Here is a 121,896-nt window from a genome sequence, read left to right as displayed (position 1 = left end):
ATGTCACTTATATGCACCTGGGGAAAATAAACATTGTTAAACTCTGCCCAACTGTGTTGCCTTGCCATCCTTTATGTTCATAAGACCCTCGCCTGAGACAGGGGTGTGAGATATATATATATATATATATATATATATATGTCACTGTGCGTGACACAGAAACCTGTTTAATGGTTGCACCTCTGTTAACTTTTGAACTGGAGAACGTGTTTGCAAACTCATTTGATTGTTGCCCGGTTGGATAAACGAATGGGGAAAGGGAAGGCACTTTCTCCCAAGACGTACATTATTTTTGTATTGCTGCTTCTGCCGCTGTGCAGAAATGGGATGTTAACATCTGTGCGTGTTAAAATGTGTGGGTGTCATATTGACTGTCAATCCTCTATGATTTGCATAATACACAGGCTCTTTAATTTCCAATACAGGTAACAAAATCCATCACACTGCATGTTGGTGAAATAGAACACTGTCTTTGTAGTATGTGTATGTACATGCTGCGTTAACTTGCATGCTAAATAACTCATTTTGCACGCTCCCTTGCCCCCCTCCCCCAGCTCAGCCCCCTTGCTATAAATGCCTTCCCTGCTTCTTCCCATAACAACACAAATGACATTCGTAATGATGTGTCATTGTTAAACCTGCAATCCATTACTTTCATGTCTTTATTGTCTTACCTGGGATTCGAACCCGTCTCCACATGTGACCACAATTCTACCGTACGAGCTCTGTGAAGTATAGCAGCGTTTCCCAAATGATGAGCCAGGACCCATGTTTATTGTTTATGGGTTGCAACTGCGAGTAAAAAACTAATGCAATTCAGAAGATTAAAAATTTTAAATAAATTGAAGAAATAAATGCATAGAAAACCAAAACACTATTCAACTAGAAAAAGTGCCCTTCCGGGCACAGGTCTCCACCAGGTTATCCACAGATCCGTGCAGTTAGAGGTAAAAACACTTTTCGGCCAGTTATAGCGCCACCTTGAGGCTGAGTTGAAATTGTTCATGTGGCATTTCGTCCTCGGCCTAGTGGGAATGTGGGTGCACAATTTCACGGAAATCACGCGATGTGTTCATGATTTGCAGCATTTTGTTTGAAACTGAGCACTCCTGTGAACTTTGGAAGCCAATCTTAACCAATCAGGATGGAGTCTGATAAATCTGAAAGACCCGTTTCGTTGACTGGCTCTAGAGAGACTGTGTACCAATTTGCGTGATGTTTGGACAAAATCTGTAGGTGTACTGTGCAAAAACTTGTTTTGCACAAAGCGGCCTCCTGGTGGCGCTATAACAGGCCGTTCTGGAAAGTTTGGGGCAGAGGTTCATGGTTGGCATCCAGGGAGTGTGTGTGCAAAATATGGCATTGAAAAACTTGTTTTGCACAAAGCGGCCTCCTGGTGGCGCTATAACAGGTCGTTCTGGAAAGTTTGGGGCAGAGGTTCATGGTTGGCATCCAGGGAGTGTGTGTGCAAAATATGGCATCGACCGGGTTAACGGTGGCCGAGATTAGCTGTTCACGGACACACACACGGACACACACGCGGACGGACGGAGTGCAAAACATACTCTCCCCACATGCCTTCGGCCTGGTGGAGACAATAAATGGGGATTAAGTGGTTAAATCAAAATGTATCTGTGGGTAAATTTAGGGGGGATGTTAAATGGATGGAGTCAGATGGATGTGCTAATGTACATCCTCCTGGTGGGGCCTAGCAGGTGAGCAGATAGGGTACCACAGCACTGACAAGCAATGGGAGAAATTAATTTGCATAACGACTAAACTGTGAAATAATTGGTCAAAAATAATTACTTGAGGGTCTAGAATAGAACCAGGTGGGACCCTAAGCAACTAGTATACATATACAGTATGGTTTAGTGGTTAAAAAAGCACTGTCTCTCAGTGGCCAATATCTTTCACGTGGATACCCTGGGAATGTCATTAGCCCTGTACCACCATGACTACCATGGAGCTCCTTTTCCTTTCAAAAGAAGGTTTTAATGTAATCTCTGTGACCAGAGGACTTTGTGGTCCCACAGGACAATAAATCGTGGCAAATGAGAGGCACAAGAAACGGCTTCGTGACGTCATGCATCGTCTTTCATATTGGATGCATATTTAAGTGCATGAGAATGTGTTGGCAGCATTGTGCTCCTTCAAACCTTATTAAAATGCTAATGAGACCTGCCTGCTGTGGGGCAGCAGAGCCACCCTCGTTAAGACTGTCGTTTTTGTGGTGGGCGATAAAGAGAGGTGGGACGTTTTTGTTTTTGGAGGGGGTGTCAAGAGCTGGGAGGTGTCTGGTGGTCCTCATGTGCTACTTGAGCACAGAAGGCTCCAGCCTGTGACAGGCACTCTATGACAGGCCCATGTTCTCTTCCCTGTTCCACTTGCAGGGCCCTTGGATTGGAACAGTATTTAGTATGCGCTGGAGCGCCTTGCATGGAATCTTAAACCACATCTCCTTAACACAGCACCAACATTCAGCAGCCAGTGACAGAAAATGACCATAAAGCAAATTTACTACCAGGCAGAACTGTTTTGCGCTGCACTCCGCCACAGCCTGGGCAAAGCTCATTTATATCCATATAACGAGGTGCAGAGCACAGGGCTGCCTGGGGAGAAGGAAATGGTGGCATTAAGGGAAGGGAGACTGCTGGAAAGGCGAGAAGGAACACCAAGGAGACAAAAAAGGTCAAACAAACTAACCCCTTTTTGAGGGCACATTTATTTTTCCACGAGAAACACACAAACATGCAACAAGGTCATCACAATTCAATAAAGACCGATAGATTAAGAAGCCCTTTATAGTTTAATCAATGTCTCTATCTTTCTTGTAGTTTGATCTCAATCCTCTTTGTGGACCATTTGTAAATAGCAATATGTAGACATTGCTAAAGAGAAATGGAAAGGTAAACTACAAAATTGTGACCTCACAACGTCAATGCAAATGGGCACTTAAAAATGCAAAACATTCAAGATGATTTAACATGAAACCAAAAGAGCAAGGAGGGCAGCAAAACGCTGTCGCATCCCCCTTCTCTTGAAATGAAATTTCATAAAGTGAGAAATCTTCTATAATTAAATTAAGTATGAGGCGAACCAAAGTGTTAATCAAAAGACGAGACTGCATTTGTTGTCTTTCAAACACAGGCTATGCAATAGACTTCCTCATATCTTGGTTAACATGCGCCTCTAGGAGAACCTTACTGTATCTTTGAAGGACATGGGAACATAACATTTTGTTACTGGAGGCAAGATCAGCACTTGCACATGTATATGCTCATAATGCACACACGTGCATGTACAGACAGACATGTCTGCAAAATATAATGTAAAGTGTATTGTTGTAGAAAGATAGGTGGTATGTATTGGAGACTATATAAGAATACAACAGTAAAGTAAATCCTTTATATGGAAGTACACCTTGTTGATTTTGTCCCACATTCCACTTCTAATGAAATTATGCTATGGAAAATAGTACGGAACATATCACAAGCACAATATAACAATGTGGCATGTGAGTGTCAATTTGAAGACAGTCTTTTTTTTCTCCCCAAAAAGACATCAAAAATATATATATGTGTGTCTTACTGTCTTCTAATATAAAGCCTTTGAACAGCCTTGGATCACTTCCCCTTTGTTTAGAAACTGAGAGGTATAGGCGCCCCATGAAGAAAACACCCCAATTGTCACCCCCCTCCCCAAAAGCACCCTTTCTTGCTACACATAAATTATTAGTTCTCTCACTCAACATTAAATTGCATAAACACCATTCCTCTTCTTTGAACCACCAAGCGAAGAGAACTCTGCTGTATATTTAGTCCCTGTACACACCTGAAAAGTCCAACGGGCCGGCACCATGGAGTACTCCATTCATCCCACTACATCAAAACATGAGAAGTGAAGAAAAAGAAAAGAAATTGCATTTGTACAAGTATATTTTTGAAAATGGAAAATTCCCTGATAGACTGGAAGCATTCTTTCGAGCTCTCCCATATAAAGGGTGTCAAAAAGCTGTGAAGGAGAAAACTTGAAATGGAACAGGCAAAATGACCACTGTTGTCAAGACCTGGGCCAAATAGCAGTTGCAAAATCCAATTATTTTAAATGATTTGTTTTATGGTCCTTGGGTGCCAGATGGGTGGGAGTTGTTGCAGAGGACAGTACAATGACTGCCAGCAAGTTTAGACAACTGTAAAGTAGACAGTATTTAATAAATAATAAATGTGTATTACTATTGTGTCCCCTTTACTTGTTGGCCAAGTACATTTGCACGTACCTGGAAATGTGTCCTCTACAACCCTTTCTAACTATTAGGAACAGTTTGCTAGAAATATTAAACAGCATCTGGGAAGGAGTGGTGGTACCATGTCTTGCTCAAGGACCCTTTGTCTGTGTCCAAAATCATTCTCTCATTGACTACTCCCTACTCCCTATGGTGTAGGGAGTTCTGTAGACTAGTATACACTATACAGTGAACTCATCTGCAAAAAATATTTCAGATATTACTTGACATTACTGATGTCATTGCTGTTGCGTGCCAAATATACATCAGCATTTCTTTCCCGGCACAATGCTAAAAGCACCTACTAGCAACCATATGGTATAGTGTAGTTTTAGTGACCATCGTTTGTACCCAATGTTTTTTATGATGCATTGTGGGATAAAACATACTTAGGGATCAATGTCTGTTCTTTGTTAAGAACCACAATGGACCTCAAAGTTATATTGTGCTTTCTTATCCTTGGAATTTCAGTGAATGCATTGTATTACTTGAATTTCTCTTTTTCAATCAATCAATCAATCAATCAATCATAAAGATGAGTCCACTATATAGGGTATAATATTTCTTGCTACACATTCGAACACCACTTAAAAATGGCGTAATCACCTACTAGCCTTTGGCACTAATAAGTGAGCACGGGCTGGGGATCAAACAGTAAACCTTCTAGTTCCCAAATGGCTCCCAAATGACTCCTGAGACACTGCCTCCCCCTGCTTGAATGTCAATTCGGTAGATTTGCCTATGATCGCCAACTGAGCTGATAATATTTGAATTTGTCCTCATTGTGACACCCACTTGGTCCCCTCCTTTTTTCCCCCTCTACACAACATCTCTTAAAAATTAAAATTAAAAAAATCTTCTAAATCCACTTTTCACGATTAAAAACAAATAGCAGACCTACAAGCTCATAGCGTGCCACTCGGTGGCACGCTATGAGCTTGTATAGATCTGCTATTTTCCACCAAAAGGGGTTCCCGCCCAGAATGGGTTAATCAGAATAGCCGAACTACAAGCTCACAAGATGTTGCAACGTGTCGTGAGCTTAAGTAGGTCTGCCATTTTTGTAGAATGTTTGTTTGCCTATTTTCACCAAATGTTCATCTATTATGACATTCTCAGAATAGGGGACACTGGGGTTCAAGTGGATATAGATTAGAAACACATCACAAATACTATTGACCCTTGTCTTCCGTTTTCAACTTCAGAGAACAGAGATCGTTGACTGCATCCACTCTGTGGTTCTTCTGAACAAATAAAAAAATATATAATGGCCTAGAGGGAGGGCCATCTATTCATGCTGCTAAAGCTCCCCCAAACAATAATAAAGACACACTTACTGTACTTATTGGCACCCCTCGGGGGATCAACTACACAGATTCTACATTAAGGTAACGACAGCAGCATACGCTAAGACTACTGGTAATATAAGACATCCATAACATGTCATACATATTTGGGAACAGTCCCTGACAATACTGACAAATGAGTATTTGCCAGATTTGTATGTATTCATGTTAATATGTGCCTGTGTTTAGATATGTGGGAAAGTTGATGTCATTATATTTTCTAATATATAAGAGTATAAAAATAAATTAAACTAACACCATAGACTCAAATTGAGCTTGAATTTAAAGGTATATCACATCTGCAAATGTACATTGTATATATTTGCCAAAGCATTACAAGCCATTTTTATAAACATCAACTTAATAAAGCAAAACATCAGATGTTGTCAATACGACAGAAGACATTTTTCCTAAAAATGAAAGGACTGATTAAAGAAAACTGCTTGCCTCAAAGTGCTACGGAAGACTATGATTCAGTCCCAAATATTCAACACCCACAACCCACAAGTGGGCGCCTAGCCGCCTACGCTATAAACTTTCAATGTCCTTTGGAATGCCAACATCTCTCCTCATTAACATAGAACATACACATTGATGATGAATTATAGAGGCAAATAATTATCACAAGCCTCCCAGTGAGGAAACCTTGAGAAGAAAAACATAATTCAGTTAAAAGGCATATAATCTGGAGGGGTGTGAGGGCTAAGGATGTTGAAACATCCATCTACATTCTGGAACACCATTCCCATGATTTATTTTTACCCAGAGCCCATCTGCTGCTGCTGCTGGAGGGGTGGGAAGGGGGTGGACGGACGGACAGACAGACAGACAGACAGACAGACAGATAGATAAATGGAGAGATATAAATCAAGCTTGGATCTGATAACCTGCAGTGAGATCACAGAGAGAAGGATGGGTATCTGTCCAAAGCTGCACCAACAATCCGCACTGAAGGCCCAACGCAGCATGTTATGCAGAACAAGCCCACCAGTGGCTTGTAGATCACAGGCAAGCATGAGGACAGCTGTGGCTAAGATGGCTCTCTGAGGGGGACATGGTTGGTCTTTGAGAAGGGAGGATGTTGCTCTCTCTGACAAGCATGTTCAGCTTTTCTGTTCAAGGACTTAAACTGGTGGCATATAAATGCCACAGAGCATGCGTATGCACACAGCTCAACGCCCGATGTATGGTGAGCGTGATAGATCATACCCAACGCCTCAGCTTCTTTCAATGGGAGAATAATAAGGCAGACTTTAACAGAGGTCAGAGTCGTCAATGTGTCAACAAAACAAATGAGTTTAACCTTGGAGGGCAGCAAATCCCCTTTCACTGCCTCAGCTCTTTCCAGTTCCACCAGTTTTTCAACAAGCATCAAACTGATTGGTAAGATGCTTGTTTAACCTTTTTCATGTTTCCTTTCAAAGGCAGCCGACAAGGTTAGCCATAAAACATACGCTTGCCTCCAAACACTAATATTTAATCTCCTTCAGTTCTCTGCAAACCTAGCACATGCAGTACAATAATACATCTTTGACTTTACACAGTCATTGAACATTGAACAATGGCATCAGGTATACTGAACATGGCACAATGGCCAGCCAGTGATACAGACCTAAAGTCAAATGACTATATCCACTCAACTCACACTGATTACTAATTCAAAATCCAAGGATCTGTCCATCAAATGGCACACTAATCAAGTCATTTAGAGAAAGATACAGGTAAACCAACAAGTATTCCAGTCAATTCTTGATTACTAAACTCCAAACATTTTCTACACACAAGCCAGGGAAATTGTTGACTGACAATGCAAGTGCCCTGACACTTTTAATTAAATATTACATATCTGGAAGTATTTCAAGATACAATCCTCCTACAACTTTCAGGTACGCTTTCAATTTCAATCCATTTTGCAGCACTGGTGTGGACCAAGTCAGTTGCACTTGTCCCTTCCCTGTGACACGGGCACACCATTAACACCCCTAAAGCAGAGGAAAGGGTTCTGACTGCATGCACTCTGAACGGGGTTTATGCAGACTATACAGTATGTACCCACAGGTAATGCCACAAACAACATTTCTCACCATGCTTTCACATTCCTCTACCCTATAAGAACATTTAGCAAAAACATCAATGTTCAAGGCATTGATGGAGAGAGACAGTGGTGGTAGTGGTGGTGGGGGGGGGGGGCTTACAGTAGGTTTCTATGTAAATGCAAAGAAACGGCACTACTAAAACCAAATAATTAATTGAAAACCCCATGACTTTTTCTTTCCATCCATCGCTGTTACTGTCCACATGACATACTGTATCTGCAGAGTCTGTTGTTTTGGGTTTAAGCAGAATGTCAGACCGCTCTCGCCTGTCATGCAGAGCGACCTCTGCATTAGAGGCAGATGTTAGGGACAGTGGGTGTGGAGCTCCACAGCTTCATACCATCTCCAGTCAACAGGCCAGTCAGTTAGTCTGTCAGCCAGGCAGTCAGTCAGTCCTTCAGTTTATCCTCACCCACTCCCTGGGCAGACAGCTCGGTCAGCACATTGTCCAGATATTTGGGGTCCGGGTAGCCGTGACCGGTCAGGTTGGAGCCGAACTCTGTCTTGTGGTGGACTTCGTTCCACACCACTGTGTCCGACTCGCCCGTGGTGCTGGATGTGCCAATGGTGAAGATGAGGCGGCGATCCCAGGCCATGATCAGAAGTTTCAGAACCTGAAGGCACACATGATCCGCAATGATTGATGATGACAAAACATTTCTGTGACACAAATCAGATTTTCTTCAGAGCAAACAATAAAACTATGTGGTGGTCATATACTGTACATGTTATGTTTCAGTACGATCGGAGAATCAATCGGATTGAAATTTCGTTTTTCGGCGCGAGGCCAAGCAAGCAGGAGGCTTTGATGTCTCTGCGCTACAAACCGAGTGCTCTGCTCACAGCTGACAACAAACTAAATTAGAAGCTACACACTAGAAGGAACGCTGTCTCCCTTCGAAGTGATCCGAAAATGGATTCAACCGTGATTCAGAATAACATAAATAACCCTAACCCTAAGTCACAGATTTAATAAGCATTTCATTTGAAAAATAAATGTGCATATAACAGTTAGATCCATCTTGCTAAACAACACAGCAACATATGTTTTAGTTTTCAGAATGCACTGAGCAGCTGAACTCAGCTCAAATAATTTTACCTTAGGGGAGCCATTGGATTAAAAGCTCATAAAGCTGAATATTAATAAAGTGCAGGTAATCATTTCAGTCGACATTGACTTCTGTAGCACTTCAGCAAAATCTCAAGGTGTGCCTGGAGTCACCCCAGGCATAGTACACCTCACTTCACAACATAACTAAGAACCACTGATATAAATCATGCATAGAATATTGCATTCAAACTTTTATTGATAGTACAGTAGTTTGACAGGAAATGGGTAGAGAGAGAGAGATGGGGAGTGGCATGCAGAAAAGGCCGCTGGGATCGGGACTCCAACCAGCAACGCGCTGTCAGGCTACATTGAGACTAGGTACCTGGACAGCTGTCCGGGCCAATCTGGGATTTATTTTAATGAATAAAACTTTACTGTATGATAGTGACATTTGAATGGTCGTGGAGCCATGTTTTTAGGTCAGCCTTACACCTTAATCGGGAAGTTAAAGCTTTCAGGGCTGTTGGTAGAGCATTCCAACTTTGGAAAATCCTATAGGATTCTAATAGGATTTTTGCAATCCTATAGGATCCTAATAATATTTTCGTAATCTTATAGGATTCTATTAGAAAATGAGAAAATCCTATACGATTTTTATAGGAATTTCATAATCCTATAGAAATTATATTGGATCATTTTAAAATGTTCATAATCCAACATTTCCAAAGTTCCAATAGAATCCTATAGAATTCTATTGGAACTTTGGAAAATCCTATAGGATTCTAATAGTATTTTTGCAATCCTATGATATCCTATTAGAAAATTTGAGGATTTCTTGACTATTGGATTAATTAAAAACTATTCCTTAGGCCGCAATACCCTAGGTGGCGTCGCCCTGTTACACTTACCTTTCTGCCTTTGTCATTGTCAGGTAGGTAGCAGTGTCGAGGGAAGCCTCTAGCACTGAACCTCTTGCCTGGGTTGGGGTGTTCAGTGGTCTATAGGAAATAGGAACAAAAAAATCAATCGAAGTGAGGGGCACTCTTATCATCGTACATCATCATGCATCATCTCATACTGGTCGTATTTGGCAGACATTTGACCTAATTTCTCCTTTCATTGTCGATGACAAATATGAAACGTGTGGGGACAAGATGACGTAAATTTGGGGTCAAATTTGGGACCCTCTGTGTGTCTGGTGTGTCAGCTGGTCCATGACACTAGACTAGAGTTAGTCAATATGTCTATGCACCGACCAATTTCATCAAGACAAATCCTTCTACATCCATTAACTAATTACACTGAATACTTTGAATCTGATTGTAATTTATCAATATGTTTCTGCACCAATGTCACAAAGGCAAAGTTCTGCACATTTGTTTTACGCCGAAGCTCCACTTGCACTGTGTCGGCGTCACGTCAACGCAGGGAATGTTCCCTTTTATGAAGGGTGCTCCACTGCCGACATTGCATTGCACTGCATTCGCTCCCATTCTCCACGGTTACATTTTTTAAGCCGTCCAAACGCAATACAACACAGTAGGTGGAGCTTTGGCGTTATTTGGCTTGGTTATTAATTGTACTAACTCCTTGACAATCCTGACTTAAATCTCATACCCTGTTGTACTGTCACAGTGCTCTCTGGAGGGATGTCAGTTCTTCCTGGATCACACAGAATAAAACCTCCTGGAGGATTATATTTATTGTGATAATATGTATATTTATAGTATGGATGTGAAAATGTGTGCATCGACGATCGATGATGCACACATTTTATGGAATGATTAATTTATGGAATCAATGCATTACAAAATATGATTGTAGGTAGTGTGTGGGTGTGGGGGGATGAGAGAGACAGAGAATAATAATAGACAGCAGAGTAGAAAGACAAAGAGAAAAAATGGAAAAACTAAACGGGACTAGAAAAATGTGCTCCTATAGGCCAGGTAGTTGAAGTCAATCTTGGCCAAACAGCATGAAATATGAAAAATCAAACAGGTCTGTCTTGATGACATGAGTATAAAAAAATCTGTAGCAGTAATAGCAAAATAGAGGGTATGCGCATGCTTAAAGTGAAGTGGCAAATCGAGTGGAAAAGCAACAGGCAAAGTGAGTTTAACATTGTTTAATGTTTGTTTAATGCAATCAGATAGGACTTCTGTTTGGATTCATGGGCTGCATGTCAAGGCCAGAAAGTAGTTTTTTGCCACTCACTGGGCATTCCTGCATAACGTCCGGGTTTGATGATGATGTCACGTGCATACCCTCTATTGTTTTTGGCAAAGAAACGGCCTCCTGGCCTGGGCCGTGGCTCAGCGGTCCAGGCACCTTGGCCGGTAGCCCGAGTCTGGCAGTGTGCCGTGGGTTTGACTCCAGATCCCGACGGCCTTCACTGCATGTCACCCCCCCATCTCTCTCCCCCATTTCCTGTCAGCCTACTGGCTGTCCCACCAAAAAATAAAGGCGAAAGCCGCAAAAAAACATTAAAAAAAAACGGCCTCCTGGTGGCGCAATAACATGTCAATGGGAAGTTTCACGGCAATCGGATTCCGAATCGTTCATAATTTGAGGAATTTTGAACCTAGCCAATCAGGATGTACAGTATATGAAAAATCTGACAGATCCGTCTTGATCACATGACTACAGAGATAATGTGTAACGATGTGCGTGATAGTGGCGCTATAAAAGGTTTTTCCTTGGCCTCTATCTAGGGAGTGTGCGTGCAAAGTTTCACACTGATCAGTCCAATGGTACGGATGGACGGAAGGACGAACGGAGAGGGGGCGAACATAGTCTCGGCCATGCCTTCGGCCTGGCGGAGACAACTAAATATAATACAATAAAGGGAGAGAGGGGAGACCAGTTCAAATGTCCTAGGGTCCTGCTGTGCTGCACTGTTGAGTAGTCAGACTGCCACAGCCGTCTGTCCCCTCCCCTGGGAGTCTAAACCAGCTCCTCTGGTATAAAAGGTCACTTTATTGACTTTATTAAATCTTGGCTCTGCATGTCAAGATGAAATATGCAGCTCTTTCTCTCTCATCTGCCCACTTCCTGCCTCTTTCAGTGCACAGAGAGGAAGCTGTGATCTCTATTCTCTTCAAGGAGATTATGTGGTCATTGCCATTTGTATTTTGCTACATGTTTGTTGTATGAATGCAATAAAGCATTAATACTGATGAATTCATCAATTAATACTGTCACATTCATGCTGTAGCGGCCTACATTGATATAGTGTCACCAGAACACCTCCTTGTTGTCCCTACAATTCACAGATAAAGGAAATAATCTATTTAGCAACTGTGGCAGTGAGGTTATGGATTTACCAGAGGAGGTTTAGAGAAAACAGTATTGTTTATTTTTGGCCAGACCAGCCAGCTCTAGAGATAATGTATCTCTTAGACAGACCGACTGACTGAATGATGAAGTTAAATCATTGGTTGGCCAATCTATCATCCTTCAAGACTTTTCCTTTGTAGAGATTTTTCATTTAACCGGCTTTATTGATACAGTGACAAATGGAGAGAGACATGGAATGCATGCAGTAGGGCGATGACAGAATATTGCAAATGAATATTTGATATCCAGGCATTCACTGTACTACCACTGACTAACCCTCTAGTCTAACAAATTGACCACAATTTCACACATTGCCTGTACATGGCCTAGCAATATGCTAGGTTTCACCAAGCCTCGTTTATGGAGGCAAGGCAGTACTAACCTGGATACCCGCAGGAATGTCATAGACAATACGGATGGTCTTGGACTCTGGGTAGCCAGGCAGGCAGTGGGGAATGACATGGTACTCCATCTTCCCAGGGGGCTGGGTGCCTGTTTTCTCCCCATAGATTGCTTTGCATGTTGGGCACTGAAGACTGCCATCCTTTAAGAAAGAAATACAATGATTTGTCTACAATACCGTATACATTATACTGTATTTATAATGTATTCGCTGAAAATACCTCACTAACTTTTGTCTAAAGCGTAAATAAATTAGGATTAAGATTGTATTGGATCCATAAATCCCATTTCCGTGGTTCATTTCAGATTTGCTTCAGATGGTTTCCATGTTCTCAGAAGTTTCATCTGTTACTGTTTCCCAAACTCTTGATGAGAATACTGTTAATAAAATGATATTTTTGTGAATGGGTTTTCACATCAGCCACCAGTGCCACCACAGTGGAGTGGACACTATAGCTAAAGCATCAGCATCACCCCCACTGGCCAGCCATTGTAACTACAACATCATTTTGTCAACATCCAAGGTGGCTGACAAAATGTAAACATGCAGCTCAGGAATCCATTCCTTCTATAGTAGGAAACCCTACATGTAATCTTTTTTTCTTGTCTAAAAACAAATAAAAACATTCCTGACTTAGGTTATCATAATTCATGCATCAAATGTGAGTAACATATTTGGCTATGGAAGCAATGTCTGTATCCAAATGAAGTGTGCAGCAATCTGGACCTTTTTAAATCACATTTTGTTACTGTGTTGTTTTTTGTTGTTGTTGTCAAAATTGGACTCTCCCTTAATGTGTTCCCATCAAGTTTTAAATATAGGTGGATGATAACGTTTATAGTTGCCAATGGCTGGTATCCTGGCTCCTACGGTTACACTTTACAGGAAATGCTGAGATTTGGACCTGATCAATATTACAACATCACTCAGAGCCAGGAGAGGCCAGTGCCAACTACTCCAATCAAACGGCAAGTCTTGTAATAAATGTAATGACACGATAACAATGTCTGGCTCAAAAGCTTGTATCTACCTTATTGCCATTGTTGTACATGGCGACCAGGCACAGCAGATGGTACATGTGACCACACTTGCCAAGCTTGCCCACCAGCTCTGGCTTGATGCCTTTGTGCTGCAAGACACCTTCATAGCCTGATGACATAACCAGCCTTTCCATGCAGATGGTACAGTCCTGGCAGAGACAAAGATATGATAACAAAGCATCTTTACGTATTCGTTTTCCATGCGATTAATTAACCATGAAAATATAATTGGTACTGCAACTGTATTAATTCTGCTCTGTTTTCGGTGAAATATTAAGTAGTTCCGGTCATTTTTTGGGGGGCACTGGGGGCCACGCAGTAAAAGTAAATGAATCCACAAAACTAACGTAATTTGTATTGTTGACCTATTTCTAAAATATTAGTGCAACTTTCTTTCTTTTCAAAATCTTTTTATTCAGGTTTTTTGTAACATGGGGTTTTTTGTAACATGGGGCAAGTATTAAACAGACAACTCCATCCCCTATCCCACCCTCCCCCCACCCACAATCCCAAGGATAGTCGGAAAAACATTCTGGAGGAAATAAAAATAAATAATATAATAAATACATGCATACATAATTACAAAATAATAATAATAATAATAATAATAATAATAATAATAATAATAATAATAATAATAATAATAATAATAATAATAATAATAAAAAGATAGCAGAGCAGATTTTTCATAGCAGAGCAGATTTTGTTTCTGTTGTGGTTTGACTTTGGCCGAGGCATAGGCGCGGCACACTATGCAGTTTGTGTGTTGTGGTAGAATGTGGTAGAACGGGCATATTAGTGCAACTTTCATTAATTAACACACACACACACACACACACACACACACACACACACACACACACACACACACACACACACACACACACACACACACACACACACACACACACACACACACACACACACACACACACACACACACACACACACACACACACACACACACACACACACACACACACACACACACACACACACACACACACACACACACACACACGTTGTGTCTTGTGTGTATTGGTTAGTTAGACATCACATGACAAACAGGAAGGAGCAATAAGGGACAGGGACCAGATTCTATAGGGACACATATTGGGTGTAATGTAACCATTGTTATGGTTGAGTTGAGATCGGCCAGTGTGGTATGGGTGTGGCCGTGGGGTCGATAATAAAGAGTACTATAGTGCATCATTATTTTTTGCCACTACACATGTAAAAGCTTTGGCCGTTCCTTGAATCAATTCAGATTGCACTAACTAATTAAAGTAATAATAACTTTGGCAAACAATTACAATTTAGGTTCTTTTTAATTTGGATTTTTTTTTATCACTTCCAATTTTACTTGAATCCTGTGTGAGTACTCTCTCCTGAAGATTTTCTGTTTAACAGAGAGCTGCTATAGGGAGACCCGATCAAGTAAGAAGATAACTAAAGGTAGGCACTCTGTTCTTCTGTGTGCTGCTACCTGCCACTTAGCCGCAATTTGCAACTCTAGATTTTTTTACAATGGGTTGAATCTAGAGTTGCAACAAGCTCCATCCACTTCCTATTCATCTTTTGGTTTGTGATCTGCTTGTCTTAAATGACATTAAACTCACCAACATTGCAGCTGCAGTCCAAGCTTGAATTATCCTCTTTCAATCTGCCGAGCTTGTTTTTCATAAAAATCCCCCGTAGACATGTTATGAGTTACTTTCTGTCCAAAATATTCCAAGAGTTCACATTCCGAGCTGCCATTTTGTATTTTTGCAACGTGCCGTAAAACAAGACGTGAGGGGGAGCGCTTGTTTAATAGAATCTTACCTGCGCAGGTAAGACACCCAAAGAAGAGGCCGACGCAGTGCGACGCCCCGTCACGCACAGCCTTCTATTAAACAAGCGCTCCCCCTCACGTCTTGTTTTACGGCACGTTGCAAAAATACAAAATGGCAGCTCGGAATGTGAACTCTTGGAATATTTTGGACAGAAAGTAACTCATAACATGTCTACGGGGGATTTTTATGAAAAACAAGCTCGGCAGATTGAAAGAGGATAATTCAAGCTTGGACTGCAGCTGCAATGTTGGTGAGTTAAACGTCATTTAAGACAAGCAGATCACAAACCAAAAAAGATGAATAGGAAGTGGATGGAGCTTGTTGCAACTCTAGATTCAACCCATTGTAAAAAAAATCTAGAGTTGCAAATTGCGGCTACCTGCCACTGTTTCTACTGTCTGGCTTCAGGTGTTTGCTTTCTTCTGCTGTTGTATTGAGGCCCAATGGTGGAGTAAATGGCAAATCATTTTGGCTTTCAAATCCGACCCTGGCAAAAGCCCATACAATTGAAGAAGGCTAAACTTGGCTAAAGGTATCGCCCCTGTTTTTTTGTGTGTAGCTGCTGTCTGTTATTGACTGTGCTATGTTTACACTAATTTGATTCAAGCTTTTGCTCTATTGATTGGGGCCCAAAGGCTGGGTGGCAATGAATCATGTTCATTGACATTGTTTATTGCTATGGAACTGAAGGCTGCTGTTAATATAGGTCTGTAGACTGCTGTGGCCGATGTTTTAAGTTGTGACGAGGTGGCTCTTCTCATCACATGATTGGTTGAGTGACAAGACAACACCTCTTGGTACAGTATGTGTGTACTGCATATTTCTCTTGGTCAATATTCCAATGCCTTTCACAACACCTAAGGCTAATTGCTTCATGGTCATTTTCTATTTTGTTTTATGTAAAATGTAATTTTATTTAATTTTTTATTTGAGGTTTTATGACCTCAATTATACCCACACAACCTGAACTTTGAACATTCAGTGGATTTTCTGTTGTCTGGGGGTTTCTTTGTGTGTTCTGAAGCCTTTTGAGCTGCAATGAAAACAGGGTGTGTGTGTGTGTGTGTGTGTGTGTGTGTGTGTGTGTGTGTGTGTGTGTGTGTGTCTTGTCTTACCTCATCTGGGGCTACTTTAATTTTCTCTGTGTATCTCCTCACCACATCCTCTGGGTTTTTCCCTATAGTAATGAAACGCAACATTAGATAGCTGACATCATGACCACAAAAGGGCTCAACACATGCACACGAGCATGCACGTCATGTGCGTGTGTGCGCGCACACACACACGGACACAGACAGGCGCACACGTACACTGAGGGTAAATTGAATGTGGTTAAGCTCCACTGTCTGAACATTGACTATAAAGAATTAAGGCAGGAGGAGGCATTGGATGATGGTTGATTGTCCTTTGAACACTGCTGAATACTGACTACATCTCTATGTACAAGAAACACCATTCATTCCACTGTACGCTCATTGAACCCCGTCTATAGCCATTTAAATACCCATGAGGCCACGACATAACTACAGCCCTAAGTGTGTTGCATTTTGTGTGTAGCCTATGTGGTGGTAGCACATTTTTGAGTGGTGCAACCACTCCAAGAAACAGCAATTAATGTCTGTGTTAACCTATGTGACTATGAGTACCAGTAGGGGCAAAAGTGGTGCTGTTGTGCCAGAAACAGAGAGAGACAGATAGTGCTGCACTGTTGCCTGCTAATGAGAGAGAGAGAGAGAGAGAGAGAGAGAGAGGGGGGCAGGGGGAGAGGGGAGTTGCACCACTCAGTTCACACAGGTGTGACTTTTTGTTTTTTAATGAGTATTCATGTTAGCATTAGTGTCTCTCTCTCTCTCTCTCTCTCTCTCTCACTCTCACTCTCACTCTCACTCCCACTCTCTCTCACTTTCTCTCTGTCTATCAGTACAGCATGTGAGAGTGTAATGTTGGAAAGGTCACCTTCAAACTGACTGACACATAATAAGCTGTCCCCCTGCGGGTTCTGTAATCCCTGTGTGCAGCCAGTCTAGCATGAGTGAGAGCACGAGCACACACACACACACACACACACACACACACACACACACACACACACACACACACACACACACACACACACACACACACACACACACACACACACACACACACACACAAAAACGTGCACACACACACACCCCTAATACCGCTGGATGGGCGTACGGCCTCTCCCCCAACACACGAGTGCTTTTGTTTGTTTGTTTCAACTACAGTGACAGAATAAACGTGGCATGCATAGTAGAGACGAGAGGACAGGGAGAGACCAGAGAGAAGAAATGTGTGTGTAATGAAAATGTCAATGTAATGAAGCAAAGGGGAGAGAGTGGGCATAGGTGCATGAAAAGGTAGATTGAAGTATAATGGACAGAAAGGTACTTGATTAAATGATGGAGAGAGAGAGAGAGATGCACACACACACACACACACACACACACACACACACACACACACACACACACACACACACACACACACACACACACACACACACACACACACACACACACACACAAACACGTATTTCGCATTTTCCACTGTTGCTCTTGATGACATCATTAGCTGGATCAAAGGCCTGGTTCCTTGCCAGCACGCACAACACAATAAGCCTAAATCTGTCCTCTCGATTACAGTGAGCAGAACACAACATTTGTCATACTGTGTGTGCTCTCTTTTTCTTCCTTTTCTTCCTTTCTCTGCCCCCCCACCCTCCCAATTGGTCATTCTCTATATTACTCTCTCTTATTCTCTCTCTCTCTCCCCCCCCCCCCCACTGTAATTCCTCTCTCTGCCAGGGCTGCACTCGGCTGTGCTGCTGCAGAGTGCACACACATTTGGCTGCTGCCTCTTCCATTGATCAGTACACACACACACACACACACACACACACACACACACACACACACACACACACACACATCACACACACAGTGTCATCACCGCCACAGCGCTTGCCTCATAAGTCTGCGTGTCTACAGTACAATATAGCGTCAAGCTCGTGGGGAGAAAGAGAGCCCATGCAGGGTTGACTGAATCGGAGGACAAGCTGTGGGAAGGCTCAGTGGACTACAGCCTTGTTGATCAATCAGGACAACGAGTCCCCTGGGAGACACATACAGTAGTGGTTTCCACAGCATCCATCAACCTGGACTTATTTAAGCCCGGAGAGAGACACATCTTCAGCCACACAATCCGTCCATCACACCACCAGCTTCACCATTTAATTACGCTTTCTTGTGAGACACCTCTGTCAATGTCCGCTGAAGAATGTGAAATCCATGTGAATGTGTTGAAGGAACATGTACCCAATAATTCAATGTTAGTGGTTGTTATATATTTTACGGTATGTTCATGTTGGGTATACAGTCAGGGTGGTGCTTTTTGGGTCAGGGTTAGCCGGTTCAGCTTGAACACTTTTATGGACCTTATATATACTTTTATATAGCAAACACTGCCATTAGGGAGAGCAATATATATAAAAGTATAACACTAGGTTCTAAACAGGCACACCATGGAGGCCTCCATCTATTGATTTGTTCCTCTGGCCACTGAGTAGACTTCTCTCTACTCTTTTTCTTTTTTTATTCTACCCTCTTTCTTTCTTTCTTTCTTTCTTTCTTTCTTTCTTTCTTTCTTTCTTTCTTTCTTTCTTTCTTTCTACAGTACAGCTTGGGAGCCTGGGGCATTTAAGACAACAGTCAAGCAGTTTCCAACACCTGACACCACCTCTTCCCTCTTCTTCAAAACGTTTGGCCTGGATTTGGCTCCGACATACTTCTCTCTCCTTCATTCCCACATCCCAACCCAGCAACCCTCCGAGCTATACTGTACCTCTCCGGAGGTGCTTCTTCTTGGTTTTGCGGCGGTTGCCATTCACACCTGGTACTGGTTTCATGTCACTCTTGTTGATGGGAGGCGGGTGCAAGATGGGCTTAGGGGCACGGGTCAGACACACAGGCAAACCCGCTGCACACATCAAGATGCCTGTCATACCTTACACACACGCACACACACACACACACACACACACACACACACACACACACACACACACACACACACACACACACACACACACACACACACACACACACACACACACACACAGCAATTGTTATGCAACAGTAACAATATTCCACTGGGTTCATACTTCACTGGAGCTTATAGTGCACTAATTTTCAAGGATTCAAATATGCCTTAATATATTTTAATTGTTCTCTATAACAAAATAAAAACACCTTAAATACTATAATCTTTCACTCAATAGGGGCCGCTCCCATCACAAGTTGATGATGTTACATGCCCATTTGTGGTCCAGCCCTATGGAATGTATGGATTACATAGCCTAATGAAAAACAACTTAATAAGCTACTTACTAAGGTTAATATGTGCATCAAAGCAATATTTTAATAATTTTCATTAGCACGGTACATTCCATAGGGCTGGACCACACATGGACAAATGACATCATCAACTTGCGACGGTAGCGGTCCCAATTGAGTGAAAAATGAACTATTTCTGAATTAAATAAAACCATTTAAGGTATTTAAATTTTTTGATTTGAATTATAGAGAGCAATTATAATGTATTAATTAGCTTTATTAGCCAACAACAATACTACTACTAATATGCTTAGCTGCACATGAACATGGCATGGAATGCAGAATGCTGATGTTTGCTGACCTGCTAGTGCTGGGTGAACTGGTCCAGACCCTGTAAGGTTCTTCACAGGGAGGGCTGGAACCCTGTCAGGAGAAAGAGGAAAATTCAATGTCCATTATAAAATAAACAATTAGAATATACTGCACTTTAAGTTGAATCAACAAAATCATCAGACAGCACTCTCAAAAATTAATCTAGGTCTCATCTCTTTTGGCAAAAAAGCCAGTACATTGTTAATGCTGGAGAAAGCCCACAGCCCATTGATTTTTCTACATTATCTGACCACTAAATTTTTCTCTCTTTATGACCTGTGTTGAGTTGAAAGTAATTCAAAAGTCATTACCAATTACTCATTACCAATTAATTCATTACCAATTACTGTAGATAATTACAATTACCAATTACTGTAGTTAACCTTAACCTAGGTGAGGTACCCTCACAAAAAACATGCAGTAATCCTGGTCTCTAAACTGCCTCCCCCTGGCCAGCCGGGGCACCTGATTGAGGGGAAAGGAACTGGTTGGAATAACGTGTTCCTTCCACGCGCTACGTCCAACCAGGGAAACTCCCCCCTGTCAGGTGTAAAGGAGAAACTTGGACACTCAGGCATGAAGGAAGCATGAGTTCAAGTCCGTTGCTCTCCCCAGGTTGGCGGAGCGTGTGTAGAGCCCAGGATCACATTAGATGATTGACACAGGGGTGAAAAATGGGTTACAAAATCGTGGGATCAAAAAATATATTAAGAAAAAAAAAAACATAACCTGTTTGATGTTGGTGCGCAAGTCTTTAGACAATAATGGAGGAATGGCAGTACTTCTACTGCACACATCGTATAAATCAGTAAGCCTGACCTTGATTAGTCAACTAATCTAACGAGGGAGTCTTAGTCGACCACCAATCTCATAATTGATGTTTCTTTTTCTTTTTTTGCATGATTCGATTGAAGAGACTGGCCCAATTGTTATAATCAACAAATGGTTTGAAAAAATAAAATAAAATAGGATATCATGATTTATTGAGAGAAACCAAACAAGTATATGTTAAATAAGACATTAAGCACCCCCCACAGCCGAATGATTCTCTATTGCATAACATTTTTTGTGTCATGCTGTATGTCGTTTTGACATGTGGAACCCCACACATATGCACTGTAATACCAAAGTGACAATGATTTCTATACTCCTAGTTTTAATATCTGAGAATATTGCTAGTTATTCCTTTCATAATTGATCCCAAAGATGATAAAAACATGTTGCTTTATTATTCTTGTAAAAGAGAAGCACTATGTAGTAGTAAGTTGTCCATTGTGTTACTGCAGTGCTGTATCACTAATGGTTGCACAACAGGAACTGAAAACTGCTTTGTTAGTTCCGTTCTGCAAGCATAAGAAAAATAACAAAAAAAGAGTAAAAATGTGTCTTGTAGTAGTCCACCTCACGGACGTGGCAACACGGACATTGTTGCCAGATTTTGTGAGAGAAATAAGCAACCAGGTCTATGAAAACAATCCCACAAGGCCACATGAGCAGTAGTGGAAAAAGTACTCACATTTGGTACTTAAGTAAAAGTATCAATTCTGCAATATTACTCTGTTACAAGTACTGAATGTACTTGAGTAAAAGTACAAAAGTAGAATATACTCAAATAAGCACAGAAATGTAGTTGACCATTTGACATAGACTAGTTATTTTGAATATTATGGATTATGGATACCACACTTCGGCTATTTTCAAATCTATAAAATGTATATAGGACTGAAGTGGTTAATGATGATAATACAAATCTACAAAGTAACTAGTAACTAAAGCTGTCAAATAAATGTAGTGGAGTAAAAGTGCAATATTTGGATCTGAGATGTAGTGGAGTGGAAGTAAAAGTATTGAAAGTGAAATAGGAAATACTCAAGTAAAGTACAAATAATTCCAAATTATACTTAAGTATGCAGACAAATAGGCCTACATATTAATTTGGGGGTTCTTGACATGAGAGTGTTTGAGAACCAGTACCCGAATAAGCAAGTAGACCTACACTTTAAAAACAAGCCCAAAAAGCCACAATCCGCAACTACCAATATCTACAACCGATTTTACAGAAAAACATGCCCAAAGTGGTTTATAATAAGCAGACATGGCAACGCAGACAACGATGAGAAGAGACAGCTTGACACTGCAGTGGAGCTTGATTCTCAGTGACATTTGGAATGGCTCGCACGCAAACACCACACAGACGACAGACCGGTTTTTTCCCCTCTTTTTTTCATTTACTGACCTTTAAAACAGGAAGCCAAAACTCTTGGTCATTAAAATTAGCATCACAGAGTCCGTTTTGAGAAACCAAACCCAATTGAAGGAGACAACAGGTAGGACAGAAAGGAAGAGATGTTACTCTCTTCCTTTGTCTCTTCAATTGCAACTAATTAAACTTTTACGTTCAGTAGGGATTTCCTGATCAAATCACCCATAATGTTATTTTCAAATACGAGCATGTCATTTGGCAATTAGCCCTTCACTAAATCCCACCCCAAAAAGCGATTGTCCAATGCCAATCCAAATAGTTTAGCAACGGTTGCTATGCAGGTCAAGCTTTCTTCGCTGCTAACATGGACAAGGATGGGTTGGGGAGAGACTTAGGTGCTATTTACACGAGGATGGTGTTCATATAAAACGTCAAAATAAAGTATCGTTTGCTGCTGTCATTTAGACGAGAACCGTGTTCTCAGGAGGTGAAAACGCAACGAAGTGAAACCGCCTCCCAGAGTGGAAATCTTTGAGAACACCTATGGTCTCCATATAAACAGGCAAAACGGTGAATCCGCAAAACTTATGACATCATGGCTCACGTTGGCTCACAGCGCATATGTTTATTACATTGATGCAGAGCAATATCATTATGATATAATGGAGTTCCTGAACAAGCCTCCCTCCTCGCCTACAAAGTGCTGCTCATCAGCGATGTTGAATGTAAAACCATGATGTAAATAAAAAGCCTTGTGATAGACGGCAGCCGCGGCAGCAGCGTTTATGTAGCCTAATGTATTATAATATATATAACCATCCCGTGGCACTGCCCAGAGCAGTGTTGCGCAGGCTTGCGTGAAGGAGTTCTTCTTCTCGTACGTGGGTGACCTGTCTATTTGGCAGCCCGTTATCGCCACCTAGCGACAGTATAGCATAATAGCACATTATATCATAACGTGTGCGTTCTCGTGTAAAGGGTAAGAAAAAATGAGAACGCAACGGGACTTTGACGTGTTATATGGAGATGGTCGCCGTCTAAAAGAGGCCTTAGTGAAGGGCTAATTCTACATTTCTGTGATTTGCTGCATGTGTTGGGGAACTTCTGGGACCTTCTGCCTTAATCAAACCCTGGGACATTTAGTCGAAAAGTGTGATTACTATAGTATATGGACTAGTTAGAATTTAAGCTCATTTGAACTCTGGTGTGGACCTATATTAACCAAATGCGGATTCGCCTGAAAACATGGATGTGGGTTTGCTTCCATGTGCACCAGATTTTGGTTCATTCTAGCTGAGAACCAGCTGGGGCGGCGGTGGCTCAGGGGTAGAGTGCCTGGATGGTAGCCGTAAGGTTGCCAGTTCGAACCCGGGCTCCCCCAGAGTTACTGTCGAAGTGTCCTTGAGCAAGACACTGAACCCCTAATTGCTCCCGATGTGCTAGTTGGTGCCTTGCATGGTTTCGGCTGCCATCGGTGTATGAATGTGTGTGTGAATGGGTGAATGTAATGCACAATCTCTGTAAAGCGCCTTGGATAAAGGCGCTATATAAATGCACCATTTACCATTTACCAGAACATAATCCAACCAAAAAACAACCCATGTTTAAATGATTCTAGTGGACATATTTCAATTAAAATTTACATTCTATAGTTAGGTGTAACTAAAAGGTCAAATTAACTCATTTATATTTGCAATTTAAATTGGTAGCACTTCAAACGAACATCCTATTAATTAATTAATGGTTAATAAGATGCTTAATTAACCTTATGTGTTAATAAAGACTATAATTATTTATAATAGCATTATTTAATACTTTTAACAAGTATTAATTAATAAGTTACTTAAAGTCCTTATATGATTCTTTTTAACCTTACTATTTCCAGCCCCTTCTCACACCCTAAGCAAGGCGCCTATGGCACGCACGCAGGCACGCACGCATGCACGCACAGGGAAATATGATATCCTGTCGTGGGGATTATACGAATCATATTAGGTCAAATTTGCATGCCAAATACACAAATGTGTTTCAAGTCAAACTCAGCCTTGAATCGATTGCTAACAAAACAATTATCTCTTCTGTCTCTCCAGCACACACATACATAGACACACAAATGTGCTACAATCCTTGTGTTCATGTGTATATATATATATATATATATATATATATATATATATATATATACTGTATATAATTTATATTACGATAAGAGTGCCCCTCACTCAACGCCCCGTATATTATGTAAAATCAGCACCAGTGGAAAACATTCACATTAATGTCGATTGGTTGCCAGTGTTGGCAGTGTATCTTAGACATGTTTGAGTGAGTGAGTGAGTGAGTGAGTGAGTTGATGATGGCCAAAGATTGGTGAACCACAGTTATGTGATGATTTGGAAACCTTATCTCCCCTGGGTATTATTTGTTCTCAGCCAAGAGATCTGATTAGTTAAAGGCCAATTAGATGCAATCAAGTTAATTCACATTCTTGTGGCATCCACAGAGATAGTTAGACAAAATCGCACCAAAAACGCATACAGGACTGTCTTTTAATTAAACACAGCTTTAAAAACAAAACAAAACTACTCTGTATATAATGTGATCGTGGGCAGTATGTATTTGTGTGTTTTGTGCCAATTTGTTTTAGCCCAAATCTAGTCATTATGCTAATTCCCCACATGTAGCGTGTACAATGAACATTAAAGCAGCAGATGGGGGCGCAGGGGAGAACGCTCTGGTGAGATTTGATCCCATCTGTCAAGGCGGGTAATTATGCACAGAGACGGCCGTCTCACCCACTGTGCATATCAGTGCCAAAGAGAGTGCACCGACACAACTGATCAGCTTAAGCAGACAATCAAGTGTGTTTGATAAAAACTAATTGGGTTCTTTCTACTGGGAGAATGAATCCCCATATTTAAATATTCTCTCATATCAAATGCACCACGCAGTGGCACGCACGGACATCATGGTTCACTGCTTTCCTCTCGTGTAGGTGCATATGTTTATGCAGGCAGGGTGAATGTATACTAGTGTAAAACAACACGTTTTTTCATCACAAGAGAAAATGGAGTAACGTAGCAAAAGAGCTGTATGTTTCCCTCTTCCTACACACTGCAAGTGTCACACTATGCACATGCACAGAGGAGCGTGTCATGGATTTGAAACATAACAATAACACATTAGAATTTACTTTGATCTTCATTGTTGCTTCATTGTTGCTTCATGTGTGGGTTTAGTTCTTACAACTCACTGCATAATATACTATGACAGCCTTTGTTATACAACATGTATACCGTTTTGATGAAACAGCTGTTCAGTTTGACTCTACAACTTCCCCAAAATAAGAAGTAGCAAGTAGTAGTTGTACATGTTGTGCTTATTTCTACAGGGACATACTTGTACTGTACAACCACAAACGCATACAGTACGGTATTGCCCTGTAATTCCACTTTAATCGTTACCCGGCATCCCTATTTTGTCATATCACTGTTCGAATATGTGGTTCTCCACAACCACTGATCCGACCGATATGTCCATATAGTATATGGATATCGAGTTGTTCATAACCACCGATCCAACCATAGGCCCATATATGGGCATGCCAATATACAATATACAGGTAGGCAGACAGATATCTCCATAATATGGCACTACGGGGGCAGGCCCCATTAATTAATATGACTATGAGTACGAATACAGTATGTTCGTACTTAGCAATAAAAGCGTTAACTAGAAATGCGCCTTGCACACAAGTAGGCCATGTATGGCCTACCTGTGCGCCTAGAGCTCTCTGCTGTCTGTCTGGGTACGAGTGCTGCGCTGAGTCCTAGAGCTCTTTGCTGTCTGGGTACGACTGCTGGTCCCAGAGCTCTCTGCTATATTCTAAATCCTTTAGACGCGTTATTGACCTTATACCAACCATGAAATGTCACCAAAAATGGTGGTGCCTTATTGGCTGTTGGAGGACACCGACTCACATACACCGACATACATACATATCCCCTATTGACCTTATACCAACCTTGAAACGTACTTTAGTTACATCATCAAGAACAGTTGATGGAATCTATCCCCCCTTCCCTTCTGAGCTCGGCAAAGCTCTTCTCTGTTGAGATGCTTAGGAGGAAAATGGAATGAGAGCTGTGACCATGTAGTGTGTCTATTTCTAATGTGTAGAAACAGCACACTAGGGGCTTATAGCCCTCACTCTCCAGTGAACACAGTTCTGTACAAACCCACCCTACAGTCAAACATTACCCTCTGTCCTTCCCTATGTCTATGTCTCCATTTCCCCCATCTCCCTCTGTCAATCCTTATCTGTTGCTTTCTCTTCACACCTCTCCATTTTTCTCACTATCCAGTGATAAACATCATCCCTATTACAAATGCAGAACTAAATGCCAATGCGAGGCCATTACTGACCTGTCATTGCAAGGCTAAGTAATCGATGCGGAGAGTGTTTGATGACACTGAACAATGGCCGTTATCAGTCGGTGCTCAGATCTTATCAATGTTTATATCATATTAGCTGCATAAACAAACCCAGCTCTTTAGCCTGTCTATTACGAAGAAGTGTCACTCGAGCAATTCAGTTTCATCAAAGCAAAGTCATTGAGGTGGACTGGACCTAAGATCCAGGATTCTCAGTGTTCCTTTCACACTGCCAAATCTCATCAATTCTCTTCCTCATAAACTGTATTTTCACTTCCTCACTCTGTTCTGTCCATCCTTCTTTTTCTCTCCGTCCCACCACTCTAGAGTTGGCTAAAGACCAAATACTGTATTTCCTTGTATGGGCCAAGGGCACAGATTATGTCTATTGCATCTAGATAATGAGCTGCATCTCAGACAGAGGTGTGTTTCTCTCATCATACATGTAGATAGATACATGAACTATACAGCTTACAAGTGTTCAATTTAATTGTCACAAAACATGAAAAGGTCAAAGAATCAAAACTCTAGTTACAAAAATAAAAGACATGCATGATTCCGCGACAGCAGAGCGGAAGTATGCAACAGGAATCAACGAGATCAATAAGGTCTATGAACCCAACACAGTCCAATGTGGTCCTGTTGGGTTTATTAACCTTTTCCCTGCTGACTGTCTTTCCTCCAACTCGCCCTGCTCCGTCCTTCAGTCCCTGAGCAGGTTTCAGGTCTGTCTTATGAGGACTTAATCAAAATGTGATGTAACCCCCCCCCCCCCCCCCACACACACACACACACACACCTTCATAATCAGCAATAACAACATAGAGCATTTTGAAATTGCATCAGTTTTGGGTCTGGAATATGCCCTCATGATTAATTCAGATTTTTCTCCATTAATTAAATCTAATAGAGGGCTCCCTAGCAGTAGTAGCAGAAGAGTGCAGCAGCCCATGGAGGAATAATAATATTATTCCTCCATGGGCTGCTGCACTCTTCTCTGTTATTCTCTGGTCTCATCACATAGCACTCTGGGCGAAATTCAGGCTATCTCTCTTAACATACGGAGACAAGAACATGTAAACACAGCGATGATAGTCTCGCTATCTTTATCAGAAAGAGAAAAAAAAGGTTCTCTCTTACCGGCACCGATTTCCCTCCTTTGTCTCCATCTCTTTTTGTTCATACACAGAAAGTGAAAACAGTACAGCACAGTTCTTCGATTTTGTTGAATAAGGAAGTTTATGGAGGAAGCTCACAAGAGGAAGTGAACAATGAACAAGAAACAAAAAGACAGAAAACACACTTGTCAAAACTACTTCCTACTCACTCATTCTAAAACACTATGGGCTCCATTAAGCAGTTCAAATAATATTACTAATCATATTACAGTTTTATGAGCTGGGGGCGTGTGGTATGTCATATTGCAATTTTGGGCATGTTAAGAAGCGCTTTCGACACCCCGTGGATTGCGCAAAACGGCCTTGAATTAGTCATGGGTGTGTTTAAGGAGTGTTTGAGACGTACCCAATCAACATGTCCGTACTATTCTCTTTACCGGTCAGCTGATGTCACATACGGAATGCGCACTTTGGGGATCGTGGTATTACATTTCTTCAGGCTGGCACCATAGAAGACATGACATGACTTGGTCACATTTGGGTTAATTATTCCTATTGCACTGCATGCTGTCACCTTTATGCCTCAAAATAATTTGTTTCTATTGAAAAACACCAGTAAAATAACGTTTATTATATTTTATTTCAAGTCATGATGAAGGAATGAGTTGAATGCTGCTGCTTAATGCTGTGCCTGTGGCCCCGATGGTATATGGTCTTCGCTCTTAGCATTTTATTGAAGAAGACTTGAATCGGGTGTGATACAGCATATGAAAGCAAACTTCCCACGGATTATGGAGATGTTTTTATTTATTTTTAAGGTTGAGAAATGAAAGAATTATGGCCGTTTCTAATCTCAACATTTTACAAAAAAAGACAAGAGGCTGTTGCCATGTCTCATAGAAACAAGTAAATAAGCGCATATAACAGGGGTCTGTAACCTATTTTTATTGAAGTGCCATGTTTTTATTTTCTAGATAGTGAGTCTGCCATATCCAGATTAATTTTAATGACACCACATTAAAATAAAAAAACATATTTTGATTGTCCACAAATATAAAGTTCTTCCTTCTTTTTAAATATGTTCTTGCACATTGTTATAATGATCATTATATATCCCCCTGCAGTCAGAGTTCATAGTTTTAATGAATGAATGTGATGCATTGTGAGCTGGTATAGATCTGCTATTTTCAAAAGTAATCTTGGAAAAATTTAATTTAATTTTTGGATTAGCGTCCTTAGTTGGGCAAATGCATTCATCTGGGGATCCTTGACATGGGAATGTGCTGTGTGAGGATCACTGGTTTAAACAACATTAGGAGAAAAGCCCAAATAACCACTTTAGAAACAAGAAAAGCAACCACAACTAGTACAACTAGTCAACTACCAATATTTACAAGCAACTTTACAGAAAAAGAAGCCGCTTATAATAAACAAACATGGCAACACTCCAGCAGCCTCCCAGAGCCGCTCAAGTGTAAAATCAAACAGTGCTTTTTGCGTTTATGAGGTGGTCAGACCCACGTCTAATCGTTATGCACTGAGTGTTTTTAGGTCAAGGGGCTTAATAGCAAATTGCGCAAAGCGAAAATAATTAACATATGGACACTCCCACAATGCTAAAATATTCAGGAACGCCGTATGCCATATGTGTGTGCGTTCAACACGGGCCGATATGCCTTTCATTATACGATTGTGCGCAGAGCGAGGGCAATTTATGTATTACCCCATTGTAAAACGGATCTTCAAAATGGCACCCTATATGTTTTAATGTCTTAACTCTTTCACATGCCTTTTACTTTGTGATTGGCATTCGTACTGACAAAGTAGAACCTTGAACCTTGGCCATTTGTATTGGACAAACAAGACAAAGGGAGGAAGGGGAGCCTTGATGTTATCTGACTTAATCGGGGCTCCAATAAATTAAACCTGATGCAGGCATCAATTCCAAACAGAGAATCTGTAATGGCATGCATCTGATTCACAGATACTACTGTACTGTATATGACCCAGTGTTCCAGTTCTAGTGGTGGCCATGTTCCGTCTTTTCAGCAGATGTTGTTTCAGGAAGGGGGCGGAGCTACCTTCACTTATTCTTTTCAATAAAGATCATTAAATATCCATCCGATTGTTTGTGGAATCTAATTTGTATGAAACAGTGACAACATGCATTTATAAAACACAGTTAGAATGATGAAAAAAAAAGTGCCCTTCCGGGCACAGGTCTCCACCAGGTTATCCACAGATCCGTGCAGTTAGAGGTAAAAACACTTTTCGGCCAGTTATAGCGCCACCTTGAGGCTGAGTTGAAATTGTTCATGTGGCATTTCGTCCTCGGCCTAGTGGGAATGTGGGTGCACAATTTCACGGAAATCACGCGATGTGTTCATGATTTGCAGCATTTTGTTTTAAACTGAGCACTCCTGTGAACTTTGGAAGCCAATCTTAACCAATCAGGATGGAGTCTGATAAATCTGAAAGACCCGTTTCGTTGAATGGCTCTAGAGAGACTGTGTACCAATTTGCGTGATGTTTGGACAAAATCTGTAGGTGTACTGTGCAAAAACTTGTTTTGCACAAAGCGGCCTCCTGGTGGCGCTATAACAGGCCGTTCTGGAAAGTTTGGGGCAGAGGTTCATGGTTGGCATCCAGGGAGTGTGTGTGCAAAATATGGCATGGAAAAACTTGTTTTGCACAAAGCGGCCTCCTGGTGGCGCTATAACAGGCCGTTCTGGAAAGTTTGGGGCAGAGGTTCATGGTTGGCATCCAGGGAGTGTGTGTGCAAAATATGGCATCGACCGGGTTAACGGTGGCCGAGATTAGCTGTTCACGGACACACGGACACACGGACACACACACACACACACGCGGACGGACGGAGTGCAAAACATACTCTCCCCACATGCCTTCGGCCTGGTGGAGACAAAAATATCAGTGTGTGGGATTCGAACCAATTAACCAAAAGAACATGTGGAGCTGTGCTCTGCCCATCACGCTATGATGGGCTGACAACTGCCGTAGGAAATGATGTTGGTATAGTCACATCATGAAACTATTCTGTGAAGTCTGACAAATGCACAATAGCATATTAACGCGTATATAATTTGTTTGAAAACAACGGATCACAGACAGTCACAACTTAATATTTAGCATTTGTCAGACTTCACAGAATAGTTTGTGTTTCATGGTGTGACTATACCAACATCATTGACTTGTTTCTACAGCCAGTCATTGATCAGTTCAATGGAGCGCCTATATTTGTTAAAAAAACGAGTCACATATTAACATGGTCACCTCTGGCTATGTTGTTCCCAACGTTCACACCTGGACAGACAGTCAGACACACATAAGATCAAATACATTATTTCTTACAGCAGTTGTCAGCGTATCATAGCGTGGTGGGTAGGTCACAGCTCCCCAGGTTTTTTTTGTTTTCATCATTTTAACTGTGTTTTATAAGTGCATGTTGTCACTGTTTCATACAAGTGAGATTCCACACACAATCGGATGGATAATTGGATATATGGAATGATCTTTATTGAAAATAATAGGCGAAGATAGCTCCGCCCCCTTCCTGAAAAGATGGCCTCATGAACGCGTACCACCAGCCCAGACACCAGATAACATGCCGACACCACTAAATCTGTTACACCGGTCTCACAAACAACACTCTAGATTATAGCTGATAAATTATATAGACAGTCAGGAGGTAAAATAGTAGCAGTAATAATGTTACAGTTTCGCTAGCATGCTACTTGCTGGCTCTCCACTGTGTGCTGGTAAATGAGAACGCGCACTAGGCCGGGTCCTGTAGTCTGCGTGGTGTCTAACGTAGGACTCAACCACACCCATCGACCCCCAAGCTCTGCAAAAAATGGAGTCCCTTCCAGCTATAGACGAATCCGCGGATTTGTCTTGAAGGTCATGTACGTCATCTATGGAGGATACAAACAGCTGACTGGACACACTAATGACATCTACAAGTTAGATGTCACCACAATGGTCTGGGCTTTAATTAACTCCACGGGCACTCCGGAACCTGTGTCATCACACTCTGCCACCATCATCAAAGATGTTTGTGTTTTGGGGCTACCCGAACCAGGACAACAATATCAGTGTTTCACACTGAGACAAATACCTGGCTGAACACGCCTTCTGCACAGATTCTTCCAGAAGAACGTTGGCATCATTGGGCCTTTGCCTGCAATGGAGAGCTGTACATAATACATATTTGCTGGATACAACCATCATCGAAAGCTGACGGACTGATCTGTGGAAATTCAATCCAGAGACCTTCTCCTGGAAGAAGGTTAAGCCCATTTCAGATTTCTCATCTGTCCTGTTGCATGGTGGGAGATCGTATCATCCTCTTTACGGGATACAGTGACAGACCCAGTGTACTGTACATGCTAGACTTGAATCCTGGTTTGAAGATGTTATGCAAGCTAGCAGTTATACAATACGGTCTGGAGCAGTCTGAACTTCCACACGACATCAGGTGGGAACTTGCAGCCATGGCAGCAACAGAATAAACGATGGAGATAGTGTATACCGATTTGCAGGATGTATGGATAAAATGTGTACAAGTAATGTACAGAAATGTGTTTTGGCCTCATGGTGAGGCTATAACCGGCAGAAAAATGCAGGACAAAGGTATTTCCTTGGCATTTGTGTCGAAATGGACCAATCCTGCAAACTTTGTAAGGCAATGTTAGCCAATGGGATATGGGGAAGTGGACAGGTCCATGTTGATCACATGACTATAGAGATAGTGTATACAGATGTGGGTGATGTATGGATAAAACATGTACGAGTAATGTAAAGAAATGTGTTTTGCAAAAATCGGCCTCATGGTGACACTATAACATACTCTCCCCATGCTCCCCATGCCTTCGGCTGGTGGAGACAATAAGACACAGTAAATTGACATGTAAACATGAACCAGCAGGTTGTGCCGTTGCCTATATTCACTTAACGCTGAACCTGAACAGACGCATCATGAAACCCTCGCCACTACAGGAACAACCAATATCACCATTTTCATCCACCCTTGCCACTTTCATCCACCCTTGCTAGTCAGTAGGCCTATAGGCAACAAATACACATGTTCCTTCGTACTTTTCATTCATATAAAGGAGTATTTATGTGCACACTATTAAGTACAAGTGTATACAATAAGTGCTACCTTCACAACATAATATATTATATTAGTATATGACATTCATTATATCATTGCAGAAAAAAATGGTTTTCGATTTTCGATTCTCAAACTGTCTTATGCATACGCCAAACCCAAACAGTGTTGCCAGATTTTGTGAGAGAAACAAGCAACCAGGTATATCACAACAAGCCCAAAAAAAGCAATTATAATCCACATGAGCAAACCTATATAAATCATTGATCTACAAGCTCACAAGTTGTGACTGGAGATCGCTTGTAATAAGCGGACATCACCACAGTGGTGCCAAATGCCTTACAGCATGTGAATTTAAAGCCTGAGTTATACTTCATTGGGCGCCAGTGCCGTGCTGTGAAAATATTTTCGGCTATGGAAATACTTTTCACCGTGTGACACCATCACATGATGAAATTACGCATAACTCCAGCATTAACGAGCCAGGGTGGTGTGGGGGGGTGTGAAAAACCGTCAACATCTGATGTTTCACATGCTGTATCTGTGTGTGGGTTCCTCCATCATCTGTCTGCAGTAAGTGCTTGAGGGAATGTGTGAAGGAGTGCACGTTTCATCGTGCTATCGTGATGCTGTGCACGGGTTAACCACACTCATCCTGTACACCGAGCCACTCGCCTGGGAACCCATCATGTAATCTGCCTCACCCCCTCTGTCAGATTTCGCAGTGATGAAAAAAGTCACATCACACCCAACTCCACCAAAACTATACACATCAGAATACACTCTTAATACAAACATTCTTAAAACGGTACATGCTTTTAACTTTCAATTCCTAATGGGGATACTCTCGCTCTCTCTTTCACACACCCATACTACACACAAGCTCGTCACTGCATGTGCAGATTGTGCACGCAGTCAAGTTTCGCTGTGCAACAATGTCTCCCTCACCCACTGGAGATGGAACAGGTTCATGCCCCTGCTGCTATGAGGAGCAAAACGCGACATACATTTCCTTACTGTGCCACAGAATTAGGCCAGGTAGCCAAAGTGAAAGTGTGTACATGAGGATGAAGGACAGTATTATCCAAACATACAGTAACTGTTTCTCTCCCCATGAGCAGCCGCGGAGAGAAGACACCGAATCAAATCGGACCAGGGGAGAGGGTTTATTTTAGTAAAGAAAGCAGGATATATAGGAACAGAGGAACCGGTTACGTTCTTCTCCCTTCACTGAATCGCAGAAGGTCAGAGGCAGAGCACTGCGCTGAAGGTCCCATTTTTCTTCATTCTTCCCCAGCGGTGCTCTGCCTCCATGGCAAATAGACCTACAGTACGCTCCCACGGCTTTACCAGAACCAACACACAGACTTCCAAAAATCACACCTGTATGATACATCATACATCATATTCCGTGCTCAGCCAATCAAATCATCACAAAATCATTCCGGCCAATCACAATTCGCGTCTTCACTTTTCTGTCTTCACTTTTGTCTTCAATGTTTGTGTTTACACAAACTCGGAAAGCTGGGCATAGGCGGGGCTAGCACCCTCAAAAATATTTATATACATTATTTTAAGCCTAGAACCAAACCATCTAGGATCCTAGTGAATCATGGCCAAAAAGATCTGATTCTGTGAAAAAAAGAAGAAAACAAAGGATATCTATTAAATATAGTTATCATAAAATTTTATATTCTCTAAAAAATTATTCACAGAATCAAGTGTTTTATGGTCATGATTCACCAGGATCCTGGAGAGCTTGATTCTAGGCTTAAAAGTAAAAAAATATATTTTTAGAAATCTCTATGGAAAACATTAATGAGGTCTGGAACGATGGAACCAGAAAATGACTGCCACTACTATGCCCTATACAACATGCACATCCTGTATAGAAGTACATCCATACACACACAGACAGACACAAACCAAACCCATACAAACACACAGTACTGTAGATGGGTATAGACACAGGCATAAAGAACACCAATAACAACATGTAAAGACACACATGCCATATAGGCCAACTTGCATTCGCACAGTGAAATCCACTGCGTGAATTTTACTTTGTAATTTTGAGTTCTCAATGGGAGGCGGACGTTTTTCCGACACCCAAATAGCCGACGGGGCAATGGTCCGACAGTCAATACTGTTACTTTTACTGTGCAATAGTACAGAAAAATGATTGACATACAGACCTTGGAAAGGTTTGCTTTCATGGCCCATACCTATACCCTCCTGGCTGGGGTCCACCAGGGGTCTGTACTTGGCCCCCTCCTTTTCTCCCCCTACACACCAAATGTATTGGCTCTGTCAAGTGTCTGTGCTCACAAGCTCTCCTATCACTTTCATGCTGATAATACTCAACTGTTTTTCTCCTCCCCCTCTGCCACTCAGGTTGAAGAGGCCCACTTTATATTAACATCTGAAGGATCAGACCCTTCCTCATCCAGGAGTCTGCCCAGCTCCTTATCCAGGCCTCAGTCATCTCAAAGCCATACTCACGTCGCTATCATTTTCCGCTTCATTCATTATCTTCCTGTTGCTACTTTGCTACATCCAGTACAAAACCCTGATGTTGGCCTAAATGGCAACAAAAGGCATGCCATACCTTAAACACACGATCCAAACACACAACCCTTCCCGCTCATTTACAGTAGATCGGATAACACAGTCTGTTTGAGCCTTCCCTAAAACACCCTGGACAACATGTCCTACCTAGTACCTAGACTCTTTTCCCTCCTCCTATAGCTCCCATACTGTGGAATAAACTCCCTATTGCAGTCAGAACTGAATTTTCTGCCGTATAGTCTAAACTTCTAAAGACTCATCTCTTCAGACTCCTCACCCCTTAGCACTTCACTCTCCTTGCATCCCTTCTTGATGCTACAGTAGTTTATTACTATGCAGAAGTATCTTGGTTACTTGTTCTTGTGGTTTTGTTTCTTAGATTTTAGATGGGCGCTAGCCCCTCCAACATCTGGCTTTCGTAAATTACGTCATGGTCTTTTAATGTTTGTTTACAGCACTTTAACAAACACGACATGCATGTGTGTACATGTTAAGACTGTAATTTAGATTGTGTGTTAGCATGTTAATTAGACAGATGCTATAGGTTCATTGTTTACCTGGCATGCAAGTTTCTTTGAAGTATTACTTTGTTCTGCACTCTGTTTATGCTTGTTTATCGACTAGAGCTCATGCTTACTCAGCTTATTTAGATTTCGCACTTGTAAGTCACTCTCTGTATAGTAGCTTTCACAGTGTGGGCCACAGCCACCAAGGGGCGCCAGGGGATTCAAATGGAGAGTAGAGGAAATTCAGGAAAAACGTTTTCAACATTTTTGGTTAGGGTTAGTTAGATCGTCGTTTTCCTGTGTTTTGCGTGCGTGTGTGTGTGAGTGTAGGTGTGTCTGTCACTGCATGTGTCTACTGTATATGGGGTTCCCAAACATTTACCCCCAAATAGCCATAGCCACTGGCTGTGCCCCCTGTTGCAAAATCTCTTAAAACACGCACGCACGCATGCACGCACACTGCGATATTCTTTACATAAACGTGCATGACACAACTTCCATGGCTACCAATTTCAGCAGTATATATGAATTAGTTTAAAAAGCAGAAGCAGAAGAGTTGCAGTATTTCACGCGTATTGAGGTCAACATAAGCTCATTACCATAGAGCACACCATGGCACACACACACATCACAGGAGGAGAGAAAAAGGGACAGTTTGCCACAACAATCAGGCATGAGAGAGGAGAAGCAACTGGAACAGGTGAGCAGTCAACCTACACAGTGCTCCCTCTGCACATCCATTGATCAACCAGTTAACTGGAGTAGGCATAAATCAGCAGAGAGCAGATTGAGAGAGATAATGAGAGAGAGAGAGGGTAGAGAGAGAAAGAAATGGGGGGGGGGGGGGGGGAGAGAGAGAGATGACAGTACAGTATACCAGATTGTCTGTCTTTCTTGCTATATCCTCCCGTTGCCAGGTCTGATCTGCACATTCGCCTGATTGCAGCATTACACCAGTGCTACGAGAGCAAGCACGACTATTGCAGAGTCCACAAAACTAACCCTGAAATTAGGAGAGTATAGGAAAAGGTATGCATTAGTGCTTCGTAAGGCATAATTACCCTGGAGGGATGGAGCCTCTGGCAGCGCCCATGGCGATGCGCTGGGTGCCGGGACGGTTCAGGTTATTCTGCCCGTTGATGGTGAGGGCGTGATGATGGCCGTGGTGGGAAGACGGAAGCGACGGCATCACAGGGGAACAGGGGAAGTTGGCAGTGGACAGCAGTGACTGCACCTGTTCAGCCTTGGCCTGCCCTCCTCCCACGCTTATGTTGTTGTTTTTGCCACCGGCCACGGAGGAAGCGGTGGAGGACGTGGACCACAGCGAGGTCCCGGCGAAAGTGTTGCTCTGCCGTACCGCCACCATGGTGCCCGCGCCCCCCGCCGCGCCCCCCGGCCCTCCGCCGTGCAGCTTGCGCCTCTGGGAGGCCAGGATGGCGTTGGAGGCCAACCTGGTGCTGTTGACCAGGATGCACTGCTGGCAGGAGCAGGGCTGTCCAGAGCTGGCCCCCACGGGCCAGGACTGGGACTTGGGGATGGAGCCCATGATGAGCGGGTAGGCCAGGTCCATGCGCCTCCTCAGGCGCCTCTTGCGCTGGCTCTGCCGGTTGGTCTGCGCCATGCTGTTGAAGTCGATGAGGTAGCCGAAGCCCAGGGAGGTCAGGTCCAGCCAGGGGTGCTGCTTCTCGTAGGCATTCTGGATGGTCACGCAGATCTCCATGTCGTAGGGCGTCCACGAGCCGTTGTCGTTCTCCCACTCCCACACTACGCCTTTCCCCGGGGCGGACGACGGCTCGTAGAAGTTCCTGTGCACCGGCCGCATGGTGCCTGGAGACCAAGGACAGGACAAGAGAGGGGATATGAGATATAGTTACAGTTAGACTAAGATTACTGTATGCCATTCTCAAAACATTTAACCAAATCGTTGCTGTCCAGAGGAATCCTCATAACATTATAAGCAGATGATAATGCCTTATAAGTAGGTTTATAGGCCTAATGCATTATAGATGCGATGCATAGCAAGTTTAGTGTTGCCAAAACGTCAAATAATGGCCGATATGTTGGCCTGACCGATATCTTGGTTACACTCACGCACGCACGCACGCACACACACATGCACGCCCGCATGCACGCACAGTGTGTGTGAGGCCTGACTGCAGTGGTGTAAAGTACATTTACCCAAGTATTTTCAGTACTTTTACTTCTACTCCACTATACATCTCAGAGGCACATATTGAACTTTTACTCCACTAAAATTAATTAAAGATTTCGTTACTTACTAGTAGATTTTGATTATTATTACAAAACATACATTAATCACTTCAGCCATATACATTTCGGTCATTTTGAAAATGCTATTTTGAGTATACTTTCTAAATGAGTACATAATGAGTACATAATAATGAGTTAAAAAAGACTACATTCTAGTCCTTGGTACTTTAATTTTTATACCAATACTTTTGTACTTTTACTCAACTACACTTTGAATTCCGGACTTTTACTTGTAACAGAGTATTTCTACAATTCAGTATTGCACCACTGCCTGACTGTGACTGTTTACCTCTGCCCCCCCCACCCTGCGTATGGCCCCTCAGCTCCCACCTCCATTATAACACAATTACACTGGTCACACGGGAAATCAGGACACTTCGTCCCATCCATCTCCCACCGCCTCCCACATCACATCAGCAAGGGTATCCAAGCATCCTCCACCTCCACCACACCCAACCCTGCCCTCCGCCCCTGCTTAATTTAACGGGTAAATGCACTGGCTCCCTTGCCACGAGCAGCGCCTGGGTTGATAATGGAGGAGGAGGGATGTGAGTGTGTGTAGAGAGATGTGAGGATGAATGGGTGTGAGAAGCAGGGGGTTGGTTGGAGGAGTGGTGGGAGGGTGATGGTGGTACACCTCTGGTCAAATAGCCCAGTGTTGGCTCCAGATAATAAAATGCATCAGCAGAATCGGCTGCCTGACCTTGACTCTCTACTGCAGAGTGCAGACTTGTGGTATTAAGGACTTGGCTCCACCACGTGGCTAATTTCATTTACGCGCTGCAGCTGAGAACCTTGGCTCCCATGTGTATATACTGTATACACATCAGACAGTTCAGAAACCCGCCTACCAGTGACATCAGAATAATAGACACTGCAGGATTTCTATTCCTGGAAAGTTAACATGCTACAATAGAAGCCATTGTTCTCGCATTAATAAAAATCACACACGTGTGAAGTGAGCAGTGCCTTTTATCATGATGATAATGTATGATGATGAGAATGTCATCATACATCATACGGAATTATACGGAATAAAACGTTTATTTTGCCATCGACTTTGACTTGGATGCGCGATGACGTCACGTTATATGAAGATAGTTTAAAAATGGGTCAATGGGAAAAGCAGAATTCCGGACTAACCATTTTCTTACCGTAATCTGATGTTGTCAAAGAACGAATGGTGAAAAGTACATAACTCCATCCAGAGCGCACACAGCTCAGAGCAGGTGGGTCTTACGGTGGGTTGACCTTTTTACGGCACCTGATTTGGGACTAAACTGTGGAGTGTATCTGGTCATTATGAAAGACAGATGTCTAGATTGTTTCATTTTCAAACTATCTTCAAATAACGTGACATAATGTGGCATCCAAGTCCAAGTCTTACCTAAGGTATAAGAAAATTTGGTTAGTCCGGAATTCTTCTTTAAGTATATTGGATTAGGCCTGGGCTGTGGCTCAGCGGTCCAGGCACCTTGGCCGGTAGTCCAAGTCTGGCAGTGTGCCGCGGGTTCAACTCCAGATCCCGACGGCCTTTACTGCATGTCACCCCCCCCCCATCTCTGTCCCCCATTTCCTGTCAGCCTACTGTCTGTTGCTCTATGCAGAAAATATATATAATAAAGGCGAAAGTCACACAAAAAACAAGTACTGTATATTGGATTAAAGTGACCTCCATTCTTATCACATGCTGCTGTATAGTGTAGTTAGTTGTGGTGAGGCAAGCTGGTCACACGAAGCATTGTGAATTGTACGTTTATTGTCTTCCTCTCTAGTATGTATGCAAAATCGGTCAAACCCGATGGCTATAGGTCGGGCTCCAGCACTCATCTATTGATTTACTAAATACTGAGTGTGGTGATTGAAAGGCTGTTGTGTTGAGCGCCACACAGAGCGGACTTTTATTGCTGTTGTCTCCTCTGGGGATGCATCAGGTTGCCCCACATTAACATTCACTCTCGCTGCAAAGCTGCATACAATCCAGCTCAATCAATGGCAGTTCAGTGCCCCCCATGCAGTCCTGCTCAACGGTACGTTTAACACAGGCCCTTATAAATATTTGAGGACGTGTCGATGTTTTATTCCTGTACATCAATTTGAGCTGCTCGACTTTGGCGAGCCAAGATAAACAGTACACCTCTTTCCTGGAAGGCCTATTAGACTTGTTAATTGTTCTTGAGCGTTCAAATGGAGCCAAATGTGTGTAATAACAAACGCTTTGCTAAAAGATAGCCTATAAACAATTCAGAAGGCTTTAAGAGCCTGTTGATTGGCAATCAAGTTTTCTTTTTGTAATTGTTCAGGCTGAACCAAGTACTCCTCTACAGCCACTGTAATTCAAACATTATGACAACTTTTATGTATGGTATACCGGTCATCTTAGAATGCCACCCTCTCCTAGCCTGGTTTCCAGCCCATAGACCCCACCCACTCGACTGAGCGCACTGGAGGCTCTCAGAGTCTGACAATCAGGCTAACCCTCTCCTGGTGCTGCACCCAGTTTTGACACACAACCATGAAGAGCTTGGCATAAATACGGTCACCTATTTGCATTTCTGTGGTAGGAGTGTTGACGGTTGACTAGTGTGGACCTCAAGGAAAGCAGAGGTCATGACAGGACAAGTATCACATGGGCCCCCATACAGGAAGTCATGTTCACATAAGACCACCTCATCGTTTCTCGCTCCGCTGTCTCTTTCAGTAATTCACTGGTGTGTGTGTGTATATATTATATACAACCATGTCGGACAAAAGGCCGGGGCTGATGACCCCCTCCGTTCACTTCCTGACAGGAAGCTGAGAGAGAGTGGCCACTTCCTGTCTGACGCCTCTGGCAGCCCTCAAATACCCTGTTCTCCCACAACCATGACATCCTCCAGCTGTCCTTGCCCAGTTTAAACCCAGTCCCCTCGGGTTTGTGGTGGCGTTGTGATGTATTGCCATGTCAGGCTTCACAGTGGGACTCCTAACCCTAATGTTACACAGGACCAGGTGGGCTGAGGGTGAGGCTGACTGCCCTCTCATATCTTGGCCTGCAGGAGGCTCTCTGTGTGAGGCCACGATGGTCCCTGTCCTTAATGGCTTTGTTTTCCTCTGGAACCGAGGGCAGGCCTGTCAGAGTTGTTAATTTATCACTTTAAAATAGGAGGATGGGGGGATGTTGCAACATCCTTGATTGGCCCCAGACAAGCCTTCTGGAAAAAGGTAGAAATGGTTTGTTTCACATGGAGCTGTTGTGTTCTGTACTGTATGTGTATATCCATATCACATTCATTATCACAGCCATTTGGTAGACTTTTATATAATGTCGGCCTGCCTACAGTACAGCACAATTAATTCATACATTTTCAGTATAGTCTCAGTATCACAGTACCACTTATGCCCTATTTCAAAAGTATGGAAAAATAATACAAAATATAATCTTCAAGCTCACAATGTGTCGCACTGCGATGCATACTGTATTGAGATTGGCTATTTTCTGTATTCATGAATGGTTTCATGAAATATTTGGAAAATATTTGTCATTTTTTCAAAATAGGGACACCAAGGTTAATGTGGTTAACACCACATTCCATCTCGTCAGCATCACAAGTATCATTTAAGCAATATTACACGAGAGGGGGTGGTTTAACGTCAATACTGGTGGTTTAACATTCATTAATGCACGCATGCGATGCTGCAGGCTTGTGATTGGCTGATCACCCCATAGCAATGATTTGATTGGTGCAATGATTTGTTTGACGCCAAAAGTGATTGGCCGGCATGACATTTGTGATGATTTGATTTGCTGAGCACGTAATGTGATGTATGATGATAAGAGCCCCCTCACTTCACACAAGTGTGATTTTTACATGCCAGAGTTAATCTCCGTAATTCAAGAGGAAATCTACACGCCATTGGCCGTTGGTGGGTGTTAATCTTGTTCTATGATGGTGTGTATTTACTTGAGCAATGCCAACAGGTCATGAACATAAATACAGTATGTTTCCATTTCCAAAGCACTTCCTCTGAGTTTCAGGGCGAGACACTCACCACCAGTTAAATTGTCTTTTGAGAAGTGGTAAACAAACACATTCATGTGGAATGGTTACTATGACAATTATACCAGTGAATATATTATTTAAAAATAAGTTACACCGTTTGTAATCCTTGGCTACTCCCTGTCTGGAGTGAAATGGCAAATCCCATTTGTACCTTTATACTCTGACACCTCTGTATTCACCCAGAGTAAGGACAGCAGCCTACACAAACACTCTAAATGGAACATTCTGGCCCCGTCTGTGACGTACACACTGACTCTACCACAAGTACGAGCTGGCTGTACCCAGAACAGCTGCTGAAAATGGATGAGATTCAAGCTTTGTTGTTGTCACAGAAACGCAAAGGAAGCGGGTTTGGTTGTTGTCATGGAAGCTCCCCACAGGGGGTTTGTTTTTCCTATGTGACTGTTCACATTATTCCTCTTCTCTCATCGTGTTGTTAACAATACGAACACTAATTAACTTTGCATAGCACTTTAAAAAAACCACAACCTAAATTGATAAACTTTTCAGAAATGTAAGCTTTTCTGCACTTCTAGACTGATTATACCACAAGCACAGCCCATTAGTTAGCCTATACAAAAATGAAAACACAGAGGGACCTGTTGGCAAATATGTTTAGCGTGCGTGTGTGTGCGTGAGTGCGTGCGTTGATGACGTGGCCAGTTGTATTGTTAATTCAAAGTACCATCTGCATTGGACTGTACAGTATGAACAATAAATAATAAGACCATCACCATTTTTCTCATGCGATTTAGCTGTCCCTGTTTAGGCAACCTAGCCTGGCAGGGATATGCCTGGCAGCCGGGCAGGTTTGTTATTGCGACAACCTATTTTTTTCTTTTAACATAAAGTTTTGTTTATCCAATATGTGAATCTTCCAACTATTTCTCTCCTCTCCTTCTGAGGACTAATTCATACTTTATCGCAGGGCGATGATAGTTTCAACAGTTTTAAAATTCCTTTTGTCCCGCAGTGACACAGTGGAACATGCAACAAAGTATATATTAGGCTTACGGGAGCCCACAGGGTCCACTGCTCATCCCCTGTTTCACTCCTGTTTCATCTCATCATCTGCAGCAGCTGCCCCCAACCCCTGTACCCCCCCCACCCCAACGCACTCCACCCTCCATGGATGGATGTCTCCCCTGGACGTCTACCAACACTGTCTAACTGAACCACTCCAGGAGAGAGAGAGAGAGAGAGAGAGAGAGAGAGAGAGAAGAGAGAGAGAGAGAGGAGAGAGAGAGAGAGAGAGAGAGAGAGAGAGAGAGAGAGGAGAGTGAGAGAGAGAGAGAGAGAGAGAGAGAGAGAGTGAGAGAGAGAGAGAGAGAGAGAGAGAGAGAGAGAGAGAGAGAGAAGAGAGAGAGAGAGAGAGGAGAAGAGAGAGAGAGAGAGAGAGAGAGAGAGAGAGAGAGAGAGAGAGAGAGAGAGAAGAGAGGAGAGAGAGAGAGAGAGAGAGAGAGAGAGAGAGAGAGAGAGAGAGAGAGAGATGGGCGAGATAAAAAGTGGAGTAGAAATCTGTGTCATTGAATTAGTTGTCCGTGTTGTGGACAACTAATGTTCTTCCCCTATGCTGAAACCATGGGAGGCAGGCAAGCATGCAGGCAGGCCAAGACAAGAAGCACCTGGTTCAAGCTCTATTATGTATTGCGATAATTGACAAGCCTCTCTCCCATTTTCCCCTGGATGTGTGAAGCCTATTAAAACACTGTGCACTGTGCATTTCCTTTTAACTACAGAAGAGAGGCCAGTAACTGTTGAGCGTCAGGCTGCTCAAATTCTGTCAGACAGGTATTTAAAGATATAATCCTGTGGTCTCGAATGGCAAATGGTCAGACCTGTGTCAGAGTCAAGAAAACAAAATGGACAATCCACAATGTTATGATTTGTAGTCAATGTACTGTAATGGTAGAGTGAAGAGGATCAGGAAAGACGGGTCATCAGCCAGATTCTGACCCCATGATGTCATGATTGGATCTTTGCTTGGATGTGGTCAGCGTACCAAACTGGTCTAGTCACAGGGATAACCTTTTGATGTGGAATAGATATATTGTGCAAGTTTAAGTCGTCTGCATCGCAATTCCCCCAGGGGATGGTTTATACAAGATTTAAGAGCTACAGTGAATGAATGCATAATTAAACTGCAAGATGTCATTACGTCAGAGTCTGAAATTATCACAGCATGCTGGCTGTAATTTTTATCCTGATGTATACATTACAGTACACTTGGACAATGTCGTCCAATATTAGCCCCACCATACAAAAAAACATCATCTGGCACCCTAGTTTTGGATTGTGACAGGGGAGTCGGGCGTGACAGTGGAAGCAGTTTTTCGTTTGACGCGGTTCATCAAGTTCTGTTCCTACAAATGAGCTGCTGCACTACAGAACCCCAGTGCAGACATAAAAGATTATATTCAGTGCATGAATTATCATCATATAGCTTTCATAATCTCTCGCCTAAGAATAGTGAGCGCCCAATGAATATTCTAATACATACTACTGTATGGAGCAATAGTGTTTGTAATTGAAGTGCGTTTGATGTTTCTCCATAAAGCCCAGAGCATAGCTTGAAAGAAATGTTCACTTTCATCTCTCAAAAAGGGTCTTCACAAACAATAAACCCGAACCGGGTATTAGGGAGGAGGAAGAGACACTGTAGAGGGGAAACAAAGATGAGTCACGATGATGAGATGAAACATACTGGGTTGGGTGGGGGCAGGCACATCCATCAAATACGCTAAGTAATGAATATTCTTTTTCTACGCATGTAACAACTGAGGCCTGGCTTAAACCAATCCTGTTTGTTCAAAAAGCTACCTGCACATCAACGTTCTTGAGAGATCTCTTCAGATATGTGAGAGCCTAATGTGCTTGTTAACGACTAACTGGAGATCAGAGAGTAGTTTTAACCCATTTTGGGCGGGAACCCCTTTTGGTGTTAGCATTATGCTATGCTTTAGCTATTGGAAAATAGCAGATCTACAAGCTCATAGCGCCCCACCGAGTGGCGCGCTACGAGCTTGCAGGTCTGCTCTTTTTGAAAAAACGAAGAACGACTGACATAGAAACATATAGCTTTTTCAGAAAACTGTCAGGATGTAGAAGACATTTTTAGAATCTGATCTCAGGGCCGGTTTAAAAGCATTATGTCACAAACGTCCCTTGCTCCGTATATAGCTCTTCAATCACCAGATCACATTATTATAGCTAATTTCTGTGCTGAGATGATATTTTGGTTTTCCCCCAGAATGCAGCTTGAATGCGACAGTGCTGAGTAGGGTCTTAAGATTCCCTCAAGCGACCTCATCTCTTTGTAGCTGAAGTGATGGATGAACGGGAGCTGAGGCAGCACAGGTGGTTGGAGAGAGAAGGAGGGAGAGAGAGAGAAGCAAGGATGAATGTATGAAGGATAGAAGGGCGAGAGACATGGAGAGAGAAGGGGGGAGAGAGAGCGAAGCAAGGATGAACGTATGCAGGGATGAAGGATGGAAGGGCGAGAGACATGGGGGGAGGGGGGCAGAACGACGAGTGAAATAGGGGTGTAAGTAAGGAGACAAAGAGCAATGGAAGTATGGTAGATGAAAGGATAAAGGGAGAAGGAGATGGGTAAGCAGCAAACAAGGGAAGGAGGGAATGAGATTGTGATGGAAGCGAGAAGGGAAATGGGTGAGGAAAAGATGCTGATCAAGATGGTAAAGTATAGGAGCTGATATTGAGGGAGGGAGGGAGGGAGGGGGGCGAGGGGAGGATCGTGGGGAGAGGACTGGGTATTGCAGGAGGCGTGTGAGGAGTGTCTGCCAACGGAGGATAAAAGGAGGATGTCTCACTCTCGCCCAAGCTTCCAATGTGAACACTGCAGTACATCAACTCCCCCCCAGCTCACTTCTGCCGCCAGCGAGACACGAATGCACACATGCACACGCACTTGCGCACACACACACACGCACACACGCACGCATACACGCGCGCGCATACACGCACACACACACACACACACACACACACACACACACACACACACACACACACACACACACACACACACACACACAACCACGTCTTCTTCACGGGTGCTCTCCCACACCCTGCCCCGGGGATCTGGCCAGTTACCATGAACTTGTGCAGAGCTTGCAGTTACGGTGGTAATGCGAGAAAAAAAGAAAAGAGAGGAAAGACAGAGCAGTAAAAAAAAGAAGAAGAAAATGAAGTTAGTCATTTCCACCTGCCAGCTGCCAGCTGCCGTGCTGCAGTGATGCAACAGGACCTGCAACAACCTTCTTCTGACTCTTGCATGTCATGAAGGAGACTCACTGAGTCGTGTGAAAATAGAAATGTTTGAACACGTGTTTGTGTGCATGTGCCAAAGTGTGTGTCTGCGTGGTGTGCACTCCAGGAGCAGTCAGTGCACTTACAGTAGTGTATTATTTGTGCCAGTACGTGCATGTGTACAAGTCTCACTTTGAATGCCAGACAAATCTCCCCAGGGATTGTTTTTCTTCCTGTGACAGATTTGTCTGGTTTCCAGGCTATGTCACATGTCCGTACCATGTGCGTACACTAGTATTGTGTTGGTGTGCATACATAAATGGAGGGAGGAGTGTTTCTTTCAGTACCAGTATGTATAGGTGTGAAGGCGTGTACTGTATGTATACATGGTGTGTGCATGTGTGTTCGCACGCACGCATGCACACACATGCATGCACACATGCACACAGCTGCAATCTTCGTCTCAACATGACACAGGACAGGACTGCCTCTGGACAGTCCAAGAGTTGCGGTAAGCAAGATAAGTTTTAGCAGTCAGTTTTCACACATGGAATATGCAACGGTACTGCAATAAAAAATTCTGCAGATGTCACAGTCTGGTTTATGCACACACTCAACGAGGGTTCCTAGAATAGATAGACTGGCAGAATAGTTATTTATTTGAAAACATTTTGCTGTGAGGTATGATTCAGGTGTTCAGTTTGCTAATTGGTTTGGAATTTTGCCTGGTTGCGGCTGTGTGCTAAGGAGGCCATGTCATATCTTTACCCATCCCTGACAGTTGCCAACAAGTTTCTTGTACCCAAAATGCAGAGGAAATGTCTTACTCTATTTGGGCACTGGTCCAATTTTCAGGTAGTTTTGCCAACTACGATATTATTACTACGATATATTAACTACGATAACTAAGATATTTTATATATTTCATATATGCAGGCTTAATCCCCTACAAATACAGTCTGATGTCTACCTTGTCCCATATGGTGACACAGCATATTTACTGAAATGTTACAGTATGTTTTACCTATTGCCAGTGTACATTTTCTACATTTTATTCTAGCAACATGCACGTTGTGTAGACAGAACCGTTTTGGAGCATTTAACGTAGATTCTGCAGGTTGAGAAGGACTAACTTTTGTCTTGATGCAGTGCCGGGCACTTTGGTGGACTGTTGTTATCTTTGTCTCATGGCCATCTGGAGCTACACAAGGCTTGGCGAGAGGTCTGTCTGACAGCTGACCTTGCATCCTTGCAGACCTCATCTCTCTGTCATCTATTTAATAAGGGTGGGAGTGACGACTATAAGCACAGCCCCCCTCCAATGCCCCTCTCCCCTCACCAACGCCTGCAGTATATTTATCTGTGACAGGACAATATTTCTTGTCAGACGTCACCCAGTGAGAGATCCCAGAGAAGAAGCAAAAGAATTACGCTTGCTCAGCAGAAAGCCAATTGAGAGGTGCACTGTATCAAGTCAAGGGAGACTTTGAGGAATAGTATACAGTACGTACAGGACGCTACTCTACATGAAACATAAACAGCTACATGACTGGATTAAGTGTCAATCAAATGCACTGCACTCATGAGCCATAGAGGAACCATAGAGGTCACTGAATATAAATGGATTAAAAGGCTCTGCTCTCATCACATAACAATAGCACAAGGAACAACCCGATCTTCTAGAAGAAGATATAAGGTTCTCACCCACACGCGTGCACACGCACATTCGCACACGCAAAAGCACACGCACACAGACGCAGACACACACACACCGAGACAGACACACCAGTGGCGAAGCCAGAACGGCAGTCTAGGATGGGCCTGTCCACGAGTGGATGGGCATGTGCGTGTGCTTGTGGGTCGCACGAATAATCTGGTTTTGTCCGTATTTCTATGCGATTATTTTGGCCTATTCACTGCGAATATAGAGAAGGTCGCCCCAGAGTGACAGCCAGGCAATAACAACACGCACGCACGCACGCACGCGCACACACACTAACTAGCCTACTGTACATTCATTCAAAAGCTTCAGCAATAATTAGCCTTTGAATGCGTCAATGTGGAAATCACAAAAAAGCTCCCATTCCACTACCTGTAGCTGATAGTGAAGATGTGCCTGAAGATTAGGCACGTCATCAGCAGAGCATTCGATATCAAAAGCATAATCCTTTATCTTTATTGTCACCGACCCCCCGAGAATCTTTAGTTTATCTGATTATTCGACAAAAGGCTGGAGAGGTGGCTAGGCGAGCTACGGGAAGTATAGGGAACACTAGTTTGTTTGAGACAGATGAACAATCGTGCGTTGAACATCTCCACATGGACTGGACTGTGTGAGGAACAAGGGAGAGGCAGTGGAGCTAGTGGGAAGTGAACACTTGTTTGTTAGGCTGGGAGTTTATGAGTAGAGGCAGACTCGGGAGCAAAAAAACCTAACCTAACCCTAACCCTATAACAAAAAATATTTTATTGAAAGAAAGAAATACATTATGAAAACTAGAAAAAGTGCCCTTCTGGGCACAGGTCTCCACCAGGTTATCCACAGATCTGTGCAGTTAGAGGTAAAAACACTTTTGGGCCAGTTATAGCGCCACCTTGAGGCTGAGTTGAAATTGTTCATGTGGCATTTCGTCCTCGGCCTAGTGGGAATGTGCGTGCACAATTTCAGGGAAATCACGCGATGTGTTCATGATTTGCAGCATTTTGTTTGAAACTGAGCACTCCTGTGAACTTTGGAAGCCAATCTTAACCAATCAGGATGGAGTGTGAGAAATCTGAAAGACCCGTTTCGTTGATTGGCTCTAGAGAGACTGTGTACTAATTTGCGTGATGTTTGGACAAAATCTGTAGGTGTACTGTGAAAAAACTTGTTTTGCACAAAGCGGCCTCCTGGTGGCGCTATAACAGGCCGTTCTGGAAAGTTTGGGGCAGAGGTTCATGGTTGGCATCCAGGGAGTGTGTGTGCAAAATTTGGCATCGACTGGGTTAACGGTGGCTGAGATTAGCTGGTCACGGACGGACGGACGGACGGACACACGGACACACGGACGGACGGACGGAGTGCAAAACATACTCTCCCCATGCCTTCGGCTGGTGGAGACAAAAATGCAAAATCAATAGGGTGGGCCAGCAAAAAAAAGCATCTCCAAATCTGAGGCCATCGTTCTCAGCAGGAAACCGATGGATTGTACAGTCCAAGTAGGGAATGAGACATTACCCCAGGTGAAGGACTTTAAGTATCTCGGGGTCTTGTTCACGAGTGAGGGGAGGACGGAGAAGGAGATCAGCCGGAGAATCGGAGCGGCGGTATTGCAGTCGCTGTACGCACTGTTGACGAAAAGAGAGTTGAGCCAGAAGGCAAATGAATGGATGGATGGATCCCACCCAGGCCCAAAATGAAATGAATGACGTGAAGAACACGTCACCATGGCAGAGTTTCAAGGCACCATCTGTCGTATCTGATTTTACCATTCTACACTGTACAGAGACTAACCAAAACTGGAGAGCAGAAGAGAATTTGAGACGGTAGTACAGTACAGTACAGTACAGTACAGTACAGTACAGTACAGTACAGTACAGTACAGTACAGTACAGTACAGTACAGTACAGTACAGTACAGTACAGTACAGTACAGGCACACACAGGAGCCTGGCTGGCCACAGGTAGTGACCAGCCCAACTGACCAAGTAATCGTATTCTGGTTAGAAAATGCATACCACTTCAGAGATAAATCCCTTTCATCCTGTTCTTGCATGTCAACAAACTCTTTAGTCCTACAGATAAGATGGTGTGACACAGGAACAAACAGAACAAAAGGTAGTATAAACAAGCCTGCATCACCCCAGGGGTCCCCTGAGAAGAGTATCTCAGACCGACACCCATGTAGGTGACAACAACTGAGAATACACAGGAACACACATTTGTCCAAGAACATGAAAATATTGTAGAATTATCGGTTCCCAGATTCCACCGGAGTCCCCCAGGAGTCTATATAGTTGGTCCCTTTTGTTTATCCCTCAACACAAAACAAATCCCTTTGCCGAAAAGTTGTAGCTTACAGTTGTAGATCTGCTGTTTGTTTTAGCTGAATGTTCGAATATCTATCTATCTACAGTTGAGAAGTTGGACACGTTGGACGCGTGCACAACTTTGTGCACAGTTCGGGTGGCCAAGTCATAGACCGTCACATATGCGGAGTATGCGGAAGTTACGTTTTTGCCTGTGCGTTGTGGCCGCGATATGTCACTGACTTTACCTCTGTGTTTACAACCGCGCACGGTTTCCTCAGCGGGGCCAGCTTTTGCAGTTTCCCTTTCCATGATGCGATGGAGCGATTGCGGTGAGTTCAGAAAAAACATGGTCAGTGGCCAAAGACACATCCCTGTCTGCCTTTGTTCAAAATGTACGCTTTGTGTGTGTGTCTCACTCGGACACAATATACACAGAGAAACAACACAGACTCGTGGCGTATGATGATGTGCCCAGAATAAAGTTGATAGAGTTCAAATGGTTAAGCCTGCTTTATACTCTGACCTCATACAATGACGGCGTGCACCAACAATAGCCGATCTACTGTGTGGATCTAGCCTAATATATCTAGAGAACTCCATATATGGAGCTGGCTGATACATCTAAGTCAGACACCAGGGATTCCATATATGGCTGACTCATTGTGACATCACTGGGACGACTCAAGCATTCTAAGATACCAGGTACAACCACGATTTCCAATGCTACTCATCCTCCCTCAGCACAGGACACAGTAGGCCACGGAAGAGGACAGCGGACAGGACATGATAGAGACCTCTTTGACTATATATCTTCAAGACTTCTGACCTCTGCGCCGATTATCACCACTTGACAATACTCAGAGTCAGGATCCAGACTCATACTCCTTTGGCTTGAGCTACTAGTTGCCTAGTCTTAGACAACCAGTCCCCTTTCCTTTGATTTATATTTTTCATTAGAGGTTGCACGAGTTGGACCACCAAGTTGGACCAAACATAATGAATATTTATCGTTAATAGACCTTTACACAGACAATACATCTGAAGCAATGAATCTTGGCATTCGGAAGTTACAGACTTCAATTGCACAATATTCATTTGTGTTGAACCAAGCTTCAACCTGTTTACACAGGACATCAGCATCTCTCAAACATCCACTTCATGGGGACTTATTTCTAGCAAATATAAGACAGTACAGAACTCAGCCAACGCATAAGATCGGCAGATGGAAGTATCTTCTACCAAATGAGGCACCCAAGAAAAAGAAAGAGAGACAGCTAATGAAACCGATCGGCACAGCTACGGATACAGAGTACCCCACACTGAACGTTATGGTGTTGGGGTACGACATGACCGTGGTGGAGCACTTCTCTCAGTACATCCACAACCTCTGCAACAGGCTGGGCGTCAAAGTGCAGGAGAGCTATGCATTGCCCACCAAAAGCACAGAGGTCCTGGTCATGCAAGAGCAAGGCACCAAGATGTATGTCGACTCTGTCCTCAAGACTCACAGGAGAGTTGTACAGCTCTGTCATCTCAGCGCCACATTGTGCCCAACCTTTATGGATGTCCTTTTGAAGAATCAACCTGAGGGTGTTCAGGTATCTGTAAAGGACCATACGGAGGCTGACCACCATGCCCGTTTCAAGACACGTCCAGAACTAGAGGGTCTCATGGCACAGCTCAGTCACAAAGACTAATTTACTGGACGGCAGGAATCGATCAGGCAAAACTGCTCCGAGAGCTATCTCATCTGCTACAGTAGCTCCCAGATGATGCTGTCATGCGGCTCACCGGCCTCCTCGACACACCCTCTCAAAGGACTGGTCATGACATGAGTAATTTCTCCTTATGGACGTTTTACTACGTCAAACAACAGGCTGCACAATCCTCCTCCTGTTGGCTGTTCCCCCATGCCTCGGACCTCCCAAATCAGCCAAATGTAACTTTATCAATGATAAAGCCGAGGAAATCAAAAACAATCCTCGGGAGCTATGGAAGTTACTAAACAACCAACTAGGCTGTGGTCGGAAACTAAAAACCAGGTTTACTAACATAAACATCAAATCGAATAACACCCTCATCACTGACAAACTCGATGTAGCCAACCACTTGAACATCTTCTTTACAAACATTGCAACAAAGCTGGTTAGCAAACTGCCCTCCCACTCTGGGCGTTTTGGTGTAGAGCACATCAAAGCCTTCTACAAAAACCTTGGTGTTTGTAAAGATGATTTTAAAATGGCAATGGTAACAACCGAGGAGGTACTTAAAAAACTGAGTGCCCTCCAACCCCACAAGGCCACTGGCCATGACAATATTCCCTCCAAATTTCTCAGAGACTCAGCCTTTTCCATAGCTCCAGTCATCACCCACATAGTTAACCTCTCCATCAAACAGGGACAGGTCCCCCAAGATTTTAAACTGGCTAAAGTAACCCCCTTGTACAAAAAAGGGAGTAAATTAGAACCCGGCAACTACCGCCCTATTTCTATTCTAAGCTCCACCTCGAAAGTGATGGAAAAAATAGTCTATGAACAGGTTGAAAAGTATCTTGCCACTAATAAATTGCTGTACGAGTTCCAATCTGGTTTCAGAACATCCCACTCCACTGACACATGCCTCCTCTATTTGAGCGATCACATCAAACACGAGGTGGATGCTGGAAAATACTGCGGCATGGTCATGCTGGACCTCCAAAAGGCTTTTGACACCGTGAAGCACTCCATACTGGTTAACAAGCTTAAAGCTATTGGTTTTGATAGCACATCAGTGAGCTGGATGCAATCCTACCTGGAGGGGAGAGAACAGATGGTGGAGGTGAACGGAACACTGTCCCCTCCCCTCCCAGTGAGCTGTGGTGTCCCACAAGGAAGCATACTAGGGCCTTTACTGTTCCTAATTTATGTTAACGACATGACTTCAGCTTGTGACTGCAACTTGTTCCTGTTCGCAGATGACTCAGCACTGCTGGTCTCGGACAGGAACAAACTGCAGGTTGAAAAGACCCTCAGCTCTGAACTCGGTAGAATCTGCACCTGGCTCGCTGATAACAAACTATCCTTACACCTGGGAAAAACTGAATCCATCCTCTTCGGATCAAATAGTAAACTCAGCAAGGCAGATGGCTTCTTGGTTAGAGTGGGTGACAATATTATCACACGAAAAGATCAAATTACCTACCTAGGTTCCATCCTGGAGGCTAATCTTTCCGGTGATAAAATGGCCACCAACGTAATCAAAAAAGTCAATCAAAGAACAAGATTCCTTTACAGGATCTCCTCACTGGTCAGCAAAAACACCTTGAAGACCTTAACAGGAGCCCTCGTACAAGGTTTCTTTGACTATGCATCCACCTCTTGGTACCACAGCACCTCAAAGGCCCTTAAAACAAGGCTCCAGACCTCCCAAAACAAACTGGTCAGGCTCCTACTTGGCCTCACCCCCCGAACCCACCTCACCCCTGCCCACTTTGACAGGCTGGGATGGCTTAGGGTCGTCGACAGAGTACAGCATCTTGCAATGGGTCTGGTCCACAAGATTCGATACACCACCAAGATACCCATGTACCTGTCTAAATACTTCCTTAATGTAAACGAAGTCCACACCCACAACACCAGAGGGAGTGCAACAAACCATGTACAACCCAGATTCGGCACAAACAAGGGACTAAATTATTTTCGCTCCTATGCCACCAAAATGTGGAACGCCCTACCAACAGTCATTAAGACATGTGAATCCCTTGACTCCTTCAAAACCGCTCTCAAAGGGCACCTACGGATGGCTGCAATTCGAAACTGGCCTCTGTAAAATCTGAATCCCCCCCACCCCCCCCACCCCATTTCCCTCACTGTATATTGTATATTTTCCCAGTGCTTGTATATTTTCCCTTTTTTGCTTCCCATATGATGAATTCCTGTTGTTCTTTAACTACATAGAAATGTCTATTTGTATGTCTCTAAATGGTTGTATGTCTTTAAATGTTTTGATGAATTGAACAATGTGGACCCTGTTGTAAACAAGTGTAATGCTTAATTGGGTCGTCCACTCACAGTTGACAGTCTTTGTATTGAGTTTGTGCTTAAAATGTACTGTAAATTCTACAAACTGTTAATAAATATTTCAATCAATCAATCAATCCCTTTCAGGAGAGGTTAGAAATCTTTATACCTTAACAGTTTCCGTGCCGGGAATGGATTACTCCAGGTTAATGTCGCTGCCGTATCGGACATACCCGCCTTTTGTTTTATGTGTTTAATCCGCCGTAATGTAATGAATCAAAAGAAAATCCGTCTTCGTCGCGGAGTATGAGACTGGATGGCTTCGCTGTGATGACGAAACCGGAAATCGTCACATGCTGTGGGCTGCTAGGGCTTCTGGGAAATTGAGGCCAATGGAAATGCATTGGATGCAACGCCTCATTGAAACCAATCTTGTGTGCGTCTTCCGGGTGCACCAAGATGGTGGATGCTACACACAGATCATAACAAACCACGGGAGCTTTTTTTGATGGATTTTCGCGGATTAAAAGCCCAAATAATTCAGCGTATGCTCTAAAGGTAATACAACAATCTCGGCAGTGAAGGGGGGTTGATTAAAATGCGGGTTAAGCGTAAAAAACAGTCAAACTGTTAAAGGCCCTATAAAGCCAGCTAGAATGAAAAATATAAAAAAGGAAAGGATCGTATTGTTAGACAATCTGTCCCTGTTCCTTGGATTAATAATAATAATATTAAACCCTTATTTGTATAGCACCTTTTATGACATGAAATGCAGCTCAAAGTGCTTTACAGAGCAATGGAGAAAAAAAAGAAAAGCAAGGCATAAAATAACATTAAAATAATAGCAGTAATGCAAATGAATAACACCAAAGAATTTAAAAGATCAACTAAAAGCAAGAGTGTAGAAGTAGGTCTTGAGCTGTGCTTTAAAAATGTCTACAGAGGCTGCTTGTTGAAGGTACAGTGGAAGTTTGTTCCACGCAGTCGGCCTGTAGAAGCAGAAAGCTGCTTCACTGTGCTTTTTAGTTGCCGCATTCTTTAGGCACAGCGAGCAGGCCAGCAGTGGAGGACCTGAGGGGCGGTTTGGGACATGTTTGATTGATTGATTGAAATATTTATAAACAGTTTGCAGAATTACAGTACATTTCAAGCACAACTATCAATACAATGACTGTTAACTGTGAGTGGACGACCCAATAAAGCATTACACTTGTTTACAAGAGGGTCCACCTTGTTCAATTCATCAAAACATTTAGAGACGTACAAATAGACACTTCTAAATAGTCAAAGAACAGAACAGGAATTCATCATAAAGGAGGTAAAAAGGGAAAGGAAACATACAGCGAGGGGAAAAAGGGGTGGGGGGGGGATTCAGATTTTACGGGGGCCAGTTTCGAATTGCAGCCGTCCGTAGATGCCCTTTGAGAGCGGTTTTGAAGCAGTCAAGGGATTCGCATGTCTTAATGACTGTTGGTAGGGTGTTCCACATTTTGGTGGCATAGGAGCGAAAATAATTTAGTCCCTTGTTTGTGCCGAATCTGGGTTGTACATGGTTCGTTGCACTTCCTCTGGTGTTGTGGGTGTGGACTTCGTTAACATTAAGGAAGTATTTAGACAGGTACATGGGTATCTTGGTGGTATCGAATCTTGTGGACCAGACCCATTGCAAGATGCTGTAATCTGTCGTCAACCCTAAGCCATTCCAGCCTGTCAAAGTGGGCAGGGGTGTAGGTAGGAAGGTGCGAGACCATTGAAAGCTTTATAAACAAGTAAAATATTTTTTAAATAAATCCTACAAACAACCGGAAGCCAATGCAGTGAAGCTAAAACTGGAGTAATTTTGTTCTTTTAGTAATTATGTTTTAGACGAGTTTGCATTGCAAAGCAGTGCTTCGAACGCTGATGTCATGTCCTGTTTAACTTCCAATGTGATATATCCAATGCTGATCGTGTTAAAACTCTGGCTGACGCATTGTCAGGTTGTAATCTGTCAGTTGTTTTCTTTGGCAGTCCAGAATTTGTATTTTTCATGTACCAAACTTCATTTTCAAAAGTGAAAAAAGTCCTAGTTTGTTAGAAGTACACAATGAAGTTTTGCGTCTTTTGCTAGTGCTGTAATCAATTAATCATTGCATTCATACGGGCAGTCTACCATTCATTGTCAAAGGAAGCCGCTAGTGGATGATCATCAGCAACGGAAAACATGGTTTGTTGGTCGCGTCTGTAAACGGTCAAATTGTCACCAAATGGAAGCATAGGATTAGGAGACACACACTCTCTCCGCTCTAATTCCGCTGAGTTCTCGTCTGAAAAGCAGGGCTGGACTGGGTCAAAAGGCTAACATTTGGCCCAAAAACATATTAAAGCAATGGGGGCGGCCCATTCTTTGGGCGGCCCATTGCCCACTGGACATAACCAGGCCAGGATCAGTCCAGGCCTGATAATCACAGACAAGTTTGCATTGCAAAGCAGTGCTTTGAACGCTGATGTCATGTCCTGTTTAACTTCCAATGTGATATATCCAATGCTGATCGTGTTAAAACTCTGGCTGACGCATTGTCAGGTTGTAATCTGTCAGTTGTTTTCTTTGGCAGTCCAGAATTTGTATTTTTCATGTACCAAACTTCATTTTCAAGTCCTAGTTTGTTAGAAGTACACATTTCATTTCAAGGGGGAGTGGTTAACCAGGCTAATAAGTACTACAGTAATCATCAATATCATCATTTTATTTACATTATTATTACAACAGTATATAGGACATATACTGTACATCTTCAGGAGAGTTGAAGTATGTTCTACAGTACTTTAGTTTACCAAGGTTTCCCCCTTCAGCTGAATCACAAACTTAATCACCATCCCAGCAGTGATGTGATTTTGTTTATTTTCCTTTTTAGGCAATTTTTTTATTAGACCAAGTACAGTCTCTGCCAGCTAGAGTACACATGATAAATTGTACTCTGCCTCTGTACTCTGCCTCTACCTCGCACACTGTTTAGAGAAACGGGGTAATCTTTGTCGGGTCTCCTGAGAACCACCTTGTGCTTGTCGAGGCTAAATGTCAGAGGCTTGGTGTGAAATCGGGGTCATGTCCTCATTGGAGAGTTTGCTGTTGGAGTGCTCTAATGTCTTCATCAGCTTTAGCCTGAACACATAAGACGGAGGGATTTATCAAAGGCTATACAGAGCTGAAACAGTGTTAAGGCCTCTACAGTCCGTTTTGTTCCTTGCGTGGGGGAGTCAAACGGACATTTACTTATTTTAGACATGTATAGTCCTTGCGTTTCTTGCGTCGTTTACGTCAGTCTATTATAATATTTAATGTGCAATCATCTACTCGCCCACTAGATAGCAGCTGTGACACCCCCTGGCACCTGCAGTTGGTCTATTTTATTAAATGCGGATGCGATGCGTCAAATATGTTTAGATTGTATGTATAAACTGTACTGACGTGCCACTGAGTTGAGATGTAGTTATAACTGTATATAATGAGTTTTACACTATATTATCAATCGAAGTAGGCTATATACCACTGCCTCTCCATAAGCTCACACCACGACAAAGTTTTGCTAGTGCTGTAATGAATTAATCATTGCGGGCAAAGGAAGCCAAATGGAAGCATAGGATTAGGAGACACACTCTCTCTCCACTCAAATTCCGCTGAGTTCTCGTCTGAAAAGCAGGGCTGGACTGGGTCAAAAGGCTAACATTTGGCCCAAAAACAATGCAATGGCCCATTCTTTGGGCGGCCCATTGCCCACTGGACATAACGTTAGTCCAGGCCTGATAATCACAGACGAGTTTGCATTGCAAAGCAGTGCTTCGAACGCTGATGTCATGTCCTGTTTAACTTCCAATGTGGTATATCCATAGAGTATTAAAAGGATATAGACTGATCTGGCGCGAAGCTCCACCCCCCCCCCCCCCCCCCCCCCCTTTTGAAGCACCCGGAAGGACTGTCTATTTCCGCCTTTTTTCGCCGATTCAGCATTTGGGCCCAAATGCGGAAGTGCAACTGAGCGCTCAATGTTAAAGCCCAGCTGCACAGGGTTTCCTCGTCATGAATCCACAGGTCCGCGACCGTCCGCCTGCAGTCCTTCCTCTTACCACTAGGGCCCAGCGCTTCAACGTTGGAGTGCCTAGCTGGCCCCTTGGGTATATCCATGCCGATCGTGTTTACGTTTACAACTCAATGTGCCGGCGGAAGTGTTGTCCTCTTTCAAGAGCGGTCGAGCAGAGAAGGAAAAGCCTTCTTGCTCTCTGCTGCCTCCAGGTGGGCAGGGTGTCCTCGACGCAAGGTACACAACGCAAGCAATTTGGTTGCGTTGGCTTTGGATCAGATCTCAACCCGAAGGAGCGAGACAGATCACGTAACCGACGCAACGCAAGGGAGGAATTTCTCTCACTCTCCGTTCCTAATGTATTCTTGCGTCGATGTTTTGTACACAAATATACACGTATACAGTACAGGCAGAACACGTCATGCTCTGGAGACTCTGGATAAGATATATGCCGTAATAGCCGCAAGGAATTTACATAATTTATTCAGAACGAGAAGAAAATGTAATTATTTATGATTCTGCGCAGGCTTAATTATTCTATAATAGATCAGGGTCAACTTTGAAAATGTATTTTGCATTACCTCTGTATTACTATTGCATTACTCGAGTGCATTCATCATCAAAACAGAAAAACAATAACTCAGTAGTGGGAATGATTACAAGACGTGTTCCAGATTCATTGCTTTGATTCATCTGTTAAGGCTTCCTTGTGAGCTAATTAACCATCTTGCTTCACAGAACACTTTTCGTCATTGAGCAATGTACCATTCCAGGTGACTTGTATTCCCTTTCATGTTGACAAAGGTCTCCATGAACAGTGGTGGACAGTAACAAAGTCAAATTTCTTGAGTACTCTATTTGAATACTTTTCTGTAGCATTCCTGTAGTTAGTGTCGAAGTGTCCTTGAGTAAGACTCTGAACCCTTAATTGCTCCCGATGTGCAGGTTGGTGCCTTGAATTCAAGTCTTTATGGGATGCGTAATTGATAGAAAATAAGTACTCTTTTGGGTGAACTACTCCTTTAAGCCCTATTTAAAATATTGTGAACATAGTAGTTCAAGCTGTCACAACGTGACATTGCAACTTTCACTTGCAATGGAGTCATATTTGACCAGTGGTGTACTTTCACGTTCAAGTACTGGGTTGAGCACTTGAGTCCACCGCTGCAAATGTCTCCATGAATCAAAGGCATCCATGCGAGGCATGGAACAGAGCAGAGGCGAAGCGCCACTTCTTGAACCTGATGAAAATTCACCTTGAGACACGAGTCAAATGAAACCACAGAGTACGCTTGCAGTCATTATTAATGAAACGTCTGGGAGCTGAAGGCGCGGCGTGCCGCTTCGTTGAGGAGCGACAAGGGGTCTCTGCCAAGAGCACCTGGCAAATATTATTCACCCCACAGGCTATTGCAGGATGTTCCCACGCTGACCAATCACAGGACTTGGAGTCGCACCAACAGCCACAATTTAGAAGCATTTACAGGTGACAAAGGGAGAAAAAGAGAGTGGAGGGAACAGGGGGGGTATGTGTGTGGGGGGGGGGGAGAAGCACATTGATATTCTGCTGAGAGCCCGGGCTGCAAACAATCAAAATAAGTGATTGTTGTCCTGTGGGCTGGGTAAGAGACGTGTGTTGGGGAGAGTGAACCCCAGGTATTCTGCCAAGCTGTCTGTGTGTGTGTGTGTGTGTGTGTGTGTGTGTGTGTGTGTGTGTGTGTGTGTGTGTGTGTGTGTGTGTGTGCGCGCACACGCGCGCCTGCGTGCTTGGATGTGTACTCAACTTTAGCCTTGTCGCAGTAATTCCTTCACTCATTTTCATTAGTCTGGGGGATAGCCTGTGAGCGCTGGGCTGTAAAACAACGCGATAGCTCTGCAATCACTCAGGAGCATTGTTATGTACACCTATTATTGCTACCACACAATGGGCATCGGAGCTGCAACCGGGTTGTACAGGACAATTAACAGTAGTTTGGTCTGAAAATGGTTTAAAGGGACATTTCACCGCTGGAATTTGAATTTGGAATTTGAAATGTGCACCCTATGGCCAGAAAAAATATGAAATCTGTGTGTTTGACTAGGGTTTGACTGGATTGCTGAATTCCTACAATGAGCATAATGCTTTGGTCCACTGCCTCTCCTTGTGGAGAGGGGGAGGCTGCGTGGAGGTGTGACTTGTAGTCCAGGAAGGAAGTGAGACCACATTTTCCACATTCATAAACATGGCTTCACGATGAAAATATCTAAAACACATATTACACACAGAAAAATCCCAGGATAGTGTTTCTTGTGTCCTAAACATCATTAAAATAGATCTGGTTGCAAAAGAGGCCCTTTAATGCATGTACCAAACATCAAGGTATTTTAATATACTGTAATAACTGTTACTGTAACAATAAAAAAGCATAGTGTGAAAACTACCCTTCATGTTGTGTCTGACAGGAGTTAGCATGAAAATAACCAATTATAGACACAAGATTCAAGTATATCTTCTTGAAACTGTCGTGTATTGTAGTGTAGAGTGTCATGTGAGTGTTGATCACCTACTCCATATGTTACAGTGTTAACTTAAGTACAATAGAATGAGTACTTTATGTAATGAGCATAATTAAGCCACAGTCAGTTTTGCTCTTAACGCAAGTAAACAAGTACTCAAAATGAGTATTTTGAGTAGGAACCCTCTTGCTTTTGATTCAGAGTATTTACAGATTACAGTATGTTTAAACAGGAACAGTGATGATCATAACCTTTAGATGCTTTTGAAACCCTCCTCCTCAACTGATGGCTGCTAGGTTTTTTTCTTTAGAGCTTTGTCACGCCGGGTTTGTATTGTTATATTTCCCTTTATAATGCAGGCTTTGGTGTGCACAGAAAAAGAGAAAATGCTGAGACCCGAACAAAAGCTGTGCATGTCTGTGATGTACATGGAGGGTGATCAAGGGAGCTTTAAGCTATAGACTCAGTAGCCTGAGCAAACGTGTTAGGTTTCTGGTCTAGAGGGGCGGGTCGCGGCTCAGATTTGCGCACGCCCTGATTGGATCTCATCGATCTGTCCGTCACCCCCGGCCCTTCCTCTCCCCCCTAGTGCAGCGCTACGTCACATCATTTGGAGCGACGCCCACCCGGAAGGGTTGACTGTCTCCCACTTTTAGACCAGAGCGGCCAATGCGTTCCTCCAGGCTTTCAATTTTTGCACCAACAAAAATGAAAGCCTGGTACCGAGGCTATAGACTCAGCAACCACCTGCAGCCAAAGCTGTGTTGTATAGTTCAGCCCAGCTCTCGGGACAAACGTCACCTTCTGAACATGGTTGACCACGTACTGTACCACGTACTGTACCCGTGTGAAACAAAGACACCCCAACGCCAGACAGGAACACACATTGTCCCTTGTCAACATGACAAGTACCAGTACAGTAGGCCTGTCACAATTTTTACATAATCACTTGATCGCAATTATTTTTCGCATAATATTCACCAGAATTGTTTCCATGTACAGTAAAAACAATGTTGAAAGATTTTCATACTTTTTCAAACATAAAAAATACAGGGAAATAGCACATCTACAAGATCACAGTGCATCATCACAGCGCATCACATCATCATTTTTATCAAAATTATTTATTAGTATCAAAATGATGTATTTTGGCTATAGTACTGTACATTATTTATTTTGATTATTGGCAACAGTCTTTGTCATTATACGTGGCCACTAGGGGGTGGTAATTGTCATCCACTGGGATCCCTATATAACTCCCCTGGCAGGGAATCAGCGAACCCTCAAGTCATGTAACGTCAGCAGTTTCTGTCGAACAGCTACATATATACAGTATAGATTCTCATCGTCAAACAAATTTTGCGATCGTTTCATTGAATCAAACAACGATGACATTTTTATGGACAAACTGACTTTGTCCAATAAATCAAGCTGATGGGATGGCCTGGCCATCATACTGATCCATGGCTGTCATGTATGTCATTCTTACTATTCCAGCAAATACACTGATGGAAAATGCTCCAGCACAGTGTTTGCCAAACATAATATGGTCACCGAGAGAGAGACAGCACCCATGCATGTGCCATGGTCACAGAGAGAGCCAGCACCCATGCATGTGCCATGGTCACAGAGAGAGATTTAGCACCCATGCATGTGCCATGGTCACATAGAGAGACAGCACCCATGCATGTGCCATGGTCACAGAGAGAGACAGCACCCATGCATGTGCCATGGCCACAGAGAGAGATTTAGCACCCATGCACATGCCATGGTCACAGAGAGAGAGACTGTACCCATGCATGTGCCATGGTCACAGAGAGAGACAGCACCTATGCATGTGCCATCATGGTCACAGAGAGAGACAGCACCTATGCATGTGCCATGGTCACAGAAAGAGAGACTGTACCCATGCATGTGCCATGGTCACCGAGAGAGACAGCACCCATGCGCATGTGCCATGGTCACCGAGAGAGACAGCACCCATGCATGTGCCATGGTCACAGAAAGAGAGACTGTACCCATGCATGTGCCATGGTCACAGAGAGAGAGACAGCACCCATGCACATGCCATGGTCACAGAGAGAGACAGCGAAACAAATTTCAAAAGAGACTATACCCAAATAAAAGGTATCGGGTATGGTCGCCCCTCAATTCTTTCCGCCGAACTCACAACGACCGCTCGGTGCCCCAGTTCTTGTATTCTTTATTTTTTTTTACTGAGAATAAGGATAGAAATATATTTAGGGTTAGGCATAGTTTTACTGGGGTTAAGTTTAGGTATAGGGTTAGGATTAGGCATAGTTTTACTGGGGTTAAGTTTAGGTATAAGGTTAGGTTTAACTGTTTAAGCATAATTTACTTAGGTTACTTTATAGGAATACCAGGCCGCGCAGTTCCACCGGCAGTACGCCTGGGGTGAGTTGGTAAAGGGGCGACTCGTCTGGTATTCAAATACAATACTGGAGCATTCGACTGGGTCTGCACATTATATTTCTCCTGACTGATGTTTTGGTCACATATCATGCTTCATAATTCATATTATATAATTCTCTACAATTCTCATAGTTGTAATGTATTATAATTATTTTGTGTGGTCCAAAGTCATTATAAGTGGTCATTGGGTGCTTTAAGCCTTAAAGCACCCAATGACCACTTATAATGACTTTGGACCAAGGATAGGAATGTCATTCATTTGCTTAAAGTTTAAGCAAATGAATGACATTCCTGGAGGTGTAGGTCGAAACATTTTGTGTTCTTGCGCACTCTAGCCTCAATCCTATTCCAACTGTATCCTAATGGGCTGAGCTGCAGCAGATTGTTTCTGATCTGTCTGACCCTCCCAAATCTACTCAGATAAGGAGTGCAGGGAGCGGCTTTAAAGTTGCTTCTCGATGCAGGAGTAAGTAAGATATCCACTTCAGATGTTGAAAGAGGTGACTTCACTGGAATAGAAGATGCTCTCTGTCTGCTCTGCAGAGCATGTCGACCAAAGCCTCTGTCCACTTCCCTGTTCTTACATTGAGGATGGATAATACAAAACACTGATTTTATATTTTGAAATATATATTATATTTTATATAAATGTGTATGTATAATATGAAAAGCACAGAAAAGAGCTACAGGCATTTGTCTGGCAACTTCATTAGTTCATTATCGCTAGATGGGAAGGAGCACAAAATACAAAAGAGACGAGAAAAAGTGCCCTTCTGGGCACAGGTCTCCACCAGGTTATCCACAGATCCGTGCAGTTAGAGGTAAAAACACTTTTTGGCCAGTTATAGCGCCACCTTGAGGTTGAGTTGAAATTGTTCATGTGGCATTTCGTCCTCGGCCTAGTGGGAATGTGGGTGCACAATTTCACGGAAATCACGCGATGTGTTCATGATTTGCAGCATTTTGTTTGAAAGTGAGCACTCCTGTGAACTTTGGAAGCCAATCTTAACCAATCAGGATGGAGTGTGAGAAATCTGAAAGACCGGTTTGGTTGAATGGCTCTAGAGAGACTGTGTACCAATTTGCGTGATGTTTGGACAAAATCTGTAGGTGTGCTGTGCAAAAACTTGTTTTGCACAAAGCGGCCTCCTGGTGGCGCTATAACAGGCCGTTTTGGAAGGTTTGGGGCAGAGGTTCATCGTTGGCATCCAGGGAGTGTGTGTGCAAAATTTGGCATCGACCGGGTTAACGGTGGCCGAGATTAGCTGCTAACGGACAGACACACACACACACACACACACACACACACACACACACACACACACGGACGGACGGACGGACGGACGGAGTGCAAAACATACTCTCTCCCCATGCCTTCGGCCTGGTGGAGACAAAAATGAGTGTGTTTAAGAGAGAGAGAGAGAGGGGAGGAACAGCAAAAGCGAGAGGGAGGGAGGCTGTTTGTGTGTGTCTCCCCCTCCTCCTTCACAGTCAGTCACCTTCCATCAGGAAAACATTCTCTCTCCCACACGTCCTGCTGCATGCCTGTCTTCACCTCCCTCTGCCTGTCCCTCCTCTCTCCACACTGCTGTCCACTTCCTTTTCCCCCTCGGTGGTATTACAGCCAGCTATGATGACAATGTGGCCTTCTGGAAATCATCGCATCTCAGGGTGACTTTGGAAGGTTCTGAAGCTCACGTTGCTTTTAGATTTTATACACCGACGCACAACAAAGTATAACTAAACTAGATAAAGTGCCAATCGGCACAGGTCTCCACCAGGATTCTTCCTCAGCCTAGTGGGAATATGCGTGCACAGTTTCATCGCAATGGGACGCTGCGTTGAGGAGTTGTGGCGATTTGTACAAAGTGGGCTACTCCTGAAAACTGTAGGAGGCAATCGTGGCCAATCAGGATGGAATATGAGAAATCAAACAAACCTGTCTTGATCACATGACTATGGAGATCATGTGTACCGATTTGCGTGAAATTTGGATAAAATGTGAAGGAGTAATAATAGAAAATGTGTTTTACATATGTCGGCCTCCTGGTGGCGCTATAAAGAGCAGTTGTGAAAAATTCCAGGCAAAGGTTTTTCCTTGGCCTCTAGGGAGTTGGCATACAAAGTTATCCACAGATCCGTGCAGTTAGAGGTAAAAACACTTTTGGGGCAGTTATAGCGCCACCTTGAGGCTGAGTTGAAATTGTTCATGTGGCATTTCGTCCTCGGCCTAGTGGGAATGTGGGTGCACAATTTCACGGAAATCACGCGATGTGTTCATGATTTGCAGCATTTTGTTTGAAACTGAGCACTCCTGTGAATTTTGGAAGCCAATCTTAACCAATCAGGATGGAGTCTGAGAAATGTGAAAGACCGGTTTCGTTGAATGGCTCTAGAGAGACTGTGTACCAATTTGCGTGATGTTTGGACAAAATCTGTAGGTGTACTGTGCAAAAACTTGTTTTGCACAAAGCGGCCTCCTGGTGGCGCTATAACAGGCCGTTCTGGAAAGTTTGGGGCAGAGGTTCATGGTTGGCATCCAGGGAGTGTGTGTGCAAAATTTGGCATCGACCGGGTTAACGGTGGCCGAGATTAGCTGCTCACGGACGGACACACGGACACACGGACGGACGGACACACGGACGGAGTGCAAAACATACTCTCCCCCATGCCTCTCCCCCATGCCTTCGGCTGGTGGAGACAATCAGGCTTATTGTCTCCACCAGGCCGAAGGCATGGGGAGAGAGTATATTTGTCTCCACCAGGCCGAAGGCATGTGGGGAGAGTATGTTTTGCACTCCGTCCGTCCGTGTGTCCGTCCGTGTGTCCGTGTGTCCGTGTGTCCGTGAACAGCTAATCTCGGCCACCGTTAACCCGGTCGATGCCATATTTTGCACACACACTCCCTGGATGCCAACCATGAACCTCTGCCCCAAACTTTCCAGAACGGCCTGTTATAGCGCCACCAGGAGGCCGCTTTGTGCAAAACAAGTTTTTGCACAGTACACCTACAGATTTTGTCCAAACATCACGCAAATTGGTACACAGTCTCTCTAGAGCCATTCAACGAAACGGGTCTTTCAGATTTATCAGACTCCATCCTGATTGGTTAAGATTGGCTTCCAAAGTTCACAGGAGTGCTCAGTTTCAAACAAAATGCTGCAAATCATGAACACATCGCGTGATTTCCGTGAAATTGTGCACCCACATTCCCACTAGGCAGAGGACGAAATGCCACATGAACAATTTCAACTCAGCCTCAAGGTGGCGCTATAACTGGCCGAAAAGTGTTTTACCTCTAACTGCACGGATCTGTGGATAACCTGGTGGAGACCTGTGCCCAGAAGGGCACTTTTTCTAGTTTGCACTCTGTCCGTGTGTGTGTGTGTGTGTGTGTGTGTGTGTGTGTGTGTGTGTGTGTGTGTGTGTGTGTGTGTGTGTGTGTGTGTGTGTGTGTGTGTGTGTGTGTGTGTGTGTGTGTGTGTGTGTGTGTGAGGGTGTGAGGGTGTGAGTGTGTGAGGGTGTGAGGGTGTGAGTGTGTGTGTGTGTGTGTGTGTGTGGTGTGTCCGTCCTTCCTTCCGTCTGTCCGTTACCAGCTAATCTCCGGCACCGTTGGCCCGATCCATGCCAAACTTTGCACACACACTCCCTGGATGCCAACGATGAACCTCTGCCCCAAATATTCCTCAACGACCTGTTATAGCGCCACCATCAGGCCGATTTAGGCAAAACACATTTCTGTAGATTACTCGTACACATTTTATCCATACATCACACAATTCGGTATACACTATCTCCATAGTCATGTGATCAACACGAATCTGCACCATTTCCCATTTCCCATCTTCCATCCTGATTGGCTTCCAAAGCTCACATGATTGGTCCGTTTCGAACAAAATGCCACAAATCACAAACGCAGTGTGAAATTATGCACACGCATTTCCACTAGGCTGAGGATGACATGCCACTAATTTTTTTCCAAATCAGCCTCACGGTGGTGCTATAACAGGGCATTTCCTGTTTTACCTATAACTGCATCGATCTGTATACAACTAATGTATGCGCACTCCCTAGAGGCCATGGAAAAAAAATTTCTCTGCATCCCTCCACATCTGCCGGTTATAGCGCCACCATGAGGCAGATTTCTGGAAAACACATTGTTTATGTTAGTCGCACAGATTTCATCCAAATCTCACGCAAATCGGTACACATGATCTCTGTAGTCATGTGATCAAGACGAGTCTGTTCGATTTCTCAGATTCTACACTGAGTGGCACATTTTGTAAAAAATTCTGCACATGTCCTGCTCATCCAGAATTCTATCCTCAGTGATGAGTGATCTGGATCTGAATATCCTCAACAAAATGAAGAAAATTGTTGCAAAGAAAAAACATGTTTATATTACTCCTAAACATTTTGCCAAACATCACACACACTCCTATCTCCTACCTGTGCCCAGAAGGGCAATTTTTCTAGTTTAACTACTGAACTGTTGGAGGGTAACAAGAACAAAAGTGTGTGTGTGTGTGTGTGTGTGTGTGTGTGTGTGTGTGTGTGTGTGTGTGTGTGTGTGTGTGTGTGTGTGTGTGTGTGTGTGTGTGTGTGTGTGTGCGTGTGCAGTAGTAGTAGTAGTAGTAGTAGTTGTTGTAGTGTGGTCACTGTGGTGCATAGCACTGTGTCTATCACAGTAGAGAGCCAAATGAGTACAGCACCTGACCTATAGCACGTACACGGCAGGAACCCTTTCTAGAGCTTCCTCCCACATACCACACACACACACACACACACACACACACACACAACATTACACACACTCAGCAAGTTACAGGCAACAGCCAAATCCCAACCAACTAAACATGAAACAGACACAGAGCTGTCGTCGCTTTCCCTTCAGGTTTTCATGCTGTAATTAGTCAGAAAAGGGCCTTTAGGGTCGGGGAAAAGCAGGTCAGAGAGGATAGGCCGTTCTCACGCCTCGTACAGCAAAAACAAACAGCAGAAACAAAGCCCTGCTTGGGCCATGGCAACGCAGCAGCCAGACGCTACTGATAGGGGTTTATCTCTGCAGTCGCACATAGCTCTCTCTCACAACACCACAGCCACTAGACTGGCCATAGAACTAAGGGTTTATCTCTGCAGTCGCACATAGCGCTCTCTCACAACACCACAGCCACTAGACTGGCCATAGAACTAGGCCAAGGACCCCTTAGCGAAGAGAGAGATGAAGCAGTGAAGGAAAAGGATTATAGTCTAGTCTAGTAAACTTAGTTATGTCAAGGAGTCGGACCCACAAACATTATTTGTATTTGGCTGCAGACTGCAGCATCTGAAAAGGTTTTGTGCCAGGAACCCCCCATACAATAGCGAATAGCCTATTTGTGTCAAAATCTTTCACAAATATTTAACACCACACTTACTAAAATTATTATAGCATCCAATTTTATATGTAGACCAAATCTTGTGTGTCTGTTAATGCCTGTTAAACCCTTTGCTTGTTTAGTTTAGATTGCTTTTCAGCTCTATATGATATAAACATAAATGACATATAGTGTTTGTTGCAAGTTTGTTGGAAAGGTTACTGATTGGAGTGCATACTGTATTCATTTGGTTAGCCTTTGTTAGGGTCAAGTTGCTTTATCAAGAGTTGCTTTAATAAGTTGATTTGTTTTTCTTTGAGTTATCAGTTCTTCTGATGAGTGCTGAATGATATGGATGGCCAAGGAGCAAGGACAGGATAATCAACTTCTTCAGGTCAGCTTATGAGGAGCTGATGGGTTAATTGTACTGCACCATGTCCCCTTTGATTCTGGGGAGGGCAGGGTTTGTTAGTTTGAATTTACTATTAGAATTTTTGAACAATGAACAATGTGTATTCCCTTTTGTGTTACTTGGTAGTGGTCTGATCACCCACTATTATATATGTTCCCCTCATGTCTCATTTTGGTCAGTCATGCTGTGAAGGGAGTTCTGTTCAGTCCCTTGATGTTGACCTCATTTGTTTTGGGGCCCAGATTTTTGTTGGAAAAATATGTGCTGCTTTCGGAACTCGGCTAAGCCTTGTTCCTGCAGCAACGCTGTCGTGCCAATAATCATGGTAAAGCACACCGTCTTGTGTAATATTGCTTAAATAAATACACCCCCTGGACATGACGCTAGTATGTCGCAGGGACTTACTCCAATCTAGCTCTGGTCCATAGCTCTAATGCAGTTGCATTTAGAGATATGGACCAGAGCTACCCCAATCCAACCCTTGATGCTGGGTCCCATTTTTCAGATTGTTTTTATGACTGGGCAGGGGATCGAACCCCAACCTTATAGTCTCAGGGCGGACACCATTTTTGAGTGGTGCAACCACTCCCTTACGGTGCTATGTGTGTGGCTGGGTGGGAGCCTGGCTGGGTAGCTGGGTGCCTGGGTATGAGCACGGAAATAGCATGGTTGTTTTTCACCACCTGTGCGCAACCTAACACACAAACAAACACACACGCACATATTAACTGTATGATGATTTCGGGTGTGCCAGTACAGTCATCCAACTCGGGTTTGAAATAAAAAAGGTTGAGAATCAATTATCTAGGGATGTGTAGGATATGTGCATCTCTGGAGTTACCAGCCTTTCTGAAACATTGGAAGCTCTCCATCATCAGGACATAGAGGAGGCAAACAGCGAAGAAACAGGACAGCAGGAGCCATGGCTGCAGTGTGAAACCTATCAGTGGTGATGCATGATGGAGATGGTTGATAAGCCTGTGTGTTTTACTCTGGCAGTGGGCAGAGTGAAAGGGGATCAGCCCACAGCAGTGTTTAGAGGTTCAAACACCCCCCTGGGGGAGGGGAATGGATCGATCCTCCCTGGCCAGTCGCCAATCCTCTCCCTCCCTCGCCTGTAGCTAGATATACATATACTGTGTGTGTGCGTGCTTGCGTGCGTGTGTGCGTGAGATGAGCTTATGGGTTAGCTGTGTTTTGAGCGGCGCAGAATACAGATGTTTTCTAGATGGACTGCTTTCCACAGAGAGGGCCCCTGCTGCGGTGTGTTCTGTCGTCATGATGCACTAATTAGAGGGCACGGTGGAGCTGCACTAGAGCTGCTGTCTCATTAGTGAGAATGGTCTCTGCTCCGTTGGGGCCCACATCCCACCCATAGGAGCTCCTCCCAAAGCCACTGGAGAACAGAACATTCCTACAACGCCTGCAGGGAGAGGACCTAAACAACCACATAGCAACCACAACTGGCGTAGTGCTCTACTCCATCCCTTAAACATTATACGCAGGCAGAGATGCAGAAATGCATCTCTGTGTATTGTGTATCTATGCCATCATAGATACACATAATACATATGCAAAACTACCACCACCACCATGCACACACACACACACACACAGGCAGGGACTCAGTAAAATCCTAAGGGCCATTTGGTACATTTATATACACTATCAGAGTTAAATGAACCCCTTGAATCCCTTTCCAGCTCCTGTCAACAGCACACAGCTTCAGAGAACAGGATTGCTGGCTCACAGGCAAAAGAGGGTTTCCCAAAAGGGGCAAATCCATACGCCCGCAGAAGGACAAGTGGCTGTGGTTTTGACCGGCAGTCCTACAAATAGCAAACAACCTCTGTGAAACAGATGTCACAAATCCACTGCTGTTGCCCGTCGCCTGTAAAGTGGGTGTTCCCGGGAGCTCGGATCAATGTGTTGTGGAATGGCTGTGACCTGCTTGCGTTTGGAGATGAGGAGGACGATGAGGAGCAGGAGTAGAGACAGTGGGTGTCTGGGCCACCGTTCGTCAGGCCCCGTTGTGACAGTTTTATCCCAGCTGAGGGGGGAAGGTAACACGGCGAACAGCACAATGAGGAGCGATAAACGTCAGGCCTGGCCCCAGCGTCGTGGTAATGGCTGACAAACGGCTCACTGGCTCTTCTCATAGCCAGTGGGTTGCACACATGCATGCATCTCTGTGATCAACTCCGTCGAGGTGGGGGTGGGGATCGTAGTGCAACAGCAATGAGTTAATTCCCGCAGGGTAGGCGTGCACGCTTTGGCCTACAGTGACAGCCGTGCTGTGACACTGCCTCGCAAATTATATTCACATGGAATAAAACAGTTCCATAGTGAGGAGCGAGTGGGAGTGACAGTAACAATGTAAAAGCATAAAGGATTAGGTTTCCATGTCTTGTAAGGGGACAGGGTTCTTGTGGGAATGGTGTTCATGTCTTTCTATTATTTCTATACCAAGCACTTGTGTTATATATATAGTATAATACAGTACAGTATATGATTATTGTGGGTGTTGTTGTTGTGACTCCCTGCACTACCACCTACCTATTGGTACCTACCTTTTAAGGATACAAATTACAAGCTTACACTTGCACAGTTGCACTTACACAAGTCAATAGGGATAAGTCAATCAGCTAAATATAAATATAAAATATAAATGCAGTGTGCTTGATAGATTTCTGACAATTCGCTTCATAGACAGCGTTACCACTCTAGATAAGGTAACAACATGTTGTTTTTCCGCACCAGACATGCCCTGCTCCCTGACTACCAATAGGTTCAAATAGATCGATCCACCCATCCCTCATTCAAACACTGCAAAAGGGTGTCTTAATGAACCAAGACGTACTAACATAGTATGCTATTGGGTGTTTTCTTTTCTGATGGGTGCTAGCCCCTCAAAAAGGACTAAAGTTTTAGTCCTCAAAACAAACATTGAATTTCTCTTTATTGTCTGTTTCTTAAACAAGCATCGTTGAAAGACGAACATTAAAGCTGTATATAGGAGGGGCTAGCGCCCCTCAAAAATATAAACCAGACCTGCTTCATTTTGATTAGTAACATGTGGGACAGTTGACTGGTAAACTGGTAAAAGGAATCATGTGACACAGAACATAAAAGTGAAATCAGTGATGTCATTGGGATACACCTAAATGTGAACCATTGAGTTACAGTATCTGTCCTCATGGTTTAACAATCCAAAGGGATTGATGATAATATCCAATAACTACCAAACACTGAGGAATAAAAGACTATGCCAGAGCACACATTTGCGTGATAAATGCACAGCTGCCGTGGCTGTCATGACCTTTGGCAAGGTCATTGCATTCCGGCAGCAGCAGCAGCACAAAGAGACAATGCTACAGTCAGTGTCTTTGTTGCAGAGTGGGCAGAGCAGAGACCTCTGAGTGTTCTCTGCTGTTGTAGCAACGTGTCTCAGCTCAACCTGTAGCTTCATCTGCATAAGTCCCGGAGGAAGATTTGACCTGCTCTCCCTTATTCCTTGGTTACATAAGTTTTCGTGTCGGAAACATGAAGCGAGTTACTCAGTTGTAATTGGTTGTACTGGGATATGATGTGTATAATTGGCAATGCAAGGAAAAAGTCTCCCATGTAAAATTATATCACAATCCAACAATGACGTGCATATTCCTTCACATTCCCAGTGCGAAGCAATGCAACCTATATCACCCCATAATATTTATTGAATGTGTTGACAGATAGAATGCTACAGGCAGGGGAACCACTTGGTAATTTGTGACCCATGACAACATATACAATTGGAGCTGCAGTGTTTTTGAACAATAAACTCTACACACTGTTGCATCTTTGAGTGGCCATGTCAGCACAAATTTAGAATAAAAATGGGAAAATTCTCATTCTACTACGCCACCGAAATGTGGAATGCCCTGCCACCATCCAATAAAGGATGTGGATCACTGGTTTCTTTAAAAACTGGCCTGATAAATCAGGAGACTATAAGGGGAGGTAAATGTAAATTACCATTGAAAGGAGGTGCCATAGTTTTTCCTCTTTCTCTTTAATTTGTACATAATGTATGTCGATGAATTGAATACATAGGACCACAATGGAAACAAGTCCCCAGGACTTTTTTGTTTTATCCTTTTAGCATTAATGTCTTACTGTACCACGTGCAGTTTATATTTCTGACTAATAAAGTAATCAATCAATCAATCAATCAATCAACCAACGAACCAACCATTGTCCTAACGGTTAACGATAACGGTTTTGCCTGCATCTTATTCTTACCTGTGTCCTGTCGGAACTGGTGCATGGACTGCAGGTCGATGATGTAAGGCGCAAGCTGGGCATCCACCTGGCCCAGAACCACGGTCCCCCTCACGTCTCCCTTCAGCACGTTCTCAATGTGGTGGCAAACAGCGGCGCTGTAGGGCCTCCACCGCCCGTGTTCGTTCAACCACTCCCAGACCACCACCCTGGCCAGGTTCTGTGGCGGGTATCCTAGCCCGTTGACCGATACCAGAACGCCAGAGCCTGGACGAGCCATCTCCCCTTTATACTAAGCAGCCCTGTTCCAAGTGTTGGTTGGCTATCTGTGCTGCTGGCGCTACAAGAGCTCAGTGACCCAGTCGGTCAACAACAGACACACCACAGCATTCTTACACCATGCTGACCATGAACAGCCTGTATCACTATGATGACAGTCTTCAATCATCTGGTGGTGCTTCAAGGAAGCAGCTCTTCCTTGAAGAGCCGCCTCTCTCCACAGGTACTTTCCAGCGTCTGGCTCGTTGATCAGCCCTAAGATCAGCCTCTCCTCCTGTGGCTGGTTGTAATAATGGTATAGATAACGTAGTCCTCAGACCTCGTCAGCAAGCCACAGCAATTTCTCTAAAGAAATAAATAATATTAAAATGAATAAATGCAAAATGGAAGACAGGTAAAATGAACAATGGGATCCCCCCCCCCCCCCATGAGAACTGTATTTGAATAGAAGTAAGTCAACTATATAGTACAGTGTTTCAGAAGGGGGGGGGGGGGGGGGGTGCAAAAGATGAAACTCATAAGCTCAAGTGCCTCAAGGTAAATTAATTGTTTACTGTACAAGTAGTGAGACATAAAGTTATAGTAAAAAGAGGTGGTTATGTGCTGTTTCAACAGCTCATTGTTTTGAAATGTTAGACACCACTGCAATTCCAGTAATATCAACCGATTTCTTTAATCAATGCAAATTAATACGAAGGCAATGGCATTTTTGCTGCTGTTCATCTGATTATATTAAACAGTCGTTAGACTTGATATATGCATATATGCAAATTCATCACGCACATTGTTTGTGTTCAATTTATTTATGGTTGTCGACGTACGGACCTGTAGGTTACGGTTGTGATGACAGGCTGATCCGCCAGGCAGCCTAAATGTATTCTGTCTATCTCAGTCGAATATTTAGCAAAAAAAAGAGGCGCAAATCTCGATAATAATTATAGTCAGGCATTTAACATCTCGCAAATCTTTAAAACCATTTGTTTAATTTAAGACCTACCTCTCAGTGTAGATAACCTTGATAAAGCGCAATTGCAGGAAATCGACAACGCCGTTGTTATACATTTCCACTGTGTATTTTCCATAGACTGCATGCATGCACGCTCGCTTCGGTTTGTTACTCCGCTACGTTTCCAGAGAAGATGCGTGCCCCAATTACAATCTCCAGGACGTGCGAGTGGTAGGCTGCTGCCACTGCTGCGTCCCGTCTATCTATCACGATGTTTCAGTTATTATAGGCTATCCGAAACTAAACGTGCATAGGCAGCATAGCCCTCCTTTAGCCGATCCAAAATTACGCACAAAGCCAAAGGTCCAGTCGCACCTGTATGGTTGTCGGTTGACATAGAAAACCTCACTCTCCCTTGGCTAGACGCGCAGAGCGCATCGCGAGGGGGGGGGGGGGGGGGGGGGGGGGGGGGGGATCGTAAAGGAATCGTAAAGGATGTTGCGTCGCTGGAGCGAGGTGAAGGAGAAGGAGTCTATCAGTTAGGCTATATGGTAATAATATAAAGCTCCGGTTTGCAGGAAACAATAACTCAATAGCCTATACCCTATAGGCCTTCTGCTACTGTTGATCGAGGGCAATGCATTTTCAGGACATTTTCTCATGGTCTGTCTGCGAATGTGATGCACATCATCACATCAGGTGCCACATCAATTATTGTAGGGCAGGAGCAGTATATGCTATCATTCCGGACCAGTCTACATTTACTTAATTGTAATTATAACAGTTAATTAATAAAACGAAACAATTTATATAGGCCTATTACAACATTTATCGATTATAGTAAAAACATACTGATTTACAAGCTCCCAATGCATCACATTCACAATGCAAGGCATTGCGATATTGTAGCTCATTTAGTTTTGCTATTTTTATGTAACACTGTTGTACAACAAAATATTAGTGAGGGGCGCTCTTATCATCATAATCATCATACATCCGTGCTCAGCCAATCAAATCCTCACAAATGGCATTCCGGCCAATCACTTTTGGCATCTTCACTTTTCTGCCCTCACTTTTATCTTCAATATATCCTTTGCTCAGCCAATCAAATCATCGCTATGGGGTGATTAGCGAATCATTAGCCAATGTTTGTGTTCACACTCACACAAACACACAAAGCTGGGCATATAGTGCCCCTCAAAAACTATGCCAATTCGTAAGAATATCCTATTAAAAGGGAGGTCCACCGGCTGGCAGAACACAGTGTCACCCATCATGTCATGATGACTCAGCCATAACCTTATAAGGATCGAGTTCCAAATGCAGCTATGCCCAAATATGGAGTGTGTTGTCTTGTCTAACCTTGAAGTGTCGTCATGGCATCATCAGACACAAACAAATCAGTCAGCTCCAGCCTCCATACAGTATGGGCAAAAAAGGGGGCATGCCCATGGGCATATACTGATGATATCAGGGATCTCCATATGGGCATAAATGTGACAAGGAGTGACAGATACAGAGATATCCATATTAGGCATATCGGCTGTATCAGCCTTTTTCTCTTATGCAGTGCTCCAAAAAAATTTCCAAATTTGAATAATTTGATTATTCAAAAAAGTATAATGATAGAATAATGCTCAGTTAGTAGAGCACTCACCTTTCGATGGCAAGGCAGGGACAGATTAATACCCACGAGGGCCCCTGGGCCTGTATTTCTTTGGGGGCCCCATAGCGCGTGCGTGAACTTTGTGTTTTTATCATGACCTAAATTTAACAAAATCAACGGCCAATGAAGGGCCCCAGGTTCTTCCATGGGGCCTCAAACCCTGTACCCTGTCCAAATTCCCTAAAGGGCCCCAGGGCCACGGCTCCGGCCCCAAGGCTAACCTTGCTCTGCCGCAAGGTCATGGGTTCGATCCCGGGCACCGCCAACTCGGCATATGAGGAGCTGATGGTAGGTGTTGCGCTCCACCTCAGCAATCTATCTCCCAGAGGTCTAGCACATTGAAACGGAGATAGACTCCTGCACCCTGACTGATACCGGCAATAAGCCTCTCTGACTTACCGTACTTAGAATAATGTCAAGATGACTTCATTTCAGCTAGGACTAACTCCACAGAGTACTTTTTTTTTTAAATAATGTTTTATTGGGGTTTTTTCCCATTTTTTAAATACAAGACATACAAGGAACATGGTACACAAAAAACAACAACAACATCCATGACAAAACATAACCGACAATAACACATACCCACCCATGACCACCTGAAAACAGAACAGCCATGCTGGAGACAGTGGGCCTCATGCGCCAACCGTTCTTAAGATGTTATTAAGAGGAAATTTGTTCTTAGACCCATTTAGGAAGTTTTTAAGAAGGTTTTGGGATCCCTCAATGTTTTCTTAGCTGTGATTTGTTCGTAGGTAAGAACAGAAACTATGCACACTGTGGAGCACTCGTGCCTCTTTTGTTCTTAAGTGCAATCTGAAAACAAGCTCACAAGCTTGAAAACAAGCTCACAAACGCGTCCCATTACTGCCCATTTTGAGCTTGTAGATCGGTTATTTTGTTATCATGTGGTTTTATTTTTTCATAAAAATCTTCCTGATTTGTCCATTTTATTGGGAAGAAAACCCGGACTGGATCCGTGGATCCGGATCCAGATCTTCAAATAGTAAAATCAACAGGAATCTAACATTTTTATGAAAGAATAAAACCACATGAGTTTTGGTGATGCTCTATATTGTCTGAATCAACTTTGTTTGTGTTTGTCTACGTACTAAAAGAGTGACTTTGAGAGCTGTTTTAGCTACAATGTAAGTCAATGAGGAGCATATTTTGAATTATCAATTTCTAATCACTGGAGCAGTATTTTTTTTATTTCTTGTCCACATTTGGAGTTGCATTATGGTAAAGTAACTACACAACCCAAACCTCAAAAAAAGTGGTCAAACCCTTTAATAACATTTTCAATCAATCAATCTTCCTTGGGTCATCATCAGTACTCCTCTCCCCATGCCCCAACCCTTTACTCCATAAGGCAGCAGCTTGTCCCCCAACCTCTACCACCCAGATCCCAGCCCCAGTAACCATGGTCAGACTGTGTGTGTGTGTTGCCTCGCTCTGCCCTCTCTTTCACACCCCCTGTGTGTGTGTGTGTGTGTGTCCTCTCTTTTCCACCTTTCCCCGTGTTGTGTGTGTGTGTTTGTTTTGCCCCCCTCTGCTCTCTCTTTCACACCCCCTGTGTGTGTGTGTGTGTGTGTGTGTGTGTGTGTGTGTGTGTGTGTGTGTGTGTGTGTGTGTGTGTGTGTGTGTGTGTGTGTGTGTGTGTTGGCTACAGATGTAAACTACTTGTGTTCATATTTGGAAGCCTCTGTAATGTCCACAAATCAGTCGTGAGGGGCCTGCAAATTGCAGGCATGCCCAAGCCGAGAGCTAAGGCATCGGCAAAATTCTGTTCAGTGTCTGCAATAATTGGCAGTCGCCATATATGGAGAAGGCGATGCTTTCTGTACCCGTGATCTGTATCTGAAGCACTTGTTGTAGAGTTTTCTCAAGTTTGCGCTTCCACTATTGTTTGTGTTCAAGAAATTTCTTGTAAAATGTGAATACAAATAAAGATGTTAAATGTGTGTGTGTGTGTGTGTGTGTGTGTGTGTGTGTGTGTGTGTGTGTGTGTGTGTGTGTGTGTGTGTGTGTGTGTGTGTGTGTGTGTACTCAACTTTAGCCTTGTCGCAGTAATTCCTTCACTCATTTTCATTAGTCTGGGGGATAGCCTGTGAGCGCTGGGCTGCTGGCCTTGGAGTCTCCAGAAGTATATTTGGATATACACGAGTAAAACAACGCGATAGCTCTGCTCTGTGTTGCGGCTGAGGCCCACCGTTGCATTGACTTAACATGTAATTTTGCCACACGGCAGTTCTGGAGAACCACTGATCCAACCGGCTTCACACTTCACACTTCGCACAGAGATTTGTGCCATTTATAGAAATATGGCTGCCACTGTTCCCCATCTCACTCTATCCTCTGCCTCCTCTTCTCTCACACCAACTAACGTCATGCCCTCTTTCACTACATCCATAAATCTTCTCTTTTATCTTCCTCTAGGCCTCCTGCCTGCAGTTCCAGTCTCAACATCCTTATACTCCTCCTCCTGTTTTTATACAACATTGCTACCTGCTCTATTTATGAGCAGGCTACACTAAAAAAATACTTATGCATAAGTAAGCCTTGCCGAGCCATGAGACCCATAGGGCAGGAGCCTATATCTCCTGTTACTGTAGTACTAGTAGCATGAGGTAGCTTGATGGACACTCCCCATGGACATATTGCTAGTATGTCACAGGGACTTAGCCTACCACTATCCAACCCTTGATGCTGAGTGCAAAGCAGGGAGGCACTGCGTCCCATTAATCAGTCTTTGGTATGTCTATCCGGCCGGGGATCAAACCCCAACCTCCCAGTCCCAGGGTGGACACTAACCACAAGGCCAGAGATGTTCTGAATGATGAGTAGGCCTACAAATTAATTCCCTCTGGTAGAAGGTACAGGGTGTGTGTGTGTGTGTGTGTGTGTGTGTGTGTGTGTGTGTGTGTGTCTTAAATAGATTTAAATACTCCTTGTACCTTGAATGATGAAGGGCTAGGTGAATCTCACTATTTGTGCCCCTCTCTTGCTATGTTTTTCTATCGCACTGTATGTTTTTGAGGGGCGCTATATGTTCTCCTATACGGGTTTAATGTTTGTTTTTAGTTCAATGTTTGTTTTAGAAATCCCGACTCAATCACTCAACTGCCAACTTCTACAAGGTCCAGATCTCACAAACTCTCTCATTGGAGTCCTTATTAGATTTCGGCAGGAACCCATTGCAGTGATGGCTGACATACAGGCCATGTTTCACCAGGTCCAAGTCACAAAAAAGGACAAGACTTTCTGCGCTTTCTGTGGTGGCCTCAGGGTGACATCACGCGCCCTCTAGTGGAATATCGGATGAAGGTACATCTGTTTGGAGCAGTGTCATCCCCAAGCTGTGCAAATTATGCTCTGAGGAGGACTGCAGATGACAATCAAGCTCTATTCTTTGCAGAAGTAGTCAATACTGTCAAAAACAATGCCTTCAGAGGAGGAAGCAACACAGATGGTTAAGGATCTAACTGCTCTGTGCCACAAAGGGGGCTTTATTCTCTCTAAATGGATAAGCAACAGCCACTCAGTTTTATTATCAATCCCACAAGAGAGCAGAGCAAAGGAAATCAAAGCACTGGATTTGGATTCAGACAGTCTCCCATTGGAGAGGGCACTCGGCTTGCAGTGGAGTGGTGTGTCGAGACTGACAAGTTCAAGTTTAAGACCATCATGAAAGAATGGCCACAGACAAGAAGAGGCATTTTATCAGTGGTCAGTTCACTTTATGATCCCTTAGGATTTCCAGGAGCTTTGCAAAAGACAGGCGTGGGATGAAGACATTCCCCAGTTCTTCTCTCAGCACTATCAGCAGTGGTCAGAATGGCTAAACTGACTTGAACAGATGGCAGAGTTAAAGGTGGACCGCTGTTTCAAGCCCAAAGACTTTGGCAAGCCCACTGGGGCACAGTTGCATCACTTTTCCGATGCCAGTCAAGAATGGCTATGGTACTGTGTCTTATTTGAGGATGGAGAATGACAACAAAGGGGTGCATGTTGGGTAAAGTCAGATTCGCACCTTTGAAACAAACCACAATTGTTAGACTGGAGCTCACAGCTGCTAGCTGTTCTAGCAGTAAGAGTTGATGGGATGTTGCGAAAGGAGAAAAATCTGTTTTTTGGACAGACAGTGCTTAAGTACATCAGCAACGAAACTAAGAGGTTCCACACCTTTCTGGCAAACAGAACAGCAGTCATAAGAGAGGCTACCAGTGTTGACCAGTGGAGGCACATTGGCACAAAGGATAATCCAGACAATGATGTTTCACGTGGGCTGAAGGCCACTGACTTCGTGGCAAACAAGAGGTGGATCAATGGACCTGGCTTTCTCTCTAGGCCAGAGGAAGAATGGCCTAAGTCTGACCTGGAACTGCATGGAGTTGCTGCTGAAGACCCAGAGGTGAAAAGGGACTTGACAGTCAATTGCATTGCTACAAGCACAGAACTATTTTTCAACTTGGTCAAAATTAAAGACTGCTGTAGCCTGGTTTTAGAAAATTAAGCAGTGTCTCATGTTGCTGCGACAGACAAGAAAGGAAATCCATGCTGCAGTCTGTGGCAGTGAAATGGATCTTGAAAGACAAAAGACCATGCTGAAGCAGAAAAGTCACATTCATCAACAGCTGGGACATGGAGGACGAAATCACATGCTCTGCCATCTTCGTAAAAAGTATTGGATCACCAATGCTAATTCTGCAATAAGGAAAATAATTTTAGAATGCGTCATATGCAAACGTCAAAGAGGAAAGCTTGGTGAGCAAAAAATGGCAGATTTGCCAAAGGAGAAAGTTTTGCCTTACAAAGCACCCTTTACCAATGTGGGGTTAGACTATTTTGGCCCCATTGACATTAAAAGTGGAAGAAGTCTGATCAAAAGATATGGAGCGATATTTACCTGCTTCACTAGCAGAGCTGTGCATCTGGAAGTGGCATACAGTCTGGATACAAGTTCGTGTATTAATGCCATAAGAAGATTCATCTGCAGAAGGGGTCAAGTGTTAACCATAAGATCGGACAATGGTAAAAATTTTGTTGGAGCCAATAGAGAACTAAAAGAGTCCCTTGGCTGTCTTAAACCATGACAACATCCAAGCTGCTCTACTGCAAGATGGAGTGACATGGCATTTCAATACTCCAGCAGCTTCCCATCAGGGAGGCGTGTGGGAACGCCTTATTCACATGGTGAGAAATGTGCTCAATTCTGTTCTACAGCAACAGACACTTGATGATGAAGGTCTGCAAACTGTCCTCTGCGAGGTAGAGGCAATCTTGAACAGTCGACCCATCACAACAGTTTCAGATGAGCCAAATGATCTGGAAGCTCTAACACCAAACCACATCCTTCTGTTAAAAGGAAAGCCGTTTTTCCCCCTGGACTGTTTGACAGAGGAGATCTGTACACCAGGAAGAGATGGAAACAGGTCCAGTATATTGCTGACCTCTTCTGGAAGCGGTGGCTCTCTGAATATCTGCCTTTGATGCAAGAGAGACAAAAATGGTTAAAGGAAAGAAGATCCCTCACTCCTGGAGACATTGTCCTCGTTGCAGATGCTACTGCTCCCAGAGGCTCATGGATCATGGGCAGAGTTTTGGAGACAAAACCAGATGCTAAAGGCCTATAGTGCGCACTGCACACCTTCAGACGAAGACAAGCTAACTGGAAAGGCCTGAACAAACTCTGTTTGTTACTGGAGGCAACAGACTGAAGACTTAACTGTACTTTCTCTATTCTTTCTTTCTTTTGCAGTGTCAGAAGATTTTTTTTTGATTGATTGAAATATTTATTAACAGTTTGTAGAATTTACAGTACATTTTAAGCACAAACTCAATACAAAGACTGTCAACTGTGAGTGGACGACCCAATTAAGCATTACACTTGTTTACAACAGGGTCCACATTCATTCAAGATTAAATGCATGACAAATACCACACACACCAATGTTTATTTTGTTTCATGACTTCTTTAGAAATATTTGTAATTGTTTATTATGCACAATTAGGGGCATGAGTGTAGAAGCCATTCCACTGTGTTTTGTATTTTCTTACTATTATTTCTGTTATTATTTAGCCTTATTAGTTTGGAGAATATGCTGTAGATCATTGGCTAATTGGTTTATTGTTTTGGGCACAGACGGGCACGCCTCCCAGGCCTAGGGTTTAATTATGGACAGTGTGGGGGGGAAATCATGCACCTACGTGGAGACACGGTTTTTACCACTAACACAGGAGAATGTCATGTTGTACTTTAGCCCCAGTATGTTCCCTCAGCACTACACTCATTCTGTAGCTCAGAGATGAGGTCACACCCTGGGCCCCGCCCACTTCGGTTCAGAAACGGAACAAGGAACGCTTCTTACCCTTTTCTGCACAATGAATCCAAAAAGTGAAGGGCCACAAACGGCCAACTTAGCCCCGGCCGAGAAATATACTGTAATTCTCCAATATGTTAATAAATTCATCAATCAATCAAAACTTGTTTTTATGGATGCAAGGAAAATGGCTTCTATTTCAGCATTGAACATTTCTAGCCAGGATGACAAATACTGGATTTGTGATTTCCAGTGATGCCTGAAAGATATGCAGTCCAAGGTGGACATCTAGTGGCAATATTTTGGAACTGCAGACATTGCTCCTATTACTCAACAGTGACCCCTAGGATGCCACAGTTCATTTTCCATTGAAAGCGAAAGCAGATCTATTCAGACTCGGAGAGATTAAGGATTGTCCTCCCTCAAATAGGCTACTATATTTTGCAGAACAACTGGCACCAGTCTACACTCATTTTCAACTGGAAACTGCTACAACTGATTGACTGACTGACCTCTCCGTTTATATTAACATATACTTCACTGTATATGTAAAGGATAAAACAAAAAAGCTTGGCAGCTAGCTCATTTCTGTTGTGGTAATTTGAGTGTAAATGTGCGTGTTAACTGAATGCCATGTGTTGAGGACTAGCAGAAACATACATGGGGGTGTTGTACTGTATATGGAACCTGCTACCACTCAACTAAATGGTGAAAACGAGGTGCTATTCAGCCAGATCTTTATGGAGGACTTGAAGTTAACAATATCTAATAATCAACTTAAAGTTAGCAGTTAACCCATTTCACATACTGTAACTGCTGCAGAGTATAACAATGAGTCCTTTCCCATGCAGCTTTTGAATCTGCATGGTACAATGTCTGTGGAGTTCCCTTTGGTGGAATAAGTGTGTAGGCTACATCACAATTTGTGATTTGTGTTGTGTTGAGTATGTATGAGCCTTCATACATACTCCAGTTTTTGGTGATAGGTTATCACCGTTTTAGGTGATAGCTTATCACCTAAAACGGTGATAAGAGTTCAGGCCATCATACTCGGGTGATGTCCTTAAGGATTGACCCTGCCTCCCTGTGGTTTAACTTTACCCAACTTCTAGACCAATCAGTGAACGGGGTGATAGCTGATCATCACTGCGTCTGACGTAATGGTGTCGTTTTCCAACCCTTTAAAAACTACACCGCGGTGATAACATATCAGATAGTATATGAGTATGTATGAGCCTTATTAAGGACTGCAGGTAGCCCTGACCTCTGAAGTGTATTACTGTTTCCCAAAGCAATGTCATAGCTGGCTTGCACATTCATGTGTCTGATTGTCATGTATGCATGTATGTATGTGGCATACCCATTTCCTGTTCCAATTCCAGCTGCTTATAGAAAACTTTAATGATCCATAGACTTGGCTGAAACTGAAAGCCAGACGTTAGAGGGCCTAGCCAGTGGCGTGCACAGACATTTAGAGGTGCAGGTGCTCAAGTGAAAAAAAGGGCACCGCGTGCAGCGCATTTTTGGGCGGGAACCCATTTTGGTGCTTTAGCTATTGAAAAATAGCAGATCTACAAGCTCATAGCGTGCCACGAGCTTGTAGGTCTGCTATTTTTCTTTAATCGAAGAACCACTGACATAGCTTTAGATTGTGGGGCCCTAAATAATATAGAAGCGTTTTTTTTATCAAGATTTGATCAATGTCACCATGTTCCACACTACAAATTAAGAAAAAAAACATTTTTTTTTTTTTTCTTTTTAAGAGCAAAATTGCCAAAAGGGCAGGGGGTGCTCTAGAACCCCCTAGTGTCTATCTGTGCACGCCACTGGGCCTAGCGCTACTCAAACATGTCTTTGGTGTCAATTATATAATGCAGACCAGCAATTAATAATGCAGTTAGATTTATGTGGTTCTGAAGTGCAGAGATTGTTTAGTGTTTAGTGTAGTAGCTCATCTTGACAAATGACAGAATTAACAAAAAACAAAAGAAAGCTTGCTTTATTGTGTTGATCGATATACTGTAGTTTTCAAGGACCAGTGCATCTACAGTGAAAAGCAGGGCATTACGTGAGTATGTTCAGCATTTGAGGTTTATTACTATTGTCAATATCTGAGGTGGGTTTAATTTTTTCCACATTCTATATTAAACAGTAAAAAAAAAGAATCCATTACAAATGTACAGTCTTTTATAAAGAACAAGTAATAATATCACAAAGTTCTGTGAGAGCAGTGTTGTCAACTACTCTATGGTTGTCAAATGCCCTTATCACAAATATTATCGATAGACAATTAGACATTATTTAAGCCAAAAACGTCACTTCTCCTACAGTACAGAACCAACCTCATGCATCTGCCTTGAAATACTCAATCTCTCAGTCGCGTGCGCAACACACACACAACTCCCTTATCGACATTAAATCGTACTGCATTTAAACCAATGCTTTTTTTCCAGTTAGCAAAAGCCAGTGGAATGTTTGCTTTTCACCTTTTGGACCAGCCAGTTAAAATAGCAAATAACGCTTTACTACCGTAATATTCATATACTGACATCACATTAAGATGAAAGACATTCAGGGAGTAGTACTTTAATCATCTACGTTATGCCTGTAGCTGCGAACATGTTGATAATAGGCTCTTGACATGTGCTGCAGAGAAAATGTATAACAGACAGAGATAGTTAAGCAATAGCGATGACTATACAGTATGTGAATGAATAAACCAATCCGACAGGCACTGATGCAGGTATTTGGCCGAGAATTGTGTTGTACAGTACAGTATGCACCACGTACAACGGAGTGAATTGAAGTTTAAAGCAAAAATACATGTATGGTTGAGTAAGTCACATGGGGGCATCAAAAGGAATACATTTGGCATGCTGTGAGTGTGAAGTACAGTTGTAGTCCTTTTCTACACCATTAAGTACAGTTGTAGTCCTTTTCCACATCATGAAATACAGTTGTAGTCCATGAAAATGTTTTGTTTCTTTTTTTAAGGAAGATCAATAAACAAAGTGATTAATGTTTTGTTTTTCTTCTTTTTGAATAGCAGTTTTGCATAAAAAGCAGGTTACACAGTGGGTGAGGCTCCTTCCTGCTCTTGCAGCATAATGTGCACGTGTTGTGTACAAGTGTGTATGTGTGCAGTACATGTATGTTTACATGTGTGCGTGTGTATGTGTATGTATGTTTATGCATGAAGCCAGTTAAACTGTTCTGTCTGCCCCAGAGCGCTTCCCCACCACCTTGCCTCCATTCACCTGATCCACGGCAAGTGTCTCCAGCTCTGCTTGGGGAGGGGCAAGGGGAGGGGTTTCGTGGGGAATGCGGTGGGCCACACCCACATGTGCCCGATGTTGCCGGTCCCGTGCGGGGCTGTGGCGGGGACTGGACGAGGCACCCAGGGGAGTGACGACGGGGGAGCGGTCAGGGGCAATGGGGGGGATAACGGCAGGTCGCCGCATCATGTGCGGTTCGGGCGTCTCTCTACCTGCCTGCAGGAAGGGCGTGGGGTCGGGCATGGCATCCACCGCCTCGCGGAGGACCATTCGCCGACTTCCGTCCGGGCTGAGCCGGTACACCTCGGTCAGCTCCGGGTGTAGGGGCTGAGAGAGGCTCTTCTTCATGCGGCGGCGGGGGGTTTCCGGCTGCCTGTCCTTGGCGGGCGGCGGGGTGGGCTTGTAGGAGGAGGCTATGGGGCTGACGTTGGGGCTGCCCTCGGAGGAGCTCCCGGCCAACAGCTTCTTCTTGGTGGCGTGGAGCTGGGAGGTGAGATAGGCAATGGTGCTGGCCCTCTGCTCCAGCTCGCCGGACAGGATGGCCAGCTTGTGGCTCTTCATCTTCAGCTCCTCCATGTACTTCTTCTCCCGCTCCTTGATGGTGTTCTCCAGGACAGAGATCATGGCGTTCTTCTGCTCCAGGTCCCTCAGCAGCTCCGTGTTCTCCTCCTCTTTCTCCTTCAGCTGGGCCTCTAGCTCTTCACACCTCCTCTGCAGCTCCTTGCAGCGTGCCTCGCTGCTGTCTGTGCACACACACACACACACACACACACACACACACACACACACACACACACACACACACACAATTAGTACATTATGTAAGTGCAGACATTGACCACACAGTCTGTCAGGTGATGTTGGGAGGGGGGGGGGGGGGGGGGCGGTAGGGGGACAGTGCGAGCCTATGGTAAATCATCAGCAGTGAGAAGAGAGCGCCAGTCTCATATTACAGCTCTGGTAGATAGAAAGGCCACTGCCGTCCTCCGACCTTCATTACTGTCTCTTAGTGCAGCCCTCACCCTGAATCACCTCACTCTCCTCTGCGGACAAAGACTCAAGAGTTTCACTTGGACTGTATAGAGCAGGGGTGCCCACACTTTTTTGACTTGAGAGCTACTTTAAAAATGACCAGCAAAACAAGATCTACCCACCAAAAAATTATCCCATTGCTGAAAATAGTTTAAAACTTTACCTGAAGGGGCTTTTGAATTGCAGTGCTGGCGTTGCATATAAGACAAACACACTCGGAATGAGATATAGAGGGGGGAAATTGTAATTGGTACTGTTTTGTTTTGTATAACTTATGTAATGTTTGTGCGCAACACTCTTGAAAACAAAGTATTTCATTGTGGGTTTGAGCCGACAGCACCTATTTGATGTCTGTCAATCAATGACGTCACCATAATTCAAGTGGCAGATGCCTTTAGTTTTTTCCTTTTTTAATATTATTTTAGGGCCATGTCATGTGATCTACCTGCACAGCCTTTGTGATCTATTGGTAGATCACGATCTACCTTTTGGGCACCCCTGGTATAGAGCACCAAAGTCTGACTTAAATATCACTAGAGGGCGCTATTCCACGGGTTTGTGTATTTTTTTATTTGCATTATCTATTATCTATTATATATTAGAGAACTTGTACCCAACACATGGCAAGAAACCCAAAGCCACAACAGCTACGTCGCTATTGCAACACCCACAACACCATCTTACACACTACACCCACACACACTCACACGGCAGTGACGTCATACACTTACCTTCGCAGTGTCCAGGACCCATCTCCTCCTATCGCGCCCAACGCCAACACTCGACACCACCCGCCAAAAAATGTTCATTGCAGTGCCACCAAAGATGCCTCCCGTCCACATTCACGGCGGCAATGCATTTGTTTACTACAAACATTATCGCCCGAAGCACCCACACCCCCGGAACACTGTTGCCCTTTCACCACGCTAAATTCGCCAGGTCTATGCAAGTGAGCACAAAATTACATGTGAGAAAATTCATTCACAAGCCCACAAATGCCATTCAAATGCCATTCAACACACACTACGACTCGCTTACAATTCGCAAACCTGGCAACACGGCCCTGTCTTCTAATAGGCCCACACTAGCTCTCAGAATCTCATTCTGATCTCCCGCAGGAGAAGAGAAACGAGGAAGGGGAGAGGAATTGTAGCCTCACGATTTAGCTTATTCCTTCTAAATCTCTGTATTTAAAATATCGCTCTCTCAGCGAATCTCTTAGTTCCTAGTTCCATCAACATTGTACTTTGTCTGTAGTTTGTTTGTGCCTACATATTACGATTACACGGAACGCTTTGGCTATTTTCGCCTGCCAGCCAACTGCCGAGTACACACGCCTGCACACACACGCACACGCACGCCTGGCTTGCACACACACACACGCACGCCTGGAAGCCACGATCTCTCTCTCTCTCTCGCCACGCCCCCACACACACACACAGGCTATACACGCACGGCGGCGCCGCGGCAGCGAGACAGGACGTTATAATCTTGAGTTTCATTAAATAACTGTCTTTCTCCGCACGCGCACGTGCGCACACAACATTATTCAAGTGAAATGCGTAACGGCAATATTGGGCAAATATAGGCTACCAATACATGACAGTTATAATCTTCACTTTCATTAAATAACTGTCTTTCTCCACACGCGCACGTGCGCACACAACATTATTCAAGTGAAATGCATAACGCCAATATTGGGCTAATATAGGCTACCAATAAACAACCAGCTCATATACCCACCAAATAAAACTATCATCCCATTGCAGAAAATAGTTACAAAATGTAATAAAACTATCATCCCATTGCAGAAAATAGTTACAAAATGTAATTGAGGCTACATACAGTGGTGTCCCCTTCATCTGTACAGGCTGACTTCTATAGGTTTTGAAAGGTACCTTTCTTTTTATTTATTTTTATTTTTTACCCAGGGAAGTAGCTGAGCACAGGTGCTCATTTTCAGCAACGCCCCTGCACATCGAAACACACAACACACACACACACACACACACACACACACACACACACACACACACCACACACACACACACACACACACACACACAAAATGTCATGTCAAAGGTACCTCTGGAAGCCACACAACTCTGATTGGTCGGATTTAGTCTTAAGGGGTGTGTTTTTTTCACCCACTGTGGTAATACAATGAATGGACGGTAGGTGGCAGTAGTACAGAGGCCAGAGAAACTATAAGACAAACGCACATGGAATGGGAAATAGAGGGGGGATAATGGAAATGGTAGGGTTTTTATTTTTGGTGTTTGACTTTGCTACTGATGATTGTACGCAACAACAACTATTGCATTGTGTGTTTGAGCTGACAGCCCTTTTTTATGTCAATCAATCAAGTCATCTCAGGTCATCTCAAGCGGCAGATGCAAAAATAGTTTTTTATATTAAAATTATATATATTTTTAGGGCCATGTCATGTGCTCTACCTGCAAAGCCTTTGTGATCTATAACTTTTGGCCACCGGCTTAACAAAACAAAACAAAAAACAGTGTTTAAATGCGTAGGTGTTGGGCTTCCTGCTGCTGTGTGAGTCCTATAGAGCGTCGCAGTCCCCGCCCCCTTTCATGACGACGTGAGACCCAAAAGTGAATTTTCTCCTTTACTTTTCAAAAAGTATTTATTTTAAAGACGTTTACGCCGCGGACAAAGCCAACTCGAGTTGTAACAAATCATGACAACAAACAAAAGTCTTAAAAGGTTTTTGAATAAATACTTTTTGAAATGTCAATGAGGAAAATGAACGGGGAATCATTCCCTGGGCCCTGGTAGGGGGCGGGACTGCGACGCTCTATCTATATTGTCGACCGTGGCTGCTGAATAGTATAGTTTTCTGGTCTATGGATGTCTTTCTTCCCTATCACAGAAATGGCTGATGAAGGACATGGTTATTGTTGTCATACTAGCTCGGGGGGATTGCCTGCCTTGTGCGTGCGTGCGTGCATGCGTACGTGCGTGCATGCGTGAGTGTGTTTTCTCCCCCAACTGGCACAGCCTAGCCCTGCTGCACTAAGCAGGGTGGAGTCTGTGCATTAGCACTATGACACATAATCTCATTCCTGCACTGCAATCTCTGTGTTTGTCCCCACAGTTAACCAGATAGAGCCTCTGACAGCAGCCCCATAAACCATATTGCTCAGAACTGCATCAGTATTGGTGTGGGGGGGGGGGGGGGGGGGGGGGGTGGGGGGAGCATGGAACCGATATACCCTTCCGACATCCTGTTATAAAGGAACATTTCTTCAGTTACAGAAGATCCAGACAAGGCTAGACTATGTTTCTACGTTTTAACCAGACTTACCCGGCATCCCTTTTTGAGTATTGTAATGCTACATACTCAAACAGGATTCAGAAGGTTAAGTCTGGTTAAAAAATGTGAAAGATAGTCTAGCCTTGTCTGGGATCTTCTTCGAGCCAGGTCAGGGACAATGGAGCAACTATGAAGCCCCCCCCCCCCCCCCCCCCCCCCCCCACACACACACACACACACACACACGCACGCACGCACAAACCAGAAGAAGTCATGTGTTACAGGATACTGTCAGACCCTCTTGCTCTACATTACGTCTTGGGCAGACACAGCCGTCGTTTGTGTATAGCAGAGAACTCTTATATTTATAGCCCTTGGTTGCTTTATGGATTTTAACTGGTCTTGGGCACTTTCACGGCACGTTTGAGATCCAGGCCAAACCTTATTCTAAGCACAATTTAAGAAAGCATTCAATCTTTCAGGATTGAGGCATGAGTGACGCATTTAAAGAGCTCATTTGATAGTAGATTGACCTATATAGACCCAAAACGAGCACACTGCTTGCAATCAAAATCCATCCGACTTCAATTTGATTAGATTTTGCTAGATGTTTGATACAAGTGGACATTTTGGCCTACTGTAAAGGTGGCACTATACTAGGAAAGGCCATGCATGGGGTCACTCAAATCAGCAGGGTTCATTCTCTACATGAACGTGCACAGCTAACCCAACTGCAATCCAGCCTGTAGTTTTCAAGAGATCTTGTTTGGAAGTAAAGTGTTGGACGGACCAAAGATATACTATACACGACTAGTTGTACTCGATTTCATTAATTAAATCTCTATCATGGATTAGCAGTGTTATGCGCTTAGCAGCACCGGCATGGACTAGACAGTAATTGCTAAATATGAAACTAATGCCCTGTGCTGTGGCAAGGCCTGCGAAAGTTCTTACCTGAGGGATCAGAGCTTCTCACGGTCAGCTCATATGTCAGCTCTGTGAAAAGAGAAGAGGGTCATATGTCAGCAAGCAATCAGGCAGTGACCTGTATGCTAAGCTATCCAAGAACATGCTCCTCAGACAGATCAGTAGGCATGTAGCAGGAGTCCGACTTGTTTAGGGAAATCAATGACAGCAGTGCCCTGTGCTCCATATGGCCCACTACTGTCTAACCAGGATTAGTGAGAGTTCCAGGTCAGCTTAATATGATGGGCTAGATAAATCATGGCTTGGTCACAGACACGGCTAGTGATCTTGTGTTCTTGTGTGATTTGAGAATATCTATAGGTAAATATCCATCATGGCTGCTTCTCTCCATCAGTATGAATGAAAGTGCAGTATATATAGTTGAAAGAACCTACACACGTTGCACTAGCAACTCTCTACTAGGTTGTCTATATAGATGCTGCTCTGCTTATGATTAATGTATACTCTGTCGTATAACAACGATCTACAAGCTCAGAACGCAATGAATAATCACAGCGCATGACTCTGTCGTTCGACAAAGTGTAATTCAGAGAAATCCCTGTTGCTGAGCCTGTCTAGTCTACAGCATCATGGAGAGATGAGATGAGGGGGTGTGTGATGGCTTTACCTGAGCAGTGTTGTTGTAATTTGCGGATCTCTGTGTGGAGTCCCTTCAATGTGCTGGCATGGTCCTGCTGGAGGAACAGCAGGTTCTTCTGGGCACTATGCAGCTGATTCTCCAGGGTGACATTGGCTGATGCCATGGCTGACGACTACACTCAAATGGACACCACAGCCACTATGACATGCAAACCTGGATGACAGGAGGGGAGATGGTGAAACAACGGAGGGAAAAGCATGACCGAGAGGGAGATACAGAGCGAGAGAGAGAGAGGGGGGGGAGGGGGGGGTGGATAAATAACTGCTGTCCCATCTGGAGATCAAGCCGCTAATTCTCACCCTTTCACCATAAACAGTTGGTTTGGGATGTGCTCCAGCTTCTACTTTGCCTGTAAGTGAAACTGGCCAAGATAATCTGCTTTGGATGAGTGACTGAAATGATTGCTATTGGACAATACCTTCAAATCCATCCACAATGAAAGCCACTTGCCACTTTGAATGACTAAATCAAATATGTTAAGATAGGATCGACTGTACTGTTGTATTATCTTAGTCATTTTTGTTATATTTTTGTACGTACGTATGTTTTGTACTGTATTTGAATATATGTTGGGGGGAGGGGGGAGGGAGAGGTATGTTGGAATGTATTTAAGTACGTTTTGTTATTTTGTTATAAACATATTTTGAAAAAAAAAAGATATGATTGACTGAGCCAAGATGGCTGCTCCACACAACTGTACCACAACATCCATCCAGAACCTTATGTAAATGACCATTTAAACACTGTTTTACACAAGACCATGTCACCACATTTAAGAATCATTTATTTCCCATAAGAAAAGCCCACCAGATACAGACAGCATTATTGTCATCAGGAAAGAAGCAGTATCTAATTATAAATCTCTGTGTGTCCTCTGTGTGTTCGTCTGTCTGTTAGTAGTTCACATCTCTCTGAACTGTTTGACCAACCGACTTCAAACTCAGCACAAAAAAGTGAGTGACGCCCTCAGGCACAACACCAGAGGGAGCTCTAGTCTACTGATCTCATTCCCCCCAGATTCGACACAAACATAGGGATGAATTAATTCTACTATAATGCCACCAAAATGTGGAATGCCCTAGCAACAGCCATCAAAAAGTTTGACTCCCTAAGTTAGGAAGTAAGTCAGAGAGGTTTATTGTCGGTATCAGCCAGGGTGCGGGCGTCTATCCCGGTTTCAATGCGCTAGACCTCTGGGAGATGGAATGCTGAGGTGGAGCGCAACACCTACCATCAGCTCCCAGTACTTAACCGCACAACATCAAGCCGTGCTACTCATACACTGAGTTGGCGGTGCCCGGGACCGAACCCATGACCTTGCGGTTGAACTTGAACTGCGAGTGCTCTACCGACTGAGCTTCCCGGACCATTGTGACTCCCTACCCTCCCTCAAAACCGTCATAAAATAATCTGCTATTTGCAACTGGACCTAACAAGTCTTCTACCATGCCAAAAGACATTTCTGTAAAATATATTTACAGAATTGAATACATAGGACCACAAAAGGAACACCGACAGACAGACATGGGTACAATGGATATTACATAATCTGGCTGGGCATGCATTTCCAACTTGCATCGATCCCGAGAATGCCGGTGCCCAACGGGCATACTGAGTGTTTTTCATGGTGTTTGGAGCAGGGAGCCAGCGCAATCAATCAATCAATCAATCAAGAGGTGCACTCATATAAATATTCAGGCTTACTTTGTCATCATTAATTAGGGTAGACCAACGATAAAACAAGGCTTTGTGCAGAGAAAGGGAGAGGGGCCATAAATAGGCCCTGTATGCCTTTGTAGCTCACTGTAATTGGCCAACAAACTGCTGATGTTGAGCTATTGATTGTACCATCAGAGAAAGTGGGCTGTCTGAAACCTTCAGAGGAGGCATGTCTCAAGGGTATAACACTGTAATATATCGCTTGAATTTACCGTAATGCTGTTGGGTTGAGAAATAGTCCTCTTCAGCACTGAATATAAAAATTACCGTAAGAAAGACATTAACTTAAAATCTCTAAGCACGCATAAATGTCTAATTATCGAAAATAAATATGATTCAGGCAGAACATAACGGATAACCTGGATTTAGCAAATGTCACTGTTAACATCCTGTAGCACAACAGGTAGGCTACGCTCAAGCAAAACATGACAGAAACACAGCCTTTAAGAATTGTGCAGCAGCTAACACAATAAAGGGTGGGGGTGGGGGGGCAGACAACAGAGTGACACAGGGTGTGGCATGATGGCAACCCCCCCACCCCCTGTCACTCTGCCCACACACACTGTCTCTCTCCCTCTTTCTCCATGCCTCATTGGATGCCCTTACCTCCAGAGCAATGCCAGACACATAAAGAGACCATCATCACTCAGTTCCACGGTCTCCACCCTCTCCCAGACAGTGGTACTATCTGCCTGCTACCAGGCTGAGAGCACGTTAAGCCCCCCCCCCAGAGAAAGCACTTCCCCTGCATACATTAACGTTCTTCAATAAAACATCTCGGTGCTTCTCTCGATTACATCATCGCACACTGACATGAATTATGCATCCTGTGTCACCTCTCTGGACATGAACCCACTCCCCTTTTTTATTACTGGTTACAAAAGTAAAAGGGATACCGTGGATCGACTTGACCTCCTCAGCACAGCACAGCCACGTAATCACAGACACAGTCAATGATCATAAAGGGTGGAGAGATCATCTATAATAGATGAGTAATCCAGAGTCCTTCCCGTAAACCCTGCATGGCAAGCATATTTCTCATCCTGCTCCTTTCCAAGAATAGGCTAGCGTTCCACGTGGAAACAGATAGCCATAGACTGATTTATCATAGACCTGGCGACAATGCTACTATAGTATACAGTACATACAGTATTAAAACTTTTCTAAATAAAAATAATGACTGTAGTAGCACTAGCAGGTTTTTGGCAGTGCCCCCTGCCCAGGCACATATTATTAGGAAACTGGCCACATGCTTGCAATGCTGTGTCTTCCTTTTCATAACACACAACAAGGCAGCATTTCCCCATAGAGAGTGTATAAATAATCAATGAACTGCAGCAGTGTAACAGACTAGTAGCTAGCAACCCACAGCATCTACAAGACATCTCGTGGTTGATGTTCCTCCTGTGTATAGGCAGAGGGAGGTTCTCATGATATGCAAACTTTTTAGTCAAATTCGGGCTACATATTATGCTGCTTGAGGACAGCATTGTATTCATTAATATATTTCATGTAATTACTTATTGACTTTAGTTTACTTAATGCAATCTCCCAAACTCAAACTAGACTTACAGGGGGGTTATCAAATTAAATTGTATAAGATCACACTACAAAAATGTTTCTGTCAACACGTTTTATTTTAAGTTGATTTAGGCTAATAATAACAGAGCCTTTTAAAAATACAACAAATCTCACAATTATCAAACGTAAATAAAGTATTATGGTGAAATTAAACACAACCGACATTAATTGCCATTGGCTGCAGTTTAAGTAATAGCATGCAAAGAGCTGCAGAGACGCTTCATAGCATACCGACTTTTCACGGCACTTACAATTTCAGCACCTGCATTGCGGACAGCACCCCATCCACTATTCACAACATGAATCGAACGTTAGCGATCCGTAAATCACTGTGTACCACATTTATTGGTAAAGCTTCAGCCAACGGGCTATTTCAGGAAATACAAAATCAATTCATTTTTTGAAAATGACACATTTGTTTTTGTAAACAATCGGGGCCTGGCGTGCCGTATGAACCTTAACTGTCGGCTACTTCTCTACTTTCGTTGTCGTCGACACAGACAGTGGCCTTTATAGGTCATGCCATGATCACTGCAAGACGTCGTGGGGTTATCATCATCATCATTATCATCACACGGTGCTACATTAGCTAGGGTAGCTAACAATTTATTCTAGGATTGCTGCTAATATAGAGGAGGAGCTGTCCAATCCAATGTCAGTGGCATCAAGCAAAGCTAGCCGAATAGCTTACTCGGCTACAATGGCACCTTACCCTATACCCTATACGCGTGACATTAACTTACCTTATTGTCGAAAGCACGACGACCGACTGTTTTGTAAATTATTGTAAAGTGAGGCTGGATAGGCAAGCCACGCCGGCTATGTGCGTCTTATGTTGCGTGGCATGTCGTTAATGCTGTCAGATGATTTTGGTGTTGGTCGGATGATGGTACAGACTATAGAGGGCGGCTGTGTGTCAGTATCTCTCTCATCTCCCAGAGCTACTACAAAATAAAGCGATGCATCATGGGAAGTGAGAGAATCTTTTCCCCACGTTCAGTTGGTATTGGAATACTTTTTTGTTTGGTTGATGGTGCAGACGGAAAGCTACATATTCAATTTAAAGTCACGTATTTCTAGCCACTGGGTTTTATTGTAGTCCTATGAGTTATGACATAGTACACTGCTGTCAGGGCGTCGTGCATTGACTGTGTGTGTGTGTTTGTGTGTGTGTGTGTGTGTGTGTGTGTGTGTGTGTGTCCAGGTTGTGATCAGTGTCATCACCATAGCAACAGATTCAGGCACCTGCATGCTCACCAGTGATACATTTGCCCCATCTAGCGGAATCACACAAATACAGCACGTGCACAGTGCACTGCACTGCATATTGCCAATACGTACGTGAGCGAGGGCGTGTGTGTGTGTGTGTGTGTGTGTGTGTGTGTCCAGGTTGTGATCAGTGTCATCACCATAGCAACAGATTCAGGCACCTGCATGCTCACCAGTGATACATTTGCCCCATCTAGCGGAATCACACAAATACAGCACGTGCACAGTGCACTGCACTGCATATTGCCAATACGTACGTGAGCGAGGGCGTGTGTGTGTGTGTGTGTGTGTGTGTGTGTGTGTGTGTGTGTGTGTGTGTGTGTGTGTGTGTGTGTGTGTGTGTGTGTGCGTGCGCGCGCGCGTTTTAGTTTTTTTCTTTAACTTTTACTTACTGTATGCACAATTGTGTGAGTCAGTAATGCCCCCAGTAGAGGGAAGTGTTGTCTTTCAATGACAGCTTCATTCTTTACCCTGTGTGTGTGTGTGTGTGTGTGTGTGTGTGTGTGTGTGTGTGTGTGTGTGTGTGTGTGTGTGTGTGTGTGTGTGTGTGTGTGTGTGTGTGTGTGTGTGTGTGTGTGTGTGTGTGTGTGTGTGTGTGTGTGTGTGTGTGTGTGTGTGTGTGTGTGTGTGTGTGTGTGTGTGTGTGTGTGTGTGTGTGTGCGTGCTCACCACACAAATATGCACATGTACAATTATAGTAGCCTACATGTTGGTCAACTATACTCATGGTCAACTTCTTCCACTGATTGTATACCTTGGCTTGCACAATTAATTACGTCATGATCTTAAAGCTGCAGTGTGCTTTAATAATGTTGCTTTATAGTGTCACCCCTTGAATTGATAACAGCATTGGTTATGAGGTTCCTCTGCTTATGACAGGTATATAAACTCTGAGAACAGTAGACTTTTCATCTGCATTACAGTAGCCTATATTTCACCCTCTGCAGTATGCACTCAATCGCACATTCAGACAAAACTGCCTTAAATTATCCCTGGCAAGAGTAAGTCCACAGTGGCAGAGCTACTGCGTAAAATGATATGAACCAAAAGCAAAAACAAAAGAATCAATTTTCATACCCAGCCAAAGAAAGAGTCTTGTATATACAGTATGTATAAAAAAGAAAAGCATCTCATGGAATAAATGGGATTATTGTCCCCCTCCTCAAATGTTGTTTTTTGGAAGCAGCCTTTAATCTATTGCCCTGGCTTTGGCATGTTCTTGACAGGGATTAAATTCGTCTTATTTCTTTATTTTTTTAGTGGTTTTGGCACACTTCCCGGGTCCTCATATTGTGTGTGTGTGTGTGTGTGTGTGTGTGTGTGTGTGTGTGTGTGTGTGTGTGTGTGTGTGTGTGTGTGTGTGTGTGTGTGTGTGTGTGTGTGTGTGTGTGTGTGTGTGTGTGTGTGTGTGTGTCTGTGTGTGTGTGTGTGCGTGTGCGCGCGCACGGTTTGGTGGTGGTGGTGGTGCATGGTGGTGGTGATGGGGGACCAACCAACCAACCAGTTGGAGGAAAGGCACTGTAATAGATCCTTGCCCCTGTATAATTTCTGTACACCTTTGGAGGTGAAAATAATTCCCCAACAGAGACATGTACATACAGCACCGTATACGTGTAATTTGTTCTACTTATAGGCTGCAAGAGTTCTCCCCCATTCATATAATAACAGGCAGTAAAATAGCTCAATGAGAGCAGAGAGTCTAACCAAGCAAAACAAGCAGAATTGGTCCTCAAACTCCGCTGTTTTCTACCCAGCTGACAGTCAATGTTTTCTTGACCTTTGACTATCGGTGATCCGGCACTGGACTGGATCCAGAAACGTCCTTTCCACAAGCCGCCCAATATGCCTGTGGTGGAAAACGTATTCACATTTGTTACTTAAATGAAAGTATCAATACTGTAATATAGAAATACTCTGTTACAAGTAGAAGTCTGGAATTCAAAATGTACTTGAGTAAAAGTACAAAAGTATTGGTATAAAAATGTACTTAAAGTACCAAAAGTAAAAGTAAAATTGTGCAAAATGTCCCATTTAAGGTTATCAAATGTACAATATTATTGAAAATATCTACAAATATCTACAAGCTCACAGTGTGTTGCATCGCGAGTTGCGACACATTGTGAGCTTGTAAATCGGTTATTTCCAAATGGCCGAAATGTATATAGGGCTGAAGTAATTAATGTATGTTTTGTAATAATAATCAAAATCTACAGTAAGTAACTAAAGTTTTCAAATAATTATAATAATTGTTGTCCTCTGAGGATATAGAAGTAAAAGTACTGAATATTTTAAATACTCCAGTAAAGTAAAAGTACTAAGTGTAGCCTACAGTACTCTCACACCAGAGGTGTCCACAGTGGGATTTACTTTAACAAGCTAGCAGGACTCGTAAACATGTCTGTGATTTACGAGGTCTGTAGATTGATATATATTTTTTTATTTATTAAATATCGGTAGGCTAGGAAATACATTCTTTCAATGCTGTTGGACTTAGGCCCAGTTCCTCATACTGCTAGAAGTTGTATAATAAGAAGAGCAAACTATTGTGCTTTTGTTATAACTGCAGACCATCATTCAATAATCTGAAAGTTACATTTTAAATGGAACTAAACAATGCTGAATGTCATGGGTTACTACTAGTTAGTTAAATATTGACTGCAGCACTACTCTGGTCTTTGTCATACACAATGAATTGCACATGGAATATGATCATAGTATGGCAGCTCAATGTGAATGTGGCACAGTTTTACTGCCTGGTCACGCTGCCAATATCAACACTTCTCAGGTTGTAATAGTTTAACAGTTATTATATTGAGGTTGGCAAAGCGGAACACCCTAAAACTCTGAAAACCTAATTTAATTTTCCAAGATCTTTTTTTTTTTCATAATCACTCCACTGTTGAGCTAAATTTGTCATTTAGGCTATGTGATCACTTCAAAGAAGGTCTACTAGCATGACAGAACCTTGACAATAATGTACGTAAAGTCCATAACTGTATTCTTGATTCTGAGGACATCAGAACAGATTTATATGTACCATTACAAATTAGCAGAAAAATAGCCTTTATAATCAATTACCATCAGAAATTGACATTATCATCTAACAGCGTCCCAGTCAATGTACTGCATTATGCTATGATATACAGTATACACTTGTGCTCTTCCATGCAATCCCTGTGCTCATATGATGCCCAACTCTCATCGCACGCACGCACGCACGCACGCACGCACGCACGCACGCACGCACACACCACAGGGGACAGCCCTTCTGGTATGGCTACTCATATTTCCACCAGATGTTGAGTCAACGTATAGACTTTTGAATCTCCTTTCTCTGAAATTGTAAAAGGGACACAGACAGTTGTTGCAATTTCTTGCTGCTCACACAGAAATATTTCTATATTTTCTTGTACACATTGTACACTAGCATCTGGGAAGCACAAGGAACACAACAGACATAATATGTGGACATGTATTGGAAGAATGAGCATGCTTGCATGTGTGAAATGTGTGCAGCTGTGAAAGCAAATGTTAGTTCAACAGAACATTGTTTTTTCTGACACAGTTTTGTCTCCTCCAATTAATTTGTGGCAAATGTTAGTGCCTGACATAACATGGGGAACTAGGGACAGGAAATTATGATCAACATATTACAGTACTTGGGTCGTACATGGAAAAGCTTTATTATTTATTCATTACACCACCATTGCCAGACCTCTTTCTCTTTATTCTGGTAATGAGGGTGGACTGCTAAAAGAAAGCAAGTGTTCTACGCAACTCGTTTTTACAGTCCAGAGAGAGCAGTGCAGCCAATGCCATTTAAAGTGACACTTTAATTACTAGTGGTTAATGGACCGCTAACTTTGAAGTGGCTGTATCGTAAGTCAAGGTGCCCACACAGGCCAGCCCCAGGGGGACAAATGTGGGGTATGGATGGATTGGTACTGTGTACTGTAAAACTCTGAGTGTTCATTTATCTCTGAGAATGTACACATGTAGCCAAATGAACCCATACTAGGCCACTGCGTTACATTTGTACAAAGTGATAATTAACATTGAGAATTGTAATGTGTGTATAATGAATCCCCTACACATACTGGCGTACGGTGTGCTATAATAGTGCACTACCCATAACCCTGCTCAAATGAAATTATGACATAGTAAATCATAGATACCGGTAAATCAATCAAACTGAAATGCAAATCAAATTGAAGTTTGGTGGTCTCTTAATGCTAGTACTAAGTTACTGTTACAATGCCATTGAGTTGCTAGCACTTATTTATCCATTATGTCCCGGGCTTTAGCTACTATGCAAAAGGAAATAAATAACTGGGACTATAGAGCTATGGATAAAATCACAATATTTTTGACCAAATACTGCGATATCGATATTGTGTCTCTAATTGTCTCTCTATAAATTCATGAAAGGAAAACACTTATGCCATATCTTAATTGATATCCAAAGTCTCAGACGATATCTATAGTCTCATATCACGATATAGGCCTACAATATATTGCCCCTTCGCTGAGAACTCCATACACTTGCTAAGCTTTAGATCAGACAATCCACATCGGGAAGTTATTATTGCTGCACATTGTTTTACATTATACCATGAAGTGGTCTCTCAAATATGGTTTAATTTGCATTATATAACACAACCATACTACCCTTGCCTCAGGGTAACTCATGTGGAGGGTCAAGATGCAAAAGCTTTGTTTGTGACAGACACAATCTTTTCACATCATGACTCATGAGAAGTTGGATACCAACAGAGAAGGCAAGGCCCGCCCTGATGAAGACCGGTATAGGTCAAAACATGTTGGTTTAATAAAGTTTTCCTCCTTTTTAACTATTAATCTCCACCTTTTTCCTATAGATGTTTTATCCCGATTGATCGCAGGAGCACCTTTTTTCTATTTTTGAGGGCCCCCCCCCTATATACAGCTTTTGTTTTTCAACGATGCTTGTATAAGAAAACGCCATAGACAATAAAGTGTAAATGTAATGTTTGTTTTGAGGACTAAAACAAACATTAGCACCCCTTGCTCAAACAAACATGTTGTAATTGATGTTGTAAGATGATAAGAGCGCCCCTCACTTCACACAGGTGTGATTTTTATATTTCGTATACCTGCACGTCTCCGTTGAGCACCTGGTTGCTTCCTTGCCTCTGCAGACAAGGCTTTCCTGTATTCAGAGCTGCCGTAGAAATCCTCACTGTCTCCTATTTCCACGACCTCAGCCCTCCTCTCTGCACAACCATAATCATGCTCACAGATAGACCTAAAATACCCACTATTTTTCCAGAGAAATAGGAGATTGGCTTTAGATGTAGTTTTCAATAGAAATATTTTATACGCGTGTTTAGTCATAATAATGAGGGGAATTCTGCTGACGCCTTTGTTTTCAGCTTCCTGCTCTCACCCACAGTTCCTGCTTTCAAACCACAGTTACAGTATCAAAAGATGAGAGCTTGGTGGTGTGAACATTTTGACGAGAGAAAGGCTCTGTTGCCCACGCCTTCAGGATGGCAGGGTGGTATGCTCATCCCATAGGCAGTGTAGTAGTTGGAGGTTTGTTAGCTGATCCCCAATTCTGACAGTGCCAAAAACATGTGTCCTAGACACATACTGCAACAGAAGCCCTCCTGTGTATATGTACCAAATGGTGCATTTATATTTATATAAATGGTGCAATTACATATATTATATAAATGCACCAATGTGCTCCAATATTGTCATTTGAAACTAGCCACTGTATCTAACATAAAATGCCACACTGCGGCACTTGGCAGAGAGAATGCCCTTAAACCCTTCTCTGCAATTCCGGACCCCTGCTGTGCATATGCTGCAGAACTTAATTGAGAGTTAACCATAATTTAAAATCTGTAATTTACACTTTATTCTCAATTGTCAATCTAATATGTCACATTGTTAGCTTGAAAATGAGTTCTTGTCATTGGGCGACACTGTCGTGTGATGGAGTATGAGTTAGTCTTTACAGGAATCTGGCATATTTTCTCTTGGAGATCCTAGCAGGCTCAATTTAACCCTGTGAGTGATGGAAGCCTCTAAAGCACACATCATTAAACTCTCCCACTTTCGCAGCACGTGGTGAGAATGTTTTGAAGGCTCACTGGGGACCCTGTTACCACATACCCCATACACACCATGTCATTTGTTTATTTATAGGTATTAGTCTATAGGAACATTGATGGAGGGAAGGGGCTATTAGCCCCCCGAAGGCAGCTTCATTGATCCCCGCAGTAACATCTGCTGTGGAATAGCATTGGTACTTTTAGATAAATGATTAAAAATAACTTAGATTATTTTCATACTACAATTAGAAATGGATTACGTAGGGCAGACTGGACTGGACAGATGTGCCACACAGTTTGCAGTGCTTACCAGGTCCCAGCACAGCTCCACTCCCCTTCCAGAGCATTGAGCAAGCAAGCATGAGGTACTGTACATGCCGGAGGATCATATGCTGTAAATAAACACTGGCTGCTGTTTATACATCTCACATATGGATTTTAGTGCCTGTGTGATCTCCAAAGGCCTTGGACCTGCTCCAGTTGAACTGGGCTACTCATCCTTTAGCAGCGGACTCCAAGTAAAACAGCAATGCCTGGCCAAGCAAAACCAGCTTCAGAGGTATTTTCCACCATCTGTGTGGCCAGGCAAAATACAAGGAAACCGTTTCAACCCTGAAGCTTTCCCAGATTGAGAAACAGTAGATCAGTGAGATTGACGAAAAGGTCCAGTCAACACACTGTCAAGGCCTTTCCTAAAGTTGTCCACTTCCTCTGCAGAATAAGTGAAAAGTGTGGGCTTGTCTTGTACCTGTCCCTGCAGTAGAGGCTGCTGTGTGCCCCACCCTGTCAGTGCAACCCTTTTTTAACCATGTTTCTAATCTATTTGTTTTCATTTTGTTGTTTTCATTTTGACACACTGGCTCGGTTCCACGCCTTTGACCTACTGTATCAACATCCTGGTTTACCACTTTGGCTCAATGTCTTCTGAGTCACTTGATAAGCTCCTTAGGCTGGCATTGTATTCACCTGTCGTCAATGTCCAGAGCGCTCCAGCTGCGCATTGTAGGCCTGTCCCTTTGCTGTTGGCTGCAGGGACTCCACAGTGTATATGCAGTGGCAGGGTCCACAGGGCCTCATGGAGGGACTCAACTCCGCTATCTTCTTTCAAAGAGGAGTGAACGAGACCACAAAAACCTCTAGCCCAGCTGCCTGCAGGGAAACTCAACACCGGCTTGGGCTCTGTGAGACCAGCCGGCACAGGAAAGCCATGGATTATGGCCCTCACCTCAGCAACAAAGGGGCCCTGCGATGGTCAGAAACATTTCGACATCTCAGACTCAGATGGAAAGAATTGAATTGTACAGGGGGGGGGGGGGGGGATCTTTAACCAATATTCTGAGTGAATTACACATAATGTTGTTATTGTTCCATCCACAGAACTTCCCTTTCATTGCAGCTGTGGCATTGCTTTCTTTTGTCTGATTTTGATTGTTGGGCCACCATACAACAACACTTAAGGATTGCCTCTACAAACCAGATCGTTGCTGATCCCAGCAGTGTATATTCTGCTGTTCAGTGGCAAATGAGATTGAGTTTCATTTCAGGAAATTCTTTCCATGCTGTATTTTCATTCAGGCAAGGGCACGGCTCTGCCTTGCAGCAGCAACACAGGCGCAGTACACTCACTGCCCCAGAGAGTTCTAATGAAAAGCGCCTTTATCTGCCACTCACTCACGCTCATTACTGTGAACGACACCATGCCAGAAACTCTTACAGTTTATATTAATCAGAAAGAGACGTAACTGTGGACTGTAGCTAGCTGCTCCTGGACTGAAAAAAGTATGGTTTTCCCTGTACAACCTAAACCTAACCTGTATATGTACACCACTATGATAAAAAGAAAAGCTCATAACACGTAAGATTAGGGTTTCAAATGAGATTTAAAATGAATTAATTAATATACTCTATCAGCAATTTGACTTAATTTCCATTATCTAATCACTCATCATGTATGTATGTTACTATAGTACAGGTACATGATGATTTTGACTCTTATCTTTCTTTTTCCATTGTGCCATTGTCATGCGTGACATCACAACTATGCAAGGTCTAAAACATTCTCATCGTGATTGATAGGTATTTTTCTTTTGTAGATCTGTTATTTTGGTGGATGACGGTTTTCATGTGATCTATGACTCGGTGGTTCTGAGTTTCGATAGTAAAACTTCTCCCCTAGCCAGCGTTGTTAGATAAGAATTGTTTTGTTTCCGTTGGCCATAACACCCAGCCTCTGTGTTTTTGCCCTTGAAAGTTAGTATTCGCTCTAACAGACTGGTAAACTGCACTCAATGACGTTCTGCCCTGTCACCCGGTTCCACTAACTGATATTCATATCAGTACTATCTCTGCCCCGTGAGATATTTTCTGTCTTGCATTATCTGTCCATTTGTAAACAAATATGTTTTTTGACCTTGTTGTTCAACACATTTTCCGGTGTATTGATTACGGTATGCTATATCAACCATGTTCAATGGAACATGGTCAGAGATTGTTGTGAAACGCTGTCCGGATGGCATGTCTTCTTCTCTCCCGAAACAATGGTGAATATAACTGATTGAACCTCCCTCTAAGTTCTGCTTGTCTGAGTTCTCTTCTTGTGTCTGTCAAATTCATTCTAAGGTATTTTGGTTAACTCTGGTATACTCTGACTTTTACTCATTATAGCCTAAAAGGTTTTTACATCCATTTCTGTAAAGTTACAAGCCCTCTGCTTCTATTCTGGTAAAGAGTATTTATGGTACTTAGATTACTTTCTAAAGTATTTATTCAGTTCCGGTGTTCCGGAGCTCTCTCTAGCTCTAGCTCTCAAGCTATCGATCCTATTATATAGTTATTAATTTATACAGTCTTTAGTCTTATCCAGTAAATGGTGGAAAAATACCCATCAGCGAGAGAAGCCGAAAATCTCCATTTTCGGCATGTTGATTGTAAGTAAATTGTCTTTTTTCTTTTTTTAAGAACTTATATGTCTACTATCATCTTAAAATGTGCAGCACATTGGTGTAGACACTATGGCACATTAAGAGTTTATTATGTACAGTATTTCTGGTAAAGAAATATTGATCACTTATTTTTTATAATGTCTGTGGCAAAAATGAAATATTGATGAAAATGTCCATGATCACAAGCTGTCATGGTGATGATCCCTGTGTGTAACTCAGCATTGGGCTCAGTGTCAGCTGATCTAATTTGACTAATTCTGCAGTTGTATTAGTTTGTGTTGGTCCATGTGTTTGTGAACAAAGCTTGGTTGTATATTGCAACCAATACAATCCATGTCATCCATAAACTTTGTAAAAATATATATCTCTTCCCGGTCGGCAGACGATAAAGTTGTCAAGGCTATTTACATGTGCCATAAAGTTATCAAGGTTATTGACCTTGAGAGCTAATTTAGGCTAGTATTTAGACTGCAGATCTGAGAAAGCACCGAAATGTACCGTCCCCTTCCTCTCCCCAACCCTCTCCTGTCTTGTGAGCTCATGATTACAAAAGAGCATAGTTTCCCACTTTGCCTTTTAAACAGTGATTGTTGGACAGCACACTGTTACTTTCTCATACTTTGCTCGTTGGTTATGTATTTTGCCCCCGTTTCTGTTTGGTTGGTCGATTACCTTTTACATGCTTTTTCATAATGATTTTGCCAGCAACCAATCACCCACTTTGGGTGTTGGCCAGATTGAGGACACTCCCTGATGAGTGCACCTTTGTCCATATCTCTACAGTCTTACCATCACTGCCATACCCTGAAGAAGGCACTCAGGTGCCGAAACGTTGATCTTTAATAAAAGTTTTTTGCATCGTGACTACGAGCTGTGCGACCTCTCCTTTGGTGGGACCCCACTGCTCTATAAAAAAAAATTGAATACAGTATGGCCTTGACAGTCGCACCTATATTTTGGAATGGTGTTCCTTGTATTAATCCAATTTTACCAGTGAAATAAACATCAGAAAATATAAGGTGTCTCTCGCCCCCAGTAATTGCATATTTTGTCCCCAAAAGTCCTTTGCATTATCAACATTAGCAGTCCCCCCTCCCCTATTCTGCAGTGTTTATTTAACTCATGATGATGGATCCATTTGTACACATAGATTAGAAGTAGATTTCGACGTGGAATATATAGCTTCTTCCGTATGCACAACTTGCAGCGGACAATAATGTTCATCTCGTCTTGATCACGGACATACTCAAAATAATGTGAATACTAACAAAGTATTGAATGTTATAACGCTTTGTTGTGCCGGTGTCTCTGTCTCCTCCATTGTTAGTTTATTTACATCTCTTCTCTCTAACAGTGCAGTCTAACGAGTTACACACACTAGTTTAGGTTGTTGTTCCGTGTTCCGGACGGTTTAAGGCCCGCCCTTCTGAATCCGATACTTCACACATACGTACCGACGAGTGTGCATCGTTTCCGTATCCGCTCTAGAGTCTAGATCTAGAGTGGATCAGCAGTCTGCAAAGCAACTTGACTTCAACCCAGTCTACCATTATAAATAAACACTCAAACCCACAGTTCCACCAAGGCTCGTGAAAATAGTAATAATATTACTTTTGAAAAAAAGTAAATGTAATATTATTACTCAAAATGTGAAAGTAACTAGTTAAGTTACATATTACTGGAAAAAAGTAATAATATTACTGAAAGTAGTATATTACTTATGGGCATACATAAAAGGAACACAGATAGCCTACAGAAATACCCAATATATGGGCATAAGGGGTATACAGCCAGGTACGGGTATTCTGACAATGGATACAACAGGTTGCATAGGGCATGCATTCCCTATGCATGTTATTATTGTGTTACTAGTTTGCTTCCCAAAACCTTCAGTGTCCTGTCTTATGTTAAAAAAAAAAACTAAAAATACTTGAATAATTACAGACAACAGATACAAGACAGATACAGGACAAACCAACAAAAACACCAGTACTCAACATTCATGTAAAAAATATAAATGTCTGAAATGTAAAACAAACCCCTCCAAATTGTACATTCATAGACAGTGTTAAGCGAGCAGGAGTTCATCTTCCATAAAGTGTTGAATCAGCCTGTATAGGAGTCGCTTTTGTGCGGCCCAGGCTACACGTACATGGATCTTTTGCTAAACGGATATTTCCGTCCTCCGCTTTTTTTGAAAATCCCTGCCCATACGACAGCGATATCTATGTCCACACACAAACGCAGAAACGCATTGAGCACAGGATAAAATCACTGCAGTAGCAGGTTTCAATTGTAGGCTATATTATAGTACTTAGAATAAGTACCACATTTTAAAAGACACCTAAATTGTGAGTGGAAGTGAAACATGTTTCTTTTATTGTCTGTCAGCATGTCACAATTATGTGCGTGAATCTCCAAATCCCGACTCTCGACTTTTCTCTCCATATCATTAAAAAATGATAGACACCATTGCTCTGACTTGGCAAGTCCTGCACAGAAAATAATAGCAGAGTCAGACCTATAGAAATAGAAGTGTCGCGTCCACAACCAGTTGTGAGCTTGTAGAGTGGCTATATTTTCCCGGTGTATAATAAATGTCACGTTATAATGTAGGCTAATAAAAGTTCACGCTCGCACATTGTCGGCATGCAGGCGCAGTGACAACGGAATGCAGTCAAGGGTGCTCCCTTCTACCAAAACAGGAGAGAGATGTGCCATATGCGCACGGCGACCCACTGTATACTTTCTTCTCACCAACAACGCTATTTGATGCGATTCCATTCACACATCTCTCTCTCTCTCTCTGCACCCTCTCTCTCCTCGCATGACCATGAAATGGAGAGCAAAATACAGCACGATATAGTTTCACATGCGGCTATATTATATGCACACACTTACACCACACAGACTTGTTGGTGTAGGCTACTGCGCAATGGCATTTGGCCTGGGTCCTTATTGGTAGGTTAATATCTACAGTTTATCTGTAGCGGTCCGCAATTAACCTACTGTATTGGTCAAGCTTCGCACTCGGCACCAATTCAAATGAAATCACCAGTCCGCACTGGACTAGTAGGCTGATATATTTATTATTGGATGCAGCAGAGCAGAGCCCTTGGTGGTAGTTCCTGTCACTTTATCGCCTCCTCCCGATGGATTGCAGACACAAACACCAGGCTGAAGACCCGCTGAGGATTGGCGGTGATGGGCAGGCGTGCACCTTCACCCTGGATGACAAATATCTATCCCGAAAAATGCTGGCTTTCCAGGCTTACCTGAAACCGAATGATTACGAGATGCGCTTCTCCCTCCAGAACCTGAGCCAGAAGGGACAGGTGAATATCGATGGGTCTGTGTTGCACTACATGGAGAGGAAGGATCTCCCAGACAAAGCCCTGATCCAGTTCTTGGACTACGAGGTGCTGATCGTCCGTGTGTCAGGCCAGGCCATTGCAAACTTTGAAGTGGAGTTTGAAGTGCTCATGACGCCTCCATCCAAGGAGATGGCCACAGAGGTACCACGTATGATTCCAGTTATGGACAAACATATACATAAATACTATATGGCCATAGCTTTTAAGCTTACTTGCATGAGAACTTCTAATCTGTGACATTATGATCGCTATATGATTATATAGTATGACAACTCTTTGCAGTAAAAGAGTGTTTTTGTTTATTTAAATCAGTTACATCAGTCTTTTTTCGGACTCGATCAATGCACATGATGTTCCCGGACAAGGTTGGAGCGTCTTATCTTTTGTCAGGAATTCAAGTTATTCAGCCCATAGGCTCCCTAGGCGGTAGCAAGACCACTCGCCCTTGACTTTCCGGGGCGAGTTCTCTCGGACAACCCGCCCCAGAAAGTGAAGACTTCTCGATCAAAGGGGAAGGCCACTCGCCAAAGATGAAGTCCACTCGCCGAGGCGAGTAGTCCGGTATTCCCATAGGCTACTTCCATATGACACTCGGTTTACATAGTCGAACAAAGCACAGACATGTTGTCTTCTTGTTATAAAATGCATGTGGTCATACTCATACTCATGTAGTGATGCGCAGGAGCCTCGATTAAACCCCAGTCTCGGACTCTCCTGACCGACACACAACCGGTCGTGCCAATAGGGCTGAGCCCGATTGGCAGGACTGTTGTGGGCCGGGTCTTGGCTGGGTGCTACACTCGCACCCATCCCTCCATCCTATCCGGCTTCTATAATCAGCCACAGGACAACAATCGAAGCAGTAGAACAGATCAACGTGCTGCCACCAGCTCAAAGACATGCATTGTCCTCAGCCCAAACATTTAGATTCTCGTAGAGGGTTTTTTTCGATTCTGGCGAATCTCTCTACGAGAGTCTAAAAGATAACCCCGCCCCTAACGTTGAAAAGGAACATTTGTGCCTCAAAATCACTCTTACCTTGTACAAATGCAAAATCTAAGCTGCTTTAAGTGTTGCCCCACTTGTTTGTGAGGTGTTCGCAATCAGATTAAACACCGCACATGCTTATTTTTCAATAAAAAAAGGTATTTTAATCAACTCTGTCTCGGAATCTGGCGGCCACCTTGCTTTTCTCTCCATTGTCAATGCGCAAGAGAACCCTGGCCGCTAGGGGCGCGGGCAATATTCTGTTGCGCCGTTTACCGCATTTACAATGGATGATTCAGAAACAGAGTGGATTAAAATATCTTTTTTATTGAAAAATAAGCATGTGCGGTGTTTAATCTGATTGCGAACACCTCACAAACAAATGGGGCAACACTTAAAGCAGCTTAGATTTTGCATTTGTACAAGGTAAGAGTGATTTTGAGGCACAAACGTTCCTTTTCGACGTTAGGGGCGGGGTTATCTTTTAGACTCTCGTAGAGAGATTCGTCAGAATCGAAAAAAAACCTCTACGAGAATCTAAATGTTTGGGCTACATTGTCCTAAATGTGGGTTTGGGTTTCATCAGGAAACCATTCAGCTGGTCTTGGTAACACTGGTACACACAACACCAGATTGAGAGGGGGAAGTGATCCTGTGAGAGGGTTATCTAATAGTCCAATAAACAGGCTGTACACTTAAAATCAAGGATTCACAAGATCTGGCATTTATTGATTGCCCACAATTATCCCAAATTGAATGGTCATGTGATATACATATGAACAGCAGAGACATATATGAAAGCAAATACGACCTGTTACATCACGAATTAAATTCGATCATATCAGTCCACAGATCTGGGGGCCCCGCGAAGCGCAGGCCAGAGGGTTGTCTGACCTGGAGAATTCTGACATGTCACTCTTTTTACCAGCCACTATATAGAATTCCGTCTTGTCACTGAGTGACCTTGCTTGGGCACAGCTAGGCTGCACACTCTTAAAAGTAATGGTAACTGCTTAAAGGGTCTACTTTCCCCCATCAGAAGCCACCTGGATCATGCATTAATTTCCTCCATGGTGAAACGGGTTTAGAAGGGGATAATGTAGCCTACGGAGTTCTATTTTAATTGTGTTTTTTTTATGAATACTTTGTCTTTGAACATGTGCCAAGTAATCCTTGTGTAGTTTTGCATAGGAAGCAGAAACTATGCAGTGACAGTACCATATATGCATAAATATGCATGCCAGCCAGTTTTGAAAGTGGTGAAAGAGTTACTGTGGTCTAGCCAACAAGTTTCAATAGAAACTTCCAGTTTGTGTCAAATGAGATCTGAAGCCACTACCTCCCATGAGGGTGTGCAAAAGGTGACCAAATTAACTCAACTCAACTTCCTGTATTTTCTTCTTTTAGAAACTCTCTGAACTGAAGAAGGAGAGGTGGATCAGTAAGGGTAAGGTTCTCACCTCAGTGGTGGATCAGTATGGGTCATCATCTCTGTGTAACACACACACACACACACACACACACACACACACACACACACACACACACACAAAGCACGCACAAATTAAACCACTTAAACCCTTTACTTGATCAGCTAAGTATTTCCAAATAGTAGCCCTACTGCAAATAGCTGCCCCTTACAGTGACTAATAGCAGCCTTGGATCTGACTGGTCTGACACCATATTGCGTATTCATAATTAATACGCAACTATTCCAAATAAATGCCCCCGTCCGTGCAAATGCTGGGGCTATTATTTGCAGTTTCTTCAGCCTAATTTATTGATTCATTGATTGATTGAATAGTTTATTCAGATGACATTTTAGATGACAAAAAATAAATGTATTTATTCAAAAGACTATGACTTAAGCTACGTAAAACATTACAGTGATATTCATGTACAGTCATAGAACAATATCAGACCTCATGTCTTCTACACTTATCAATCATGTGTTACGAATGTGTGTGTGTGTTTGTTTGTTTCACACCTGCTGTGTTTTCACACAGCTGAAGACAGACTGTGTTCTGTACGAAGCGGCTTCATCAGCAGCGTTTCAGACGCCACTCTCAACATCCTCCTGGACAGACTGTTTGAGGAGGACGTGTTAACGGACGGCGAGCGGGGGACGGCCGCAGGGATGAAGATGAGAAATGAAAAGGCACGTGTTGTCGTGGACACGGTGAGAAACAAAGGACCTGATGCCAGTTCTAGCATGGTCAGGATTCTGTGTGATCTGGACACATGCCTCTCCAAACACCTTGGGTTGATGTAAAACTAGACTGATGTAGATACTGAAACTGGGGGCAGCGGTGGCCGAACGGTTTGTGGAGCGGTCTTGATATCGGAAGGTCGCTAGTTCGTATCCCCGGACCGGCACGTTAAAATTACCACCGCTGAAGTGCCCTTGAGCAAGGCATTGAACCCCTACCATGAAATGTTCTATGAGCAGGGCCTGGTTGTAAACAAGTTCTTGAGCTTAGTCCAGTTACCCTGGGTAAATATACTAACTTTGCTTTGAAATACCCTATAGGCTGCTGAGCCAGCCTGACGGCGTGCCGCGGGTTCGACTCCTGATCCTGACGGTCTTTGCCGTGTGTTTTCCCCCCATCTCGATCTCCCCGTTTCCTGTCAGTCTACTTGCCAAAAGGATATCTTAGAGACAGACAGACAAAATGTTTAGCTTCTTGAAAAGAGGAGCAGATGGTTCGAATCGATCCGAGAAGGTTGCCAGTCTAACAAATCTTTTTTGAGGGGGGTCGGAATATTGAGAGGTCGGAATAATGACAAATTTGCGTAGCTGGAACTACACCTCCCGAAATCTGCATTAATTATTTAATTTCAATTTCTGCTAAGCAGCAAGCTATAATGCTTCTATGCTTTTGATTCAGATTAGGATACATTTGCATGACTTAAAGACAAAATGGAAGTGGGGAGGAGGCATCACATGAGATTTATCGCTTGATCGTTTTCTGAGCTTCCGTTGCGCCAGACTAGTACGACGGAAGCATTCGAATTTTGTGGGAGGCAACAGTCTCGCTCGCGAGACTATAGGCACCAAATGGATTACCAAATGGATTATGAATGAATGGATTACAGATGTCTGTAACATTGAAAGCGTACAAATGGAACCAATTGTACATTCTTAAAGTTATGGGAGTTGGTGGTCTAATATCTACACCAGTCTGGGGGTCCTTAAGTTGAAATGACAGCATTTGAGAACCACTGGTCTATATAAATTAAAGGACCCAGCCACGGGGTCCTGTTTGCAACCTGAAACGAATCCATTGAAATTCAATGCTGAGCATTTGGTTCTGGAGTTTCATGGCATTTATTACCTGTCACATTCCGTGACTTGTGTTTCTTGGTTTTTAGTTATTTAGTGTTTTACTTTACTGTTTTCCTGTGATTTTGTGTTCCATGTTTCTTATTTCCAGTTAGAGTTGATCTTGCACTGTGTACCTTTATTTTGTAGTATGGTTTTGTACTTTCCTGTCTGCCCCTGTATTGTGTACCTGCCTTGTCTCACCAGTACTGTAATTAGCCTATGTTTTGCACTTGTGTCCTTTTAGTCTTAACCTATCCCTGTGTTGATTGTCAGTTAGTTTCACCTGTGTCCTATTACTCCCTGTGTCTGTATATAGGCCTACTTCCCTGTTTGTGCAGTTCCTTGTCGGATTATTAGTTATAGTCACAGTTTTTTGTCCCTGAAGTATTCTCCTAGTTATCTTTGCTCCTAGTGTTTTTTAGTGTTAATAAACACTTTGAACCTTTCCTGACTGTCGTCCTGCATTTGGGTCCCGGCGCCCTCTCTGGTCTCGAACCGTGACATTACCAGGGTACACATTTTCTCCATGGGTATCCTTTTTTTAAATCGACCTTACTTTTTAGAGCTATCGGTAACCAACAGTGCACTGGGCCAGTGTACCCGAGGACGTTCTCTACTGAATAGAGGGGAGATGCATGAAAAAATTATTCAACACCTTGACAGAGAGGGAAAAAGTTAAAAAGGAGGTAAAACTGACTTGCTCTGCCTGTCTGCTGAGAGGGCTGAGCTGGAAGACAGCTGGTCAAACTGCAGGGCAGAAACTGCTACTACCATCAAGTATGTTGTATTACAATTACCATTTCTTGTCTAACTGTATAAATACCATTTGTGTGTGCATACGCGTGCGTTTGTGTGTGTGTGTGTGTGCGTGCGTGTGTTATGTTGTGTTATACTCTCTTTGTGGGCACCAAAAATCCCCACAAGGATAATAAAACAACATTTTTCAGGTCCCCATGTGGAAGCTGTCATTTTTATGGTTCAGAAAGATTTGTAGAGTTGGCGTTACAATTAGTAAAAGAAGGGTTAGGAGTTAACAAACCCTACTTCATGGCCGGAGTCCATCACACGGAGTACCTTAAAATCTGGGGCATAGGCACTTATAGGGTTCATGTGCGTCTTTTAGATTAGGGTTAGGATTAGGCATAGGTATGGATTATGACTCTGAGGTTTAGGATCAGGTTGGGCCAGCAGCAGGTAAAGTAATGTAAAATAGCATGTTATGTCCCCACAAAGACAGTATATAACTTGAGAAAAACTATGTGCTATGTGTGTCAGAGAGAAAGGAAGAGGGAGAAAGAGAAGACAGAAGATGAGGGAGATGGCATAAAAGAGAGAGAGAGAGAGAAAGAAAGTAAGTAAGCGTGGTGCTGACCACATTCCTGGAAGCCACAGAAGCAGCTCCTGTTGGCAAGTTGTCCTGCAGTGCCTGTTAGCCCCCCCAGGTCCACTGTTTGTCTTGGGTTTCTCTCTCTCTCTGTCTCTCTCTCTCTCTCTCCCCCCCCCCCCCCCTCTCCCTCCCTCCCTCTCTTTCTAAATATTTTCTAATGCCACTGAAGAATGTTCTAATGTTGTTGAAGTAGCGGTGCGGCCGTATCCAACGAGCAGCGTGGCTGTTTTTCTTTCACCTGATACCAGGGAGGGCTCTGTGAAAAGAGCTACTGCTGGTGCTGTGCTCAGCAAACCCCCCTCCGTACCTCCATCCTTCCCTCCCTCGCTTCTTCTCATTCCATTGACAATGACTGGCCCTAATGTGAGGATATTGGTTTTGACCTTGAGTTACGTGATGTCCTCACATTGGTGCAGGTCTAATGTAGCACTTTAGTAATGCAGCCTGAGAGTGTCTTGTTGTCTCCATTATTGTGTCACAATAATATACTGTTGCGTCACCGTACAATGCCCATCTGTCACTGCACAATAAAGTCACCAAAACAAATATTTCCTGTACGCCTATTGTACAGGAACTAGGGTGAGTTTACTCCATGAGTAAACTCACCCTGGATCTGATTCTTGACTCTAGAATACTAAATAAATTACCTCAGATATATTTCCTCAATGGACTCACTCAAGAAACGTTTAGCTTTGGATTAACTTGAATACTCCTTTTGTTAGGTTGAAGAATGTTGGCTAAAAATAAAGCTGTGGCATAGAGGAAGGTTTCAGCTGCCAAGTTGGTCCTGCTGCCGGTGGGCTCAGAGTGGGTCTACATGGGTGTCTCTGTCTCTAATCCAGCCCGTATATCTTCCTGAGTATTTCATACATCAATAAACAGAAACCCCGCCATGGCAGGGTAGGTGTAAACTACACACCGCAATGTGGAGACCAAGCCACACACAGATCTGATATGTCACACACAGCCTGACTTAAAGCTGACTTCAAGCTAGTAGTGAACCAATTTTAATGGTGTGTACAGCAAAATCACCTGTGTCAATTCATCCATTTGTAGCTCTGAGAGGAAATATACTTGGTCACATTTGTAACACTAATACTGTTGTGAGCTTGTAGATCTGCTATTTTCATTCATTCAATACACGACGAACTTGTGAAATGTGACATACTGCATAATGTTGAGTACTTTTACTTTTGGTATATTTTGATGCCAATATTTTACATTCAAGTACATTGAGTATTTCTACATTGTAGTATCGATACTTTTACTTTTTTGAAGTTAAAATGTCAGTATACTTCTTCTAGTATAATTCTTCTGTCCATAGCCATATAAAGGTAGACGGCTCTGGGGCGTGTGTTCTCGAGAGGGGGCAAAGTTTTCCATCCTTGCGAAGCATAGCGGAAGCATGAGCGGAGCATCATAGAAGTCCCTCTCTGTGATTGGCCGGTAGTCATTTGAGTGGCAGCGAGAGACATGGAGGAGTCGCATGAGTGATGTCATTTGGGCAGCGACGCAGCGTGCCTTCAGCACTTCCTGTGCACTTCCGCCCCCTTTTGCACACACATCGCTCCAACGAACTGCAGCGGCCAATGAGGCATCTATTTTTCAACCCCGTTCACGGAGCTTCACTTTTTGGATACAATCTTCAGAAAAGGGGAAGCAGCGTTAGTTATGGAAACCATGCGCTGTTTCTGAAACGCAATGGGAGGGCTTGGATTTGTGACCTCTTCTCGGAGCGTAGGGACTGAGGGAACGTATTGGGGCTAAACTAAGCCATGAGCTTTGCTGCACGTCTCTCTGTCACTTTGGCTCCAATTTGTTCAGAGTGTTCAGACCTGGTGTTTGAGGCTGAAACTTCAAAATAAAATGCACAAATTAACCATTTCATCCCATCTTTAACAAAACTCGAATTACACAAAACTTCCTCTTTATTTATGAATTCACACAGAGTGTCACATCTTTTCACCATTTTTGTTTTCAACTCACTGTAAATGGTGCATGGTGGAGCTTGGCTCTATACTACTTACTACCTCATGACATGACATTGTGTACAGACCGTGTGTTATTCTGAATTGTCGTGGTCAAGGGTGATGGGCATTTGTGTGCCCATCACCTGTGTTGTACAAAACATCTCACATTAATTTTATTTAACAGAATTGCTCACTGCGCCTCTCTGAACAGATCAAGGCTTTTGTGTTAGCAATCTGGGAACCCATCAGCAAAACAAAAAAAAACAGCACCCTCTTTTCCTTTGAATTTGCAATTGTAAATGGTAAATGGTGCATTTATATAGCGCCCTTTATCCAAGGCGCTTTACATAGATTGTGCATTACATTCACCCATTCATACACCGATTGCGGCGGAAGCCACGCAAGGTACCAACCAGCACATCGGTTCAGTGTCTTGCCCAAGGACACTTCGACATGTAGACAGGAGGAGCCGGGATTCGAACCGCCGACCCATGGATCATTGGACGACCTGCTCTACCTCTTGAGCCACAGTCGCCCCAATTGTGTGAGTCAACAGTCTGTCTCGAGAGACTGGTGTGGTAGAGATCTCGTATCCTTTCAGGTTCAGCCAAATTCCCCAGAAAGTTGCAGGATGTTTAGCTTTCACTGTACTACAGGTTACATTATAAATCTGACCGCCTTTAAAAACGGAATCAGGGTTAAAAGCTTTAACCTAAAATTAACATTGAAAAAAAAAATTAGCTTGCCATTTGTTGCCAGGATATTCATTACTACTCTTTTTTAATTTGTATTCTATTGCTACGGTTTCCTATATTTAACCCTTAATTGTTTTGTGTGTTGTGGGTATTGATTGGTTTACTTTATCTACCGTGCCCAGACTGTTGTGATGCAACGTAATAATCTCTATTTTTGCAGTAAAAGCTCTTTAATCAAGTTCTAGCCATAAAGCGCTTTAATGAACCACTTTACAGGAACTTTACAAGCTTCCCTCGACGAGAAGAAAGACTGTCGAGACTGGCCGTACACGCCAAAGCACTGGAAAAATCCCACAGAAATAAAGAAATGTTTTATGGGAACAAGTAGATTCATAACAGGCAAGCTGTCAGGGACATTTTCCACTGTAAACACCAGCCACGCAGGAAAGTGCAAATGAGCAACGAAACAGCTGTTAAACTTTACAGGGCTGCAGCAATTTATTCATACATTAAACGGAGAGCAACTTTGAACTGGGATTGTTTACTTGAGGTTGTGTGTGACAGCCTGGTCGTGCGGATCAGGGGAGTGTTAGGGGAGACACCGGGACACCCTGTGCCACTGTTTAAGCCTCTTGGGTATTAGAGGTCAGAAATGTTCAGACAATGTGGGTACACGCACCCATTAAAACATTTACACACTTGAGGTAAAATCATTAAATCCCCACAAACCCATGCCAATCAAGACAGCTGGCACATAATACTCGACTCGTGAATTGATTTGATGTTTCTGCCATGTTTGCTCTGTAAGTGCAGGATGAAGACAGCCTTGTGGAGACATAACTTATTTTCCAATAGAAAATGAAAATGGCCCTTATAGAAAATAAATTCTATATAGTGTATGTAGAAGATTTACTGTATGTAAAATTATCATGTTGGAAAAATCCAGTTTTGGGGTGTGGAGCTCAGTCACTGTAGACTCGACATCCTATGACTTCTAACCGGCTTGTAACCTTTTATAAAATGCATGATCATGTAGCATGGGGTGTGCTCACAACGTGTGTTGAGTTGGCAGCCACCTAGCCTGATTTTCAGTATACACTAGTTTGTTGCGCACTGGTGTCGCTTATAGCAGATCTACATAGGAGCATTGCATTGCAACACACTGTGTGCTTGTAGATCAGTTATTTTCCAGTGTACTACATTCAGTAGCTCACTGCCAAATATAAATCAGGCATAAAACTGACAGTGTGTTTTGCACAAACAGCCTTCGCTGTTGTTTGGCTCCATTTATACCTGAGGGAAAATGAGGGATGGATGTTCTCAAACGACCCCAGATACGTGACCTTCCTTCCTTTTAGCTTGATCCTCTCCAGATCCAGAGCCTTGACACAGTGATACCCACTGGCCATCATCGTTTGTTATGCTTCTTTCACGGTGTCTGGCATTTATCAGGTTCTCTGTTGGAGAGCCCATCATCTCTGCTTGTCTGTGTCATTTATCATTATGCAAACAAGCAGAGAGAGAGAGAGAGTTTTACAATCAATATTTATTTGTATGCATAAATAGTTTTGATTGTTTTGTTCCACTTTTGCTTTGGCAAAGTAAACGTATGTTTTCTCATGCCAATAGAGCTCCTTTGAATGAGAGAGAGAGAGAGAGAATAAACAGCATCAGGCGCCATGGCTGACCGGGGGGAGTATATAGACCAGGATTACTGCATGTTTTTTGCGAGGGTACCTAGAACATGCTAACTCCACACAGAAAGGCCCTTCCGACAACCCACCTAGGCGGGTATTGGCGCTGATGACGTGGAGGAGAGAACACTTCCCAAGCACCCACAGCGCACCTGGCGGGAATCAACTCCGGGACCTTTTAGCTGTGCAGGCGACAGCGCTACCGACAGTGCTACCAACTGCGCCACCGTGCCCTTTATTCCAAGTGTTCCTTTATCCCGAGCGTCTACACGAACACAATTGGCCATGTTGTTCAGGGGAGGTTAACTGGATCTTTGTCACTGCATGTACAAGCTGGGCGGAACCTATGACAGTGTCAGCACGGGGTGTTAAACGGGAGGAGTAGGATGGAGGTGGTGGGGTCTCCTCTCTAGCAGGTAGGCTTAGTAGAACAGTAGGATGGAGGTGGTGGGGTCTCCTCACTAGCAGGTAGGCTTAGTAGAACAGTAGGATGGAGGTGGTGGGGTCTCCTCTCTAGCAGGTAGGCTTAGTAGAACAGTAGGATGGAGGTGGTGGGGTCTCCTCTCTAGCAGGTAGGCTTAGTAGAACAGTAGGATGGAGGTGGTGGGGTCTCCTCACTAGCAGGTAGGCTTAGTAGAACAGTAGGATGGAGGTGGTGGGGTCTCCTCACTAGCAGCTAGGCTTAGTAGAACAGTAGGATGGAGGTGGTGGGGTCTCCTCACTAGCAGGTAGGCTTAGTAGAACAGTAGGATGGAGGTGGTGGGGTCTCCTCACTAGCAGCTAGGCTTAGTAGAACAGTAGGATGGAGGTGGTGGGGTCTCCTCACTAGCAGCTAGGCTTAGTAGAACAGTAGGATGGAGGTGGTGGGGTCTCCTCACTAGCAGGTAGGCTTTGTAGAACAGTAGGATGGAGGTGGTGGGTCTCCTCACTAGCAGGTAGGCTTTAGAACAGTAGGATGGAGGTGGTGGGTCTCCTCACTAGCAGGTAGGCTTAGTAGAACAGTAGGATGGAGGTGGTGGGGTCTCCTCTCTAGCAGGAAGGCTTAGTAGAACAGCAGTGGCTAGAAGTGGGAGGAATTCATTGTCACAATGACTAAATCAATCTGATAAAAAAAAAGCTGTAAAATAATTAGCTAAAAACAATAATAATCAAGTTATCTTGCTAACAATCACACACACACACAAACAGACAGACAGGACCTTTTACAATAAATACCTAGCCTGGAAACCAGACGAATCTGCCACAGGGAAGAAATATCCCTGGGGAGATTGGTCTGGCACTCCTCATTTTGAATTATATTTCGCTCACCCCAGAGTTGTGGGTGACCAATCAGAGCCCACTATTCAAAGTGAGACCTTTCTTGCTCGGTCGTCCTCAGACGAGCCCTCCTGAGTCGCTTCCAGTCATCCAGGTTCTCCATACATCTGGCCAGTTCGTTGGTGGAACGATGCGCTCCTGCATCGTTCTAAGAACTGTGACGTTGGAATCACTTTGTAACCTCCCCTTGGACATACATCTTCCACACCAAGGTTCCATGCATACTAATATCTACAGTATGCAGTGATATACGCACTAATATCTATGCAGTGATATTGGCCAGACTAATAAATACCCTGCCTGTCTGCCACACATTTCTGCTGGCAGGGTAAATAATATGTACTTATGCATTTTAAGCATTGCGTATGCCGGTTCGCCTGGTAAGTTTCTAGTAATACACTCCTTTTTGGGTCTATTTCTCCTACTTATTAGGGGGTAATAGTGGCCTCTTTGGACTCAGTGACCTTTGACATGAATCAAGCCTCTGCTCCTTCTAGACATGCCTAAACACACACAAAACCACACTGCCTCTGGCTCAGTCCCTTGTCTGCATTCTGCTACATGCGTGGTTAGAATGTTGAGTCATTCAGATCTATAGGCTCGGAACTATAAAGGGGTATACTTAAAAGCATAAACCCTTGGATGCAAATAAGGTTGTAAAAATGTATTGCCTCTGCGGTCTTGGCTTTGTTACAGGCGAGATCCCTTGTTCTTTCAGGCAACGCTGTTTCCAAGTCAAACCATCAGAATAGCAATTTTCTGCAGACTGCAGGAAGTTCACTCCTGCCAAATTATATCACGTTTTACACAGAAGAAAGGGCATATAAGTTATTGTTTAAGAATATTTATATCCCGGTGATATCCAATCTTAGTCCTGTCCGAGCCACGCAGGAGACAGAACCCACCATTGAGAGACCAAAAACCTGGTTGCTGCTGAGCTTTTTTTCCCCACTTTTTTGTTTTGTGGATGAAAAGTGGCCTTTACTATTTGCATCCAGGTTTGGAAGGTGACGCCATGCCAGCTCTGTGCTCCCCTCCCTCCTTGTGTTTGTACAGGTGCACAGTGTGATGTATGTGTTTCAGCCACTGTGTGACTGAGCACTGACCCACTTCCAGAGTTTGGCATGGTGGCACTGCAACCTCTGTCCTGAGCACAGAGACCATGAGACCCTGTTAACAAACGGCCCTCTGTCACAGTCAGACCCACACTGAGTCTTAATGACCCTGCTCTCGCTATGGGCTCTTTGATTAATTGAATTTTCACCACTTATCACACATTTCTGAGCTCACCACTCAGTGCAGATGTTAGTAGCGCCTATGTAATATTAAACAAATAATGTACTGGAACTGCACATTGTTAATGCGCTAGCGTGAATCCACGTAAACAGAGGCCAGAAATGCATATATCACCAAGAGTCTTCTTATGGGAA

General features: G+C 43.4%; 2 protein-coding genes across 3 annotated transcripts; both read right to left on the bottom strand.

Moving 5' to 3' along the window:
• Positions 1-5,203: 5,203 nt before the first annotated feature.
• Positions 5,204-75,220, bottom strand: dtx1 (deltex 1, E3 ubiquitin ligase). Of its 2 annotated transcripts, none has more exons than XM_083784155.1 (10): positions 74,960-75,220; positions 73,705-74,307; positions 37,138-37,903; positions 20,109-20,170; positions 19,257-19,418; positions 16,508-16,569; positions 13,548-13,706; positions 12,497-12,658; positions 9,687-9,776; positions 5,204-8,341 (listed from the first exon to the last, which is right to left on the bottom strand). In XM_083784155.1, exons 2-10 carry the CDS (start codon positions 73,961-73,963, stop codon positions 8,117-8,119), a joined length of 1,947 nt encoding a protein of 648 aa, XP_083640281.1. In that variant the 5' UTR covers positions 73,964-74,307; positions 74,960-75,220; the 3' UTR covers positions 5,204-8,116. The 2 variants fall into 2 exon arrangements, with proteins under 2 accessions (XP_083640281.1, XP_083640282.1); XM_083784156.1 differs by having other exon boundaries at positions 19,257-19,409.
• Positions 75,221-85,504: 10,284 nt separating this feature from the next.
• Positions 85,505-96,278, bottom strand: ccdc92 (coiled-coil domain containing 92). Its single transcript, XM_083783636.1, has 4 exons — positions 96,152-96,278; positions 92,076-92,261; positions 91,436-91,477; positions 85,505-86,915 (listed from the first exon to the last, which is right to left on the bottom strand). The coding sequence occupies exons 2-4, from the start codon at positions 92,209-92,211 to the stop codon at positions 86,101-86,103; spliced, it is 993 nt and encodes a 330-aa protein (XP_083639762.1). The 5' UTR covers positions 92,212-92,261; positions 96,152-96,278; the 3' UTR covers positions 85,505-86,100.
• Positions 96,279-121,896: the final 25,618 nt, after the last annotated feature.

The sequence above is a fragment of the Protomyctophum parallelum genome (assembly GCF_964188405.1).
Source record: "Protomyctophum parallelum genome assembly, chromosome: 15".
NCBI classification, from domain to species: Eukaryota; Metazoa; Chordata; class Actinopteri; order Myctophiformes; family Myctophidae; genus Protomyctophum; species Protomyctophum parallelum.
This window is presented reverse-complemented; position numbering and strand designations above follow the sequence as displayed.

What these genes read in the sequence shown, in the direction of transcription:
- dtx1 (XM_083784155.1), bottom strand. Translation starts at nt 73,963, where the DNA reads ATGGCTCGTCCAGGCTCTGGCGTTCTGGTATCGGTCAACGGGCTAGGA. An exon ending in CCAGTTCCGACAGGACACAG is followed by an intron (nt 37,904 to 73,704) that starts GTAAGAATAAGA and finishes CTTGGTCTCCAG; the next exon opens with GCACCATGCGGCCGGTGCAC. An exon ending in ACAATGACAAAGGCAGAAAG is followed by an intron (nt 8,342 to 9,686) that starts GTAAGTGTAACA and finishes GTGTGCCTTCAG; the next exon opens with GTTCTGAAACTTCTGATCAT.
- ccdc92 (XM_083783636.1), bottom strand. Translation starts at nt 92,211, where the DNA reads ATGGCATCAGCCAATGTCACCCTGGAGAATCAGCTGCATAGTGCCCAG. An exon ending in ATTACAACAACACTGCTCAG is followed by an intron (nt 91,478 to 92,075) that starts GTAAAGCCATCA and finishes CTCTTTTCACAG; the next exon opens with AGCTGACATATGAGCTGACC. An exon ending in GAGAAGCTCTGATCCCTCAG is followed by an intron (nt 86,916 to 91,435) that starts GTAAGAACTTTC and finishes GTGTGTGCACAG; the next exon opens with ACAGCAGCGAGGCACGCTGC.